At 42.7% G+C, this 144,179-nt stretch overlaps 1 protein-coding gene across 14 annotated transcripts; it reads left to right on the top strand.

The window, feature by feature from the left end:
* The first annotated feature begins 74,824 nt into the window (after positions 1-74,824).
* LOC147438039 (uncharacterized) lies at positions 74,825-139,547 on the top strand. Of its 14 annotated transcripts, XM_086487401.1 has the most exons (24): positions 74,825-75,120; positions 75,289-75,875; positions 75,963-76,362; positions 102,611-102,734; positions 103,569-103,762; positions 126,287-126,387; positions 126,493-126,726; positions 126,825-126,988; positions 127,077-127,268; positions 128,168-128,227; positions 128,309-128,445; positions 128,578-128,660; positions 128,822-129,078; positions 129,168-129,298; positions 129,457-129,586; positions 129,668-129,832; positions 129,917-130,324; positions 137,446-137,498; positions 137,580-137,712; positions 137,800-137,814; positions 138,421-138,517; positions 138,676-138,773; positions 138,858-138,956; positions 139,060-139,547. In XM_086487401.1, the coding sequence occupies exons 2-24, from the start codon at positions 75,341-75,343 to the stop codon at positions 139,153-139,155; spliced, it is 3,906 nt and encodes a 1,301-aa protein (XP_086343527.1). In that variant the 5' UTR covers positions 74,825-75,120; positions 75,289-75,340; the 3' UTR covers positions 139,156-139,547. The 14 variants fall into 14 exon arrangements, with proteins under 14 accessions (XP_086343527.1, XP_086343528.1, XP_086343525.1 ...); XM_086487402.1 differs by lacking the exon at positions 137,800-137,814 and having other exon boundaries at positions 137,580-137,625; XM_086487399.1 differs by having other exon boundaries at positions 137,580-137,814.
* The last annotated feature ends 4,632 nt before the right edge of the window (positions 139,548-144,179 follow it).

Here is a 144,179-nt window from a genome sequence, read left to right as displayed (position 1 = left end):
GCCGTGGCAGCACATCAGGAGGAGTCGCAATTGAAACACGCCCGGTTTGAAAGAGAAAAGCACTCTTATGAACACAACCGCCAAGCACAAGGCAAGGACCCGGAAAATTGGGTACCCATTGATTTGAAAGGACCAAGAACAAAGCACCATGCTAGGAAACATGCAGAAGATCCCACTGAGTTACTGGAAAAAATGTATCAGGAAGTAGAAGCTTTGAAGCTGAAAGAAGCCCAAGAAGCGGAATGGAAAGCTAAAGAGGTGGCGGAGCAGAAAAAGCAAGCAGAGGAAGCAATTGCACAAGGAGAAGCACAACATGATGAAGGTGATATACCTCCCCGACCTTCTTCACCTGCTTCAGAATAGCACGATCACCCCATGCCAAGCCCACCACCATCACCGACAGATAAAGCCACAGAAACTAAACCTACAAAAGAGATGGAGCATGAACAAAGAGAAGCAGCTGAATCCGCACAACAATCAGCTACTACACAAGAGAAACATAAAAGGGCAAGAACCAGAGCCTCTGCACGTATGTCTCACGTGTCAATGCAAGGAACTTGCCGATACACCGTGTGCGAGTCACAAATGGCTCCAAGCACACAACAAGCATAAACTAGTAAGCTCAAAGATGACGATGGTGTGTCACTCACCGCTCTACTCTTGCTTCGTGGAGGATTCCTCACCGCGAAGAAGAGGGAGACGGCGCTACGCCGTGCTCAACCGCCTCACCGCCGTCGTGCCGCCGCAATGCTCGATCGCTCTCTCTCTCTCTCTCTCTCTCTCTCTCTCTCTCTCTCTCACGCATACTCACACACACAAGGAGATGAAGAAGAAGAAGATGGAGATGGAGCAAGAGCACTCTTCAATTGCACAAATGAGAGAATGAATGAATTTTAGGTTTAGTTGACTTTTATATGAGCTCACCCCATTCACACTTGGGCGCCTATGCTTAGCCAACTAATCCCTTGAATGTTCCAGTTAGAGTGCGCCTCTCATCGGCGATCACTCTTACCATTTTCCTATTGGACCAACAAGCCCGGTACCTGACTCTACCAAGTAAATAATACAACATCTATCGTAGGTGATAGGGTGTCCGTGAGCCGTGAGGGTTAACATGCCCCCCTTCCTGATGTAGATTCCGTCCTCGAAAGCTATTGAGTTGAAGCTCGTTAGTCGAGGTGGAAGATCATTTGAGATGAATGTCCTTAGCCTTCTTCAGTCATTGCAAAATCAAACAACATTGGCACAGTAATTGCATTCTCATAAACAATTAAAAAGCATATGCAATTTTAGGCAAACAAATTGATTGGTAGCATAATTCTAAACCATTTGTCAGCAATAAACATTAAATTGCAATATATCAAACGCATAAACAGTTAAAAGGTAAAAATTAAACAAGTTTGGGGTCGCTAATTTAACGGTCGAAAGGCACTAGAGATCGACTATTAATACGATGGGTAAGCTTCTTAATTTTCTCTGGTCAATTAAGTTGTTTAATCGCGAGAGCCAAGTATTTCATGTTCGAGGGCTGACTAGAGGCTATACCTAGAAGACCTTGTAGTTAAGCTACAGTAAAAGGAATTTCTCATGAAATCATCGCCTAACTGATTACCTTTTCTTTGACCCCCCAAAAGTCTTTTCTCATTGATTTACTTTTGATGTGTGTGCTTATTTTGTATGCCTTGAGTTTTTTGCTTTTCAAGGAAAAGCGCCCACACTGGGAACCTCTAGGGCTCTAGTACCATAGGCGATACATGTGAGTGAAGTACCAAATCAAGCTGAGATTTCTCTTCCAGCTTAAGATTTTACATTGTGGCACTTTGATTTGTTTTTGTTTGTTCGTTTTCAGCATTTTAATTTTGTAACTTTTGGGGGGTCATATAACACTGTTACACCTCCGGAGGCTCATCACACTAGTAAACTCCCTTTATGATACTTAAGCTAAAGGTCAATAGGGACTAAGCCCACTAGAAAGCCCTAGTACATTTCACATAATGCTGCCTAAATCGGATTAAGAACCTAAGTAACCATTGATAATTAAGAAGGCATTCCCCATGGTATTAAGAGAAGATCTCTAACACCTAGCTTGGTCAAACTAGCTTAGTCAGATTGCTTGGTTTTTAAACCTAGACAAGTGATTATGAAAAAAATTACATTGAATTTAATGTTTGGTACTAAACAAAGGCACTAAATATTATGCTACCAATCACAATCAAAGCAGACAAACATAGATGCAAAAAAGATAAGGGGCAATGCTAATGGACAAGAAGCACCTGTTTGTGTTGATGGTCGCGCTTGATTTGAAGAGTGGGTCGAGATAAAGATTCCATGAAGGTCCAAATCCTAACAACAGCAATACGCTCCTGTATACACTAGGAAACACAAAGAATACCTGAATGGGAAAAGGTACCAACACTTATTGAACACAAAAAAAAACATAAGGAACCCTAACCTAATTATTTGCACTCCCCCTAGAGAGTCAAGGAAATAGGATATTGTAGAGATTGGGGGGAAACCTTAAGGCTAAACCCCTATCCTTGTCGTCGAAATAAACAAAGTCAGCATCCATGAGACCATATGTGCCATCTGTGTAGTCATGTAAATCTTCTTCTTCATCATAGGTACCTATGTTTACTAAGAAGGTCACTAGACGCCTATAGTCATCTTGGTCAAAAGGGTAGGCTTGTGCAATGGGAGAAACGCTCTCTGCTAAGTATGGATCAGTCGTGGTCAAGAGACGTATCAGCCACTCTAACTCCTCAAAATTCCTCTCACATGCTAGTGTACCTACCAAATCCAATTCACAGGCAAGCACCGGAAAGACCATGTGAAACTTTGTGAAAAGTAACGAGGGTACCTCTCACCCAAGGCTGGAGTGGATGACTCTAGCGTACTAGCCATATCTGTACACGCAAATGGATGATGGTTATAGTGCAAATATTACAAGGGTCGTGTTCTTGTGCATAATGTGTTTTTATGATTTTAAGGTATGTGTCTTGCTCTTTTACTTTTTTATCTTGTTTTTGTGAGTGTAAGGATTTATATATACATTCTTTAAGATTGGAGATTAAGAATTTAGGGAGAAAGGTTGAGAGGGGAGTGAGTGAATGATGACTGTCAGCAAACACTCCCCCCTTCCTTGGGTAGATCATACCGTTTGAAATGATGTCTTCACCCTTTGAAACCAGTTGTTCCAAGTTGTTATAGGTGAAGGCTTTAACCAATAGTTTTTGACCGTCCTATGCGTTTCATCTAGTTGCAAGGCTGGTAAGGTACTCTCCCATGATTTTATTTGCAACATTGTTGTAGGTGGTGAACTTACAACGGGAGGTGCAAACTCTTTCTTGCTTGTATGGATATGTACAACGGTAGGTGGAGGTTGTGTTGAAGCTTCTATTTCTGTATAGGAACTACACAAAGAGCTAGAAGCTTCATTTGATTTTGATGTCCCTGAGCTAGGTAGAACAAATCGTTCTTTCTTTGGTACCCAATTGACCAATAGTTTGAGCAAATGTTGCCAAGTCACCTAAGTGACCAAGCACCGTGGGTGAAGGTGCTCCAAAGACTACATGTGGAGTAGGTATTGGCATCGGGTTGGCGCATAGGAAGCCCTTGGGTACAATGTTGTGCCATGTGGTGGTCCAAAGTTCATATGTGTGGCCCTAAGCATAGCAGACGTCGGATGTGACATGCTAATGCTAGTCGGTATAGTCCCATGGAAATAAGAACTTTGGTGTTGTGGTTGTGGAGCATAGGTAGTTGAAACAATGGGAGGAGTAGGGACTACATGAGTGTGATGACCCATAGGTGCATACGATTGGTACACACTTGTAGGTATTGTTGCAGGCATTGAGCTACCATGTAGTGGTGCTTTACTAACAAATGAGGACCATGGCATGTTTCTTGGCATGCCCATCATTGGGGTAGGCATGGTAGCCGTGGTGTCATCAAGGGAAAGATGAGCTAGACTTGGAAAGGTAAAGTTATCACTTGTGGGCTCAGATTGCACCGAGACCCCTGGCAAAACAACATATGGGGGATCCATCGGACTTACCGAGGGAGTCTCCATTTGCGATAAGGTCGGTTGTTTAGCCTTTCGTGTATCTAAGAATCTCATGAGACCCATTGAAGGCATGTTGATCCCCTTGTTTTGTCTCTCTAACTCAATGACCCTATGGATTACCTCACAAACTCTTTGTTGTTGATCCTCTACACTAGTAGCTCCCATTGTGGATTGTAGGACATCTAACCAACCCACGTGATAGGTGTGACCTGTGTATAGGTCGGTCAGAGTTTCCGTTTGTAGTTCGTACTCCTAGTTCTCATTTAAGAACGCTCCATCTAGGATTGAGGTGCTAGGGGTGCCCTTTGAGCTAGATGCAATGTTTCTTTCTAGGAGTTGGCCCTTAACAGTTGCTAAGTCAGGAGCACTCGATTGCTCTCTTAGCAAGGATATTGACATAGGGGCTTTCGCTTTTAACTCTCTTCATTGCTCCGCCTTACGTAAGCTCTTGACTTCCTTTTCCCTCGCTGCAAGGATATATCGCTCAGCCTCTTGCACTTCGGCAAGGCTTCTACCATCGAGTAATATGACCTCGGAGGGAACTAACTCTGAAGAGTCAGGAGGTGCAGTGAATGAAGTATTCACGTGCACATTCTCTAACGGTATAGGGTCTACGTTGGTCACGAATTTTGACAATTTACTTCCCCACCCCCCTCATTTACATCATTAGCTCCATGTTCGGAGCGAGTGGCTCTACTAAAGGTTTCCTTCAGGCGGCTAAGCACGCTCGGCCCGGACCGCGGACCCATGGCATGCATGTCTTGGCTTGAGCTATCGGAATTAGGCATTGGGAAACCCTCCATGACGTCGTAGTCAGAGGAAGAGTCACTAGCCACTATGTTCGGGTCTTGGTTTGTACTACCTTGGGTCCTCGCCGAGGGCCCGAAACCTAAAGTAGGTGGATATTGAGAACTCGTGTAAGTCGAAATTCTCTCTAGTTGCTCCGTCTCTAGCACACGACCAGAGCGCAGATACATGTGCCTTTGGCACCCTACAAGCATCGGCGAATAACCTCGAAGGTTAATCGCTTACCTTTTTTAAGCGTTCGTTTTCTCTCGTGTTTTTTACGTTTTTAAAATTTTTTTAAATGTTTTCTTATGTTTGATTTTCTTGATTAAAGTGTGTGATAACTCGAAACAATCGTATCATAGAGGGTCGTTGTGTGCTTTACAACACAATTTTCGGGCATCTGAAATTCTGTTGGTCCTCAAAAAATCGATTTTTAGCTACGTGTGAAGCTAAAATTCGTAATTTTAAAACGCGACTGAGGCCTATGCCTGAGCATGAGCTTGCGCTTGGGTTTGGGCTTGGGTCTGGGAGATATTCCCGATCCCGATCCTACCTTTAAATTTTTTTTATTTTTTATTTTTAATTTTTAATTTTTTTTAAAAGGATAAGGTCGCCGTGGCCTGCGCGAGAGCACACACACACACTCTATCTACCTACTTCTAACTAATACACCTACTGTTACACACTAAAACACTCTATTAGCTCTCACAGATCTACTTCCTACTTACTGTACACAGAAAACTAACAACCTTAATACACACAGAATAAACACAGTACCTTTGGTAACTCCATTAACAAAAAAAATACGCAGTATAACACAAAATCCTTCTTCTCAACACACACACCCTCCTTCACGGCTCCAAAAATGTGCGCATATGTTGCACGTGTCAATGCAAGGAACTTGCCGATACACCATGTGCGAGCCACAAATGGCTCCAAGCACACAACAAGCCTAAACTAGTAAGCTCAAAGATGACAATGGTGTGTCACTCACCGCTCTACGCTTGCTTCGTGGAGGATTCCTCGCCGCGAAAAACAGGGAGACGCTACTACGCCGCGCTCAACCGCCTCGCCGCCGTTGTGCCGCCGCCTCGATCGCACTCTCTCTCTCCCTCTCTCTCTCTCTCACGCACGCACACACACACACACACACACACAAGGAGATGAAGAAGAAGAAGATGGAGATGGAGCAAGAGCACTCTTCAATTGCACAAATGAGAGAATGACTGAATTTTAGGTTTAGTTGACTTTTATATGAGCTCACCCCATTCACACCTCTTGTAGCCTCTATGTACTAGTCGAGTCAGCTTCGTCCCATGGATTGACAATTTAAGCGTGGTTCTCGCTAAATCTGCAATAAGATAGGAGTGAGGTTATACACCCGTCCCACACCTTTGAATCCACAACTGCATTTGTGTGAGGTCCCCACCCCGCCGTCTCAAACGACGGATCTGATGGTAAACCTGGTGGCCACTAGATCTATAGCGAAAGCAAACAAAGTGGTTCAGGGTTCATCTAGCGGACGATCTCTCATCACAAAGTGAGTCGAGTTTGAGCCTACTAGTAACGAGATCTAGCTCCACCTCGCAGGGGAAGCATGATTAACTTGTCTAGCGATCCTAAGACTCACCTTCCAAGAGGAGAGAGGTCCCGAGTGCCTTTTTTCCCATGTTTCAGAGGCACGTACACTTGAGGCTTCGCCGCTCTTGGGGCAATGAGTATTACTAGTGTCGATTTATAACACTATGGGGACAAAGAGTTCCCGACCAATCGGGACCACCCTTCTCATAGACATTGGCAACCTGAGTCAAGCCCCCACTTTCCACCCCCACACTCACACTTCTTTGTGTGTCCTAATTACTACCACGATGGTTGTTCAACATATAAATGCCTTGATTAGGTTTTGATTCACAAGGTTCATTAAGATAGCCCTTCAACCAGTATTACAAAGCTGCACCAAGACAATAATTCTAGTAAAAATTCTACTCAAACTTATTCATTTAAAATTCCAATGTTCTGGAGGTACAACATCCCCCCTCCAGCGAGAGTTTACTCCTCCCGTTGTCGCCTAGCTTCTCATACAACTAGGTATGTCCACCGCATAGAACGCACGACATGGACATTCCCACCGCATAGAACGCAAGACGTGGGTATCCACCGCAAAGAACGCAAGTCGTGGATAGAGGCCCTAAGCTAGTAACTCTAGCTACTACGCAATCATCGCGAGCTGCCCCCTGTGATCAGTAGGGGGATCATGACTAGTTCAACATTGGAAATAGAAATGAACATGTCGAGCTAAATTTTCCCTAGCATACATTTTTTCCTATTTCAAACAGTATATCCATCAACCATTCTTTCCTACTTAGAATTTAATATACAATTCAATTCAAATGCCGATGTTTTCGTTGGATTTCTCCAACATGTTTAGGGATATGTTCTTTCCTAACTTATCGTATGCAATGTTAAATTAAACAAACTTGAATAAAAATGTGACTTACCCCATCCATTTCCTCGTCATTGACCCGTGAGATGGCCGGTACTTGGTCGTCCATGGGAGCTTTCCCTTTCCCATTCATGTTGCTTGTTCCCGCCTCGCGGTCGTGGGCACCAACGAAGCGAGTTCTCTTTACCGGGGCCATTTTATACTCACTACTTAATTGACAAACTTGGAGAAAAAAAAACTAATATCCGAGAGTACCATAACAACCAAGATGATCAATTAGAATCACTGAATAATTCCTTTTGTACGACAGGGTTAGATTTCCTTCAAGACATAGTATTTTATGGATAGTATTGGTTCTAAAGTTAAGTACTTGGCTTAGGTAATTAAGAATTTCATATTTTTACTAATTAAATTACTAGAGAGGTAAATTAGACATGCTCAATCACCTTCCTAATGTAAGTAGAGAGATGCAGAATTACCATATGCATAGGTGAGAGGATTTTTCCCTTCCTAGTGGATTAATGACAGATTAATTTCCCTTAATTACATCCTAATCTTTGAACAGATTGAATCTAACTTAGTTACTTCAACATTGTGTGGTAATAAGGTGAAATTGATCAATTCTACATCATTGTCGGCTTAACATTTATTTACTATGATGACTAGCGGGAGATTTCTTCTTACTAATCATGCATTAATCTATCATTAGGAGACGTTAATGGCTTGCATAATTAACTATTAGATTAAGAATTATGTAGTAGACTAATGATATGGAGAATTAGACACCATCTATTGAGTAATTTAGTTATGTTAATCATAATAGTTGCGAGATGAAGAGAATGATAGGGAGATTTGCAGCAAAGCATAAAATAAATTTGATTTTACCGTGTTTAGGGACTGAAATCTACTTGAAATTCTGATCCAATGGAGTTCTCAAGATGAGAATCAGGCAGCACTTCCCTCCTTTGCTTCTTCTCCAAAAACTATGTGTGCCGGCAGCACCTCCCCAAGGTGTGTATGTGTGTAAGTGTGTGTATGTGGTACTGAGTGGGTGTGTGAGCATATATGTGTGTGTGTGAGAACACTCTTATATAGGCTCTCCCATGCTGAAAATAGACCCAAGCTGCTATAAGCATCTGAAGAGCACTCACTTCATGCATGGTAAGTCCAATTACATGCCTACCAAGTGTCCAGTTAGCTAGTCTAACTGATTTTCACACTCTCTCTCAAGCATGGCAACTCTCCCACACCTCCCTAGAGATGAGAGGGAGCCCCCTAGCTGCTAAAGCAAGCTCTGAGTGGCCTAGGACCTGTTCCCACACAGCCCCCGAGCCCCGGTGCTCCCTGCACAGTCTTAGGAAATTTTGACTTTAGGCTAAAACGGACGATACGAGTCGGAATTTAATGCCGTAAATTGCTATACTAAGCTCTAACCAAGGTGTATCTGTCCGAGTATCTGCCATATTTAGCAGCCCCCAAGGTCCGAAAATGCATTTTTTTCAAATTCAGGGTACGGGTGCAGTTTTTCGAGATGGTCAAAACTAGACGGGTTGGGTGACCAAAAACTTACTCTTTTTGGATTTTTTTCACGAAATTTATTTTAATTCACTTTTGGAAGCTTTATAACATTCTAAACATCATGGCACTTACAGAATTTGGAAAACTACTAAAAATAGTAACTTTTTCCATTATGTTTATTCCATGGTACATGGTGCTCTTTTTGGGTTCAGAGACCTTACAACCTCCCCAACGTGAAGAAATTGAGATGTCCTCATCTCAATAATGTGTTTGGGTAATATTTTATGAGCGTTGTTTTGTCCTCCCAAGTTGCATCTTCTTCAGGGTAATCTTTCCACTTTACTAGATGCTCCGTGATAGTCCTCTTGCGTAACTTCCTTTCCCTTGTTTCAGCTACATAGTCAGGTTGGAGCTCGAGAACTCCTTATGCTGGCATGAATATCTGATCTGAGTCAAGAGTTGATCAATATTAGGGATATAGGGTTTGAGTAAGCTAACGTGGAATACATCATGAACCTTTAAGTTTGTAGGTAACTTTAGCTTGTAAGCCTAGTCACTCACAACTTTAACACTAGAATGGTAACCTAACAGGACATGAAAGTGTCCTTTCAGGGTTTTGGGAAAAAATTACAAAACCATAGTAGATCCACTCATTTTGAAAAATCCTTTCATGAGCTTATAGTTCAATAACTACTATATATGGAAAAAATGAGAAACTTGTAATTTTTCTCATCCCTTGGTCACTACAAGCCTCCAAAGTTGATGGACCAATGCATTTTGCCCAAAACAACAATTTCTTACGGTTGATTGCATATAAATAAGAGTGGAGATTTTTGTAGGACATGAGATAAAATGCCCCGTTAACTTCAATGGGTTGGTGACCAAAACATATGGTTGCTTTTACCTCACTAATTTTTTTTTGGGGAAAAAAAATAGGTACAAAAAAGTTGCATTTTTGCCATTCTGCGGACCTATCATCAAAGTTTCTATAGTCACGCTCAATACAGATACTATATACATGTTTTATTAGTTCCCTTTGGGCCTCTGGATTCAAAAGGAGCCATGGAGCATGTCAAAAGGATAATGGATCTCTTACAATTGGAACCTTGGGGGCAATGATAAAGTGCTAAATACAACAAACATGAAAAAACTGGGTTTAGCATTATGACCTCTAGAAACCCATAGAAACTACTCAATATCTAGCCAAGTTTGTAGTCTATGATTAGATATGGTCACTACCTACAAAATACACACAATTGGCCTAAGAAACTAGCAATATTGAGAAAGTTATACTTGCTACTCTAAAATGTATCGTATTCTTCAGCAATCAAAAAACTCAACCATCATCATATACTATGCTATATAGAATATTAGGTCACCCAAAACTAAGGGAAGATTAGCTTTATGTTATACATTACACTTACACAATCAAAATTGAATTTGGATATCAAGAAAGCCACCAAAAAAAATCATAAATGTGCTAATTTTGGCCAAAAAACAGGATTATGCAATTCTTGTAAATTAGTCATAAATTTCAATTTTAACACTTAGCTCTCCCTACAAGCATCAAAACATGTTGAGAACTATGAAGGCCTAACCTCTAGCCATCTAAACCTCACAAACATGAAGTTTAGAGTGGTATAGTTGCCAAAAATTGAAAAAACGCCAAAAACAGGACCCGTTTTTTCACACAGTTTAGGTTCAAAAATGTTGTGCAAGAGTAAGGTTAATGGTGAGATCGATACTAAAAAAAAAATGCTAAGTTTTTTTCAGCTCATAGGGAAAATTTGTGGATATATAGCACGTAGAAATTCATTTTCATACTCTTCAAATAATTCAAGAAAAATGGTCACTTAACAGGACACAAAAGTGTCCAAGGACATAAAAGTGTCATGTTACCATTCTAGTGTTAATGATCTCGAATGGTCCACAATACCTTGGGCTTAGCTTCTTGTATCTGCCTAGTGATAAGTTGCTTTTCTTCGGTCGGACTCGCAAAAAACCTTATCTCCTTCTTTGAAAGTTCTTTCCGAACGGTTCTTATCTGCATAGTGCTTCTGTCTATCCTGAGTGGCCTGAATAGCTCTAGTCTGAGCTTCCATATCTTCTAACATCTTCCTAGAGGCTTCTACCCTGATGGTTGGATCCGAGAAGTTCAGTGGTGCTAAACAGACCTATCCATAAAGAGCTTTAAAGGGTGACATTCCAATGCTTTTGTGTTCGGAAGAATTATAAGCATATTCTACCAAAGGAAGATATTGTAACCACTTCTTTGGCTCTTGCAAACAATAGGCCCTGAGATAGTCCTCAATGACTTGATTTACTCTTTCAGCCTGCCCATTTGTCTGCGGATGATACGTTGTACTGAAAGCTAATTGTGACCCAATAGATTGGAAAAGAGAAGTCCAAAACTTTGATGTAAACTTGGCATCTCTATCACTGACGATACGCTTGGGTAAACCATGTAACCTAAAAATTTCCTTGATGAATAATTGGGTAATATCCGAAGCATTAAAGGTTGTCTTTACGGGTATTAGATGAGCCACTTTTGTGAGAATATCAACAACCACGAAAACAAAGTCGTAACCTCTTATAGAAGGTAATCATGTAACAAAGTCCATATTGATGCATTCCCATTTCATCAGGGGTATGTCAAGAGGTTGAAGTTGCCCTGGTAACTTGATTCTTTCAGCTTTTATCCGCTGACAAGAAAGACATTGCTTCACATAGCGAAGTATGTCTCCTTTCATTCCGGACCAAAAATAACTCCTCCTGACAGCATAAAGAGTCTTCGCATAACCTGGATGTCCAGATGTAGGGCTATCGTGTGCTTCATACAGAATAGCCTTCTTTAAAGCTGGGTCTCTGGGTACACAGAGCCTATGTTTGTAGTAAAGACATCCTCCCATAAGAGAGTAATCTTTAGCTTCAGGCATCTTATTCTGCTGGACTAATGATACTATACGTTGGTATTCTGGATCTACCAAAGATGTTTCTTTAATTCTATCCCAGATAGGGTTATTTGAAATAGAGATAGCTCTAAGAAAAGATTTTTGGCTAAGTCCATCTGCAACGGCATTTTCCTTCCCTGGTCTATACTTTATGTCAAAGTCATATTCTTGTAAGAGTTCTATCCATCGCCATTGTCTATAACTAGCTGCAACTTGCGTCCGAGAAGATAATGTTTCCATAACTTCAACGCATGTATAACTGCTAAAAGTTCCAAATCATGAGTAGGATAATTCTTCTCATGATCCCTCAGCTTTCGTGAAGAATATGCCACCGGTCTTCCTTCTTGAGTAAGAACTCCACCTAAAGCAAATTTGCTAGCATCGGTCGCTACTTCAAATTCCTTACTGAAATCTAGAAGCTTTAAGATAGGAGCTGAAACCAAGAATTCTTTTAGCTTAGCAAAACTAGACTCGTGCTCGGTCTTCCATTCGATCCTCATTTCTTTTTCCAGGAGTTCCGTCAAAGGTGCAGCAATACGTGCATAGTCCTTGACTGTGAGGTCCCCACCCCGTCGTATCAAACAATGGATCTGATGGTAAACCTGGTGGCCACTAGATCTATAGCGGAAGCAAACAAAATGGTTCAGGGTTCAACTAGCGGACGATATCTCATCACAAAGTGAGTCGAGTTCGAGCCTACTAGCAACGAGATCTAGCTCCACCTCGCAGGGGAAGCGTAATTAACTATCTAGCGATCCTAAGACCCACCTTCCAAGAGGAGAGAAACCCCGAGTGCCTTTTTTCCCATGTTTCAGAGGCACGTACTCTCGAGGATTCGCCTCTCTAGGGGCAATGAGTAATACCAATATCGAGTAAGCACTATGGGGACAGAGAGTTCCCAACCAATCGGGACCACCCATCTCGTAGGCTTTGGCAACTCGAGCCAAGCCCCCACTTTCCACCCCCACACTCACACTTCATCGTGTGACCTAATTACTACCACAAAGGTTGTTCAACATAAATATTCCTTGTTTAATTCCGAATCACATGGTTCGTTAAAACAGCCCTTCAACCAGTATTGCAAACAACACCAAGACAGAATTCTAGTAAAAATTCTACTCAAACTTATTCATAAAAATTCCAATGTCCTGGAGGTACAACATCCCCCCTCCAGCGAGAGTTCACTCCTCCCGTTGTCGCCTAGCTGCCCATACAACTAGGTATGTCCACCGCATAGAAAGCACGTCATGGACACTCCCACCGCATAGAAAGCAAGACGTGGGTTCCCACCGCATAGAAAGCAAGTCGTGGGTATCCACCGCATAGAAAGCATGTCGTGGATTCAAGAGCCCTTAACGAGGAACTCTACCCCCTGTGATCAGTAGGGGGGTCAGGACTGATTCAACATTGGAAATAAAATGAACATGCCGAGCTAAATTTTTCCTAGCAGACATTCTTTCCTCTTGCAAACAGCATACCCATCAAACATTACCTTCCTACTTTAGAACTTAATGTATAATGATTTCAATGCCGAGGTTTCCATCGGATTTCTCCATGATGTTTGGGGATATGAGCATTCCTAACTAGCGTATGCAATGTTAATTTAAACAACTTGAATAAAAATATGATCTACCTCTTCCACTTCTTCATCGATGGCCCGTGAGATGGCCGGTATTTGTTCCTCCATGGGAGCCTTCCCCTTCCCGTTGACATTGCTCGTTCCTGCTTCGCGATCATGGGCACCACCGAAACGCGTCCTCTTAACCGGGGCCATTTCTCACTACTTTAAATGATTAGCTTGGAGAAAGACCTAAGGTTCACAAGCATCATAACAGTCCAATGGGTAGATTAGTGACATCAATTAATCCCTCCTATATGAGAGTCTAGATTTCTTTCATATAGCAATCATTAAGGATGGCACATAATCCTATGGGAACCGGCTCTAAGATAATTATTCGGCTTACATGATCAAGAATAATTTGGGTTTCACTATTGGAATTACCAAAGAATTGGATTAAGTATGATTAAACTATTTCTTAGCAATTAGATGATGCAGATTTACCCTATGCATATGTGTGAGGAAAAACCAATTCTTAGAGACTTAATGACGGATTAATTTCTCCTTAATTATGTCTTAATGCATAAGAGAAATGAATTCAATTAAGCTAAAATGTTAATGAGTGATTACAATAATGATTCTCTTCAATCTGCACAATTACTAGCTTGCCGATTAATTACTATGCTATCTAGAGAGAGAAGATTCTGGTAATTATGCTCTAATCATTAATCGAGAGTGAAGAATGGATGATAATTCAGCTATGGAATGATGATTACATAATAGAGTACGAATAAGGAGAATTTAGAGGGTAGTCATAGAAATTTTCGGCTAGGAATAGGCATAATGTACGAGAAATTTGATAGTAGAGAAAGGGATTTTCAAATGGCATTAATTAAACTGTCATTACCGTGATTAAGAGCTGGTAATCTTCTCAATTTTCTGATCTAATCGAGCTTCTTGGGATGAAAATTCGGCAGCACCTCCCTCCTAGCTTCTTCTTCAATAGGTGTGTGATTCGGCAGCACCTCCCCAATGTATGTGGGTGTGTGTGTATGCACTGTGTGTGTGTGTGTGTGTGTGTGTGTGTGTGTGTGTGTGTGTGTGTGTGTGTGATCATAAGTGTGTGTGTGTGTGTGTGTGTGTGTGTGTGTGTGTGTGTGTGTATGCAGGTCTTTAAATAGGCTCCTACAGCCTGAAAATCAATCTGGGGTGCTAAATGCATCTGGGAGCTTCTCCAGTTAAGCATGGCAAGTCCAGTTCTCTGCCCACCAAGTGTCAGGTTGGCTTGGTTAACTGGTTCTGAGACTGAGTTGCAGGCTTGGCAGCTTTCCCAAGACTCCCACAAAGCAAGAGGGCGCCCCCTAGCTGCTAAAGATGATCTGGAGTGGCCTGGGACCTGTTCCCACACAGTTCCGGGCCCCCGGTACCTCCCCGGACAATTTTTAGGAAATTTGGTTCTAAGCTAAAACGGGTCATACGAATCGGATTTTGATGCCGTAAATTGCCATACGAAGCTCTAACTAGGGCGTACTGGGCCGAGTACCTGCCGTATTTAGCAGTCCCCAGGGTCCGAAAATGCATTTTTTTCAAATATGGGATACGGGTGCAGTTTTTCGAGACGATCAAAACTGGACGGGTCGGATGACCAAAAACTTACTATTTTTGGAAATTTTTCACAAAAATTATTTTAATTCACATTTTGAAGCTTTATAACCTTCTAAACATCATGGCACTGACAGAATCTGGAAAACTGCTAAAAATAGTAACTTATTCCATTATGATTATTTCATGGTACAAGGGTGCTCTTGTGATCGGGTCAGAGACCGGGTCAGAGACCTTACAACCTCCCCAACGTGAAAAATTTGAGATGTCCTCATCTCAAGAATGTGTCTGGGTAATCTTTTATGAGCGTTGGTTCATCCTCCCAAGTTGCATCTTCTTCAGGGTAATCCTTCCACTTTACCAGATGCTCCGTGATAGTTCTATTGCGTAATTTCCTTTCTCTTGTTTCAAGTACATAGTCAGGTTGGAGTTCGAGAACTCCTTGTGCTGGCATGACTATCTGATCTGAGTCCAAAAATTGATCAGGGTTAGGAACATAGAGTTTGAGTAAGTTGACGTGGAACACATCATGAACCTTCAAGTTTGCAAGTAACTTTAGCTTGTAGGCTTGGTCACTCACAACCTTAATGACCTCGAATGGTCCACAGTACCTTGGGCTAAGCTTCTTATATCTGCCTAGTGATAAGTTGCTTTTCTTTGGTCGGACTCGCAGAAAAACTTTATCCCCTTCTTTGAAAGTCCTTTCCGAACGATTCTTATCTGCATAGTGCTTCTGTCTATCCTGAGCTGCCTGAATGTCCTGGCGAATAGCTCTAGTCTGTGCTTCCATATCTTCTAACATCTTTCTAGAGGCTTCTACTCTGATGGTTGGATCTGAAAAGTTCAGTGGTGCTAAACAGTCCTGTCCATAAAGAACTTTGAAAGGTGACATTCCAATGCTTTTGTGTTCGGAAGAGTTATAAGCATATTCTACCAAAGGTAGATATTGTAACCACTTCTTTGGCTCTTGTGAACAATAGGCTCTGAGAATGTCCTCGATGACTTGATTAACTCTTTCGGTTTGCCCGTCAGTCTGCGGATGATATGCAGTGTTGAAGGCTAATTGTGACCCAATAGATTGGAAAAGAGAGGTCCAAAATTTTGATGTAAACTTGGCATCTCTATCGCTGACGATACGCTTGGGTAGACCATGTAACCTAAAAATCTCCTTGATGAATACCCGACTAACATCTGAAGCAGTAAAGGTCGTCTTTACGGGTATTAGATGAGCCACATTTGTGAGCATATCAACAACCACGAAAACAGAATCATAACCTCCTGTGGAAGGTAATCCTGTAACAAAATCCATACTGATGCATTTCCACTTCATCTGGGGTATGTCAAGAGGTTGAAGTTGCCCTTGGCATCGCCAGTCAAGCGGAACATCGCAAGCATGGTCTGATTTACGGGTTGGGTCCCTGCAGCTTCAAAGTAATCGTCCATGGTTTCCATCCATACTTCCGCATCTCTCTCCACATTTTCCCCCTCGCCCTTAAAGATCGGAGGTTGGGCTTGCTTAAGGAGGAGCTTCTTCTCTTGCGCTGCCGAGTACAGAGCAACAGGCGGTACCTACATGGGTTATACGAAAGTCTTGATACCATTACTTGGATTTTAAAATAGACACGAGACTTTAAATAAAATTCAAGATTCTACTTTATTAGGAGACAAAGATTTAGAGACAAAAAGCACTTTATTGATGGAAATTTATTACAATAGAAACTCCTCAAGGTTTAGAATGACTGATGACCTCTTATTACATGGCTTTATGGATTTGCGTATAACATACGCCTAGGAAATGGTATTGACATGATGCACTACTTCATTCGTGTAATAGTTCTTATACACATTCTTGAGGGGATAATAAACTAAGATATCGGGCCGGAGTTCCGCTTTCAGTAATCCAAAGGTTTTGACTCGGTTTGCTGGAATCACATTGGTGACCTTCTCCAAGAGCCAGTCATTGATGGTTTGGTTGGAGTTGCCCGAAACAGTCTGGTCCAATCGTGTGGGCACCAAGTAGAATATCTCTATCACTCTCAACTCTTCTCCCCAACGTATCTTCTTCAAGTCGGTAGCCAGGCATCCTAGCTTCCGAGCGTTGATGTAGTAAACCCCTCCTGGAAATGTCCAATCAAGTTCCCATCCTTTATCAATGCGAGTGGAGTGTGGCGTATAAGCCTTCAACAGAATCTCCACGACATCTCTCCTGAACTGGCAAACTGGGGATCTTCGATCTTGCTCATAAATAAACTCAAACACTTGGAATATCCGATATTCGAGCACGGGGTCTTCCTTCAACACCAATGCAAGAAATTCGGATCAGCTACCTATATACTTTTCGTTCTTTTTAAATGTTCAAACAATACGAATTTATTTCCCCGTCTAACCTAGGCTCTGATACCAGGTGTGAGGTCCCCACCCCGTCGTATCAAACAACGAATCTGATGGTAAACCTGGTGGCCACTAGATCTATAGCGGAAGCAAACAAAATGGTTCAGGGTTCAACTAGCGGACGATCTCTCATCACAAAGTGAGTCGAGTTCGAGCCTACTAGCAACGAGATCTAGCTCCACCTCGCAGGGGAAGCGTACTTAACTATCTAACGATCCTAAGACCCACCTTCCAAGAGGAGAGAAACCCCGAGTGCCTTTTTCCCCATGTTTCAGAGGCACGTACTCTCGAGGATTCGCCGCTCTAGGGGCAATGAGTAATACCAATATCGAGTAAGCACTATGGGGACAGAGAGTTCCCGACCAATCGGGACCACCCATCTCGTAGGCTTTGGCAACCCGAGCCAAGCCCCCACTTTCCACCCCCACACTCACACTTCATCGTGTGACCTAATTACTACCACAAAGGTTGTTCAACATAAATATTCCTTGTTTAATTCCGAATCACATGGTTCGTTAAAACAGCCCTTCAACCAGTATTGCAAACAACACCAAGACAGAATTCTAGTAAAAATTCTACTCAAACTTATTCATAAAAATTCCAATGTCCTGGAGGTACAACATCCCCCCTCCAGCGAGAGTTCACTACTCCCGTTGTCGCCTAGCTGTCCATACAACTAGGTATGTCCACCGCATAGAAAGCACGTCATGGACACTCCCACCGCATAGAAAGCAAGACGTGGGTTCCCACCGCATAGAAAGCAAGTCGTGGGTATCCACCGCATAGAAAGCATGTCGTGGATTCAAGAGCCCTTAACGAGGAACTCTACCCCCTGTGATCAGTAGGGGGGTCAGGATTGATTCAACATTGGAAATAAAATGAACATGCCGAGCTAAATTTTTCCTAGCAGACATTCTTTCCTCTTGCAAACAGCATACCCATCAAACATTACCTTCCTACTTTAGAACTTAATGTATAATGATTTCAATGCCGAGGTTTCCGTCGGATTTCTCCATGATGTTTGGGGATATGAGCATTCCTAACTAGCGTATGCAATGTTAATTTAAACAACTTGAATAAAAATATGATCTACCTCTTCCACTTCTTCATCGATGGCCCGTGAGATGGCCGGTATTTGTTCCTCCATGGGAGCCTTCCCCTTCCCGTTGACATTGCTCGTTCCTGCTTCGCGATCATGGGCACCACCGAAACGCGTCCTCTTAACCGGGGCCATTTCTCACTACTTTAAATGATTAGCTTGGAGAAAGACCTAAGGTTCACAAGCATCATAACAGTCCAATGGGTAGATTAGTGACATCAATTAATCCCTCCTATATGAGAGTCTAGATTTCTTTCATATAGCAATCATTAAGGATGGCACATAATCCTAGGGGAACCGGCTCTAAGATAATTATGCGGCTTACATGATCAAGAATAATTTGGGTTTCACTATTGGAATTACCAGAGAATTGGATTAAGTATGATTAAACTATTTCCTAGCAATTAGATGATGCAGATTTACCCTATGCATATGTGTGAGGAAAAACCAATTCTTAGAGACTTAATGATGGATTAATTTCTCCTTGATTACGTCTTAATGCATAAGAGAAATGAATTCAATTAATCTACAATGTTATTGAGTGATTACAATAGTGATTCTCTTCAATCTGCACAATTACTAGCTTGCCGATTAATTACTATGCTATCTAGAGAGAGAAGATTCTGGTAATTATGCTCTAATCATTAATCGAGAGTGAAGAATGGATGATAATTCAGCTATGGAATGATGATTACATAATAGAGTACGAATAAGGAGAATTTAGAGGGTAGTCATAGAAATTTTCGGCTAGGAATAGGCATAATGTACGAGAAATTTGATAGTAGAGAAAGGGATTTTCAAATGGCATTAATTAAACTGTCATTACCGTGATTAAGAGCTGGTAATATTCTCAATTTTCTGATCTAATCGAGCTTCTTGGGATGAAAATTCGGCAGCACCTCCCTCCTAGCTTCTTCTTCAATAGGTGTGTGATTCGGCAGCACCTCCCCAATGTATGTGGGTGTGTGTGTATGCACTATGTGTATGTGTGTGTGATCATAAGTGTGTGTGTGTGTGTGTGTGTATGCAGGTCTTTAAATAGGCTCCTACAGGCTAAAAATCGATCTGGGGTGCTAAATGCATCTGGGAGCTTCTCCAGTTAAGCATGGCAAGTCCAGTTCTCTGTCCACCAAGTGTCAGGTTGGCTTGGTTAACTGGTTCTGAGACTGAGTTGCAGGCTTGGCAGCTTTCCCAAGACTCCCACAAAGCAAGAGGGCGCCCCCTAGCTGCTAAAGATGATCTGGAGTGGCCTGGGACCTGTTCCCACACAGTTCCGGGCCCCCGGTACCTCCCCGGACAGTTTTTAGGAAATTTGGTTCTAAGCTAAAACGGGTCATACGAATCGGATTTTGATGCCGTAAATTGCCATACGAAGCTCTAACTAGGGCGTACTGGCCCGAGTACCTGCCATATTTAGCAGCCCCCAGGGTCCGAAAATGCATTTTTTTCAAATATGGGATACGGGTGCAGTTTTTCGAGACGATCAAAACTGGACGGGTCGGATGACCAAAAACTTACTATTTTTGGAAAATTTTCACAAAAATTATTTTAATTCACATTTTGAAGCTTTATAACCTTCTAAACATCATGGCACTGACAGAATGTGGAAAACTGCTAAAAATAGTAACTTATTCCATTATGATTATTTCATGGTACAAGGGTGCTCTTGTGATCGGGTCAGAGACGTTACATTGACAAAAATCTGTACCATCCCGTTATCCCAAGAAATCCTCTTACTTCGCTGACGGTGGATGGTTGGGGTCAATCATCGATATCCTTGAATTTATCTGGGTCCACTGAAATCCCTTCGACCAATATGACAATTCCAAGATAATTGACCTTTGGTGAGCAGAAGGTACATTTGCTCACTTTAGCGTAAAGTTGGTGTTCTCGAAGAAGATCAAGTACTTTGCAAACTGTTTTTCATTATCTGTCTCGTTCTTAGAATATATCAGAATGTCATCAAAGAAAACCAAGACAAAATCATCTAGATAAGGTCTGAAATTATCCTGCATAAGTTGATTGAAGCTTGCAGGAGCATTTGTTAGACCAAAATACATTACTGTGAATTCGTAGTGTCCATACCTAGTGTTGAAAGCTGTCTTTGGAATGTCTGATTCCTTGATCCTAATTTGGTAATATCCTGACCTTAGATCGATCTTTGTAAACATTTTGGTGCCATGGAGCCTGTCCAAGAGTTTGTCAATCCTTGGAATTGGATACTTGTTGACAGCTATCTGGTTCAGTCCACGGTAATCTATGCATAGCCTTAAGGTCCCATCCTTCTTCTTCTGAAAAAGAACTTGTGCACCCCAAGGAGAAGTATTAGGCCGAATGAATCCTTGTTCAATGAGTTGCCTAAGTTTTTCCTTGAGTTCGATGGCCTCTAGAAGTGACATTTTATAAGGTTGCTTTGAGAGAGGTTCACATCCAAGGATAGTCTGAATCTCATGATCTACCTCTCTATGTGGTGGAAGATTCGTAAGGTCTTCAGGGAATACATCATCATACTCCCTCAACCAGTTTGGTCGAAGTGTGGTATCTGATTGGTCCACCTTGTTGAGCTTTATCGCATAAATTTGCTGCCCCTTTCTTAGTCCCTTCAAAAGTCTGTTGGCCTTAACTAGAGTAGCCCTAGGTCTCCCATTTTCCCCTTTGATTAAGACTTCATTACCCAAGTTATCTATAAAAGTAAAGTTCCCTTGTGCACAATGGATGTGGGCTTGATTTTGCTTTAGCCAGTCCATCCCTAGTATCCCATCAAAGAATCCAAAGGGTAGGGTTCGAAATTGGGCAGAAGTTGGGTGTCCCCCTAGATCAAAGTCGATTTTTCTAGCAGAGTGTTGAGATACTACTTCCTTTCCACTTGCTAACTCTACAACTAGTTTACTTGTTGGATACTTATCTAGCTTTAGCTTCCTCATGCATCTGGGTGAAAGAAATGAAAGAGTGCTGCCACAATCTATAAGGAAGTTAACTTGTTCACCTCTGAGAGGTCCTGGCGTATGAATGACTACGTATTTCTCACAACCATTGGGGTTGTCAGTTGCAGCATGCAAGGTTTCTCTCTCCACTGCTTCATCTCCTACAGTTGGTTGTATCACCGCGGCATTCACTCTGGCGGTAGCTCCATGCCCTCGCCCTCTGTTCATCCTTCCACGTCCTCCTCTTCCATTAGGTTGGCCACGCCCATGGACATTCAAGGGTATGGCATTGGCGCTGGTTGCCTGAGTCTTCTTGGGGCACTTGGATCTGTAATGCCCAAACTCGCCGCATTCGTAGCATCGAACATTTGGGAACTCCATAGTTGTGGTGGTAGCCACAATAGGGCGCTGGTCATATGCTTGGTTGGCTGGTCTGTTATTCCAAACATTTGTCCTTGCCCTATTTGCCAAATGATTCCTCCTATTCTTATTAACTTTTTCTACTTCAAGAGCTAAAGGTTTGGCCCTCAACAAGGCATCCTGCAGTGTTGTCGGCTTGAGAGCTTCCAACCGAGTATTCAAAGGGTCGATTAGCCCTTGGCAGAACCTTGCTACCTGTTGTTCCAACGTCATCTTAGGAGCATATCTCCGAAGAGTGAAGAACTTTGAATAATATTCTTCGACAGATGAGGTCAGCTCTGTCGAAGTGAAAAGAACTTGTTCATTTTCAAGGTTTTATAGGCGGGTGGTAAGTAATGCCCCATCACTGCCGCCTTGATGTCTTCCCAGGATTGGGAAGATCCCTTAATATCCAAATCCCTGCAATGTTGCTTCCACCATATCTTGGCAGCCAGATAAGCGAAACATCGCAAGCATGGTTTGATTCACGGGTTGGGTTCCCGCAGCTTCGAAGTAGTCGTCCATAGCCTCCATCCATACTTCCGCATCTCTCTCCACATTTGCCCCCTCGCCTTTAAAGAGTGGAGGTTGGGCTTGTTTGAGGAGGAGCTTCTTTTCTTGCGCCGCCGAGTAGAGAGCAGCAAGCGGTGCCTACATGGGTTACACGAGATCCTTGATACCATTACTTGGATTTCAAGTAGACACGAGACTTCAAGATCCCACTTATCAAGAGACGGAGACTCAGAGACAAAAAAAAACACTTTATTGATGAAGATTTATTACAATCAAAACCCCTCAAGGTTTAGGATAACTCATGATCAATTTATTACATGGCTTTAGGAATGCTTATAAGATACGCCTCGCAGGGTGTGTTCACATGATACTTTACTTTATTCGTGAAGTAGTTCCTATACTCATCCTTGAGTGGATAGTAAACTATGGTGTCGAGCTGGGAGCCACTCGTTGAGGGTATGATCGGTGCCGTCAGAGACAGTCAGGTCCATATATGTAGGCAGCAAGTAGAATATTTGCACCACCCTCAATTTTTCTCCCCAACGTATCTTCTTCAAATCGGTAGCCAGGCATCCTAGCTTCTGAGCGTTGATGTAGTAAACCCCTCATGCAAGTGTCCATTCGAGTCCCCATCCTCTATCGATGCGAGTGGAGTGCGGTGTATGAGCCTTCAGCAGCATCTCCATGACATCTCGCCTGAATTGGTAAATTGGGGATCGTCGAGCTTGTTCGTAAATAAGCTCAAACACTTGGAACTTCCGATATTCTAGCATGGGGTCTTCCTGCAACACCAATGCAAGAAATTCGGATTAGCTACCTATATACCCATAGTTCCTTTAAAATATTCAAACAATATGACTTTATTTCTCAGTCTAACCTAACCTTAGCTCTGATACCAGGCATGAGGTCCCCACCCTGCCATCTCAAACGGCGGATCTGATGGTAAACCTGGTGGCCACTAGATCTATAGCAGAAGCAAACAAAGTGGTTCAGGGTTCATCTAGCGGACGATCTCTCATCACAAAGTGAGTCGAGTTCGAGCCTACTAGCAACGAGATCTAGCTCCACCTCGAAGGGCAAGCGTGATTAACTTGTCTAGCGATCCTAAGACTCACCTTCCAAGAGGAGAGAGGTCCCGAGTGCCCTTTTTCCCATGTTTCAGAGGCACGTACACTTGAGGCTTCGCCGCTCTTGGGACAATGAGTATTACTAGTGCCGATTTATAACACTATGGGGACAAAGAGTTCCCGACCCTTCTCATAGACATTGGCAACCTGAGTCAAGCCCCCACTTTCCACCCCCACACTCACACTTCTTTGTGTGTCCTAGTTACTACCACGATGGTTGTTCAACATATAAATTCCTTGATTAGGTTCCGATTCACAACGTTCATTAAGACAGCCCTTCAACCAACATTGCAAAGCGGCACCAAGACAGTAATTCTAGTAAAAATATATACTCAAACTTATTCATTTAAAATTCCAATGTTCTGGAGGTACAACATCCCCCCTCCAGCGCGAGTTTACTCCTCCCGTTGTCACCTAGCTGCCCATACAACTAGGTATGTCCACCGCATAGAACGCACGACATGGACATTCCCACCGCATAGAGCGCAAGACGTGGGTATCCACCGCAAAGAACGCAAGTTGTGGATAGAGGCCCTAAGCTAGTAACTCTAGCTATTGTGAAACCATCGTGAGCCGCCCCCTGTGATCACTAGAGGGATCAGAACTAGTTCAACATTGGAAATAGAAATGAACATGCCGAGATAAATTTTCCCTAGCAGACATTCCTTTCTATTTCAAACAGTATATCCATCAACCATTCTTTCCTACTTAGAATTTAATATACAATTCAATTCAAATGCCGAGGTTTCCGTCGGATTTCTCCAACATGTTTAGGGATATGTTCTTTCCTAACTTATCGTGTGCAATGTCAAATTAAACAAACTTGAATAAAAATGTGATCTACCTCATCCATTTTCTCGTCATTGACCCATGAGATGGCCGGTAATTGGTCGTCCATGGGAGCTTTCCCTTTCCCATTCACGTTGCTTGTTCCCGCCTCACGGTCGTGGGCACCACCGAAGCGAGTTCTCTTTACCGGGGCCATTTTATACTCACTACTTAATTGACAAACTTGGAGAAAAAAAAACTAATATCGGAGAGTACCATAACAACCAAGATGATCAATTAGAATCACTGAACAATTCCTTTTATACGAGAGGGTTAGATTTCCTTCAAGACATAGTATTTTATGGATAGTACCTTACTTGTTCCTGCGGGAATTGGTTCTAAAGTTAAGTACTTGGCCTAGGTAATTAGGAATTTCAGAATTTTACTAATTAAATTACTAGAGAGGTGAATTAGACATGCTCAATCACCCTCCTAATGTAAGTAGAGAGATGCAGAATTACCATATGCATAGGTGAGAGGATTTTTCCCTTCCTAGTGGATTAATGACGGATTAATTTCCCTTAATTACATCCTAATCTTTGAACGGATTGAATCTAACTTAGTTACTTCAACATTGTGTGGTAATAAGGTAAAATTGATCAATTCCACATCATTGTCGGCTTAACATTTATTTACCATGATGACTAGCGGGAGATTTCTTCTTACTAATCATGCATTAATCTATCATTAGGAGACGTTAATGGCTTGCATAATTAACTATTAGATTAAGAATTATGTAGTAGACTAATGATATGGAGAATTAGACACCATCTATTGAGTAATTTAGTTATGATTAATCATAATAGTTGCGAGATTAAGAGAATGATGGGGAGATTTGCAGCAAAGCATAAAATAAATTTGATTTTACCGTGATCAGGGACTGAAATCTACTCGAAATTCTGATCCAATGGAGTTCTCAAGATGAGAATCAGGCAGCACTTCCCTCCTTTGCTTCTTCTCCAAAAACTATGTGTGCCGGCAGCACCTCCCCAAGGTGTGTGTCTGTGTAAGTGTGTGTGTGGTACTGAGTGGGTGTGTGAGCATATATGTGTGTGTGAGCATATATGTGTGTGTGTGTGTGTGTGTGTGTGAGCACACTCTTATATAGGCTCTCCCATGCTGAAAATCGACCCAAGCTGCTATAAGCATCTGAAGAGCACTCACTTCATGCATAGTAAGTCCACTTACATGCCTACCAAGTGTCCAGTTAGCTAGTATAACTGACTCTCACTCTCTCTCAAGCATGGCAACTCTCCCACACCTCCCTATAGATAAGAGGGCGCCCCCTAGCTGCTAAAGCAAGCTCTGAGTGGCCTGGGACCTTTTCCCACACAGCCCCCGAGCCCCGGTGCTCCCCGCACAGCCTTAGGAAATTTTGACTTTAGGCTAAAACAGGCGATACGAGTCGGAATTTAATGCCGTAAATTGCTATACTAAGCTCTAACCAAGGTGTATCTGTCCAAGTACCTACCATATTTAGCAGTCCCCGGGATCCGAAAATGCATTTTTTTCAAATTCGGGATACGGGTGCAGTTTTTCGAGATGGTCAAACTAGACGGGTCGGGTGACCAAAAACTTGCTATTTTTGGAATTTTTTCATGAAAATTATTTTAATTCACTTTTGGAAGTTTTATAACATTCTAAACATCATGGCACTGACAGAATTTGGAAAACTGCTAAAAATAGTAAGCTTTTCCATTATGTTTATTCCATGGTGCAATGGTGCTCTTTTTGGGTCAGAGACCTTACAATTTGCAAAATTTTGCCCACACTTGTCATACAAAGTGAGCTTATACAGTCATGACACAAAATGCTAGATGCAACAATTTCATCACCAAAACTAAGATCATGAACTGTACATCTGTCATCCACAAATCTCACAAAAAGACAAAGTCTAGCGAGTGCAGATACAGACAAAAGATTTTTTTAATCCCAGGTACGTAAAGTACATCAATAAATATGAAGAATTTCCATTCGCAGTAGTCAGCACAGTCTTTCCAACTCCCTTGATCAGATAAGAGGCATTCTTGGCATAAGTGACCGTATACCCATGAGGGATAGACTCGAGAGAGGTAAACAAGTCACGATGTGAAGTAATGTGCTTTGTAGCACCACTCTGAAAGTAGCACACATGTAAATCTGCAGCAACCGACATGCATGTATCATGGACAGAAGGATCATAAGTGCATTTTGTGCACTAAATGACCACTCCGCATCTACATTAGCATCACAATCTTCTTTTGCAAAAGATTTTACAATAGCTACACTTGTAGTGGAACTAGACTCTTTCTTCTTGGCCTCTTTTGCCTTCAATTTAAGATACTCCTTAATCAAGTGATCATTAACCTTGCAATAATGGAACTAAACTCTTTCTCCTTGGCCTCTTTCGCCTTCAATTTAAGATACTGCTTAATCAAGTGATCATTAACCTTGCAATAATGGAAACGCATCTCCTTCTTGCATTTTTTATTGGAATTCCCATATGAGGTGTTGCCAACAGAAGCATTACGAATAGGTGAATTTCCACTTGCTAAAGAACCATGAGAAGTGGCTACATTGCTGTTTTACCACCTTTTCTTTGAGCAGTAAGAAAGGCATGTTCAAGTGCACACTGTTTAGCCATGTTCTTTCTTGAAAGTGACTCTTGCAATAGCAACGTGCATAATGCATCAAACTTGACAAAATCAGGATTTCCTTAGGTCATAAGTGTCAGACCCCCAATTTTTGGGTCTCTTTTAAAAGTAAGAAAAATAACTTCCAATATCTATTTCATCGAATTTTGATTGATAGTATTGGAAAGTCATAATTATGTCGGGATGTTACGGTGTGGCGTCGTCTAGCTACGGTTTCCATTAGTTGGTTAGATACTGCTTAGATGGTCAAATTTAATGTAAAAATTGAATGGTAAGTGGAAGAGTTGACCACCAAAAAGCAAAAGCTTGTTTTTAAAAAAGAAAGAGTCTTTTTAGAAAAGAGAGGAGGAGCTTAGTTTAGAACTCTTTTATTGGAGTCCAAACTTCTCCTTGGAGTCTCTAAATCACGCATCGAAATCCGTGTCCTCAAAAAAAAATAAAAAAATTTGAAAAGCCGCGAAACGTGCACGAACCTGTCCCTCCTTGCTCACTCTATTCTTAGCTAGTGCTTTTGGCCTTGAGAGCCTTTATAAAGACCTCTCTTCTTTCACTTTGGGGAGACAGATACACTCTCAGATGCAAAAGCTCTCTTGCCTTGACATCAGAATTAATTATCTATTATACGGAGTGGTGCAAGCTCTTCATCACCATCTCCATAAGCTCTTCTCTCTCGTGAAGAAGAAGAATAAGGATACTCTCTCTCTATTTGCTTATTATCTTCTCTCTCGTTTCATGGTGTACGGGCTCTCCGAAAATTTTCATGGCAGATATCTCTACATAGCTCTCATCACCGCTGGAAAAGCAAGAAGCATTTCGACAACCTCTAATCGATTCTAAAGCACGGTGAGAAACCATAAACTCCATAGTCATCATCTCTCTCTCTATATATCGTTTTTCTGCGTAGTCACTCTCAATGATTTTTATTTTTTTTGCATACGAGTGCATGTATGGATTAACCAAGTACATACGAGGTTGCCTCATGATTGTTTCATCATGTTTTACATGTTGATTTATGCACATGATGCGTTATGGTCACGCACGTGTATTAAAAAAAAGCTTTTTATTTCACGTCATAGAAGCGGTAGGAACACTGTTTTGGTCATCGATAGGAACACTGTTTTGGTCATAAATCGCAAACCATTATAAATCAGCCCAAACCCTTCATACCATAGATAAAACACATCATTCAGAAAATTTTCTCTCTTTTGTGTCATGTGAAAAACACGCACGAGCTAAGAGATATGGTCAAAAAACAGATTGTTGCCCACTAAACCAAAATTTTTGACTCCATGCTCCTTGGAGAACTACTATATAGATTCACTGGATGGGCAAACCCACTTAACCAATTGAAAATCTTGATGATAAATGAATTTAGGTCTCTGTTATCACTTCGGGAATGCGAGTTATTAATCACTCTATTATCAGTTTTACCTACACACATAAGAGTGCTATCAAAGGGGGATACCATATGACGTCGTGAGTTAATCGAGCCGTTTTGATATGTTTTATGGTTTGTTTTGGTGTGTTGATTTCAATTATTAGATGGCCCTAAACTTACATGGGAGTAAATGGTTAAACATTCCGAATTGCATAGGCAAATATAAATAAAGTGACTTTCTTTTGGGGTTATTGTTTGTTGTGTGAGTACCATATGGTCAAAGTGACGTGATAAAGTGATAGTCTATATTAGATATCTGAACTTGATGCATTGTTTTGAGGTTAAACACTTTCATTTGCATGTTTTGCATGCTCCCGAAAATGTCAGAAAGTTGTTTTTGCACATGTGTGAAGTTATGGTTTATGGTTCACTTAAAGGTCGGAGTTGTTTTGCATCATGTTTATGGTGTTGGAATTTTATCATATGATGTATGGAAACTCATGGATTGATCTGGATGCCTCATATGCATGGTTATGATTGCTTTCCACGTTTCTAGATCAAAACTAGCTCTATGTGCTAGAGTGGTGAAGTGCAAATGTGATGCATCAACTTTGCATGGTTGGATGTTGTCAAAATTGGATTTTTTAATCATGATTAGTTGCTGGTAGGACTCTTTTTATGCATGAAAGAATCACATCTTAAGGGTCACATGTGTGTAGACTCTGATTGATTGTAGGAGATATGTCAAACTCCAAGTGTGGGAGTTGATTTAGTGTGATTATGATTTATGGCTAAGGGATGACATTTCCTCATGGATTATGGTTGATATTTTATGGTGGAATCCGGTGTGGCTTATGGTTTTTTTTGGGGGGTTAGGTTATGCTGCCAAAATTTTTGCAGCCATGTTATGTTCTAAAGTGGTTATGTAGGAATGGTCGTGCCTCACCCAAGTAGGGTGGAGAGCTCACCCGTGTGATGTGATTGGATTATGATTTATGGCTTTGGATTGGATCATGAAGTGATCAAGATGGTTATGATAGACATGTAAGGGTAGAGACCCTGTACAGTCTAACTGTTTGGAAAAGGATTTTTTGTGCATCTGGGAAGTGCTATTGTGATTGGACTCATGTGTTATGTTTCTCATGGCAGCGTGCTACAAGACTAGGATCACCTGCATCGCTTAGCCTAAACTAAAGGATCGTTGACCTAGGGCTTTGCTGGATCGGGGGTGTTGCCTAGGTCTTCTTCTTTTTGTTAAGCTCATCAACACGATTAGTGTGTCGGGGGTTGAATGACCTACCCAGCTAACGTGTCGGAGATATTGCCTTGGCTTTGCCTAAACACCCGGTGTTGGGAATCGAAGAGGCGGGGCGCCTAAACTGGTATGGTTGGTGTTGATACCCTACCACCTGCTGGTATTTGGAATCCTTTCAAAGCTCAAGTTCATGGAGGGAGGCAAAGCGGCCTCACCTATGTCTGGCTCAGGTAGGTTGGAGGTGTTCTGGCTCACTCTTGGTGAAGTGAAATAATCTCTATCCGTAGTAGAGCGGAAGTGGATGGGTGGACCGATCGATCCCTACACAGGGTCCGGTGCTCTGCTAGTTGTTTTGTCATAAACTATTTGATGTTATGGTATACCCAAATTTTGTCATTGCATTAATACATGGTTGCCTGTTCCATATAGATGGGCATTTAAAGATTCTCTGTTGTCAATTTCTCATGTCTCTGTGCACTCTATTTCACCCTCCACTATATTCTCTCTCTCTCTCTCTCTCTCTCTCTCTCTCTCTCTCTCTCTCTCTCTCTCTCTCTCTCTCTCTCTCTCTCTCTCTCTCTCTCTTCCCGCAACGCAGTGTACACATTCACCCTCCACAATGTTATATTTATTTTTAGTACGCTTTCATTCATAACACCCATACAGGGGTAGCACTAGTGGCTAGGTACCTCTGGATGCAGTCCGGCTCATGGCCTAAACTCCATGCTTGGTTGGGCACTGAGAACTCCTTCCCTATGCAAATGCTTTCGCAACTCTGAAGTATATTGAAAATTGTATAAAAGTGTAAAATTGTATATTTTGTGCATAGACCCCTGGGGAGGGGTATCTCTCAATAAGTCTTCAAGTGCTAGAAAAAGTTTGGTAAGAATTTGACAATGCATGAAGAAGAGTCTGCACAAGTGAATTATCATAACGGACTTCGCTTGCAGAAATGAGTTTCTCATTGATATCCTTGATACCAGCAAGAACAGTGTCCATGTCATCTTCCTCATGCATAATCTTTAATTCCAGCTCTTCACATCAATGCAATTTTAGTCTCATTGTGACTTGCATAAAGACCAGCCAGAATATTCCAAGTCTATTTTGTTGATTTAGCTGAGCAAATGTGAGGAGTAAAAGTGCACTTCACAGATAATACAATCAATGCATGATCCTACGCGTCACTAACATCCCAACGAGACTGCTCAATTGTAGGTTTAAACAACTCTAGCAAGAATAGTCCTACCACCACAAACCTGCAGCATCCTCAACAGAGCATGTATCCATAAAAGGTGGACGTACATCAATGCCCTACACAATGTTCCAAACTCCCTTTGACACAAGAACATGTTGCATCATGTAAGCCCACATTGGGTAATTATCCCCATCCAGTTTATCAGTAATGAACATCTTGAAAACATCTATGTTGTTGTCAGCCATGGCGAGTAACTGCACCTAATGTGAGAATTTCTTATAAAGAGGAAAAACAAAGTAGGACAACAAGTGCTACATAGCACAACCACAAGAGCATTGTAAAGGACTTGTTCTACAACAAATTGCACTGACAAAAATTCTGTACAAAAGGACAAAATTGCCTACACAGTACTGCCTGTAATGGAAATGGAGGCCGAAATGAACCTGAATGAAAATTGAGAGTAGGCAAGCACTATGAGCTTACCCAAAGTATTTATTGACTTGCTGACGCTCACCAAAGCTCACCCAAATTGGAAAGAATTAGCATGCGTGTGTTGGGGATGCTGACGACTATGCCCCCGAGGATGTAACCTACTCTGGTACCAATTGTTGGAAAAGGGATTGCAGAGAAAGACACACAGCTTGGAGAAGATGAAGAAGCTCAAGGCACACAACATAGAGTATATTGCTTAGTGCACAATGGAAAGATAAGTTAGCTCTAGAATTATGGGCGTATATACTATGCACGAGGGAAAAAACTTCCTAGTGAGGGAAAAATGCCCTGACGGTCCTAAGTGTGTTCACACATATCACTACCTAATATATGGTAACAGATAGTTGCAATTTTTGATGTTCAATGCAATGACTTTTGTTCTCTATTATGGCTTACATCGACTCGAGTCTTGATGTGTACCATCTAGAGGGGTACCTACAGAGAGAAAGTGAAAGGCTCTCCATTGGCATTTGCTGAAAACATGTCATCAACCAATGAGGCTTGGAGGATATTGATCAACCACAAAACTTGATACAAAGAACCGTGTGTGTGTGTGTGTGTGTGTGTGTGTGTGTGTGTGTGTGTGTGTGTGTGTGTGTGTGTGTGTGAGAGAGAGAGAGAGAGAGAGAGGCTTGCATTAAAAAAAATATTAGTGTTGCCATGTCCCAGCTCGTCCCTCTTCACGCTATTGTGTGGTAGGCATTGCCATGGATATGTGCCATCGTCTCTTATGCATGGCCTGCAAACCAATCTACCACCCTCGATACATGTCGCCCTTGAAACTTGTCTGCCATCGTCGCCCAACCTGTCACCCTGAATATCTATCCCCTTGGTCGCACACCACGTGCACCCAAAATCCTGCCTATCCCTTCGCTGGCTCCACATGCCCCCTCCTTTCCTTTTCCCTTCTCACTCAACACAAAGCAGCTTTAAAGGTTCTCCTTAAAGGAATGCATTCCAAAATTGTAGCGAGTAGTATGCATACTTGATACATACGTAGTATGCATATTTGATATATATTGGATCTATTAAAATAAAACGCAATTGTAAAGATGTCATGAGAAGGTTCCCCTGCCATCACAGTCGGGGTTTGGGGGTAGGGAATCTCAACCACCCATTTACTATCTCTTCTTTGCCAGACTTTCATGCAGCAACAACTCACCGATGATCCGCTCGCCAAGAGACCAAATGTCAAGGCTCACTATACAATTTGTAAGCGAATCAAGTGTAGACAGATCAACAAACAAAATCCTTGGTTCACATTGCATGTGACACCTCAGCACACAAAAAATAATGTCGCATGTCCTTGTATTAAGAATATTGACATTTCGAGGATGGTATGGCTCCCCGACTTTGACGGTGAGATTAATCATGTAGATTTTTTCTACAAAACATTGTTTGGTCCTTCAAACTTTAGTGAAAAAAACTAGGGCAATCAACCTCCTTTTAAAATCCGGAAAAGGACCTCAAAAGAATTAAATTGGATGTTTTTGAGTATCAACAGTATCTATTTAAGACACTCAAATCCACAGAGAACTATAGAAGGAAAAATGATAAAAAAACATTACATGTTTGCACTCCTTAGAGAAACTACAATTTTAAGATAAATTTTTTGCAAGTTGAGGTTGGTGGAAATATGTACCTTGATAAAAAATGTAACTTGGATAAAATACACACATTTTTGAGAGAGCACCAACTTGATGAGAAACGAGTTTTCTTGTAATTCAAAAGAGCCCTCCATATTTAGTCATGTTGCTTTGGTAGAGGATCCCTTTTTACCCATCCACATTCTTCCACAATGGTGAGACTAATTCCACTTGGTGCTTGGAAGGCTTAGTTGTCACAAGCATGTCTTTACTTTATCATGATCATCATTCATAGTAGATTGGCAAAGGTCTACTAGATGATTGAGAGACAAACCTGCTGCAAGCTTGATTTATGGTATGCATACACTTAAAACTTATGAACATTCAAAAGAAATCTTAAAGTCAAGATAAGACAAATTATTTATAGAATATACTTTTTTCATACCATATTCTTACCTTTGACAATAGTCATTATAAGTATTTACAAGGTTTACATTATCCTTTAGCTAGATGTCTTGCATCCACCTTGCATCTTCAAAAGGATAACTTTTAAATTTGACAAGATACAATTGGATAGTCTTACCACTTCCTAAAACCTTGCCTTCATGTTGTAAGATGCATTCTTGCCACAAAATCTCTTCTCGATCCTCAAACTTAGGTGGTTCTCAAATCATTGGTTCTTTGGGTGGCTCACCCTTATAAGGTTTCAAGAGGCTCACATGCAAGACATTATGAATGAGTCAGGTACTTAGTAACCTTAACTTGTAAGCTGTTTCATTGATAGGCTTGAGAATTTAAAATGGACCATAATATCTTTTTGCTACTTTAGCATAATATGTGTTCCCTTGCTTGTAGTGTAACTTAGGCATGCATTTGGAAACTTGAGCAATACCGAATCATTTTCTTTGAAGGTCAAATCTTGTCTATGCTTATCAGGCATAGTCTTTTGCTTCTATTGTGTGCTGGATATAGCCTTTTTAATCTTTCAAAAAGATTCTTTAAGATCTTTACTATACTCATTAGTAGTAAATATATTCCCAAGCGTCTTGACTATCAATGGGAGCTTGGATCTTCCTTCAATTACCTCGAAGGGTGCCTTTCCTATAGAAGTATAGACAGTGTTATTGTACGCATACTCTACTAAGGGTAAATAATTCTTCCATTGATCTCTTTGATCTACTTTTGTCACATGGGCTTTAAGTAGATCAATGATAATTGAATTTTCTATCTCACTTTGGTCATCCGTTTGTGGGTGATAGACCGAGGAGAAATTCAACTTAGTATCCAAATTCTCAAAGAGACACTTCCAAAAATTATGTGTCATTCTTGGATCTCTGTACTATAGATGTTGGTAAGACATGGTACTTAAAGACTTGTGGGATAAAGAGGGTTGCCATCATATGGCTCGGAGTGGTCACTTAATAATTATGTGACACGTGAGTGCAAAAAAAGTGGTTATTAAATTTAATTTTTTCTCACATTTTCACATACAGAAGGGTACTATAAAATGGGCTTAAGAAAAAAATTTACAGATTGAATAGGAAAAGGGTGTATTTTATTTGTCAAAAATTCATAGATAAGGAGTTTTTGAAATAGTTCTTGAACGCACCTGATATACAAACTTATACATAGTGACCCCCCTGATCCATATGGTGTGCTTTAATAGTCTTTTTGACCGGTATAAAATGTGCTTGCTTGCTTAAACGGTCTACTATTGTCCAGATTCCTATATTCCCATGTATGGACTTGGGTAATACAAAGATGAAATCCATATATATACTTTTCCATGGAGAATCAGATATAGGCAATGGCTGAAGCAAGCCAAACTGCTTTCCTCTATCATACTTGTCTTTTGACATACAATGCATTTGGCAACATAGTCTAGTATGTCTACCTTAATTTTTGGGCAATAAAAGTACATCTCTACTCCCTTGAGAGTAGCTTGAATCCCTCTATGTCCCACATAAGGTGGAACATGAGATTCGTGCATAACCTTTTTACGTAGATTATGTGTAACGCATAGCCTATTGCCATAGAGAAGATAACCATATTGCACATTGTATGGTTCCTCTTTCTTATCTAGTGCAATGGCTCACATTACATCTTTGAACTGTGGATCTGTAGCCTACTCATGTATCATAGAGGATAGATCATTGTGAGTAGCTATTGATACAACATTCACCCTTGGCCTTTGTGAAAGTGCACCGGCCACTTAGTTGTGCTTACCAGCTATGTGAACAATATGAAAATTAAACTATGAGAGAATATTTTCCCACCTCATTTTCTTATCACACTCAATTTAGTCTGCGTCAAAGATTATTTAATACTTTGATGGTGTGTGTGCAAAACAAATAGAGTGCCTAGATGCCTAGATTATTTTCTTGGACATCCAATCTCCTAGTTTTTTATGTTATGGTATGCCCTTCTTGAAGCAAAACAACTCCAAGGCATTGTCCACAAGCATCACACTAGACCTCAAAAGGCTTTGAAAGATTTTAGGACGGATTGAGAAGCCATTAACTTTTCAAAAGCTTAATGTTATGGTATGCCCTTCTTGAAGCAAAACAAATCCAAGGCATTGTCCACAAGCATCACACTAGACCTTAAAAGGCTTTGAAAGATTTTAGGACGGATTGAGAGAGAAGCTTTGCCATTAATTTTTTAAAATCTTAATTCTCTTTGGCAAACCATACAAATTTAACATTCTTCTTAGTTAAATCATACGATGGGCCTGCTATGGCAGTGAGAATTTTTTCATAAAGCATCTGTAGTATGCACACATTCCTATTGAGCTTCTTAATTTGTGTAAATTCGTTGGTATAGGCCATTCTTTTATTATCTCCAACTTTGAAGGGTCCATTTGGATCCCTGCTTGAGAGATAATATGACCTAAATATTGAATCTCTTTTTTTAAAACAATTTTTTTTAAATTAATGTAAAGCTTATTGTCTCTCAAAACTTGAAATATTACCTAATTTAGATGTCGTTGATGTTCCTCAAAATCTTTGAGTAGATGATAATGTCGTCAAAAAACTCTCCCATGAAGCTTTGATGAGGTCTAAAGAGCCTTTCCATCATGCAATTGAAAGTAGTCGTTGAATTGGTAAGTGATGATTTCGTTGAAGAACACTACCATGAAGCTTTGATGAGGTCTAAAGAGCCTTTCCATCATGCAATTGAAAGTAGCCGGTGCATTGGTAAGTCCAAAAGGGAGTACCAAGAATTCATATAGGCCAAAACTTGTCCAAAACTTCATCTTATGAATGTCTTTATGCATTATTCTTATATGGTGATAACCACTTTTGAGATCTATTCTACTAAAGTAGGTATACCCTTGTAGCTTATTGAATAGATCTTCTATCCTGGGAGCATGAAATCTATTCTTTATGGTTATTTGATTAAGCCCCCAATAGTCCACACACATTATATAAGTACCATCTTTCTTTTGTACTAGTGGAATAGGTGAATAAAATGGTGATGAACTGGGTCTGACCATCATTATGCACAAGGTGGTGAGGCTCAATAAGGAGGCTTGTTAGGAGATGAGCTACCAAGTAGAAGTCCCCTTTTGGGAGGTAGCTCCTTGGGAATTTCATCCGTAAACACATCTTGAAACTCATTTAGGAAACTATAAAGTTCTAGTTCTTCTTTAGTTTCATTTTTAACTTCATTAGGAACACATGAATCTTTATTAGACTCCTTGACAAAAACCATGTAACAAGAAAGAGAGATTTTCATTACTTTGTCTATATTTTTTGCCTATACAAGAGGTATAGTGTTGCCTGCACTATAAACATCAAGTGCAACATCCTTGCTTAGATAGGAAAAGAGGACTTTTCTCTTTGGAAACTTCATTGGTGACAGTCATGCAATCAAACTACTTCATGCTTGAGTGGAAAGATGAAGAAAGATTCATTGTCAACATAGCTTTGCAGATGGAGCCTTATCTTTCCAATCAACGGACTGATTGAGACCTCTTGCCCTTTGAAAGCTCCATCTTTCTAGTCTGGTAGCTAGCTCAACAGAAATGAATTTGTGGGTAGAGCCAGGGTCAAACAATATGAAAGTATCATGCTCACTTTACTCCAAGCATAAGAGAGTGGTGCTCCTTTGCAATGGCCTTTCTCCTTTAGAGATTCCACCACGCTAGCTCTAGGAGGGTCATTCATTACATTCCTTTCTCGTAGGACATACCCAAGAAACATGACCTTGATCTCCACATTTGAAACACTTGTTACCTCTATGATAACGTTCAAAGTTTATTTCTTCCCCTTTGGCTCAATTGATTCCATTGTCTTTGAGCCCTTCTTGGTCCCTGGTTGGAAATGAATCCTCAAAGCAACCATAATATGATGCATGACCCTCCGTAATAGTTCTAGGTCTTTGTGAGTTGACATAATCATTCATCTCCTCAGATAGGCCAACACAAAAATTTTGCTTTTGTTTTGCAAAGTCTGTATTTTTGTAGACAATAGTTTTTAGCTATAACTCCCAAAACTTATCCACATACTTTTGGACAGACTCATATGGGGCCATCTTCAAGCTTTGCCATTCCGTGAGGACGTTGTCTTTGGCATCACACTTGGAAGGAATTGCTATGTAATAGCAATCCTCAAAGCTTTTCAAGTCTTTGGAGCTTCACCTTGACTACATAGGCTAGTCTTTTTAGCTATAACTCCCAAAACTTATCCACATACTTTTGGACAGACTCATATGGGGCCATCTTTAAGCTTTGCCATTCCGTGAGGACGTTGTCTTTGGCATCACACTTGGAAGGAATTGCTATGTAATAGCAATCCTCAAAGCTTTTCAAGTCTTTGGAGCTTCACCTTGACTACACAGGCTTGCCCACCATGACAGGTTGACTTTTGGAAATGCAAAGAAACTTATTGGAGATTGAAGATTCCAAGAAATTTTCATATCCAAAAGCCGCGTCAAATTGTTGGATAAAGACTGGTACTTTGTTGGTTTCTCTGAAGGTTCCATCATAGGTAAGGACTCCCTCTTTGAATTTCTTCAACTTTTGTGACCTCTTACATGCCGCATAGCTCCTCTATTCACCCCTTCTCCTCTCTCTCTTGGGTGGAAAACCGATTCCTCCATGTTAGAAGATGGTGATGATGATGAGAAGGAAGAGGAGGAAGAAGGCAAAGATAGTGACCACTTCCTCTTGCTTGAATTTATTTCTCCCTTCTTTGAATTAGTAGGGGAGAGAGTGCTTGATGACTCCCTCTTTTTTTTCGGAGGAGTAGGTGACCGACATGCTTGTTGTCTTCTTGAATTCTCTCTTCTTGGGCATTGGGGGAACTTGATCTTGAAGGATTGAATTTGGTTCCGCTTGCAAAATAGGGTTTCCCATTGCTTCTTGTAGCTTGTCAGACAACTCTGCAACCATCATCAAATGTTATACCACGGGCCAAATTTAAGTAGCTTGTCAGACAACTCTGCAACCATCATCAAATGTAGCTTGTCAGACAACTCTGCAACCATCATCAAATGTTATACCACGGGCCAAATTTAAGTTGTCAATATTAATTACATTCTCTTGATTATGTTGGACCATGATTAAATTTTCTTTTATGTGTATGCTAACTCTTGCCTTGGTACTTCCAAAACTTTGGCTACCACTCCTCTTATCCCTTGAAAATTAGCACTCGAGTAACTACACCCATGGTTTAAAACATTGTTAATTGCCAAGAGTATTGTGACAGTGCGAGGTTGCTAATATCTGAATAATGGTTAAGCCATAGGCATGTCCCGAAAGAATCCATTATTAAGACCATAGTTTCCGATGGTGTCCCTTGTACCCTGTAAAGAGGCATACCAACCTAATTAATAAATCCCAGTTCCACTTACCCTATTGCAATGAACAACTCCAACCTTTCATAGATTAATCAAGGACCTCTCTTCTTAGGCAAGAAAAGAGAAACCTCAGCTCCTTCTCCAAAGGGAGAAATTTCAGTTGCAGAGTTAGATTTTTGATTTGCAGAGAATATCAAATAGGTCAGAGGAGGATGTAAAATTGATCAAAGAGCAAGAGGAGTGCATTGAAGATTTAAAGTCAAAATTGAAGAAAGCAAAGGAGAATGCCATATTTTACAAATTTCACTAGGAGAAGACAAAATATTGCATAAGACCTTAAAGGATGGAAGGAAGAGTGGGATGTCGGTATGACTGAACCAATGGAGTTGTTGCAGTATGATTACTCTAAGATTCAATCAGAAAATAGTATTCTACTGAGCAGAATTCAAGCATGCAAAGAATTAGAGAGAAAACTGAGAGATAGGACAGATGATGATCTTGACTTGGATGGTTAGCAAGTATTCTTCATCACCAAAATGCTGAGTATGTGCTGTTGCAAAGGAAATTTGAAGAGCTGAAGAAAGAGATGGCTGAGTTGAAGCAGAGAGTGGCTGCAAAAAAAGTTCAGGTGCAAATTCGTAGGTCCAAGTCAAAAGTTTTTTGCTGGAAAAGACTTTCCACCATTGGGTTGTGCCAGGTGTTAAAGCCATACTTAGTATCTTTCTTATTTTTAGGTCAAGTGTTTGTGGGTTCAGGCATTCTTTAGTAGTTTTGTAATGTAAAAGGGTGGAACCTCTTCAAATAAGAATCGGGAGTTATATAGAGAAGTTGTAATGTTTTGAAGTGTGTTGAATGAGGGAGAAGGAAGAGGTTGAAACACTGTTGTTGTGACATGGCATATACATAGTGTGAAATAAAAACATTCACCTCACTTTTGACACTTCTCAATGCATGGAAAGAAAAGCAATAATGTACGCTAAAGGGCTATTGCAATCGCTATCATCATGTACATACCTATCCCACGAATTGTGGGCCTGGATGTGGTGCCTTTGCGTGATTTTCCACTTGATAAGATTCTTAATTTGGTTTTACAATGTACATAGTCCAAGTGTTTCATGGTGACACACTCATTCGCCTATAAAGACTTATGCAGGCAAAAACTGTCGAAAATAACAGCTAACAAGTGACGTTGCAAAATTGCATGGAAAGTGACCTAAAATGATATATTGATGAAAAATGATGCATATCTATGTTTTTTATGCTTATGTAAGTGATGCAACAAATTTAGGGATTTTTTTTACTCTGTTTGGGATTTTTCGTATCAAAAATGGCATTTCTTGGGTCAAAAATGAGTTGAAAATGACATAGTTTTGGTCCAAAGTGGCAAAATGGCCCAAAAGTTGACACATCATATCATATTTCCGTGGGAAAGAGAGAGAGGGATTCTTTTTAGTGGAAAAAACTGCAATTTTTCTCTACTATGAAATTGCTTTCATGGTTGCTCAATCTACGTATAGTGCAGTCCCACCTCTTCGAAATCTTGTATCTGAGCCTATGAGGGACTGAATTAGGGTTTCCCCTTATCAAAATGGTGTAAGGGCTTCAATGTAGAAGCTCTTAAATCTTTACAAAATAAAAAAATGGTCATCATGAAGGTGGAAGCTCGTGTATTCCTTTCAACTGTTTGAAGTTACATGGTTTTATGAAAGAGGTTTGGGTTTTGATTGAAAGTTGTGCTTCCATGATAGTTGAAGTTTCATGGCTGAAAGTTTAGTGTTCTTAATTGATCTTTTTAAGAAAATTTGGATGTGAATTGGTGAACCTTTCATTGCGAACTCGCCTATGAAAACAAGCAAATCCCAAGCATAATAAGGGAGAGGGTTTGTGACTCTTTTGTCACTGACGCTCTTAGTTTTTGTGTCATCTTTAGAAATAGGGTTGGTGATTCTCCATAAATGCTTTTTCACAAAGTGTTTGTGACTCTCATCAAACTCTCACATCCAGAGGTTTTGCACCTTCCTAGCTAGACCGCACACATTTCGACATTTTTGTGAACCCGGCGTGAAACAGCTGGGGTGGGGATTCAAAAACTTGTTTTGAAAGGTTTAAATACAAATAATTAAATCTATGGATCAACAACAACAACAAGGCATGCGTTTTGATCAAGGCACAATGCAAATGTTTCTAGCATTCACCATGATTATGCAACAACAACAGGCTGCAGAAAGAAGGCAGGTGTCAGTAACCAAAGCCCTTCAAGCTATTGTGAACAAAATGAACCAATTTGAAAAGAAAGATGTCACAAATTTTCTTCGTGGTTATGTAAAGGAGATGGAGCTACAACGGGTTCTAGAGGTGGACATGAGTTTTGAGCTTGTTGTGGTCCCCGAGATTAAAGACCATGTAAGGGGAATCGGGGAGGAGCATGGAGAAGGTTGGGAGCGATTCAAATTATCCCTAAAGGAGGAATAATTCATGGAGGACTCTGAAAGTGTTACAAAAGGGACCTTCTTGGAATGGGTTGCAAAGCCAAAAGAAGGACTTTCCATCACCAAATTGTTGAGAGAGTTTGAGCGGCGTTATGCTCAGCTAGTGTCAGGAACAGAGTGATTCGCTTCAGATAATGAAAAGACTGAATTGTTCCTTCAATCTGCAGGTTTGGAGCTCCAAGAAAAGTTAGAGCTACTCCTTGAAGACAAGAATACATTTCAGGGTCTAAAGGCTGAGTGGAAAAATGTTGAGGACGCGGTCTCATTGCTTTCTAAGAGGCAACGCCGTAGAGATAAGATGGTGGTGAATGGTGCTACTTCTACCTCCAACATGTCTGAGATTCCTACAAAGCCTATTAGTGTGAGTCCAAAAAGGTGATAACTATATGCTTGATGAGCTTGTTAAGGGCATGCAAGAAATGAAGTTAAAGCTGACAAGGCTTGAAGAGAAAGGACAACCTGTAGGACAAAAATCCCAAAGCAAAGAAGGATTTGTGCACAGATACATATGGTGTGATAGCACAGACCATGGCACAGACCATGGCAGAAGGGATTGTGATAGCTTCAATGGTGCCTTTAAAAGGGATCTTGTGTTTTAAAAGGATAGCAAGATCCATCTGTGGGAGACAATTATGCCATTAGGAACTAACTTTGGAAAAGGGGGTATCAAAAATTAGTGGAGGATATGGCGACCAGTCATGCTATTTCTGCAATAGAGACTGCTACCTGTGGGGCAAAGATAGAGCTAATTCCAAAGAAAAAATTAAAGTGTACTCAAGGTTCTTTTGAGGAGGGCGATAGCTTGTGGCCATATGCAGTAGCCTCAGCCGAAAAAGGGAAGGTAACTAAACAGGTATTACATGAAGCTGGTGATTGCATACGCCATACAACAAGTTGGGATGACCCTGTGGATTCTTTATCATTGCATGCCTATCTTGCAAAATGTTATAACAATGAAGCAAATGTGAAAGAGAAGCGTAGACGTGAGAATGGAGATGCATGTCCTTCTGCTCCAAAGAGGGTTACAAGAGCCGGAGGAAGAAAGGAACCAGGACCTTCTTATGAGGATCCACCATAGGTGCCTCCTCCTCCGAAGATTCATATGGAGGAAGCATCTACAAGGAAGATGAAAGAGCAAGGAAAAGCCAAAGCAAAAGGCCTTGCATACAAACTACAATCTGACATTGAAGCTACCACAAACTTAAAACAAGTATTGGAGGAAAGGATTTTGAACAGTAAAGTTGAGTTCACCTTGGGTGAAGTTCTTGGCATAGCTAAACACAAGTTTCATGAAGAAATTATAGATATCATAAAAAGAAAGAGGCAAACTCTCATCGATTCTATTCCTCCACAGCCTGAGGGTGAAGGGGAGTCACTTAAGGCACATGGGATACATGTTCAAGAGAGTGATTGCGATGACTGTGTGGTACGATGCTACCAATCTTCTCAAAGAGATGCATGTGCTAGATTTTTGGATGATGATGAAGAAAATGAAGCCTCCCATAAAAGCCACTACTCCAAAAGTCATTGGGCAAGAGCTACAACCAAAACTTTAGTCAAGGTGGGTGATCTTGAGGAGCCATATGTTGCATTGATAGATCATGGCTCTGAAATCAATCTTATGTCCAAAAGTCTTTACATGAAGGGAAAGTGGCTGATAGATACAAACCATGGGTGGATGATTAGAGCTGAAAATAACTCATCAGGAGATTTGTATGGGGCTTGTTTAAATGTGAAGGTGACAATTGGTAATGTAAAAGATGAGCAAAACTTCTTCGTCCAGGAGATATCTACCTATCCTCTTATCCTTGGGCACCCATACATCACAGCCGTTCGCATGGAAACAAAGGTCTTGGATGATGGTTATGCTTATGCCAAGGTAAAGAGCAAAGATGGGAAGTGAGCTGTGCAATTTTTGACTATGTGTGTGAATCACGAGAGGAACAGCGATAGTCTTTGTGAGTATCCTCTACCAAAAGCAAACAAAGAGTTCAAAGAGTACAAGGAGACAAGGGGTTTTGGCCATGTACCATTGTAAAGTGGGATTACAATGGTACAAGAAGAAAAAGATTCTCTCCTAACCCAAAGCAAGAAGAAGATTTTTATACAGGTTTCTAGGGATTAACAGAGATGGGTCATTATGTTTTATGAAGCTTGAGGATATGAAAAGAAGTGCACAACAATATGTATATAATGTACATAAATACATGAAGGAAAATGGTTTCATAGAGGATAGTGAATGTATCGGTGGCAAAGAAAGTGAGACCAGTGGCTTTACCTTTACCATCAGATTGTATGAAAAAGCTAGAGTAAGCTTCTTTGCAGCCATCAGGGATCCAAAATGAACTGGACACAAGTTCACAATGGAATCCCTACAAGAGATAAAAGTTGGATGTGAGGAGTTCTTAACAGAAGAATAGAAGAAGAGTTTTAAAGAAATGCTTTCAAGACATGGTAAGGCTTTTGCTTTCCAGTCACATGAGATAGTGTGTGTTGATCCTGTTGTTGTTGCACGTATGGTGATCTTCACTATTCCTCATGTACCTTGGAATCTATGTCCAATCTTGGTTCCAAAAGCACATTTACCAAAGCTATTAGAGCTGCTCATCAAAAAATATAGCATGGATATTTTTGGAGCCTTCTTGTGCGCCATATTCGAACAGGTGGTTCATTGTGCCTAAGAAGAAGGGAGCTTTGCGGTTCATACAAGATATGCAACTTGTAAACCCTTAAGGTTACCATCAAGAATGTGGGTACAGGACCAATAGTGGATGGATTTATAGAGGAGTTTGCAAGAAGGTCAATTTACTCAATGGGGGATCTCTATTCAGGGTACGATCAATTTCAGTTAGATGTTGAGAGTAGAGATCTGACAACTATGAAAACACCTTTAGGCATGGTAAGGATGTGTACCTTACTTCAAGGAGCAACGAATTCAGTTGCACATATGATGAATGGGATGAACAAGGTTCTACGTGACTTCACACCTCAAATCACAATGCCATTTCTTGATGATGTGCCTATCAAAGGATGTGAAGACAAAGACAAAGATGAAGCTATGAATTTAAGGGGGTGCCGTAAGTTTGTTGTTGCAAACCATATTGAAGATTGTGAGAAGATTTTGTCAAGGTTGGAAGAATTTAATCTTACCCTGTCATGACAAAAATCTGTGTTTGGATTTAATGAAGTGTTGATTGTGGGGCATATGTGTGGTCCTTATGGTAGAAGGCCTGGTCCAAAAAAGATGGATGCGATCAAAAACATGAAGGAAACATGCATAAATGTCACTCAAGTTCAAAGATTTCTTGGTGGTTGTGTCTTCTATCTTATTTGGATACCACATTATGCACATGTAGTAAATCCTCTTTATATGTTGTTAAGAAAGAATCAAAATTTTCAATGGGAATAAGAGTATACAAAAGCCATAAGAAAGATAAAGAAGCTACTTCTTTCATCGCCAACCTTGAGAAAGGTAGACTATGCATGTGAGAAACATGTCATTGTGACAGTGGACACGAGTCCTACATGGATAGGATGGGCCGCAGAGCAAGATGATGACCAAGGAAAAAGGTATGTGGTGAGGTTTGGGGCCAAAGTTATGAGTTCTCACCAACAAGATTATGCACAAATAAAAAGGGAACTACAGGGGGTATTTACAACATTGCGGTGTGACAAGAAGTACTTGATAGGGGCATCAGTGGTTGTGGAAACTGATTGTTTGCCTCTTCTAGGAATGATTACAAATTCTTCAATCCCTGACATTGCTATGCTGCGATGGATAGCCTACATAAATTCCTTGAATCCTGAGTTCAAGCATATTGCAGGGAAGGAAAATCCAATGGCAGACATGCTATCTAGGGCAAGGTATGAAGATGAAGAGGACATGATTGCTGAGGGAGATGATGCAGGCACAAAGTTTTACACTATTGCTCATGCAAAGAATAATCATGCATGTTTTGTGTCTTCACTTGAGTCCTTTCCAGAGAATATTTATGAGGGTGATTGGCTCTTGATAGGTCACTACTTAAGTACTTTGTAGAGGCAGGATGATTGGACTGAGGAGGAATTTTTAAGAGGATAAGAAGAAAAACATATGGATACTTCTTGAGGGATGGCTACTTATGGAAGCATCCTAAAAGAAGAGTTGGAACATCATTTGCGTGTGGTATGAAACAAGGTTACTCAACAACAAATCATCAAGGAGTTCCATGAAAGTTTATGGGCAGGACATTGAGGTGTATGGCCAACATTTGCCAAGGTAAAAAAAAGGTATTGGTGGAAAGGGATGTATAAGGATGTGGTTGAATTCGTGGAGTCTTGTGTGACGTATCAAATGTATTCAAATGTACAAAATTGTGATGAGCTACATCCTACTTATCCATTGGCCATGCGTTACAAATGGGCTATGGAATTGGTCACAATGCCTTTGGGACTTTGGCAAATGAGGTATTTAGTGCTTGCAAGAGAAGATTTGTCCAATCAAGTTGAAGGGCGTACATTGAGGACAAAGAGTACACAGGCTATATGTTAATTCCTTCTTGAAGATGTGATCTATCTCTATGGATGTGTGGGAAAGATAATTGTAGATAGAGGAGAATTGGATGTTGATGAAGCAAGGGAGTTCCTCTCTAGGATGGGCATCAAACTAGCTTTAACTTGTGCTTATAACCCAGAGAGAAATGGAAAAAGTGAAAGAGGGCATCCTCCAATAATCAAAGCTTTAGCTAAGCCTTGTGAAAGTAATCTTGGAGAGTGGCCAAGTTATGGGCTGACCATACAACACATAGTTCAATCATTGGCTATATGCCTATAGAATTGATGTATGGTCAAAAACCTGTGATGCCAACTAAAGATGTAGTTCTTACATGGAATGTATTGCCATGGGAAGATGGAATGAGTAGAGAATACCTTCTTGCATTGCGCATACAGCAATTGGAAAGAAGGCATGAAGACATTGAGCTTGCAAAGGCTCGATTAAAGGATGCAATGCTGAAAAACAAAGACAGATTTGACAAGAGGCATACGCTCAGACCAAAAGCCATTGAAGAAGGTGATTGGGTGTTGGTGTATGATAGTAGCCTTGAAAACCAGTACTCTACAATAAGGAAGCTTTCAAAGAGATGGTTTGGTCCTTATGTTGTCAAACATGTGCACGGAAATGCAGCTTACACCTTGCGTGAATTGGATGGGACAGAAATGAAAATTCCCATTGCACGAAAAAGAATTAAATTATTTAAAAGAAGAGGGGATGTTGATCCATTTGATGCACTACCAAGTGAGCAGGATGATGGATCCAACTATATATGCAAAGTAAGGATGAAAGTGAAGATATGGAGTTTCACCATGAGTTTGGATGCTTAACAAATGTTGTTGTGGCACATATCGGAGGATGTGTAGGTTCATAGGGGGTGGATGTCATGTTGTGGCACGTACATAGTGTGAAATAGAAACATTCACCTCACTTTTGACACTTCTCAATGCATGGAAAGAAAAGCAATAATGTATATATTGTGATTTATGTTGAAGCAGCTACTGCGATCGCTATCATCATGTACATACCTAACCGGGAAATAGTGGACCTGGATTGCTACAAACGGATGTGTGGCTGCCCAGCAAAATACCCGAAACAACATACTACTGAGCATAAATGAACGAATTTTCATAGTTGATGCCTCGCATAGCACATAATCAACGATGTACTCGAATAGAGAGAGACAAAGAGAGAGAGAGAGAGAGAGAGAGAGAGAGAGAGAGAGAGGAAGAGACTATGTGCCGGTGCACCTCCTAGAGCGGAGTGCTAAACCGGCACGACGAGCGAGAAGAGAAGAGAGGAGAGAAGAGTACACAAACATTGGGTGCAATCTCCACCCGTGCAAAAGGGAGCATGTTCCTCTTGCACATATTTTATTTATAGAAAAATTCATGCTCATAAATTGAGTTACGTCAGTTCACACTTGGGCATAAGATAATCATGGCTCATAAAAAGCTCAATATAATTGCATCTCAACTTATAAGTAAACCATAAAATACTAAGGTTTGCCACGAAATTCAATGGTGGCAGTTTATTCCGAATAACTACTATCGCCTTATTGTCCAGCATGTGCCAGTCACTGCTTACATAGACAAGTGATCATATTCCACAGTTCAAATCAACATTGCAATGCTTCATCAAAATATCATATATTTCACAAATAAATCATCAAAATATCAATATTATTACATACCCCGGGGTTGAAAGACAATTGTCCTCAATTGTTACCAAAACCAAACTAGTGACATTGGTGGCCAGCCGGTGGAGTGGTCTAGTAAGTGGTGTTGCCTAAACTGGCGGATCTACACTAGTGGGCGTGTTGCCTAAATCGGCAGATCTGCACTAATGCTGCCTAAATTGGAAAAATTGCATTTTGAATTTGTGTTGCCTAAATCGGCGAATCTACACTAGTGCTACCTAAATCGACGGATTTGCACTTTTAAAAGTCGTGTTGCCTAAATCGAGGAATCTACACGAGAAGAGAGGCACTGCCTAAATCAGGGAATTAATGACATAGGTCTTTGTTTCAGTGTACTGGATGTGAATGTGTAGGTCTGTGTCAATGTTTTGACTTTTTTTGTGCATACTTGTTTGCTAATTGCTCTTGCTCTTTATTATTTTTGTTTTTTGTGAGTATAAGGCTATAGATATACATTCCTTAAGATTGTGAGATTGAGAGGTTAGGGAGGAAGGTTGGGAGGGGAGTAAGTGAATGATGGATGTCAGCAAACACTCCCCCCTTCCTTGGGTAGATCATACCATTTGAAATGTGCTTGTCACGCTTTGAAACCAATTGTTCTAGTTGGTAATAGGTGATGATTTTTGCCATTAGTTTTCTATTACCTTAGGTCCCTCATTGAGTTGCAAGGGTGCTAAGGTACTCTCCCAGGATCGAACTTGAAGTGGTTCATCAGGTGATTCTTGAATACTGAGAGGTGTGGATTCCTTTGTAGCTTCATGGAGGTCCACTATTGTAGCTGGGGAGTGTGGAGAAGCTTTTATCTCTATGGATGCATTACATGAGGAGCTAGAAGCTTCATGGGACTCCCCCCCCTCCTGAGCTAGGTGGAACAAATTGTTTTTTCTTCGGTACCCAAACTAGTTTTGGAGCGGGTGTGTAGCATTCTCTGATTTTTTTCTTTCCACGATCGTCAATTCCTTTTGGAGCTACAGGATTGGGCGCACATGGGTCCGATGACAAGTAAGAGCACAATTTACATTTTGACACCCAGATTTGATCATTCCCTTGATAGTAGCCTTGGGCTTCCAGTAGTAGTTTAGGAATCCACTGCCACATTTCCTTACCTTTTTTAGAGCGAGTGGTACGTTTCTTACAAGGCTTCTGTTTTTTAGCATCAGCCATGGTCGCTAAAGAAGACTTAGGGACCCACTTGTATGTTTTCTTTGTTATATTAGGATGAGTCTTGTCAGAAGCTATATGCATTGTTTCTAGCATATTTAAGGGTACGGGCATTTCATCCCCCTCGGGTGTTACCCAGGTTGTCCCCCTGTTTTCCCAAGTGTCTATGGTTGATGCTAGGTGGACCCAATCCACATTGTCCGACTCAGTCATTCTAGGTAGTACGTCCATATAAGGAGAATCTTCCCCAACATCAGTGTCCGCTTTACACGTGTAACAATACTGCAATGGGGCCGAGTGAACTGTGTTGTCAGAGCTATGATCAATTATAAACCTGTTTCCTAGAGGATGTGCTTGACCAGTCACAAGATCCACTCGAATGACAGAATCTTGGAACTGCAAGTAGACATGGTTTTTAGACCAATCATGCACCATTTTTGCTTCCCTCGTGAAAGGACTTCCTAAGATCATCTCCTATGCCATAGTGTGTTTGGAGAAATCCATAACAATGAAGGTAACTCTTATTTTATGTCCAAAGACCTTGATCTTGAGATCTTCTAGCATCCCAATAGGTTTAACAATAGACACATTAGCCATCTTCACTACTATGGTTGTGGTCGCAAGGTGAGGTCTTCCCATAGTTTCCCATCAATTTTTAGTCACAATGCTAGCCCGAGCGCCACCATCAAGGATTCCCTTCACAGTTAATCCCTTAGTAGTGATTGGTATGGTCGCATTGGATTCATCACCCTCAAAGTATTGTCCCAACTTGTTAACAGGTATTTCTATAACAAGGTTCTCATCTAGGTTGGGTTGTGGATCTAAGTGTTCCTCCTCTATTGGCATCTCCCCTGTTCCATCCATCTCTGCAAATTGTGGTAACCCAAACTTTAGTTCTCCATTGAGGACGGCTCGAAGAGCTGAGACTAGCTCAGGGTCTTTATATAGTTTGGACATGATGGTGGTTCCGACTTCCAAAGACATGAAATCCATCAATGTGGCAATGTTTAACGGCACCTTTTGGGCTTCAGTCCCTTGATGTGGGGAAGATGGGATCTCCATTTCTTTGATAGGATCAAGTAGTCCCTCTGTAAACATTCTTTCCATCAAGAAGTGAGTCCGCCCACTTTCCCATGACTTTAAGTCACTTTCTTCTTGGATGACACTAAGTATGGCTAAGGGTCTATGGACTTGGTGAGGTTGTTGTTGCATAGGGAACACGGTGTCTGTAATCTGGATCTGCCTAGGTGCTGGTTCTAGATCCCTTTGGGTATCTTCTACCAAACTCCTTAATTGCTTGACTCGGTCAATCTCCTCTGTAGGGTTTGGATAAGTTCCTATCTTCTTCTTGGATCCTGGCCATTGTGGCTCATGAAGATCTTCCTTGTTGGTTTCTATCTTAGTGGTCGTTTTGGTCTCCATGGTTTCACCTGAATCAGAATCCTCTTCAGAGTCGTTCATATATACAGGGTCGTCACCAGTCCCAATGTTGGTCTTTAAACTGGGGTCTGGCTTCGCTGCTTTTTGCAATCTCTTCCTTCGTGTTTTCTTCTTTTTCTGAGATTGGGCAATTGATGCCGTGGCTCTTTCCTCAAGAATATAATTTTGTTTTTGGAGTATTGATCGTGTGAGTACGTTTACTGGTACCACAGGTGTACTTTGTGATGGCTCCTCGGTAACCTCAATCAAGTTTAATGGCGTGATCTTCGGTGCATTTGGATTATTTGGACATTGGGCAATCAAATGATATATACCACATCGATTACACATGAGTATCGGCATTGGAGACGTGCTCGCTTGACTGGTTTGCATTAGTGTGGCGTTCTTTTGTAGCCTAATAGGACACTCGGCTACACGATGTGGACCTCCACACTCATAGCATTGAAGAGGTGGTCTCTTAGCAGTGTAATTGATATTTTGGGCTCTTGCCGCTAGAGCAGCTACTTGATATACAGGTTTGATTTGTCCCCAATAGTCCTCCATGTAGTATTGTGGACTTTCTTCAAGCACATCCGTCCCATAGGCAATATTAGGATCTATATCTTCCTCATAGCCTTCCAAACAAGCAATAGATGACTCACAACCTACTTGATTCACAGAAGTGATTCTCGGATGTAGTGGTTGTGGTCCTAGCACTGGAGGTGGTAAGGGTGTTGTTTGAACAACATTTTGGGCCCTAGGGACCATGTGTTGTGACGTTTGTTCAAGAGGTGGGCCCGGCATCAATGCAGGCACTTGAGGTGTGTCTGTCCATGCTAAGGTTGGTCTATCGCCATCGCGCACTTAAATACTATGCAATCCTTAGCTTGATGACCATACCTTCCACAGGCATTGCAGTTCCCATTGAATTTTACTCTAAAAGTAGGGCATTCACTGGTACTATGCGGTCCATAGCATACTGAGCACCATTGTTTCTCCTTTCTTGGATACATATGATTGTTTTGCGGAGCACGATTGTCTCTAAGACTCTCTTGAATAGCCTTGGTGAGATCTGCTAAAGTCATCTCAGATATCTTTGGCTCTTTAGCAATAGGCTTTAGGGTCATTGGCTGATGGCCCAATGCTTGTGAGCTAATAGATTTAGACTCAACAGACACTCTTTCTCCTTGAATCATTAAATTATCCTTCAATTGGATCGCATTGGTGGTGACTGCTTCCCAAGTGGTGATACCTCTAATGACTAGGCCATTGTAGATATCCTCATGTTGTAACCCCCTAATGAATCTACCCAGCAATTGGTTATTGTTGAAGAGCTCATTTGGATTACAACGAGAATTCAAATGCTTCAAGCGACTAATAAAGTCTCTCACCGACTCTCCTTCCTCTCGTTGGGCTTTCTCGAGCTGAGAGGCTACACCCCAAAGTACTCCCTCTCGTATGTATTCCTTCAAGAACAGTCTCCTAAGAGTAGGGTAAATCGTTTTTTCTTCCACCCTTAGGGTTCTATACCAATCCCATGCCTTCCCACTTACGGTTAGGCTTAAAGCATTACTCTTATGCAGGTCATTGTGTTCTCCTAGAGAATCGTATATTTGTTCAAACACTTTGATATGATTTCTCACATCCCCATCTCCACTAAATTTTTGTGTGAGCTTGGCTATTTGTACTGCCTTACTTCTAGGTTCTCTATCAGGCATGTTACGCATATTCTCAGCAATAGATTGACCAATAGCTTGAGCAAACGTTGCCAAGTCACCTAAATGAGCAGGCACCGTGGGTGAAGGTGCTCCAGAGACTACATGTGGAGTAGGTATTGGCATTGGGCTTGGCGCATAGGAAGCCCTTGGGTTCCACGTTTGGTATGATGTTGTGCCATGTGGTGGCCCAAAGTTCATATGTGTGGCCCTAGGCATAGCAGACAACGGATGTGACATGCTAATTCTAGTCGGTATGGTCCCATGGAAATAAGAGCTTGGGTGTTGTGGTTGTGGAGCATAGGTTGTTGAAACAATGGGAGGAGTAGAGACTACATGAGTGCGATGACCCATAGGTGCATACGATTGGTACACACTTGTAGGTACTGTTGCAGGCATTGAGCTACCATGTAGCGGTGCTTTACTAACAAATGAGGTCCATGGCGTGTTTCTTGGCATGCCCATCATTGGAGTAGGCATGGTAGCCGTGGTGTCATCAAGGGAAAGATGAGCTAGACTTGGAAAGCTGAAGCTATCACTTGTGGGCTCAGATTGCACTGAGACCCTTGGAGAAACAACATATGGGGGATCCATCGGACTTACCGAGGGAGTCTCCATTTGCGATAAGGTCGGTTGTTTAGCCTTTCCTGTATCCAAGAATCTCATGAGACCCGTTGAAGGCATGTTGATCCCCTTGTTTTGTCTCTCTAACTCAATGACCCTATGGACGACCTCACAAACTCTTTGCTGTTGATCCTCCACACTAGTAGCACCCATTGTGGACTGTAGGACATCTAACCAACCCATGTGATAGGTGTGACTTGTGTATAGGTCGGTCAGAGTTTCCGTTTGTAGTTCGTACTCCCAGTTCTCATTTAAGAACGCTCCATCTAGGATTGAGGTGCTAGGGGTGTCCTTTGAGCTAGATGCAATGTTGCTTTCCAGGGGTTGGCCCTTAGCGGTTGCTAAGTCAGGAGCACTCGATTGCTCTCTTAGCAAGGATATTGACATAGGGGCTTTCGCTTTTAACTCTCTTTGTTGCTCCGCCTTGCGTAAGCTCTCGATTTCCTTTTCCCTCGCTGCAAGGATATACCGCTCAAGCGGCTAAGCACGCTCGGCCCGGACAGTGGGCCCATGGCATGCATGTCTTGGCTTGAGCTATCGATATTATGCATTGGAAAACCCTCCATGATGTCGTAGTCAGAGGAAGAGTCACTAGCCGCTATGTTCGGGTCTTGGTTTGTACTACCTTGGGTCCCCACCGAGGGCCCGAAACCTAAGGTAGGTAGATATTGAGAACTCGCGTAAGTTGAAATTTTCTCTAGTTGCTCCGTCTCTAGCACATGACCAGAGCGCAGATGCATGTGCCTTTGGCACCCTACAAGCGTCGATGAATAACCTCGAAGGTTAACCACTTACTTCTTTAGGCGTCTGTTTTCACTCGTTTTTTTATGTTTTTTTAATATTTTTGAATGATCGGTTTTTTTAATTAAAGTGTGTGATAGCTCAAAACGAGCGTATCACTCAGAGGGTCAGGGTCTGCAATACAGCACAAAGTTCGGACACCTGAAGCTCCGTTGGTCTTCAAAAAAGCCGATTTTTACTTACGTGTGAAGCTAAAATACGTGATTTTAAAGGGGACTGAGGCGTGAGCTTGGGCTTGGGTCTGGCTTGGGTCTGGGAGATATTCCCGATCTCGGTCCTCCCTTTAAATTTTTTCTTATATTATATATATATATATATTATTTTTTTTTATTTTTTTTTTGAGATAAGGTCGCCGCGGCCTGCGCGCGAGCACACGCACACTCTACCTACCTACTTTCAACTAATACACCTACTGTTACACACTAACACACTCTATTAGCTCTCAAAGATCTACTTCCTACTTACTGTACTTTATATTACACAGAACTAACAACCTTAATACTAACACCTTACACAGAGAAAAAACACAGTACCTTTGAAAACTCCATTAACAAAAAAATACACAGTAGCAACGCAAAATCCTTCTTCTCAACACACACACCCTCCTTCCTTACCTTTCCTACAATTGAAATTGCACCACAAAAGAAGCACAAAGTGCCATTCAAGCTTAGTGTATGGCATTCCCTGGCAATGGTGAAGGAGTACGAGCGGAAGTGCGACGCGAGAGAGAGTGCGAGAAGAAGAGCACGGCGATGTGGTGAACTCACTCTACTGTAATGTGTAGAGCATAGTGAGTTCTTATTAGGTTTTTACAAAAGAATATGTGTACATACCTAGCGGCCCACCCACTTACCTGGGCGACCACATTTGGCTTTATACCCCAACAACCTCCCACTTAAAGTCCAATGTGGTACTTTAAGTGAGAGAGAAGCTACTATACAAGCTAATATACAAGAGATGTATAGAAGTGATGTACTACCCTACACCTAACTGCTTGCGAAAATGCGCAAAGCTCTCTGAGGGAAGTCCTTTTGTAAGTAGATCAGCAGAATTTTTTGTGGTGTGAACTTTGACAAGCTGAAGTTGCTTATCCTCGAGCATTTCCCTGATGAAATGATACTTCACATCCACATGCTTTGTCTTTGAGTGATAAACTGGATTGAGAGCCAATTGTATAGCACTTTGACTATCACAATATAACACAGGCATCTCTTCTTTGATTCCCAAATCTGTTACTAGTCGATTAAGCCAAATTGATTCTTTGCATGCCTCTAATGCTGCAACATATTCAGCCTCTATAGTAGACTAAGTAACACAATCTTGTAATCTAGAACGCCATGATACTGCTCCACCAGCCAATGTAAAGACATACCCTGACGTAGACCTTCGGTTGTCTAAGTCACCTGCATAATCTGAGTCTATAAAACCGTTTACACTTAGCTCCTGACTCCCATAGCATATACGCATACTCTTTGTAGCTTTCAGGTATCTCAATATTCCTTTCACTGCCTCCCAATGTTTCTTTCCTGGGTTTGACATGTATCGACTTACTACTCCCACTGCAAATGCAGTGTCTGGGCGAGTAGCAATCATTGCATACATCAAACTACCCACTGCAGACGCATATGGATCTTATCCATTTCAGCCTGTTCTTCCTCAGACACAGGACAATCTTGTTTGCTAAGTTTCACATATGGTGGCAATGGAACACTCAATGCCTTTCCCTTCTCCATATTGAAACGTTGCAAAACCTTGTCAATATACTCTGTTTGAGATAACCAAATCAACTTCTTTGATCTGTCTCTCTCAATGCGCATACTAAGTATATGACTTTCATGTCAAACGATTTTGCCATCTTTGACTTCAAAGCTGAAATTTCTTCCAAGTGCTTGCCAGCAATCAACATGTCATCTACATACAAAATAAGGATCAGCCAACTGCCATCCTTAGCCTTCTTTGTATATAGACAGTGATCGAACTCACTACGTTTGTAGCCTTGAGAAAGCAAAAACTTGTGGAACTTATGGTACCATGCCCTCGGTGATTGTTTTAAGCCATAAAGACTCTTTAACAAATGGCATACCAAATCTTCCTTGCCTTTCTCAACAAACCCTTCTGGTTGCTGCATGTAAATTTCCACATCTAAATCACCATGCAAGAACATTGTCTTGACATCCATTTGGTGCAACACCAAATCTAATATGGCAACCAATGCAAGAAAGCATCTCAATGTAGTCATCTTGACCACCGGAGAGAAGACTATATCAAAGTCAATGCCTTGTTCTTGCTTAAAGCCCTTAGCAACAAGCCTTGCTTTGTACTTTGGCTGACTATCATGAGCGGTGATCTTATACTTGTAAACCCATTTACAAGGTAGAGCCTTTTTGCCCTGTGGTAATTTAACTAGCTTCCATGTCTGGTTTTTATGAAGAGGTGTCATCTTTGACTGCATGGCCAATTGCCAATTCCCAATTCCCGAAGTCCTTCATTTGCACTGCTTCCTTGTAACATGAAGGCTCATTACAATCAGTCAACATGACATAGTTCATAGATGGAACAAACCGATCAGGAGGTCGTGAGATCCATCCTGATTTGTGCAAAATAGGTGGCTGAGGCTCAGCCACAACCTGTGGTTCCACTCTATCCTGTCCTTGCCCCTCTTGAGCCCTGACATTTTGTCTTACACGTGCAGGTCCATCTTCTTGGAAGACAACTCTTCTAATCTCCTCAACCCTCTCTGGTTTAGAATGATATTTGGCTTCATTAAAGTGAACATCATTGCTGCGGATAATCTTTCTGGATTCGGGATCCCAAAGTCTGTACCCCATCTCACCAGAATTACCATAGCCTAGAAAGATGCACTTTCTACTCTTTGGCTCAAGTTTGTTCCTAAATTCCTTTGGAACATGAGTATATGCCTCACAGCCAAAGACTCTGAGATGCTTGTATGAGGGCATTTTGCCTGACCATACCATCTCTGCCACTGAATCCTTCTGCAAAACCTTGCTAGGAGATCTATTTATAAGATGAACAACTGTTGATACAGCTTCAGCCCAAAACCCATTTGGCAGTTGTGCATTAGACAACATACTTCTAACCTTCTCTTGTATGGTCCTATTCATCCTCTCAGCAACACCATTTTGAGGAGGATTGTAAGGAGCAGTAAGTTCACGTTTTATACCTTTTGACTCACAAAAGTCCTGAAAGGCCTTTGAAACATACTCTCCACCATTGTCAGTGCGTAAACATTTAAGCTTCTTGCCACTCTGATTCTCCACAAGTGTCACAAACGTTTTGAAAACACTAAACGCTTCATCCTTGTTACTTTCTCAAGTAATCATCTATAAATGTCATAAAGTAAGAAGCTCCCCCTAGAGATAGGTTAGGCATAGGTCCACACAAATCGCTATGAACAAGTGCCAACTGTGTATCTCTTCTACTGCTTCTATGCTTATGTGGCTGTTGTGTTTGCTTACCATACAGACAATGTTCACAGAATTCAAAATCATTAAATGACAAGCCAGGAAAATAACCAGAACGAGACAAGATTTCCATTCCCTTCTTGGACATATGTCCTAACTGGCTATGCCACAAAGAAACGTTCGGATGCTCGGTTACATTGATTACATTTTTAGAGACATTTGATACATAAATCATGTAAAGTCCTCCAGACTTTACTCCATGTGCTACTATCATAGAACCCTTGGATATCTTCCACATGTTCTGTCTAAAAGTGGTGACGTAGCCAGCATCATCAAGTAAACCTGTGTTGATCAAGATCTTTGTAATTGCGGGAACATGTCTCACATTTTTCAGCGTGAAAGAAGAGCCATTCTGAAACTTCAATTGAACATCTCCAACACCTAAGATCTCACATGTCTGCCCATTGCCTAGCCGAACATGATCTTTAGTGGGCACATAAGAGGTAAACCACTCCTTGTTTGGAGACACATGAAGTGATGCCCCTAAGTCTATAATCCAGTCACTCAGTGCATTTCCATCAGATGCTGTAAGAAGAACTGAGTCCATTGTATTCTTCAAGAAGTAGATGTCTCCTGACACTAGACTGTCATCCTCTGCAACAGTGTTTGTCACGTTTATTTCTTGAATCTTCACTGAGGACTTGTTCTTCTCGCCATGGTCTTTAGCTTTCTCTTTGCCTTTTTCTGCTTTCCATTCTCTGCAGTCTCTTTTCATGTGACCCTTCTTGCCACAATGGTAGCATTCTATGTCACTCTTGCCTTTAGCACTGCGGGACTTGCTACGAGACTGATTCCTCTTTCCACCTTTGTACTTTTCTTTGGTCCTTCCCTTGACAACTAAGGCTGTTCCTTTGCCTTTGTCCATTGTCTTGTTTTTGGTTTCTTCAATAAGCAGGCTGCCTTCTACACCTGCTATAGTCAAACCATCTGGAGGTGAAGAATTACTCAAAGCTGTGCGAAAAGTGTCCCAAATTTCTGGCAATGTGATCAACAGGAACATAGCTCTGACAGGTTCATCAAACTTGACACCTTGAGCTGACAACTGACTGTAGATGGTGTTGAATTCATTCAGATGATTGGACATAGGTGTCCCTTCTTTCATCTTCAAGTCAACAAGCTTCTTAAGCCAGTATACCTGTGAAGCTGCACTCTGCTTCTCATAAAGATCACTCAGCTTTGTCCATGCTTCATTAGCCGACATCTCGTCTGCTACATTGAAGTAAACGCTTTCTACCAAAGTCAGCATAATGGTAGAAAGTGCCAATTCATCCATTTTGCTCCATTCATCTTCGTCCATATCTTCTGGTTTTATCCCCTTGAGCTTTATAGGTTTGATCTGCTTCTTTTGTACCAACGCGTGCCAAATCTGCTTCTTCCACGATGGGAAATTGGTTCCATCCAGCTTCTTGATATTGTAAAGAGCAATGTCTTGTGATCCAACCATAGCTACGCTTCACAGAAGTTTACTTTCCCGGGAAAAATTCGGCAGAGTTTCCCCTGTAAACTGACCTCTGAACCACTTCGGTCTCTCCCACATTTGCTGCTACCCTTGAAGGGAAGGCCATGACGTGGTTTATGCAGTATGGAATCAATGCATTTGCGGATTATGCAACTCTGCAGAACAGGTTCTTAACACGATTCAGAACCGAGAAGACACCTGAAGATGTCCTGATTAAGATCAGAAAGATGAAGCGGAAAAAATTATTAGTGGAAGACTATGCTCAGAAATTCAGAAATTTAAACAATCGACTTCTTCCTGCTCAGAGACCATCTTGGGAGCAGATGGGTGATTATTTCTGTCGTGGACTGAATTCTGAACTAAGGAGTTCGGTGGCAGGACGAGGAGTAATTGCAGCAGCAACTGACTTTAATGAGTTGGTAGAAGCGGCTACTCGAGCAGAGCGGAGATACGGAAGTCTAGATAAGAAAAAGAAGACATCCAAGAAGGATGATTCAGATTCAAACAGTGATCAGGAAGAGGATGAGACTGATGACTCCTCTGATGATGATGAGTCAGAATCAGAACAGGATTTGGCGCCAAATTCGGACACAGACATTCGGCACCAAATTCTTTATGAATGTCATGATAGTCCAAGTGCAGGGTACCCGGGGATTAGAAAAACTTATTCTCTTGTACGACGATAGTTTTACTGGCCAGGTCTACATGGCTTTGTTCAAACTTATGTCTTGCATTGCCAAAAATGTCAAGTTAACAAAGCAGAGCGCCTGAAAGCAGGAGGACTCTTACATCCCTTGGAAATTCCCAATGGAAAATGGGAATCTCCATGGATTTCATAGTAGGTTTACCAACCACTATACGAGGTCATGACTAAGTATGGGTGGTCGTAGACAAGTTGACTAAACTATGTAAGTTTATTCCAACCAAATCAACGGTTAAGACACCAGAACTAGCAAAATTAATTGTGGACAATCTATACAAATTGTACGGGTTGCCAAGTAATATTGTTAGTGACCGTAACCCAAAGTTTAACAGTCAAATCTAGAGAGCTGTATTTAAACGCTTGGGTACACAACTCAACCTCAGTACAACTGACCATCCAGAAATAGATGGTCAAACGGAACGGGTTAACCAGGTTCTAGAGGATATGCTAAGAGCATACGTCAACAAAAAACAGACAGACTGGGAAGAATACTTACCTATTCTCAAGTTTGCCTACAACAGTTCTAAGCATGTCACAACAGGCTTCAGTCCTTTCATGCTCATGTACGGGTTTCAACCTAGGTCACCAGTTACGGTGGGGTTGGCAACCGAAAAACTCCTACAGGTTAAGTATTTCCTCCAAGACCACATGGATATGCTGAAACTTGCTCATCAGAATGTCCGACAAGCACAGGATCGGTATAAGAAATACGCTGATGAGAAACATCGGCAAGTTACCTTCGAAGAAGAGGAGGAAGTATTTTTACGTGTGCCAGAACATTCAGAAAGTCTGAAAACTGGACCAACACCTAAATTATCTCCCCGATATTGTGGGCCTTTCAAAATAATCAAGCGATTTAGTGATCGTGCCTACAAACTACTACTACCATCACACTCTCACATTCATCCGGTGTTTCATGTAAGCCGTTTACGCAAGCGATTACATGGGGATGACAACGTCGTCGATCAACAGATTTTGGTCAACTACATTGAACCTCCTACGTTACCGCATGAACCTGAACGTGTTGTGGATTATCATGAGTTGCGTACACGCCATCATGTACGACAACAAGCCTTAATCAAGTGGAAAGACCGACCTGAAGAAGGTGCCACTTGGGAAAACATTAGTGTTCTTAAGAAGAAGTTTCCCACTTTTGTTTTCAAGGACGAAAACTCTTCTTTAAGGGGGGAGTAATGTCAGGACACGGATCCTGTACCCTAAGAACTAGGCTAGGCAAGGACTACGGCCAAGGGTCGGGCTAGGCAGTGTGGACAGGGGATCCGTTGAGGGCAAGGGGCTAAGAGCCTGCCTATAAAGGGAGGTTGGGAGGAGGATCCAAGAGAGCCTAGTTGCCTAGTTTCTTACAGTGCGAGCCACAAATGGCTCCAAGCACACAACAAGCCTAAACTAGTAAGCTCAAAGATGGCATTGGTGTGTCACTCACCGCTCTACGCTTGCTGTCGTGGAGGATTCCTCGCCGCGAAGAAGAGGGAGACACCGCTATGCCGCGCTCAACCGCCTCACCGCCGTTGTGCCACCGCAATGCTCTCTCTCTCTCTCTCTCTCTCTCTCTCTCTCTCTCTCTCTCTCTCTCTCTCTCTCTCTCTCTCTCTCTCTCTCTCTCTCTCTCGCACACACACACACACACACTCACCGCTCTACGCTTGCTATCGTGGAGGATTCCTCGCCGCGAAGAAGAGGGAGACGCCGCTATGCCGCGCTCAACCGCCTCGCCGCCGTTGTGCCGCCGCAATGCTCTCTCTCTCTCTCTCTCTCTCTCTCTCTCTCTCTCACACACACACACACACACACACACACACACACACACACGCATACACACACACAAGGAGATGAAGAATAAGAAGATGGAGATGGAGCAAGAGCACTCTTGAATTGCACAAATGAGAGAATGAGTGAATTTTAGGTTTAGTTGACTTTTATATGAGCTCGCCCCATTCACACTTGGGCGCCCATGCTTAGCCAACTAATCCCTTGAATGTTCCAGTTAGAGTGCGCCTCTCATGGGCGATCACTCTTACCCTTTTCCTATTGGACCAACAAGCCCGGTACCTGACTCTACCAAGTAAATAATACAACGTCCGTCGTAGGTGATAGGGTGTCCGTGAGCCGTGAGGGTTAACAAGTCCATATCATATCATTGTGTGAGGATGTGGTAGGGAGTCTCGTGATAAAATCCATGGAGATTTGTTCCCAAGAGCCAGCAGGGATAGGGAGAGGCATTAAAAGACCATAAGTCTTACCATGATGACGTTTAACTCTTTGACAGATCAAACATTCTAGAACAAATTTTGTGATATCGTGCTTCATTCTAGGCCAAAAAAATTGATCTTGACTTGCAGTGAGTGTGGATTGAACTCCTCGGTGACCCATATATGGTGGTGCATGCATTTCAGACATTGCCAGTTCCTTAAAGTGTGTTGTGATGACAATTGATAAAGGCCAGTTCCTTAAAGGAAAATAAAGATGACGATTTGCCAAGGTGTAGTGTTCATAAAGAAGACCATTATTGTGAGCTATTTCAAACCAAGCACGTGAGAAATGTGGATCTTGAGCATATGTGTTAGGCATAGAATGAAATGATTGCACATCACTCATAGAAATGTGATTCAAATAAACATGCTTGATTTTATCGAGGACATATGAACGAGTAACAGAAAGAACAGTCACTTCAGGTTTTCTACTTAATGCGTATGCTACTACATTCGCTTTACCTAGTTGGTATTGTATCATGGGATGGAAATTTTGAATGAAACCGGCCCATTTGATATGACGGTAAAAAATGGTGTATTGAGTCAGAAGATGTTTAATGGCCTGTTGGTCAGTCTTGATTAGAACTTCAGAGCCCATAAGATAGTGTTTCTAAATGTCTAGAGCATGGACTACGGCTAGCAATTCTTTATCGTATGTGCTATATTTGGTTTCAGATGGTTTGAGTTTTTGACTTTCGAAGGCAAGTGGGTGATCATTTTGCATTAAGACTGCACCTATGCCTGAGCCACTCGCGTCTGTAACAACTACAAAGAAGGGTTGTGTGAAGTTGGGCACCCAATTGTAGGACGGGGGCATGTGTGAGGAGATATTTGAGAGCGTCAAATGATTTTTGTTGTGTGGGACCCCAATTGAATGGTGCTTTTTTTGACGAATTAAAGTGGTCATTGATGATGCAATGTGTGAGAAGTTTTTGACAAATTTACGACTAGAAAGGATTTGATGTCATGCACGGATTTGGGGGTAGGCCATGTTTTAATAGTGTCAATCTTTTGAGGGTCAACAAATATGTCTGTTTCTGAGACTATGTGGCCTAAATAATCAATCATGTGTTTGAATTTTGAGGTGCAGTGTGTGTGGTTGGAATGGGTGGGTTGTGTGGTGGGTGATGATTATTTTGGTGACGAGGAAAAGGGGGTGGACGGTTTTGTGTGTAATTATTTGTGTGAGCGTTTGAAGTATACCTGTTGAAATTATTACCATTGCGATTTCGGTTACGGTTGTTGTTACCCCACTGATTGCGAGTGGAAAATTGAGACGGTTGGGGTTGTGCGTGTTGCGACTTCATGGACAATAGAGCTTATTTCTTTCTTTGCATCGTAAGCCAAGGATATGGCTTCATACATAGACATCGGCTTGAGAGTTTTGATTGTATACCATTGGGAAGGCCATCTTCATATTTGCGCTGGAGAGAGTCTGTAGGCACTTCTTCTACCATATGGAGGAGTAGAAGACGTTCCCAAAAGCGGTCGGTGTAACGAGAGATAGTGTCTTCTTGCATCCAGGAGAATTTGGCCCAAGCATGACGAGCGTCAAGGCCAAACTAAGGGGGTAGGAAGGAATCTTTGACCCGCTGTTTAAAGCTGGATGGTCGTTCTGACATTTTGCATAGCACGCTCCACCAGAGTGAAGCTTGACCAGAAAGGTGATTAGTAGCACATTTAATTTTATCTTTTTCAGTGAAAGATTCAACAGCCAAAATACTCGTCGAATTGAGTTAACAAGATAGAACTGTTTTACCAATTTTGTGACCATCGAACTTGAAAAACGTGAAAGATTTTTGACTTATCTTTGCCTCCTTGCTGGAATGTTGAGCTTCGAACGTGGTCTTCAAAATTTTGATCATTCATTTATCTTCGTTGTCGTCGTCACGTGCTCGTTTCTTATCATTTGCTACAAGGCGTTGATTCACAACATCTAATTTGTGTGGCAACAAGAAGACTTGTTGCTCCAAGGTCGGTGCCAGGAGAGGTGAATTAGTGGTCCAATCAGAGGGGTTGTTGGCGCTGTTCGTCTCCATGACGAGTGGGAAAATTAACAATCACGTTGGTTTGTTGTAAATTGCGATTCGAAGTTGAAAATTTGCATCGAATAAATTTGACGATGCGGATGCCGCGTTGTTTGATGGAATAAAAAAGCTCGTAAGCCCAATGCCAAGTGCCGCGAAGTTCCCTGTATTGAATTGTAGTCATGATGTTATTGATGTAAAATCGTTGTAGTTGCACGGGACGTTGTTGGTGCAGAGGTTGAAATTCAATGATTGGTTGCCTAGGAACGCGACACATTGGGGCGCTCATATATAGGCAATAAACATGATGAAGACATAGCTATGTCTGATGGCGATCGGAATAAAATGGAGTCTTTGAAACTTGTCAGCTGATGTTTTTTTTTGCTAGCATTTCGAAGTGGTGTGTGTGTGTGTGTGTGTGTGTGTGTGTGTGTGTGAGAGAGAGAGAGAGAGAGAGAGAGAGAGAGCTAGACTCTGTCTGGCGGCTAAGAAGCGCGACAGAATGAGAGAGAGAAGGTAAATGGTTCGCAATGAGAAGCGTGCATGTGGGTGGCGGTGGGAGTGGGTGTGTACACACTTGTATTGCAGCAGCAGCGAGGGGTAGAGAGAGAGAAAGAGAGTCAGTTCATGTGGTGGATGTGCACTACAGTCTACAGGATCGAGTTGTGTGTGTGTGTGTGTGTGTGTATGCCGGCACGCGTAGTATTCGATTGGTGGTTGTGGGCGCCATGCAGACGAGGGAGAGTGCTACAATTTACATCGATTGAACTGAGCATAGCCGTCCCTTTTTTTGTGTGTGGCGTGTATGGCCCATGATAGGCAGCTGGTAAGGAGTGAGCACAAAGAGAAAACTGCTTGTCCACAATTTTCTAGCGGTTGCATGGGAGATAGAGAGAGAAGGTACGTCACAGCGACTACAGATGTTGAGAGGGAGAAAGAAAGAGTGTGGTTGGTGGTTAAGGGGGGGGGGGGGGGGGGCTTGCCAATAGCCGCATGGGGAGGTGGTCGCGAGGGAGAGAGAGAAAGAGAGGTTGCCCTCCAAAAAACCTGAGGTAAGGATAATACCAATACCAGGAAAGTCCTCTTCCAAGGACTTCTACATATGCTTGAACTCGGCTCCTCTCCAACCATAGATTGTCTACAAAAGCAAAGAAAGGAACATCCTATCATTTGTGGACTCCTATCAATGTTTAAATTTCAGATGGCTCTTCTCTGCCATGGACAGGAGCACCAGCTCATATTTGGAGTAGAGGAAAGGAAATTGCATCGACCAGTTTCAAATGCTAAGCACGTCTAGGTAATTAGTTGCACTCTTTGCAAACGTTACAGAATGATAATGTGCACATCCAAGTCCTAGCCCAAGCTCGTTTCTGCACCAGTTCATATATGAGGCAGAGGAATGAGTAGGGACTGGAAAGCAGAGCTCGGGAAACCAAAGCCTGCTCAAATTTCCACCAAGGAGGAGGTTCGAGGAATTTTTTTTCTCACATTTTACCTACATGTACCCATAGCTTTTCTAATGCTTCTACGACTTGCCTTACATTGATAAATGAGAATTTTCCTATTCCTTCTTCTCTATTTCTTGCTTCTTACTCCATCTGCTAAATCATACTCTTAAATTGTTATTAGCTACTAATTATGGTACATATATAAAGACCTCAATTAATCAAATTTGTGTTTGTTTCTCTTGAAACAAATGCTTCCTATACTCAACTTTTGGACTTAAGGACCTTCTTGAAAACAATCATGCAGACATAGTAGATTCAATTAATAAAAGCAGCAAAAATGAAATAAAATAAAATACTTAGCTAATCTCCATAGCTACATCCAAACTGCATCACAAGGAGCATAATTGATTTTAATGCCTTGACTTTTATTCGGGCTGTCGATTTCCTAAGCCTCTCGGCATGATCGTTCTATGCCCAAGAGCATAACCACAGCTCTGATACCACTGCTACAGTCGGTTGTGTGGCTGCCGTGCAAAATACCTGAAACAACATACTGCTAAGCATAAATGAACGAATTTGCATACCTGACGCCTCACATAGCACATAATCAATGATGTACGCGAACAGAGAGAGATAGAGAGAGAGAGAGAGAGAGAGAGAGAGAGAGGGAGAGAGAGAATATGTGGCGACGCACCTCCTAGAGCGAAGTGCTACACCGTCATGACGAGAGAGAGAAGAGAAAAGAGGAGAGAAGAGTACACAGACACTGGGTGCAATCTCCCCCCGTGCAAGAGTGCGTATGTCCCTCTTGCATGTATTTTATTTATAGAAAAGTTCATGCTAAAAATTTGAGTTACATCAGTTCACACTTGGGCATAAGATAATCATGGCTCATAAAAAGCTCAATATAACAATTCATTGTTGTCTGCATTCCAACTTATAACTAAACCATAAAATACTAAGGTTTGCCACGAAATCCAATGGTGGCAGTTTTATTTCGAATAACTGCTATCGCCTTGTTGTCCAGCACGTGCCAGTCACACTGATCTGCTCACACAACACCCAACAAGTGATCATATTCCACAGTTCAAATCAACATTGCAATGCTCCATCAAAATATCATATATTTCACAAATAAATTATCAAAATATCAATTCCATTACATGAATGTGACGCCTTTGCGTGCTTTTCCACTTTGATAAGATGCTTAATTTGGTTTGACAATGTACATATTCCAAGTGTTTCATGGTGACACACTCATCTCACCTATAAAGACGAATGCAGGTAAAAACTATCGAAAATAGCAACTAACAGGCGCCGTTGCAAAATTGCGTGGAAAGTGACCCAAAATTATATATTGATAAAAAATGATGCATATCTATGCTTTTTATGCTTATGCGAGTGATCCCACAAATTTAGGGATTTTTTTAACTCTGTTTGGGATTTTTCGCCTTGAAAATGGGGTAAAAAATGAGCTGAAAATGACATAATTTTGGCCAAAAATTGACACACTAGATCATATAGCCGTGGGGAAGAGAGAGAGGGCTTCTTTTTAGTGGAAAAACCTGCAATTTTTCTATACTGTGCAATTGCTTCCATGGTTGCTCAATCTATGTGTAGTGCAGTCCCGCCTCTTCTCAATCTTGTATGTGAGCATGTGAGGGAGTGAATTAGGGTTTCCCCTTATCAAAATGGTGTGTGTGCTTCAATGTAGAAGCTCTTAAATCTCTGCAAAATCAAAAAATGATCGTCATGAAGGTGGAAGCTCGTGCATTCCTCTCAATTGTTTGAAGCTCTTAAATCTCTGCAAAATCAGAAAATGGTCGTCATGAAGGTGGAAGCTCGTGTATTCCTTTCAACTGTTTGAAGTTATGACTATGTAATTGGGAGCGAGGCTACATGTTTCCATGAAAGAGGTTTGGGTTTTGATTGAAAGCTGTGCTTCCATGAGAGTTGAAGTTTCATGGTTGAAAGTTTAGTGTTCTTAATTTCTCTTTTTAAGTAAAATTGGATATGAATTGGTGAACCTTTCATTACGAACTCGCCTACGAAAACAAGCAAATCCCAAGCATAATAGGGGAGAGGGTTTGTGACTGTCCTGTCACGAACGCTCTTAGTTTCTGTGTCATCTTTAGAAAGAGGGTTGGTCATTCTCCATAAACGTTTTTTCACAAAGTGTTTATGACTCTCATCACGAACTCTCACAGCCAGAGGTTTTGCACCTTCCCAGCTAGACCGCACACATTCCGACACCGCGCACTGTGTATTCATGGTCTTTTCATGCAATCTACTGTCAGTCGCGGTACAATAACATGATTGTTTCCTGATTATCTTTTGGTTCCTGAATAACATGTATTTGTAAGTTCTATGGATGCTATACTTAAAGTAGAAGCATATGCATGTGTTGATATCCTTCCAAAGCCCCAATAACAAGCCTTGGCGGTGATACTAGGGTGGAGCTTGTAGCCAAAAATCAGCATATCAAAATGTTGCAAAAAACTTTTCTACTCTGCATAGCACATTTTGAAACGCTATCTGGAAATCCCAAGCAATAGATCTTGTGCCCTGGCAATGGCGGGAAGTACCTCAGCAAGCGAGTGTCTCAAAATGCTTGTAAATGGTACAGGAGAGCAATATAGATGGCAAGCCTCTCAAGACGCTGTCAACAACAGCCCCTTCTAAAACGTTGCATTTGACGAGAGTAGAATTTCTTAATCATAGGCATCTCAAAATGCCGTCCTTGATAGCGGATCCTCCATAGGAGCATATAAAAGCAGTGGCTATATAGAGTTGATGTCAGTTTTGGCAGCATCTGAAATAGCTGCATGGTGGTGGTTTTGGCGGCTTTGCAAGCCTTATTCGGAGTTTTTCAAAACATCCCATCTATGGAGGGTAGTGCCTTTGGAAAGCCTTGGTGGACTTGTCGACGACAAGGCAATAAATAAAGGTATTCAAGATTACAGCTCGCGGTTGCAATAGAGTCAATCCATAGAAGTGTTCAAAAGGCCAAGAAAGGATTACGACATGCTCAAACACGACATCAAAACTATTTTTACGTGTTCCATGTTACAGATTTATTATGGTTATGTTTGTTATCAACACCATCATCTACGGTTTGTCAAAGCTTTGTTTTAGCTTATTGTCAGTTGTTGCTTATTGTCCAAAGACAATTGTACGAGTTATAGACATTGCCACAATATAAAAGTGGTAAGACCTCCCAAGTTATCAATTTTCGGTCGAGTTCTTGTTGTTTCCATTCTGATGGTTGTCTTGAGAGAATTACACACACAGACACACACACACACACACACACCCGTGTTAAAGGGGGGGTTTCCAGTCAATGTTTCAGGTGGTTGAACTCTTCCATGTTTTGTTCTTAGCCCATTGTCAGTAAACCACTTCTCATGAGGTTATTGGGTAAACCTAAACCCCAAAGTTTGGGAGTAAACAAAAAAACTCCATATGTTGGTAGCTACTTTGACCTACACCCTATGTGTTTGATGTTGGGGTGGTAAAGCCCAATGTGCCGCGCCTAAGTGTTGGGGGCGGTTGGAGACTACCGGGAACTAACACTGACCATTCATTCTACATGAAAGAATAATGACTCATAACCCTAACACTATTGTGTTTGGAGTCCACCCAAACCTGTGTCTCCTCTCTTCTCCATTGCTGCACACACACACACACACACGCTCTCACACGTGCTCTTCACCTGGTATCAGAGCGCAGGGATTGGGAGCACCATTGGAGCTCAGTGGGGAGGCAAGCGGAGAAGCAGCAAAACTGCAGCATGTTTTTGCAAATCCGTTTTGGCCTACCAAAACGTCTTCATTCAAGCCGATTCTCTGGAACTTTGATCGGTTTTTTGTCCTCTTTAACTTTGCAGAAGAAAGTTTTCTCAAAATCTTCACCCATTTTGATATACGTCAGTCAGATTGCCAGTAGGTCGTGAAGTAGAAGCTGCAGATTTTTGTTTTGATCTGTAAAAAAAACTTATTTCAAGTCCATTACCGCTATCCCCAACCGTTTTTGCGTTATCTACAACTTTGTAGAAGGAAGTTTCTGCAAATTTTGCACAATTTGAGAGATATTCAGTTTAGACAGCAGGGTGGTCTACCCTCGCCGGTTCTTCTACGTATAGGTTTTTGTTGCAGACTCTTTCTGCAATGTCTGTCACATGCATATTTGATGTAAGGTCTTGAGGGTCCGTTATATCATACAAACCGCCGCAACGATTACAAAAAAAGGTTTCTATGGTTGATGTAAGATCTTATGCGGTTTATGTATTGTGATGGAAATATGCAAAGCCTATTGTTGAGGGTCGTGGTAAGGTTTTATTGAGCTGGGGGATTCTCAAATGTGGAGATCCTTTCGGTGATACAGGTTTTGGAGCGAGCCCCCGACATCCCCATAGTTTCGGCATCGACATAAGATGTATGTTTATGCGGTTAGTGCAATATTGGTGTGCATCTGCTGACCCGCCATTGTTGGCATTGTTGTCATCTTCATTTGTATGCCTTTGACACTGTTCAGTTGGTCAGAGACACTCTTCTAGAGTTGGAGACATTGTCAGTGACAATTCTTTGAGATTTTATCTTGCCGATTTAGCCACTTTGATTAGCATTTCAGTCATTGTACACATTTGTTTTGGGTTCAGAAGTCAGTTTTGCAGAGGAGACTTTGTCGAAATTTTCCAGGTTTTCTATCATCTTCTTTAGTGGAGCGGATCTATCACTTTTGTTCCTTGTCAAGTGATGGCTTCATCATCGGAGAACTCTTTGTTCAACATTGAGAAGTTAGATGGCACTAACTTCCCATTTTGGAAGGAACAAATTTACAATGTCTTAGTATAGAAGAAGCAAATCTGGCCGATAAAGATGAAAGGGATAAAGCCTGAAGATATGGATGAGTATGATTGGCAGGAGTTGGATGAGCTTGCCAGGTCCACCATCATGCTGACTTTATCAAAGAATGTGCACTTCAATGTGAACATGGAAAAGACTAGTTATGAGCTGTGGAAGAAGTTATGTGACCTGTATGAGAAGCAAAGTGTAGCATCACAGGTTTATTGGCTGAAAAAGTTAGTTGATTTGAAGATGGATGAGGGCACACCCATGTGCAACCATCTCAATGAGTTCAACACAATTTTCAATCAGCTTTCTGCGCAGGGAGTCAATTTTGACAATTCGGTCAAAGCAATGTTCTTGCTAGTTACGCTGCCAGAAAGTTGGGATACTTTTCGCACAGCCATAAGTAACTCAGCACCTCTTGATGGTTTAACATGTGCTGATGTTGAGGGCAGTTTTCTCACTGAAGAGGTTAGGAGGAAGAATCTTGATACTTCTCGTGGTATTGGCAATGCTCTCGTTGTTCGTGGTCGATCACAAGAAAAGGGCAAGCAGAATCAGAGAGGAAAATCTCGTAGCAAATCACGTGGCTGAAAAGACATTGAGTGCTATCATTGTCACAAAAAGGGTCATATGAAGAAAGACTGTCGAAAGTGGAAACAAGAGAAAGGTAAAGACAAGAAGTCGGAAGAAGGCAAGACTAAGGAAAGCAGTATAAAGATTGAAGAGATCAGCAATGTTCTTGTTGAAGATTCTGATGGAGATATTTATCTCACATCTGCCATAGATTCAACATTTTTGGTTGCCACTGATGACTATGCTTTACAGGATTGGGTTATTGACTCAGGTGCATCGTTTCATGTGACTCCTCACTGAGAGTGGTTCATAACATATGATGCAGCCCGTAAAGGTCATGTTCGTCTTGGCAATGATTTTGCTTGCGACATAGTTGGTGTCGGCGATATGCAGCTGAAATTTTAGAATGGTTCTTCATTCATGCTCAAGAATGTGAGACATGTGCCGAAGCTTACCAAAAGCTTGATTAGTATAGGACAATTGGATGACGCAGGATATTACTGCACATTTGGTGATAGATCGTGGAAGATCACCAAAGGTTCTTTAGTGGTAGCACATGGTTCAAAGTCTAGGACTTTGTACATGCTACATGTATCCAATGTTAAAAACCATGTAATTTGTGTAATCGAGCAGCCAAGTGTTTCTTTGTGGCATCGCCGGTTAGGACATATGTCTCAAAAGGGAATAAAAATCTTATCTCGTTTTGGTTATGTGCCTGGCTTTAATTTCTCAGACTTTTCAGTTTGTGAGCATTGTCTTTATGGTAAACAAACACAATCACCACACAAAAGGGGGAAGCACTCGAAAAAGTGAGTCATTAGAGTTAGTGCATAGTGATGTCTGTGGACCTATGCCTAACGTATCCATGGGAGGTTCATTGTACTTTGTTACATTCATTGATGACTTATCAAGGAAAGTGTGGGTATATCCTCTCAAGAAGAAGGATGAAGTTCTTTCAAAATTTCAGAATTTTGTGGCATTAGTGGAGAATCAGTCTGGCAAGAAAGTAAAGTGCTTGAGGTCAAACAATGGTGGTGAGTATGTCACTAAAGCCTTTCAGAATTTTTGTGATTCCAAAGGCATCAAAGGAGAGTTGGCTGCTCCATATAACCCTCCACAAAATGGTGTTGTTGAGAGGATGAACCGTACCATACAAGAGAAGTTACGTAGCATGTTGTCTAATGCAAAGTTGCCTAATGGATTTTGGGCGGAAGCGTTAGCAATTGCTGTCCATCTTATTAATAGATCTCCTAACAAGGCTTTAGATGAGAAGGTACCTGAAGAGCTTTGGTCTGGGAAGCCACCTTCTTACAAGCATCTTAGAGTCTTTGGCTGTGAAGTGTATTGCCATGTTCCAAAGGAGTTTCAAAGCAAGTTGGCTCCTAAGTCAAAGAAATGCGTATTTCTTGGCTATGGCAATCCTGATGAGATGGGATTTCGGTTATGGGATCCTAAAGCTAAAAAGATAGTTCGTAGTAATGACGTATACTTCAATGAAGAAAAGATGCATAAGAAGCCTGTGCATACAATGGAGGTCAGGAGAGTTATCTTCCGAGAAGATGGAATTGTCCACAATAGGGCTGAAGTGCCTAATGTCAGACAACAAGTACAGAATCCTTCTGCAGTACAAGATGTTACTGAGGGACAACCAGCTCAAGCAGTTATTAGAAGGTCTACAAGAGTTTCAAGGCCTCCTGATAGATTTACTCCCTCATTGGACTACAATATGTTGACAGATTGTGGAGAGCCTTTCTGCTATAAGGAAGCCATGTCCATGGATGACAAAGCAAAGTGGGAGAAAGCTATGCAATCAGAAATGGACTCGTTGCATAAGAATCAAACTTGGAAGTTGGTTCAGTTGCCTAATGGTAAAAAGGCATTACCATGCAAATGGGTGTACAAGCAAAAAATTACACCTCATGATATAAACCCAAGTACAAGGCACGACTTGTTGCTAAAGGATTTAAGCAGCAGCAGGGTATTGACTTTGATGAGATCTTTTCTCCGGTTGTCAAGATAACTACTCTGCGGTGTGTACTTGTGTTGGTTGCTAAAGACGACATGGAACTTGATCAGATGGATGTCAAGACGGCGTTCTTGCATGGTGATCTTCAAGAAGAAGTTTATATGCAGCAGCTATAAGGTTTTGTTGAGAAGGGAAATGAAGACTTGGTGTGTCAGTTAGAAAAGACTCTTTATGCTCTAAAACAGTCATCAAGGGAGTAGTATCGTAAATTCTACTCGTTCATGCTCTCTCAAGGCTACAAACGTAGCAATATGGACCATTGCCTCTACACTAAGCGGGCTAACGATGGTAGTTTGCTGATTTTGGTCCTTTACGTGGATGATATGTTAATTGCCGGGAAATGCAGGGATGAGATTTTAGCCTTGAAGTCAGAGTTACATGCAAACTTGGAAATGGCATGCACATTAAGCGAAACAGATGCAAGAAATTGGTCTATTTGTCCCAATCTAAGTACATTGCTAAAGTGCTCAAGCGTTTCAATATGGAGAAGGGGAAGGCATTCTCCATTGCCTCCATATGTGAAACTTTCTAAAAATGATTGCCCTAAGTCTGAAGAGGAAAAGGCTGAAATGGCACAAGTGCCTTATTCATTTGCACTTGGGAGTTTGATGTATGCTATGATTGCTACACGTCCTGATATTTCTTTTGCAGTGGGAGTTGTTAGCAGATATTGGGAGGCAGTGAAAGGGGTTATGCGATATTTGAATGGTACAAAAGACATGTGCATTTGCTTTGGAAGAAAGGAAGCATGTGTAATTGGTTACACGGATACAGATTATGCAAGAGACTTGGACAAGAGAAGGTCCACTTCAGGCTATGTTTTTGAATGCACTGGAGGTGCAGTTTCATGGCGATCTCGTTTGCAAGCTTGTGTTACCTTGTCTACTACAGAGGCTGAATATGTTGCAGCTTCAGAAGCTTGCAAGGAAGCTATATGGCTTGGTCGGCTGGTGGGAGACTTGGGAATCAATGTTGAGATGCCTATGCTACATTGTGATAGCCAAAGTGCTATACAATTGGCAAAGAATTTAGTGTTTCATGCAAAGACAAAGCATGTGGATATGAAGTATCACCTCATTCGTGAGGTGCTTGAGGACAAGCGATTGCAGCTTGCCAAGATTCACACCACTGAAAACCCTGCTGATCTTCTAACAAAGGGCTTACCTTCAGAGCGGTTTGCACATTGTCGGGCACTCATGTGCATTGGGTAGATGATCATGGTCATTGTCTACCTGTTTTGTTATATATATATATATATATATATATATATATACATTGTCACCCCAGCTTAAAGGCACATTGTCCTTTAAGTGGGAGGTTGTTGGGGTGGTAAAGCCCAATGTGCCGCGCCTAAGTGTTGGGCGGTCGGAAACTACCGGGAACTAACGCTGACCATTTATTCTACATAAAAGAATAACGACTCATAACCCTAACACTATTGTGTTTGGAGTCCACCCAAACATGTGTCTCCTCTCTTCTCCATTGATGCATACACACACACGCTCTCGCACGCGCTCTTCATTTGAGGGGGGGTTCATTGTGGTAGCACCAAGTTATGGGTATGCCAAAACCCTTGGTTGTGAGAAAACCTACGACTCACAGTTGACGAGTACACCAAAAACTCCAAGTGTCAGTCTAGTTTGGGCTTGAGGGAGGGATCGTTGGGTTTAAATCCCATTACCAATGGGAACATGCTTTATGGCATGCACATACACTCAGTTGCAAGCCACTCCTTATGTGGAGATTGCACAGGAAAGGGTGGCTACAGTCAGTTAAGTAGTCCTATATATGTAAAGGCTTTACATCAATTAAAAGCGTGGTTATTTTTCCTATGTGTTATTATTCTCATTCCCTCTCTTTTTTGCTACCCCATCTCACCATCCACCATAGCTTACTTTCCTTACACTCCACGAGCTCCTAGACCATGTTGCACACCTTGTGACTAACAACACGTGCCAAACAGAATCCTACCATGCAGGCTTATAACTGTTTCCATATGGAGTGAACCCTTGATTTTATCAGAATGAACAATTAAGAGAGAAAATGATAGGTAGTAGAAATGGTACTTCGTACACTACTTTCCCAAAATCCTTTGCTCATACATGTCCTTTAATTTGTGAAGAGTTAAGTGTGATGAAAGCATTGCATCATATGCATCTACTTGTAGAGCTCAACCAAAATAGATTAAGAAATAAGACTAAAGCAAATCATATGCTTCCTATGAGATGGAGAATATTACTTACCCGGAGGTCAAGGGGCAATTTTCAAACCTCAAAGATACATTACCAAAATTCCTTTGACATGTTAAACAATAAAAGTAGAAATTAGTGAAGACAAATATATATTTAAGTAATAACCTTGGGTGTTGCCTTGGCAATCCGAACCCTTTGGTTAGATTCTATAAAGAAACTATTTAAACTATCAGTTACTATTGTGACCAACATAGTCTATTGTGTTACTAATAGTGATTGTAAGCAACTGGATAAGGTGAAATTATCCACTACCCCTTGGCAGATCGAGGACTTCTTTCCTTAAAAGTACAACTATGAAGAGGCTAATTAGTGACCCTCAACACCACTCTTCCTCTCCCCCAAGACCGTGAGGCTTTGATACCAATGTAAGACTCGGGGACATACACATGCCTTTCTCCACCCAACCGTGCCATGTATAAAGCCTTGGCCGTACTATATAAATGCGGCTGTACCGCATGTGCGTTCTGACCCTTGGCTTGACATCGAGCACATCAACTGGTGCAGCCAACTAGCTGACAAGGAGGAAAGAGAAAGTATTATGTTGCTATCAACAACGACCTGAACACAAAATAAAAAAAGAAAATTAGGATGGATTTTGTATACTTGGACAGGAGGACACATGTCGAAGTTTACTTATCAAGGACGAAGTCGTGGGGACGTCTTGGGTTCAAACCCGCGGGGCTCAAAGTAGGCGCCCCATTTTTTTTTTCAGAGTGTCCATGCGCATTGAGATATCCCGCGGAGGATCAACCGTTGATCCCACCGCTTTGCCCGCAGGCCTGCACAACGCCCCCGTATTGTGTGGCTGGCCGGCTGTTTGGCCTCTACGTGTTCGAGCCCGTCATTCGGCTTCGGGGATGCCTTGGAAGACTGTGTCATGCCGGCTTTCGATGATGACGACGAGGACGAGCATAAGTGCGTTACAATCAGAGAAGTGAAAGAGAGGAAGCGAGAGAGGGAGAGAACCTCCACTGAATGCGTTCGACATCTCTCTCTCTCTCTCTCTCTCTCTCTCTCTCTGTGCGTCCATCGATTTTCGAACAGCGTACGTGCATCTGTTCTGCTCTTTAGAATAAGCTGAGGGGAAGCTTTGTTGGGCTGTTGCTACCTCTCGCGCGCGCGCACACACACACACACACACACACACACACACACACACACACTTTTTCACACACGTTTAGTTCTGTAACTGACAAAAAACAGACACACCCAGATTGGCAACCGCACCATTCTTACATCAAGGCATTTGAGACTAGCAGAGTGAGATGGCGCCACACCTCAACCGGCTTACCACTGTCAGCCAACAGCCATCCTTGCGAGACTACAAACCTCATCGGCATACATTTTCTTTGAGCTCCATCCTCGACTCACACACATGGAAGGAGTCCATTTCTATACCGCAAACGCCCTCCAGCCAAGCTGGGAACGATGACCTTGAAGGGAGTTTCAGAATTTTGTTTTATGACACTCTATCACATAAAGTCAAGGAGCTTGTCTTCTCTGCTGAAGAGGATTTTGACTCTAACATACTAGACATTCTCCAACCTCAAAGCATTTCAGGTCAGGCGTCGTGTCTTTCTTCACAGAATTCTACGGATTCAGAGGCAAATACAAGTGATTTGGACTCCCATCTTTGTGAGGCGGCTTTGCGATCTGTGTATGCTCAAGGTAACCTAGAACTCAGCATAAAGGATAGGCAAGAGCTTGCTGACAACGTGAAAAGGGCATTCTTACTACCCGAAGCTACTTTTCGGGAATCTAGAAGTAGGGCTGTTAAGGCAGTAAGGCATAGGCGAGCTGGTAAGGCTGTATTCTTTGAGCTTTCAGGAAGCAGGCTATTTGTAGGAACCAGCATCTGAAGTATTAATTATAATATATATTTTGCAGAAGTTCAAGCCCACCTTACTGACTTGCAGCAGGACAAAGGATGGTCACTGAATCCTGAGCATTTTGAGAGCGTTTCCTTCTATGAAGAATGCAAGTCAAGGGAATTATTTGAACTTTCCAGCTTCCATGAAGAATTGCAATCATTGCCATCATTTTCTGCTCAGGTTCAAGTATCTGTTATGTCAGCCGAAGATTTAAGCAGCAACAATCAGTGCTTAAAGAAAAGAATGTGCTATGGTGCGTCAGAAGGATCTCAAGTCTATTGTACAGTGAGGGTCGTTCCGGCTGGTCAGGGCTTGAATGATGTAGAGAGCTCAACCCCAAATTTCATAACTGAATTATCAGTATTCTCAAAATTTGCGGAATGGCATGACAAGTCCCCATGGATCTCTTTATGCAGGTAGTACTTTGGTAGAATGTTAGTTGTTCCTTGATGTAACCACTAGATGATCTTATTATTCATCTAGGTGTGTTGAAGAAAAAAGGAAGTCCTGAAATTGTCTTCAGTAATCACTGGTCCTATGTATACCTTTGTGATTGTTGCATCATTTTTTATTTGTGTCATCTATCCCTCTCTTACTAATTATATACACATTTACTATGGCCCGTGGCATGGAAAGAACAAGCTTGAGAGTGATCTTGGCTTGCGTGGCCTCAGCCTTTCCTTTCATGAAGGTATTGGGGCATTGGGGCCTTGTGCTCTTATGTTTGTGTGTGCTTTTGGAGGGTTAAATTAGGGCCTATATAAAGATGCTTGGGGTAATTTAGGATAGCTCATTGATTGAAGAGTTTGTATAGTTTTGGTCCCCCGGGGGGGGAGGTTTCAAGTGGCAAATCTTTACGTGGATGAAGGATGTGCTCCCAATACTAGAGAAACACTTCGTTGTTCAAGGCCATTGGTTCTTTCTGTGGGAGGGCTCGAGCGATGTGTGTGAGATTCTCTTTTTTAACCTCTTTGTCATTCAAGTTGTAACGGCTCGATGTCATTTCCTTCCTTATCATATTTCAATTTGTAGCTGTTTTCCAAGTTGTTTGAGGTCATTCATAGTGGATGGTTGTCACAACCTCCTTGTGTATAGGAGCTTGTAACATTGATGCCACACCTCAACTTTTCTTCCTTTTCCAAGTAATAGCATTGTCCTACACATGTACCCCGCCTCTTTAATGTTCAAACAACTAACAAACGTGAATTATGGTAAGGAAGGAGACGATATCATACCATTTACAAGCAAACTTGTTACTACTTAGTGGAGAATACATCTCTTGGAATTTGGTATGGGGTGTGTGTACATAAACTCATGTGGGGTGGCCTGCCAACTGGTTGGTATTCTCCCTTATTCAAAATCAAGAGAAGGATGATACTTTTGAATCTGGTGGAGATTCTAAGAAGGAAGTGATTTTGTCATAGGTGTGGTGGGTTAAGGCATCCAAAGGAATGATCCGAAGAAATTTGAGTCGGCAAGTCTGCATCGGGTTTAAATTTCGGTGAGGCAGTTAATGTCACTCTATGCTGCGGCTTTCACACACTTCTTTTATCGACTTGTATCATCATAGAGTGTCACAGTGCTGACGTGGCAACCTTGTTGAAGGGGACTTGTAGAAGCGTTCGAAGTGATTGGATAAGTGAAAGACCCTAAAAACGAGTTGACGTGACAACACTACGGACACCCAGATTTCATGCCGCAAATCATGGGGTTGTATAGACAGGCAATTCACAGAATAGCCTCATGGATGCCAATTTTTGTCTCTAGAAGCTTATGAGGGCCTAGCTATTCATATTAGGTGCTTTTCGAGGCTAGGGGTCTTTAAATAGGAACCGTGGGGGTTCCCTCTGGCGTCTTGAGTGTGCGGAAGCAGGGATAGAGCTTTCCCACGGTTGTAGCATTTTGTGAAGCTACATTCGAAAGGGGCGCCAGGGTATCGGAAGGAGGTTATTAGGGCCAATGATCTAGGAGTGGAACTCTTGCCACTCCATGCCTATTGTGTGGATCTTCTGTGTGGATCAATATAAAAAGTAGTACCGGAAAGGGCACCAGGGTTATTAGGGCCAGTGATCTAGGAGTGGAACTCTGTCACTCCGTGTCTACTGTGTGGATTTTCTGTCAGAAGTTGGTTACGTGGCATGCCCATTGGAAGGACTAGCCGAGAGGACAAGGGGTTGAGAGTTAAAAACTCTAACCAAGAAGATCAGAAGATCTGGCCTAGAGGGCCTAGGGGGTTAAGGTTTCAAAACCAACTTGAAGAGCACCCGTCAAGGGGCCTAAACCCTAAAATGGAAAATGTCAAGTCAATTGCAAATTTTCGTAAATTATGCTACCATGCTGAGGTGGCAAGTTGTATGGAATTCTACGAATTGTGCTGGCAGATTTTGGGAAGTTTTGCGTGAAGATTTTGGGAGAAGATGCTTTTGGTGCCAAGTTCTTTGACCATAGCTTTTGGGGCTTTGCTCTTGGGCATCCCGTGTACTGTTTATAAGTGCCTAGAGGGCAAGTCTTCTCATAGCATTTGGACATAGAATCGCGAAGAGAACTTGACCCGTTGTACTTTGTGAAGCAATAACAAAGAAATACCGAAAGGGGTGTCAGTCTCTGGGGCTAGCGCATCTGCAAATGGAACTACGCAGTTGTGTGTCGACTCTCCTCTTTTCTCCCCCTTTCTTTATTCAAGCTCAGTTTCGTTATTTGCAGATTTTTTTTAATGTTGCTATTGATTTCTCGCCTTGGAGTGTCCATTGTTGTCCAAGCTTGTACTCATAGTTGGCCAAAATACTCCAAGTTTTCAGATCCTTTGCATAGTCTGGTCTTTCGCAAAGTGAAGTCCTACTATGGTAATATGTGCTTGACTTAGGTATTGGTTTTTCTCTTCAGGATTAATGCATTAGAGCAAGATTCCATCTCAGTTTCTTTTGTATAGCCTACCAGCTAGTAATTGATACACAATCAATTTCTCAATTAATTCGATTGTAATAGAAAGTGGTATTTGCGAATCCACTTGAGCTATGGTCATCAATGATACCATATTTTCCGACCATCGAGGTATCATTTCCACGGAGAACAGATATGCATCTGGTAGATCATCATCTACTCCTTTAGGAGGTTCTCTTGAAACAATCCTAGACAAATGATCCGCTCGTTGATGAGTAGTGCCTTTTTTTACAACTACCGTGAAATCAAATTCCAGAAGAATGATGAACCATCTTACTATTCTTCCTGTGCTGCATGGCTTGTTGACCAAGTACAATAAGGCTTGGTGGTGCACAAAGAACACAAATTTGTTTGCTAATAGGTAATGTCTATACTTTTTTACGGCATAGATCATTCCTAATCCTTCCCTTTCACTGGTGGTATAATTATTTTCTGCCATGTTCAACTGTCGGCTAGCATAAGAAATGTAAGGTGCAGCGGAATGAATGTTGTATTTTCTCAAGATTAGTGATCTTTATTGCTCAAGGTTCCTTTTAGTTCTTAGGGAAAGAGAGAGCTTTCCATCTTATGGAGAATGCTATGATCACGAACAAAGTGAGTGGATATTGCGCGTGCAAGTGAATGAGACTGAGAGAAGGAGAGAGAAGAGATACGACACCCGAGAGTTTGTAAAACCCTCCTCCGAAGGCCCCACTCTCGTCGGCGAGAGTGGTCTATTCTTTGATTGCACAGAGGTGTACAATGCGTATGCAATGGACTATGCAACTTGGTTTATGCCGACGACGACGACGACGACGATGGCTGAAATCTGAGATCTTCTAATCGCTGAATTTCGGGACTGTTTCGGTGGCTGAAATCGACTGTTTTGGCTGCGTTTTTATGGCTGAAAATGGGGGAAATCTGCTAATGTTCTGCTGCTGAAAACCTGCGTTTTCCAATGGCTGAAAACTGCAGATCTGCTGGCGTTTTTGATGGGCTGAAAAAAAGCTGAAGTTTGCTGTAAAAACGTTGAGGCTGCAGATGTTCTCCTTGCCAAAAAAACGCTACAAACTGCTGAATTCCTGCTTGCTTCCCTAGCGTTAGTGTTTGATGAAAAACACTGAGAGTTGCTGATGTCTTGCTGATGCTTAACGATCCCAAAACGCTGAGGTTGAGGGTGGTTGTCGCGGGAACATGCCAGGCCAATGGACTTGATGGCGCTGATGTTGCTATGGGAGAAAAACGCCAAGGGAGGTATGGCGATGGGTCATAAGGGGGGGTACTGCTGAGAAGTTGCCTGTTGGGCGGGAAGCTCCTGCTGCCTCTTCTGCCAGAAAGTGTGAACTTTGGTTCGCTTATATAGAAACTTAGCAAAATTGCCCTACCTATTGTGCCAGAAAGTGTGAACTTTGGTGCGCTTATATAGAAACTTAGCAAAATTGCCCTACCTACTTTTGTTGGAAAGTCACTTAAAAATAATAAGTGAAAATCCCAATAAATAGGAAAATAGGCTAAATGTACTGAAAAATTCCCCTAACTGATGCTAATGGATTCTGATGGGAATTTCGATGATCATGCTGTGTGTAACCGGAGGATATGCATCTATGCTAAGTGACTGGGCATGCACGGTCTACGAATAGACTCACAAAAGTGCCAGATCACTGCTAATCTAACTGACTTGGCTGATGGGAACCCTGCTATGGTGTAGCTTGTCCACGGACACATAGGGTTGGGATGTGTCACGTGACAAGAAATAGGAAAATCAATTTTCCCGTCTCCTAGTTGAGCTAGTATACACCCGATGACAAAATTTGAAGCATCTATATGTATGTGGAATATCTTATTCCAATCTGGTGCTTTCAAAATTGGAGCTGAGGTGAGAGCTTGCTTAAGCTTCATGAAGGATTCTTCACACTCATCAGTCCATTCAAAGTGTGTAATCAAGCTATACATGGGTTTTCCAATTATAGCGTACATGTAAATGAACCGTCTGTAATATCCACAATGTCCCATGAAGGCTTGAATCCCCTTGACTGTTGTTGGTCTAAGCAATTCAACAATAACATGAATTATATTTATATGAGTAGCGATGCCATTTTTAGACACTATATGTCCAAGAATTTTTCCTTGTCTACCTATGAATGTACACTTTTCAGAATTTAAGCAAATCCTATAGAGTCTACATTTTTCGAATACCTTTTTGAGATGTTCAAAATAATCAGCTCGGATTGATGAATGTACGTATAGATCATCCATATATACTTCCAAGAATTTCCTTTAACCCAAAGGGCATAACCCGATAGGCAAAAATATCCCATTCCGTTGCAAAAGCAGTTTTATGGTGATCTTTTAGGTCAAGCAAAAGTTGATTGTATCCCGAAAAGCCATCTAAGAAGCTGTAAGCTTCTTTTTTTGCAACTCGTTCGAACACAGGCTCAGTGAGTGGAAGAGGAAAGTTGTCTCTAATGGTAGTTGCATTCACTTTCTTGAGGTTTACACACGTGTAATTTTCTTCTTCTTGGGTACGGCTATAATTGGAGACACCAAATCTGTGTGTTCAATTTCATAAATGAATTAAGCTTCCTTTAGTTTCTCAATCTCTTCTTTGATCTTTCTGGCAAATGTTTCATTGTATGTGTATGGTCTTTGTCTACTTGGTTTCGCATCATCTCTCATGGGTATGGTATGTTGACAGATTTCTGAATCAACACCCTTGAGATCTTCGTAAGACCAAGCGAAGATATCTCGGTATTCCCTTAGTAAGCTTAGTAAAATCTCTTCCTTCTTCTTCTCTTAGGTCATTTGCAATGTAGGCAGGCTTAGGTTCTTCTCTTGGTTCAGCCAAGTCTATCTTTTTCGCGTTTTCAGGCTTTTCGTAGGACTCGCCCTGTTTTCGTAGTTCTCTAACAAGTTGTTCTACTATAATTTTTCGGTTTTGGAGAGTATATTTTTTGTAATGGGACGGAACACTCATTACATCTTTACCATCCTTTTCTATGGTTTCCATTTCGGTTGTATATATCTCCTTTAGAGCTTTTTTCAACTCTTGATACTTCTTTTTTCGCTCAACTCGTGTCATGGTTGGCTCCTTGTCCTGTTGGTTTGGCTTTGCTTGAGTATCCTTTCTTGTTTTTCTCAATGTTTTCGAATTCCTGGATTTTTATTTCAAGGATATCTGCCATTGATTTTTTCCTTGACACAATTATGTGCATCTATCTGCATTAGGAACTGTGTTCTACTGGAGACTGATGGCATAGGTCTTGTTTTCACGTTTTCGGTGTCTCTTTTTCGTTTATACCATTTTTGTCTTCTCGATTTCTGGTTAGGAAAGTCAAAAAACTTTTCCTCCTCTCCTTTCAAGAGTAGCTTAGCTTTCACATGTTCTTTTTCTGATCCCGAATCTTATGAGGTAGCTGAGTGTTCTTCTAACTCATCTGTTGCATCGTAGTAGAGGTCTGAAAAGACTTGTTGAGCTTTCATCAAGTCCTTGGGTTTCTCAATTTCATCTTCAATGTGGAGGGTTGAAATCATTTGGATGGGAACTATGTCGTAGCCATCCTCATTGCAAAATTGAGTAGACATAAACGTATTCACACATACATCCATTGTCGCTAAAATTTGAGTCCACTCAAATGGTTCGAACAAAAATGTTCTAGAAAGGGTTCAAGTACATAGGCTTTGTCTGTGCAATCCCTTTCTAAGGTACATTCAAGCTTCCATTCCTTGAAGCTCTGCACATCCAAATAGGAGTGTCTTTGTTCAACCAAGAAGAAAGCTTAGTTTCAGCCGAAGAGGCTGAATCGAACTCTTGTATGGGCATTTTCATGGCATCTCTATAAGTGTGATCTTTTAAATTAACCCTTGTTATAGATCCCACTTGCTTCAAGTACAGATAGTTGTTTCCCCAATCTTGGATAAGCTGTACCTGTCGCATGAAAGGTCTTTCCAATATGGTTTCGTAATTGAGTTTCTTCCCAAAGTCTACTATGGCAAAGGTGTGTTGATATTCAATCTCACAGGAATTAACTATCACTTTTTCTAGCAATCCTTAGGGTCTTTCAATATGTCCATCAGCCAATTGCAACTTCATTCGAGTTTGTCTAATGGCTGGTTGTTCCTAGGATTCCCATATTACTTTTGTGGCTATGGCTATGCCTGCCCCGCTATCCAGTATTGCCATGGTTTCAATGTCATTATATTTCATTGGAAGGGTGGTGTTTCCTTCTTCCCCTTCGTTATGTTCTCCAACTTTGTTCGCCGGAACAGATCGAATCTCTTTGTTATCCATTTCGTGTTGCAATCTTTTCAAATTTTTCACGATGAGCCCCGTTATCCCTACCTTCTCTAGGGTTGTCTGTAGATCATTCCATAAATATGGTCTAATTTTTAACAGTTCTTCCAAAGTAAGAGTGCATTGATGGGTGTAGACATGATTGAATGAATATTGTCTACTTCCAGGGTCCGTTCCGCTCTTTTTACTTGAGTGGTCTTATACACTATGGATTCATCTTCGTTATCTCCCAAGTAAGACAGAGATGATACCCATTGACTGTAAGTTTGTAGGGAGATTAAGAAAAGCTAAACCTGAAAGGGGAACAAAGGAAACCAATGGAGATTTTAGCAAATTTGCCTAGTCGTCGGGAGATTTTGGCAAATTTTTGACAGTGAATCAAGCACAAACGTCAATTGCAGGTTGACATGTGCATGAAAAGATTGATCAAGTACTCCAAGGATCCGAAATATTTGAATCACCTGAAGAATTACCTGCTTGACGAGGTTCACACTAGATGGCGCGAGGCCATCCATTCTCCTCTCAAGTTGGTACTGAAGCAGAAAGCAAAGTCGAGTGTAGAATATCAGAAATTGTAATCGTCGAGAGAGTTTGACAAAGCTCTTGAGAGGAAGACAAACCATTTGATAAAAAGCCTAAAGCACTCTCGGAAGAAAAGGAAATCAACAGATTTCTGTGGTTATTTGGGTTGAAAATCGGGGCTTAAACCTCGAAAAGTGAAAAAGCTAAGTCAACTACATATTTCTGTAAATTGCGTTGACATGCTGACGTGCCAGGCAATACGGATGTCCATGAATCACGTTGGCAGTTTTTGGGCAGTTTCGCGTGAAGATTTGAGAGTAGATGCTTTTGGTGCCAAGTGCTTTTGGACCAAAGCTTTTGGGGCTCTGTTGTCAGGTGCAACGGAATTGAACATGGTGAAGATCAAGGTTTTACACTTCCACAAATCTTTTACTTCTTTTCCTTGCGTTAGTAATTGCCTTTAGCTTAAATGATGGTTCTGTCACGTGACACATCCAACCCTATGTGCCCGTGGACTGATTGGATGGGATGATGAGGCTAGGGTGATGAGGCCAGAATCAAGCCCATCCTAGCCTCATCATCCCATTGCATCAGCAACTTTCCTTGCCAGAATCAAGCCCATCCCATTGCATCATCATCCCTCGCCGGAAGAAGCAGACAAGCTAGCGTTTTTGAAAACCAGCATCCTAGCGTTTTTGGTTTTCCCCAGCAGTTGCAGATTCCAGCCTTTACAGCCCTTCAGCCCGGCGATTTTCAGCATTAGAAGACCATCAAGATCAGCCCAAAGAATTAGCAGATTCAGCCCGTATAGACTATCAGTTTTCAGCCTTAAGCAACCTTTGTTTTCAGCCCTAAACCTGCAGATTTTCAGCGACAAAGACCCACAGAAACAGCCCCCCAAATCAGCGTTTTTGGATTGTAGCAGATTTCAGCCCATAGCGTTTTTGGACAGCTGATAAAAGATTGCAGATTTCAGCCCTTAGGTCGGTCTCGTCGTCCCCGTCGTCATCGCCGACATAGCCTAGACTTGCATCAGTCACATGCATTCCCATTGTACCAGTTTGTGCAATCATAAGTAGACTACTCTCGCCGACGAGAGTGGGGCCTTCGGAGGAGGGTTTTACAACGTCTCTGGTGTCGTATCTCTCTTCTCTCTCTATCTCTCAGTCTCATACACTTGCACGCACAATGTCCATTCACTTTGTTTGTGATCATAGCATTCTCTCACTAAGAACGGAAGGCTCTACCTTCCATAAGAACAAAAGGAACCATGAGCACAGTTCGGAGCACTCATCTTGAGCAAAGCGCAAACATTCATTCCGCTGCACCTAACAAGTTCCTTTTACCTTTCCTTGAAGAGAGAGAGAGAGAGAGAGAGAGAGAGAGAGAGAGAGAGAGAGAGAGAGAGAGAGAGAGAGAGAGAGAGAGAGATGAAATGAAATGATATATTAACGTCTTCAAAAGGCCAAAGTGACCTATGAGACAAAAGTGTTTACAAATGATGAAACTGATACAATGTGTGTGTGAAAGATTGAAAATTAAAAACTGGAAAACTGAAGCTGAACTGAGCTAAAGTGAAATTGAACGAAATGAAATGGGATGAAATGAAAGGCTGAGATGCTGGAATCAAGATCCTATCCTATGATATCCAACATCGATCTTTGGCGGAGCTCATTAATATCCTCCTTAGTGAGTACTCTAACTGGGCGTCTCCCATGTCGTGCCAGAATAGTCCCGACCCTCTGGTGCAGCTTCCATCGATGTCTCGATGAACCTCGCAATCGTGGGCGTTTGGATTTTTCCAGCTCAGTGGCCCTGTCAGTCAGTGTACCTCTGGTACAGGTGGACTCTGAAGTTTGCTGTGATGCTTGCTCGTCTGAACGTCACGCATGTAGTGTCACAAGAGGGGCACCACGTGCCAACGGAAAAGAACAGACTGAATAGACTTTTAGCACTTCAATAACAACTGAAATGGAAAGAGAGAGACGACACGCGACACGGAGTGGCGGAATTCCATCTTAGAGAGTATTGGCCCCAAACCTTGGTGCTCTTTTCGGTATTTCTTTATATTGCATCAACACAGTACAAGCCGATACTCCACGCTCTGCACCTTCTCCAGGAAGCATGCCAGAGAATGAGCCCATGGCCTCATATTTGAAGACCCTAGGCCCAAAAGCAGTTTACATGAAAAGCCTTCAAACTCAAAAGCATCTTGTCCAAAAGCAATGCCCAAAAGCTGCCAGCGTGATTTACGAAAATCCGTACAATTGCCACATCAGCAGTGCAAATCGCGGAAATCCGTACAGGTTGCCACGTTAGCATATCAGCGCAATTTTCGAGCTGTTCGTACAGGTGCCACATCATCAGCTTCTACGTTGTCTTTTGTGTGTGAGGGTCCAGCTTCATTTTAATTCCTCTATGTCACTTGGGCCCCATCGTACGGGGTCCCATAAGTTGGTAGGACTTCTTCTTTTGCTATTGCTTCTTCTTCTTAGGGTTTAGACCCCTCGGTCGTGATCTGAAGGTTGGCTCTGCTCTTCAGTGACTTGACACGTCAGTAGTTTGTGACATGTAGTTTGAAAAAATCAGTGATCTCCCTCTGTGAGTGTCTCCTACTGTTTGGTCTCCTCAAGAGGCTCTCCCTATGTCTGCGTAGCTCCAATAAAAATAGCCCAAGGCATCTCTGATCTTGATATCTCATAACTTTGGCCAGTGGTCCAAAACCTCTCTGAATAGGCAGTGGAAATGGCCTCGTATCTCATAGTAGACTAGGCAGGACAAATGTGACGTAACTTTGTCTCTGGCTCTATATGGCATAGTTGACAAATCTTGGCGTCTACTGGTACTCCTCTAAATCTACCAGTCTCAATCTCTAGCTGATGTGACGATGTGCGCATCCGTCCAATAGCACATTGTAATCCATGGGATAGATGAGTGTCCATGTAGGCGGGTCTGATGATTGATCACAAAACCATCCTGTGTAAGCTCAAGGAGATGTTCTCTGTAGAAAGCCATCTTCGTGCCTAGCACATGCATTAGGCTGTATCCATGCCCTCCTAGTGTCTAACTGAATCAAGTGTTGTTTGATGAGCTGAGTGATCTTGGTTCGTGTGAGAGACAAGGAGGGTGCGTCCAACGAATACTGGAAAGGGGGTAGTCTATCCATGTCAAAACCATGCAGCGTGAACCAAGCTGTCATCTGTGCATACCAACAAGAGGTGTCTCCTTGTGAGGCAAGTTGTCGAGAAGACTTTAAAGCTAGATGGGCATATCTGTCTCTGGGGAGATCTCAAATACTGTGCATGAAAGAAACGGATCTGGTGAGTGCCTCAATGATGAGTGGTGGAGTAGCGAGCTCTGTATGGATAATCTCATGTGGTACAGTGGGCTTGGCCTTAATCATCCGAGAAATCATAGATACCAGAGGCCTCTCCATGCACTTCCATCCATCAGTACTACAAGCCCGGCTATGGCGATCCACTGATGGCCCCCAAATCTGCACCCCATAAAGCATAGCTGATTTGACCAAAGTATCAAAAAGCCTTAGTTTCGTTCGAGGTTCCTAAAATTGAACCTGCAAACACATCCTCTCCATCTTTCCTAAAGCCGCATACGCTCTCGTTAGCCTAGTCTCTGCTGCTCTCGTCGAAGAAAACACTGGGCCACTAAAGACCACACCAAGGTAAGTGTATGCATCTGTATACTCCACTGTCTCCTGACCATATGCAAAGGTAGGTGCAGATCGCCTGACCCATTGTGGTGTGGTGTTGAACACCATAACCTTGGTCTTGCCAAGGTTCACCGATAAGCCGTTATCACTAGCAAATGTGTGCAATGTATCCAAATGTCGCTGCATTCCCTCTGGTAAATCTGAGATCAACACAATATCATCTGCATATAATAGCAATGAGATCCAGGTCCCTGCTAACGGTGCTCCTTTATCGCCTCTCCTCTCAATGTATTCTGAAACCTCATCCACATAAATACCGAATAAAGTAGGGGAGAGTAGACAACCCTGTTTCACCCCAATAGTGGAGTGAAAAAGTTCAGACACCCCCTCGAGAGTGCAGACCTGAGCCACAACTGTCCTGCACAGGGCCATGATCCCCCAAATCAGCTCTGTGGGTACATCCATCTCCTGTAACCTGCACGTCAGTCGAGCTCTAGGGACTGTGTCAAATGCTTTGCGTAAGTCCACAAAAGTGCAGTAAATCCTCCTACCATGTGATCTGCCCTCCTCAATTATAGCTTTGAGTGTCAATATGTGATCAAGAGTGGAAAAACCTCTCCTGAAACCTGCCTGTCCTGATGCTCGCATGCCTGCTCTCTCTGCCCATCTACTCAATTGCTGTCACAAGACGGGCACCACGTGCCAATAGTAAAGAACAGACTTTTAGCACTTCAATAACAACTGAATTGAAAGAGAGAAAAGCAATTTACATGAAAAGCCTTAAACTCAAAAGCATCTTGTCCAAAAGCTGCAAGCACAAATTACGGAAATCCGTATAGTGTCACGTCAACACGTGTCAGCGCAAATCACGGAATTCCGTACAGTCTGTCACGTCAGCAGTGAGCGTGAAACGTGGAATTCCGGACAGTCTGCCACGTCAACAGTCAGCGGAAAATCCGGAATTCGGTACAGTTGCCACATCATCAGTCCATGCATGCGTATGTGGGTCCTGCTTTTTTTTTAATGCCTTTGTCACTTGGGTCCCATCGAGCGGGGTCCCATAAGTTGGTAGGAACTTCTTCTTCTTTGTCTGCTTAATCTTAGGTTCAACCTGGGGTTTTTATTATAGGCATGCCATGTAATTTGAAAAACTGTGAAACAAACAATTTGGCCAAGTGATTGGCTTTAACTGTCTTCTTTATTGGTATGAAGTGAGCCTACTTGTACTGTTTTGAAGTGTTTATTTGTGTTGTCGTAGTAGATTCTCGACCCTTGAGTGTCCAAGTCTGTTAGAGTGGTATCAGAGCACGACCGATTTCTCTTCTATGGGAAATGCGATCCCAAATTTTTTTCCGTGGCACCTATGGCTTCACGCAAGGATCAGTCGACTCCCTTTGCATTCGGAGATGCGGGCAGGGATCACGACGAAGATTCCGATCGAGAGTATGGCCCGCCTTGGCCTACTCAGGCGGAGCAACGAGAGATGACCCGTCGTCAATTGATCGGCAATGCAACAAAGATGATGCTCAATTTTGCGAAGGACCCGAAATTGGCAAAATACGTGAGCGAGGCTTCTTTTTAGGAAGTGCACAAGCAGTGGCAGAAAACCACAACACCACCCCCGAAACCCGCTCTCAAGAAACCTTAAGCTCACTTAAATATTCAGAAAAGGAATTAGAAGAGGTGGTTGATGCACGGATTGCTCAGCTTTTTGACGCGCAAAGCAAGCTAAAAAGCACGGCAAAAAGCAGAAGAAAGACACTGACTTCGCGGGTTATTTGGGTCGTCAGTCGACATTTGACAAAGCAAAGAAACAGAAGAAGCGTGTTCGATTTAAAGGAGTACCCAATTCTTCTTCTTCTTCTTCTTCTTCTGACAGTTCTTCTAGCTCTTCATATTCGAGCGAAGAAGACAGGAAAGGCAAAAAGCGAAGCAAGAAACAACGCTTCGGAAAGGGCAAGAAAAAGGCAAAAAAGTCTAAATCTTGCCCAGTGAGTGACAGTTCTACAGAGGACTCGTCTACAGATAGTTCAGACTCTGATGACGACAACTTTTATGCGAACAAGAAGAATTTTTATAAAGCCAACCAGTATGACTTTCTGGAAAATAAAAGCAAGAAAGTCCGAGAGTTTAAGGAAGGTGGACAGTCGATCAAATCTGACACTTTTTCAGGATACAAAGATGCTTCGAAGGCTTTGTCTTTTATTTAGCAATTTGACATCGCTTTCGCGGGAGGACGCTACTCAGAGCACTCCAAGGTTTGGAGAGCTGCCTCTTATTTTAAGGGGAATGCTCGAACTTGGTGGTCAACGCTTCTTTTAAACAAGACTGCGCCAGTTAAATGGTTGAAATTTAAGAAGCTCCAGAATCTTTCGCAATAAGCATCTACTGTATCTCTCTTAGTCATCCGAAGATGGTTCCAAGCAGCTCGTATATCGCGTTCATACTCTTTCGTATTTCCTCCTTGCTGACGCAAGAGTATGAACGCGATACATGAGCTGCTTGGAACCATCTTCGGATGACTAAGAGAGATACAGTGGATGCTTATTGCGAAAGATTCTGGACCTCTTTTCTACCTGCCTCTTCATTTAAGAAGATCTCGTTCAGAGAACAGATCGAGCGGTTCACCTTGGGTCTACCTACAGAGATCCGAGTTCACTGCTTGGAATAGAAGTCAGCTTCTATTGATGAGTCATGCGAAGCGGGGTTTTGCCATTCACTCTGACCTACCCCACAGATGAGATCATGACACAAAAGAGCCGAACAGACTTCAACAAATGAAAGTTGAAAAAGGAAGAGCAACCCAGATTAGAAAGATGCACGACCCAAGCTTACTCCTCAGGAGAGAGTTCGCTTTATCAGGAGCAGCTGAGGAATGTGGAAGAAAAGGCAAGATGAAAACAGGACTGGTTCCAGATTGTGTGGGTACCGATCCCAACACCATGGACGAGAGTACAGAACTTTGCCGAGCTTGGGGCAAAGTGAAAGACCAAGAGGCCCTGATCTTCTTTGATGGAGGAGCCAAGGCCAACTTCATTTCACCGTAAATGGCGGCGCGGCTCGAGATCACTCCTGATCGGATGAGACCACTTGTAGAGGCAATTCTAGCGGCACTCGGCAGGGACGTAGCCATTACACCTGTCATTGGCAAACTTCGGTTGCATTGTTAGGGGTATTTGGGGCATGAGGACTTTTTCATAATGCCTTTGGAAGGTTGTGATGTTCTCTTAGGGATTCCCTGGTACCACAAGAACAACGCCGTGGTCGATTATCGGGCGAGGAAAGCGACATTGACTACAGAGAAGGGCAGAACCATTGTACTTGATATTAAACTGAAGGGCGAGTTTGTCCATATTGTATCGGCTTTGGCCATTTCTAAATTAATGAAATCCAGCCTGTTTGTTTACTCGGTCTTTATGAAAGAATTGAGCGATAAGGATAGGACAAATATATCTAAACTTGATAAAGAACGCCAAGATTTTCTCCACTCTCACGTCGATTGCTTCTCAGAGGGCCTACTAGGCGAGTTACCGCCTGCTCGTCTTGAAGATCATACCATTGATCTGATACTTGGAAGCACACCACCGAACCGGCCACCTTATCATGAGCCGAGCACAGAATGAAGAGATTATGAACCAAGTGAAAGACCTCTTGGAAAAGGGTCTTGTCCAGCCTAGTACTTCACCGTATTGCTCTCGAGTGTTGGTTTTGAAGAAAGACGAATCTTGGAGAATGTGCATCGATTATAGAGCTCTCAACAAAATCACCATCAAGAACAGATTTCCGATTCCTAGGATCGATGATATACTCGACAGATTATAGGGATCCTCGTGCTTTAGCAGGATTGATTTGAAGAGTGGATATCATCAGATCAGAATCGCATCTGGAGACATCCACAAGACAGCTTTTTGGACGACTTTTGGGTTATTTGAGTTTTTGGTGATGCCTTTTGGCTTAACCAATGCTCCTGCGACATTTAACCGGATGATGGACAGGATTTTTCGAGAGTACAGGCTATTTGTTAGCACTTTCTTTGACGATATCATTGTTTTCTCCAAGAATGAGGCAAAACACAGAGATCATCTGCTTCAGGTCTTTCAGGCATTACGAGATCACAAGTTAGTGATTAATGCAAAGAAAAGTGAATTTTTCCTTTGGGACACATTGTCTCAGCAGCAGCAGGAGTGCAAATGGATCCGGCCAAGATAGAGACTATCCGTGTTTGGCCCGATTTGAAGAATGTCCATGAAATTAGAAGCTTCTTGGGACTGTGTTCGTACTATAGGCGGTTCATTCAAAAGTTTGCAGAGGTTGCTTCCCCTCTGCATATCTTTACACATAAAGGACTCCCTTTCTCGTGGGAACCCACAGAGGTGACTGCCTTTCAGACATTGAAAGAGAAATTGACTACGGGACCAGTTTTGACTTTGCCGGACTTGCAGAAGTCATTTGAAGTATGTTGTGATGCTTGTGGTCGTAGTCTGGGTGCGGTCTTAATGCAAGAAGGCCATGTCATTGCTTACGAGAGTCGATTGTTCTCAAGGCCGGAAATGACAGCACAGATTTATGAGAAAGAGCTTTTGGCGGTTATCCATGCTCTTACTCAGTGGCGGCATTACCTACTCGGAGCGGATTTTATTGTCTTTACAGACCATCAGAGTTTGCGCTACTTCTTGTCACAGAAGCAGCTTTCGGAAAAGCAGATGCGGTGGGCGAACATCTTGTCACAGTTTCACTTCCAGATTGTCCATGTGTAGGGACTGAAGAATGTGGTGGCAGATACTTTGTCTCGGAAGCCGTTGGTTGTGGCTATTTCCGCGAAAGATCATAGGAGCTTTGAGGATATGGTCGACCAGTATGCCACAAATACAGATTTTGCAGAGGTTTTCACACGGATACGGGATGGGGAGACCTACTTGATGAGAAAAACCATGTTGTGCGTTACACAGCCGTTGAGGGAAAAGGTTATGATTGAATGCCACTGTCCACCTTTTACGGGTCACCGCGGCATTGCTACCACCATGAAAGGGGTAGAGAGATACTTCTTTTGGCCGAGACTCAAAAAGGATGTGGAAGAGTTTGTGCGGAGTTGCTTAGTATGCCAAAAGGTCAAGTTTGACAGGCATAAAGCACAGGGATTGTTATAGCCTTTACCCATACCCACCCGCCCCTGGGAAAGTATTGCAATGGATATCATTTTTGATCTCCCGAGAACACAGAGTGGTCACGATGGCATTGCTACCACCATGAAAGGGGTAGAGAGATACTTCTTTTGGCCGAGACTCAAAAAGGATGTGGAAGAGTTTGTGCGGAGTTGCTTAGTATGCCAAAAGGTCAAGTTTGACAGGCATAAAGCACAGGGATTGTTACAGCCTTTACCCATACCCACCCGCCCCTGGGAAAGTATTGCAATGGATATCATTTTTGATCTCCCGAGAACACAGAGTGGTCACGATGGTATCTGGATTGTTATTGACAGATTTAGCAAGCAGGCTCATTTCATTCCAGTGAAGAAAACAGTCAAGCCGGATCATTTAGCGAGACTGTTTGTGGCCCAGATCTTCAGATTACATGGCATGCCTGAGATGATTGTCTCCGACAGGGACCCCAGATTTACGAGTTTGTTTTGGAAGGCAATTTGGGAGAACATTGGCACGCGGTTGCAGTTCTCGTCATCTTTCCACCCGCAGACTGACGGGTGATGTGTCCGAAGATGGGGAGCCTGATGAGCAACCCGAAGTGGAGGAAAACGAGGAGATCCTTGTTTCTGAACAGATTTTGGCAAATAAGGACAGAAAGAATAAGGGTAAAGTAAGAAGGCGGTTCTTGGTTAAATTCAAGAACTATCCTGCATTGGATGCGAAGTGGATGGAGGAGGAAAACCCAACAGATATTCCTCAGATTGTGAAACTTTACCTTGAAGCTTTTGGTTTAGCATAGTCTACTCCAAATGGAACCCGAATTCAGCTTGGCCGGAGATATGGTGCAGTGGGTTGCACAAGAGATGAGTTACTCCGCTCCTTTGTCAACAGATGTCTTGATTTTTGAATACTAGAGTCACTGATGTCTGTTTGAGCTTTAGGGATACTGAGAGTTGATAGTATTCTTTTGTATGACTTTATGAAATGGAATTCTTGAATATGAAACTGATTTGTTCTTGACTTGTTTTTAAGTGCAGGAACTGATAGACGAAATGATTGCAGCATTTTGGTCTGTCTGATCTCGAATAGACATGGTTGCAATAGGGGTTAGTCAATCGTGCATCTATGAGGCCGTGAGTGGATCTAGATGCGATTGCTAATTGAATCGGGGATAAATCATGGTCTAGATCCGAAAGAATGTTGAATGTGATTGTCATGTGATGTCCTGTGATGTGACTGTCGATTGGTACATGTGTTAGATGTGTGTTCCTAGTGCGTAGGTACTAACAGTCAGTGTCTGCTAAGGCAGTTTATGGCGTCTGTCTGTTTTGCAGGCGTAATCGAGGGCGATTACAATGCTTTCAAGAGGGGGTTATGTCACAACCCAGTGACGTGGCATGGACACAGTACACACACACACATACACACTACCCCTACGTTGAAAACAGTCCTGCGGAATTAATTTCGTGCAGAGAAAATGCTGACGTGGCAGTCTTCGCATTTGTGGCACAATTCACAGACAAATGATGATGTGGCAGCAGATTTGCGGCAGCTGTGCTTTTAGGCATGCCTTTTGGCTACGCAATTGTAGAGAGGAAGAGAGCCTTTTTGCTTTATTTTCCTACGCAAGGAGTTAGAGAGAGAGAGAAAGCTTTTATTTAAAAAGCTTTTGCTTTATTGCCAAGAATGGCTTGAGAGATCAAAAGAGAGAACCTGTTTTATTTTTAATGCTTTTGATTTTCAGCTTTTGGGCTCTTCTTTTAGCATCCCTTGTAACCTTTAAATACGCGGGCTGGCCTCTCACAACTCAGAGCATCTGTACGCAGAGTCTGAGTGTGAGCGCATGTCCGCACTCTTGTACTTTGAACACAGATTAATACAAAAAGAAATACCGAAAGGGGCGCCAGTCTTTGGAGCCAATATCTCTAGGCATGAAACTCCGCCGGGCCAGTGTCGAATCAATTGGAACTGTGAACTGTTTTGAAGTGTTTATTTGTGTTGTCGCGGTAGATTCTCGACTTGGAGTGTCCAAGTCTGTTACAAGTTGAATAAAGCTGATTGGACAACAATACTGATTTTTCGTAAATTACGTTGACAGGTTGATTGGACTGTCGTGCGGATTTCCGTAAAAAGCGTTGACAATGTTGACGTGGTAGGCTGTACTGATTTTTGAAAATTACGCTGGTTCCTATGTGAGTCCCAACACTAGTTTTTGGACCAATTGCTTTTGGGATTGATTGCTTTTGAACTAAGTGCTTTTGGGGCTCTGCTTTTGGGGCATCCCTTGTAAGAATAAATAAAACCCTTGGGGCCTCACTATGCAGAGCTCTGGACACAGAGTCTCTGAGAGCAGAGGTCTCGCGAGAGTTGTAGCATTAATTAATATAAACATAAATACCGAAAGGGGCGCTAGACTTTGGGGCCAATACCTCAAGGCACGTAACTACGTCGGGCCGTGTCGACTCTATTTCAAAGTGTGATAAAGTTGTGAAGTATTTGAAGTGATTCTCTTGTCTGTCATGCCAGATTTCTTAACAGTGGTCTCTTCTTGAGCTGATAACCTTGGAGGTCCAGTATATTGGTATATTTTAGGGTTGCCATCATCGCCACATGAACACTGTTTGTTGAGGCTTGTTTCGACTATTCAAGCACTTATGGACCATGCTGTAGTGGGCTACGAGTCTACGACCTTATGAAAGAAATCTAATCCTAATCTTGGTGCAGGTTTCATGATGGAAAGCCAATCGTCTTTTCAAGCTCAACTGATGTCGAGATTGCTTTATAAGGTTGAGTTCTGTTTGAGAACTTGTTTGGTGATCTTGTTTGGAATTTGTTTGAAATGAATGGTATCTGTTTTAAACGTCTTTTGGTGCCAATTTGAACTATTAGACTCTGGTTTTAATACTGGTTTCAATGATGTGATTTTACCCCTGGGTGGATTATTTAGAAATACTGTTTTGGTATCTCGGAACGACGCAGACAGGATGTCTGGAGAGCTTTTGGTTGTATGCTTGAAAACCTCGGAATGACGCAGACGGGATGTCTGGGGAGCGTTTCGTTGTATGCTGGAAAACCTTTGTACGACGTAGACGGGATGTTCGGGGAGCGTTTGGTTGTATGCTTGAACCTCCAAGTGACGCAGGATGCGGTTTGGGGAGCGTTTGGTTGTACCAATCCTCTGAACTCATGGCCTGAACCTTTTTAGGTTATTTGCGGGGGGAGTGACAAGGTAGTCGTTGAGTAGCTTCATATCGCAGACCGTCTGTCTCGGGGGAGTGCTCAACGGCGTTGTTCGTTGTGTCTTGTAACATGCATATGTGAGCATTTGTGTTAGATTGTGATGTTTGAATACTCCTTATTGGATGAGATTCTTCTGGAAGCCAACAACCCAAGAAATCAAGAGCTCCAATCTGGAATGAGACTCCTTATTGGATGAGATTCTTTTGGGAAGCCAACGATTGAGGAAATCAAGAGTTCCGATTTGGAATGAGAAAACTAATTGTCCCTCGGAATGACCCTTCGAAATTTTTGAGCTTACTTGAGTTGTTTTGCAGATATGTTGTAATTGCAGAAAATTACTTTCTTTCAAGAAGGGGGGATGTCACAAACTGTTGACGTGTCAAGCCATTGAAGAATGGAACCAATCTGCAGATCCGGGCCGAGGAGCCTAAACCCTAAGAAGAAGCAGTAGAAGAAGTTTTACCAACTTGCAAAGTCTTGCCGAGTGGCCTATTTTTAAAGAAGAGTTCCCACCAACTTATGGGACCTCATTTGATGGGGCCCAAGTGACTAAAGGCATTAAAATAAAGCATCGAGAAGACTTGCGAATTCAACTGATGACGTGGCAACAACTGTATGGACGCTCCGTAAAACGCGCTGATAGGCTGTATGGAATTCTGCAATTCGTGCTGATATGTTGACGTGGCAGACTGTACGAAACTCTGCATTTTACGTTGTAGGTGCTGATGTGGCAGTTGTATGGATTTTCGTAATTTGCGGGCTAGCAGCTTTTGGGCGCTAGTGCTTTTGGGACTAGGTGCTTTTGAGTTTGAAGCTTTTCACGTAACTGCTTTTCATTGGCCAAGGGCCTTCAAACATGTGTAGAGGGCTCAGTCTCTGGCACTCTTCTGGGTGAAGGTGCAAAGCGTGAGTACTGGCATTGTACCAAGTTCAAGTAATATAAAGAAATACCAAAAGGGGCGCCAAGGTTTGGGGCCAATGCTCTCCCGGGGTGGAACACCGCCACTCCCCGTCTCGTTTCGTGCATCTCTTTTAGTTCAGTTGTTATTTGAAGTGCTTAAAGTTGTTCAATCTGTACTTTTCTGTTGGCACGTGGTGCCCGCCTCCGTTACATTAATCTATTGTAAGGGAAGCACTAGGGCTGATCTGCTGTCGACAAGCAAAAACGTTGGGGTTGCCAGCTAGCTGCAAAAACGCCAATGCTGCTCTGAGCAAAAACGCTGGGCTGAGTTGCTCCTTTTGCTAGCACTTCTCATCTTATGCTAAAACGCTAGCTCCTTGGCCTCCTTTATAGCGGATGGCCACCAAGGGGTATATCTAGGGCTGAATTGCGCTCCCGATGTGAGAGGAATGAAGGGTTGAAAGCTGGCTGCAAAACGCAGATCTGGCACGTAAAACACAGCAGATCTATCACGCAAAGCAGGACTGAAAATGCAGATCTCGATGATGCCGATGATGGACAGCAACGAGAGCACTCGCTGTCGGCGAGGGAATGGCTGAGGAGAGGCTTGATGGGCTATCCAAGTACTGGACTGCAACGGAGGGGCTAGTGAAAGCATATCCGAGCAAATTCCGGCGAGGGAAAGTGCTGAAATCTGAAAACGCTGAGGCTGATTTGCTGTAAGGGAAGCCCTAGGGCTGCCAGCTAGTTGTAAAAATGCGAAGGCTGATCTGAGCAAAAATGCTGGGCTGATTTTCTCCTTTTGCTAGCGCTTCTCATTTGATGGTAAAATGCTAGCTCCTAGGCCTCCTTTACGGGACCAAACCGCAGGTTATAAACTCGTTAAGGTGTAGGTAGGGCAACACCTATGTCAAATAAAATCATTAAAATCGTTTATTGATAAGTTTGATGAGAGCTGTCACGGGGACCGGCACCACGTGCCAACGGATAAAGAATAGGGTAGGCCAGTCCAACAGACCGTGGATCTTTTCGAGATTCAGTCACAAGTGCCTCTCACAATAGATGCTGTCCAAGGGGAGCAGGGGGGTGAGTCCTCGCAGTTTGTTGAGGATTTTAACTATTCAGCAGGCTTTGCATCTCCAGCAGATGTCTCAGTTTCTGAGATCTTGCCTGCTCAGATCTTTGCAGTTGGTCCATGGGGATCTCTAGACGTTTCCTTGGGGAGTGGGCCACTATGTGTTGACATTTTTTTCTTGCGGTTGTTAGATTCTCCTTGCGAGAGAGAGCTACTACAAGAGGTTTCTACAAAGGATGCTTTATATCAATCAGATACCCAACACTGGTCTTTCTAGTTTTTGCTAGAGGTGGACAGAGCTTTAGGCAGATTTGTGTAGACTCGATCCACTACCTAGATAGCTATACATCACCACTTGATTAAAGTATCTTTATCTCTAGACAGATCCTGTGGTTTGTTATGGGATTTCTCCCCATGACTTCAATGTTCATCTTGCAAGGGTTTTTCCCATATTTCTTGTATATGGACCTATGGACGATTTTATGTACTACAGACCTCGGCCTAGAGAAAGCCCCCATGATTAGATTTAGAGAATAGGCTTTATACGAGGACTCCTTCTAGACAAGAGAGGTTGTCTATTATATCATTTAGGAACAGACAATGGTCGAGGCCAATTACTTAATGGATATCAGGCAGTTTGCATGTCTGTTTGAGAGCCAGTTCAGAGAGGCCTTATGGAAGTTGGTTTGGTTAGAGAGATGTACATCTTGGTACCTTCCCTTGACTTTTGAGGTGGACAGCGAGTGGGTCCTCCCTGCCTCCCTTACAGTTTGGTTGTGCTGTAGATGCGCATCCTTTTTTGGAGTTCATCATCAAGAAATGTTAGAATGGATGCGAATTGTTCCCCGGGGCACGGCCTAGGGGTTTTATAGTCCCTTGGCTTTTCCGAGCTCCTACAGGAGGTTCTTACAGTGGATGTTTTATATCAATCAGATAATCAGCACTGGACTTTGTGGTTTTCGCTACATTGCCCGAGGTGGATAGAGATTTTGGCTGATTTGTGTCGGCTTGATCACTATCCAGATAGCTACTCTTTACCACGTGGTTAAAGTATCTTTATCCTTGGATGTTTCGTGTAGTTCATTATGGAATTTTTTTCCACGATCTCATTGTACATCCATCAAGGTTTTTCCCATATTTCTTGTACATGGACCATTGGTCCATTTTTATGTAATGCAAACGGTCAAGCCCCTTAGAGAGAGAGAGAGAGAGAGAGAGAGAGAGAGAGAGAGAGAGAGAGAGAGAGAGAGAGAGAGAGAGAGAGAACGCATGTAGCAAAGAGGCATACTGCCAATGGTAACCAAAAAAGGTGCCACTGGCACGATAGATACAACAGTACATTGTATCATATTGAGTCATTGTGGAAGGTACATCCTTGTGAGAGTGTGCGTGTGCGAGAGAGAGAGAGAGAGAGAGAGAGAGAGAGAGAGAGAGAGAGAGAGAGAGAGAGAGAGAGAGAGAGAGAGAGAGAGAGAGAGAGAGAACACAAACACAAACACTAGATGTGGAAGAGGGGGGAGATCAGCACCCCATGACTATTAGAGCAAGAGACCCAATACACAATAACCAGATAGTGTGGAAGTGGGTACCTCCCTGGCCCCATAAATGGGTGCCCAATGGGAGTTAGGGCAATGCCTAGAAAAATCCCCCACGACCCAATAAGAAAATGATATATGGAAATATATGAGGGCGTCCGAACAAAGGTGGGCGACCGGCCCCAAACTCGGGCGGCCGGACCAGGAGCAACCTAGAGTATGGGTGGCCAGCCAGGAGACATACTAGCCGTACATGTATGCCCTAGACTTGTGAAGTAGTATAGTGGTGTAAATCTAACACCCCCTCTCAACACCTGATGCTGAACAAATTGCATGAAGCCGAAGATGTGAGGCCAATGATGAAGATGTCTGTTGCAATGTTCACTGAAGGACAATGCTCCATGAGTGTAGCAGTAGTCTGGGGTGTTCTGACCGCCAAGAAATCTTCATGGTGTGATGCCGTCACAAGTAGTGTAGCAAACTGCTGTACTTCGTTGATACAGGGTGAAGATGCTGCGTGAAGGTCCAGACCTGAGTGTGAAAACAACTCCTTGTCGTGAAAGGAGTGCCATTAGACCTGCAAGTGTCTTGCCCAATAGGATCTATGGTGTTTGTAGTCAAAACATCTGGAGAAAATGGGGAAGCCCTGGAACCGTCATGAGAATGACCGGAAGCTTGTCAATGCATGAATCTGCAACCCAATGTGGCCAGGTGGCTAAGTTGTGTAAAACTCCGGGCAGGCCAGATGTAGCAATTTGCGCCGTAAACATCCTCTGAATGAAGGAAAGCTAGACTAAACAGTTTGCACTGTAGAAGCTACTGTTAGCTGTAGTAGTCACCGATAGACTGCACGGACTACCACCGGATGGTGTCCTGTCCAGCAGGTAGAGTAATCCAAGACGAGGGGAAAGCCAGACTCAACAGTTTGCGCTGTGAAGGGCCTCTGAGAAGAGGTGTGGTCAGACCAAGTTGTCTTCACCGTAATCATCCTGTATGAAGAAGGGAAGCCAGACTGAGCAGTCTGCGCTATGGAGATCCTTTGAGAAGAGGAAAGGCCAGACAAATCTGGGTGGGCCGTCTTGCTTGTATCTCTTGCCTCCAATCCTTTGGTGTCAACCAAAACAGAATCCGGCATCTCGGTGTGGCTCTCAATGTGAATGAGCTGGGAGTGGTCAGCTGCCCATGTCGGGGGATAAGTTTGCTGTAAGATTATCGAGGGTGGAATGTAAGCAACTTTGAAGGTAGCAATCGAGATGATCAGGAGTGTAGAAGAGCAACTGCACTAACATCTAGGCCAAGCTCTGGGTGAGTCCGGTTGTAGTCGCATAATGATGCCTGATCTCCTGCATCTTGCAGGTAAACTCTCCAAGAGAGTCCAAAGCACTGAAGTCCCACTCCAGTCTGTTGATCCAAGCAATGAACCTATTCAAGAAGAGATCCAAGATCCCCTCCCTAAGTCCATGTAGATGCTCCTGTGTAAGCAAGTGACCTGACGTGTCGAGGTCAAGTGATAAGTGTCTGTCCACCCAAGATGGTGGTGTCCTCTCTAGGAATGTCGGAATCCCATATGCCATGAGCATGGCCATATCTCGTGTGAACTCCTCTGATAAGTGCATAGGTGTGTCCATAGCAAACCACGTCACCACCCCCTCTGGAGTGTGCAACCACCGAATGATGGCCGGAATGAATGGATCTCCCAAGGATCGTACGCCCGTAGATGATCAAGCTGATGTCGAAGATATCGTGTATTGCAGGAGTCACTGAGAGACCGCATGGACCACCATTGGATGGTGTCCTGGAAGGAGGTAACTTCATCCTTTGTGAAAAACTCAAGCCATGTGGCTGCTGTCCACCCAAAAACGCAACTACGAGGTGATGAAAACGCTGCTGTCCAGCGATTTTCAAAAGGGTCCGGAGCGGCGCAGAGGAGTATGGGAAGGGTGGTGAATCACTGTCACTCCCCAAGATGGGATGAAAACAGAGAAAACAGCAAGGGGTAATGGCTGAAATCTGATGAAGACGGAGAGGATACGGGACCGGCAAGGTACCGGATGCCAAGCCGGTGTGGAAGGCAAGATCTTGATGCCAACGCTCAGCGTTTTGCTGCAAACGCAGCAGCAAGGCAAAAACGCAAGGCTTCCAGAAAAACACAGATCTGGCCTTGAAAAATGCAAGGCTGATTTGATGCTGGTTGGTGCGTTTTTCTGCAGGGAGGGGCTGCCAAGAGACGTTGCAGCAGATCGCAGCAAGCAGGGCCAAAAAACACAGCCTGAACCAAAAACGCTGATGGTGCTGAAAAACGCTAGGCAACTCTGCACTTTTCCCGCGACGAAAACTTGCAAAAAGCTAGCGCTTGGCCTTACAGAAGGAGAGCGCTGGCTGATCTTCTGGTTCTTGCAAAAAACGCTGGTAGATCTGATCCTTTTGGAGAGGAACCTGATGCGGGTGATGCGCCTTGGAACACGGTAGAGCCTGAAGCTTTTGATACCATGTGATGCCTGAGCTCTGATACCATGTGAAATTGCACTCGTGTGGAAGCGTGAGAGAGGAGAGAGAGAGATAGAGAACTCAAACGCTAGATGTGGAAGAGGGGGCGATCAACCCCCCATGACTACCAGAGCAAGAGACCCAATACACAAGAACCAGATAGTGTGGAAGTGGGTACCTCCTTGGCCCCATAAATAGGTGCCCAATGAGGTAGGGCAATGCGTGGAAAAATCCCCCACGACTCAACAAGAAAATGATATATGCAAATATATGAGGGCACCCGCCGGACAAAGGTGGGTGGCCCGCCAGGAGCAACCTAGACTATGGGTGGCCAGCCTGGAGACATACTAGCTGTACATGTATGCCCTAGACCTGTGAAGCAGCATAGTGGTGTAAATCGAACAATCCTTGCATGAGCATTTGGTACTATCTTTGGCATGATCTTATTTATGCAACGTAAACTAAATACCAACCTTGAACTGAATGGAGGGCCCTGGAGCGAGTTGGTTGGGACCCCATCTTGATATTGTTTCTCTTTACTTCCCTCTTATCTCTTGTTAGTAAAAACTTCACCCCTCATTTCTATCTACACTATAAGGTGAAGGAGCATTCGATATGTAGAAGGAAAAAGTAAAAGGGCCGGTGGTTTGTGTGATAATTGATCACGTTTTATGTGCATGACAGGTAGTTATGAAGGGATGCTATACCATCAATAATAAGTCCGAGCGTAGGTCCAGCTAACATAAAAACAGCTCCTCTCATTGTTACAGTCCAATGTTTTCTTGCTTGGTGGTTAGTTGAAGGCTACCATGTTGTGTTTACCTTTTGTATGCCACTAAATCATCAAAATGTCTCTATTCTGAATTCAAGCATGGTTTTACAGTGCGGATGATTGCTTATGTATAACATTGTGGAAAAAGAAGGCGCCAACCACCTCAATTTCAAGAGCTTCAAAAGAGCTAGAATTGGGGCCGCTCTTGAGGACCATAAGCCAGCGGACAAAAAAGGTAGTCGGTGATGAAATTTATGAGACCAAATGCTGCCATGAAAAGTGAGCTGGTTGCTTATTTATGATTATCCAAGGCATGAGGATTAAATGCCCTTTTGTTGTGTTTTTGTTTGCAACTGTTTTAATAGTTCTCTTTTTCCATATGGTGACTAAGAGTTCAGGTTTATGTCTTTTATGTCAAACATGTTGAGTAAGAAAAGTTCTGAGAGTATGGTATTGAGGCTTGTTGTGACTGCTTCCTGATTTCAAGTTCAAGTTTAATAGTGCAAACTTGGGATGCATGACTGCTGGATGGGTGTGCGAGGACGTGCATTGAATTGGCTTCACTAGTGGATGCATTTGATAGCTTGAGGGGATGGCTTTGGCAGATTTCTGCATGTGTAGAGTCATGTTGATAAACTGAATGTTGAACTTCCTTTTGGGCTTAAAAAGTAAGACCGGCAAGTTTCTTGCTTTCAGAGGTTCTAGTTGAGTGGCTGGAACACAGTACACACTAACTGCCATGCTGTTATTTGAAGAGGCACTAAGGAAATTTTATTTTTGCATGTTCATTTCACTGCAATGCTCCCAATTTACAGCATATGCATATCTCTATTCTTGCTTTCTCAGCTTACAAGAAGTTTTAATGGGAAAAACAGATAACATGGCATGGGGACACATTTTTGGGCTGTGTGTTTCCAGTACACACTAACTGCCATGCTGTTATTTGAAGAGGCACTAAGGAAATTTTATTTTTGCATGTTCATTGCACTGCAATGCTCCCAATTTACAGCATATGCATATCTCTATTCTTGCTTTCTCAGCTTACAAGAAGTTTTAATGGGAAAAACAGATAACATGGCATGGGGACACATTTTTGGGCTGTGTGTTTCTTCCAGTCAGCAAGATTGAGTCTCAATCTCTCTCCTCAGCTAGTCTTCGTGGAAGTCTTTCACCAAATCTTTATAATTTGAACAATGCTGAAGGAGAAAAACTTATGGTCACACTCAAAATGCAGATACACTTCTATTGTGAGCTACTTCTGAAGTACGTATTGATTTTTTGTTTCATTGTTACCTTCAGTCCAATTGCTAAAAGTTACGTGCTTCTTGAAACAGTTGATTTTCTAGCAGGATTAAGTTTTCATTCATCCGTGCTTCTAGTTAAGTGTAGTTAGGCAAGGCAACAAGCTATTGCTGTTGAAAGCTACCATTAGAATTCCTCCTGCCACAACAAGATGTGTCTTTCTGTAGATAAATGATGTTTAAGGAGCTAGATGCGATTTGTTTTTCCTGTTTTTGTTACTGAACATCAGGGCATTGTCTCGCTCTCAAGATAGACGGAGTTTAAAGTCTCATTAGTTTCAGTGGCTCGATGACCACTTTCTTATAGAGGTCCTATTGGGTTCCCAATCAAAAGAAAACGTCCTAAAAGTTGGTTGTTTTACTGATTTAGGGTTTACAAGTGCTGGTTTTTAGGTGCTGTAACAGGGTTAGCAGGTGCTCAATTAGACTTCGCAGACATTGATTTAGGGTTTGCATTTGTTGATTGTGGCTTTTGTGTGTGTGTGAGAGAGAGAGAGAGAGAGAGAGAGAGAGAGAGAGAGAGCTGAGGTCCGCAGTTGGTGCAATGAGACACCATATTTTAGAGAGGGCTTGCGGGTTACTTTCCTCCCGCCTGAAGCTCACCCCTTGGATGGCCCAGCTGCCTCCAAGAAGATGCGCAGTTAGACAGATGCTTTACCAATTCTTTCATGCAGACTATGGATTTACATGTAGTTTCTTGGAATGCCAATGGTTTACAGACTTCTCGGGTAAGAGGTTCACGTAAGCTTTTACTTCGTAGAGATTTACACGCTCATGTAGTAGTACAGGAGCATACGATTGCCACTCCCTTTGGTAATCTCATGCCCTCAGGAGCTCGCACTTTTTGGGAGCCTCCTCTGGGCATTCATGGACAGAGTTGCGGTGTATGCATATCAGTGGGGCCACGTTACTCGGCATCAGTTCAGCAACGTGGCACCCTTGTCGCTTGCAGAGCAGTCTATGTTTCTATCCGGATTCAGGACTCTATCATTGGTTTTATGTCAGTCTATGCACCCACTACTCCTCGGGAGAGAGCTTCTTTTTGGTCCTCCTTGGTTGCTGCTCTACCTGCTGTAGACTCTTGGGTTGTTGGAGGCGACTTCAACAACGTCGAGAGCGATTCTGACTGGCGATCGATCACTCCTCCAGTTCTATCCTCCATTTCTCCCGATGAGCAGCCAGCTTGGGATCGATTTCTTCTAGCTATTCAAGGTGTAGACGCATGGCACATACCCTCTTTTGGTCACCACCCTGCTACACTTCATTACTCGTGGGGGTTTCAGAGGCAGCAGGGAAGATTATTAGAGCGACTTGATCGTTTTTACATTGGCCCTTGGGCAGTAAGTCTGGGTGGATTTACCACTATTTGGCGAGGGACCAGCCTCTCAGATCATTTACCCATCTCATTGTTTATCTCTTTCACTAGATCCTCTGCACAGAGACGCGGCTGCCGCATCCCTGACAGTGTTCTCACCACTGAAGTTTTGCAGCAGCAGATTCGTGACTTGTGGTCTACGGGTGCTTCTTATTGTGGTCCCCCTGGAGAGTTCCTTGCCCATTGCATTACTCAGTCTAGTATTTACTGCCGTGATCAAACTTCTACTATTCATCGTCAGTTGAGAGTACGCGAGTCTGACCTCCACATTCCTCTTGGTTCCACACAGCGCTTGCTTGAAGAATGGCCTCAAGATGCTTATCTCGCTACTAGACATACAGAGCTCACAGAGGAAATTCGTCGCGTACAGGAGGCTAGGTCTGAGTTCACTCATCATGCTTCAGTATCTCACTGGATAGCTAAAGCAGATCGAATGAATAAGGACTTCTTCGCTGCGCATAAAGAGCGCCCTCCTGGCACCACCCTTCGGACTTTGTGCGATGCTCAGGGAACACTTCATATGCATCCTGATGTTATTCTTGATATGTATGGAGATTATTTTGAGGCATTGTTCACTGTTGATGTATGCACTACTGAGGTTTCACATGCTCGTGAGCAGATATGGCATCACACCCGACGTCGTTGTACAGACACTATGGCAGAGATCTTGTTGGCTCCATTCACACTTGCAGAGCTTTATGTTGCTATCGAGAGTCTAGACCCCTCTTCCTGTCCAGGCAAGGATGGCCTCACTCGAGCTTTCTTTTTGACCTATTGGGATGTATTGCAAATACCACTGCTTCGTGGTTGTTAGGATATCTTTGCATCAGGATATATGCATCCGGATCTTTGTTCAGGTCTCATATCTCTTATTCCGAAAGGGGGTGACACCACACAGCTCCGTCAGTGGAGACCTATTACCCTACTCCCTTCGGTCTATAAGATATTAGCGTTACTGATCAGCCATCGCCTGCGACCGTTCTTATCAGATATTATTCATACTTCTCAGACAGGCTTTGTCATGGATCGATGCATACTGGATAATATCTTCACTTTTTATGAGGCAGTAGAGTGGGCCAGATCATCTTCTGAACCTCTCGCTTTTTTCATCCTTGACTTCGAGAAAGCATACGATCGTGTTGAGTGGGAGTTTCTTGAAGGATCATTAGCCAGGATGGGTTTCCCTTCGTCATGGATCTCAGGCATTTCTGCTCTCTTCAGGACTGCCAGCAGTGCTATTACTATTGGTGGTTGTGTCAGTCGCAGTTTCGAGCTCTCTCGATCTGTCCGTCAGGGATGTCCTTTAGCAGCATATCTGTATCTGTTTTTAGGAGAGACTATGTCCGACTTTCTTCGAGCGCAGAGTCTTGCATTTCGTGGCTTGACTATGCCAGTATCTTCAGCTCCGGACCTTATCGATCAGGAGTTTGCTGATGACACTATGCTGATGTTGCGCTATTTGCTAGCAGTTCTTGATGCCATGCGGGAGGCCCTGGAGGTTTTTTGCATGGCTAGTGGTGCACGCATTAACTGGCATAAGTCCTATGGGTTACTGGTTGGCAGTGATAACATACCTACTTGGGGGGTGACTGATGGTTTCACATGGCTGCAGCCGGGTCAGACATGCAGATATCTTGGCTTTCAGGTTGGATTAGACGTTTCCTCGCAGCAGCAGTTTGCACCCGTACTACAGTCTATTCGCAGGAAGCTATGTCATTGGTCTTCACGTGATCTGTCGTTGGCTGCCCGTGCATTGGTCGCCAACCAGGTCATTCTGGCTACAGTATGGTATACTGCCTCCTGTTGGATTCTACATTCTGGTGTGATAGCTCAGCTATGCAGACTCGTGCGGAACTTTTTATGGAGTGGCACAGATAGGACTACAGATACTCGTGCTCGAGTTCGCTGGTCCACGATTATTCGTCCTAGGTCAGCAGGCGGCCTTGGCATTATTGATCCAGAATTACAGAGCCGTGCCCTTCTTACCAAGCTTATTGTTCGGGGTCTCTTTCCCGGCCAAGAACCTTGGAAGATGCTTCTTCAGGCCGCTCTTTCCACAGCGACTCCACGTCTCGGCACTAGAGATGGCCATACTTGGCAAACAGGGTATCGTTTTCTCTTTACGGATGCCCCCTTGTGCATCAGCACTCTCTCACCCTTCATCCGCTCACTCCTTCAGATTTGGGTATCCATGCGGCGAGCTATCATACTCTCACCTCCCTCATGTCGTGAAGAGATTGAACGCCAACCTCTCATTTGGAATGATGCAGTTCTTGATTCTTCAGTTAATCCACCCCGTCAGCTTGGAGAGAGGACTCACATTGATTGGGCTGCTTGGGACACTGGCCCTGCTGCCTCTATGCGGTTGTTTCATGAGACACGTATGCTGGATGCAGATTTTGTGGCAGAACATTATGACATTGGTCGCGGGGTAACAGACAGACTGCTTGAGATTGACTCCGCCATTCCTTCACACTGGGACGTAGTCATGCGAGGCACGGTTCAGATGTCTCCACATTGTGGCTGGGAAGGCCTCTTTGCTCAGAGCACTCTCTTATTAGTTCGCTTTGACACCATGCTGTTCACAGTTGAGACTGACTACTCTCCGGGGATGCATGCTAGATTGACATATGCTACCACCTCTCCGCACCTTCTCTACAGCGGCGCTCGATGGGAGGCCATACGAGTAGTTGGCTCTCGCGGGAAGCGTCGTTGTGTTGACCCCCGTTTCACTTCCGCTGATGCTACCCTTTGGAGGCTTTGGGTTTGGGAGGGTCGTGCCCTATCTCAGCTTTATTGGGACCCAGGAGAGTGGCATTGGCCTCACCCTAACCCCATCGATGCACATGTATCATTCTTTGAGTACACTCTCAGAATTGGAAGATTCGCATTGATGAGACAGCACACAGAGCAGCCCACTCGTATGCGTTTCTGGTTACATTCAGGTCTCTCCCATGCCTATCTACAGCAGTTTTGGTCAGCCATCTGGGATTTACATGTGGCTCGTCGTATTTCTTTTTTCATGTGGATGATTGCACATGCAGGACTTCCAGTTGGGACTTGGCTAGCTTCTATGGGTCATGATCCGTTATGTACTCGCTGTCCTTTGCGACTCCCTGAGTCACATGCACACTGTCTTTGGTCCTGCTCGTCTTCTCATGTAGTGTGGCTAGCAGTTTGCTCTTTACTTAGCAGAGCTGGTGTACAGCATGGATTTCTCACTTGGGGATCTGTCTCCTGGTTGATGCCGATGCCCGGACCGCATCTTTTCTACGAGGGATCAGACACAGATCCAGCTCTTATGCTTACCTTGACTGGTTATCGACGAGGGACTTTGGCTATGTTACCACAGATTGCTTGGCAGGGGGATCCTTAGACGCGTGATGAAATCTTCTCAGTTATCACTAGCATTGCACTATGGAATGTTTGGAGAGCTCGTTGTCTTCACATTCTCAGTGCGGCTCCACAGCTCCTTCCGGATACCCTCATTGCCATTTGGCTGGACATCATTCACACCCTCCTTTGGCAGTGGGATTCTTCCTCAGGTACATCTAGAGCAGCCGAGGCTCGTCGATTTGACTTCCTTCAGCGTTGGGCTCGAACTCCACTCTTCTTCACACTTACAGGTGGACAGATTACATGGCATCATGCACCTCCTTAGTGGTTTCTCCTCCACTCATCATATAGACCACCATGAGCTTGTACTAGTAGAGTTGTCACTATAGTGGCTATCACCCTTACATTCAGCTTGTACACCCCACATGATAGGCTTTTTTGGCATCCGCTGGGGATTATATTGTACTCAGTAATATACAGCCCTGATTTTTCCAAAAAGAGAGAGAGAGAGAGAGAGAGAGAGAGAGAGAGAGAGAGAGAGAGAGAGAGAGAGGAAATGAAATGAAATGTTATATTAATGTCTTCAAAAGGCCAAAATGACCTATGAGACTAGAGCGTTACAATGTGGTGAATCTGATACAAAGTCAGAGTAACAAAATGAAATGACAAAATGATAAATTAAAAGCACTATGGGATCCTAAACTGGTAGGTGTGAACTAAGCAACTAGCTGGGATAGCTAAATCACAAGTCACAAGAGATCCATCATCGGTCGTTGGCGGATCTCATCAATTCCTCCATGGTCAGCAGTTTGACCGGGCGTCGTGCATGTCGGGCCAAAGTGATCCGAATCCTATGATGTAGCCTTCGTTGATGTTGTGTAGTCCTCCGCAGTCGTGGGCGTCTGGATCTCCCAAGCTCAGTCGCTCGATCGATCAGTGTGCTCTTGTGTGAGGCGACAAGATCTGCTGTGGTAGTAGCTCCTCCGGGTGTCCAGTGTCTGCTCTAACGAAGTCTGTGATGTGTCTCTGAGATTGGCTGGCCTCTCCTCTCATCAACTCTCTCTGTGTCTGCGCAGCTCGAGCAGAAACAAACCCAGGCATCTCTGATCCTTGTACCTCATGACTTTGGAGAGTGGTCCAAAGCCCTCTGAACAAGCACTGGAAGCGGCCTTGTATCTCGTAGTAGACGGGGCAGTGGCATGTGTAGTGTAACTCTGTCTCAGGCTCCATGTCACACAGGGAGCATGTCTTGGCCTCTGGTGGTACTCCGCTGTATCTCCCAGTCTCGATCCGCAGCTGGTGTGAAGATGTGCGTATCTGGCCAATAGCACACCGTATCCCATGAGACGAGTGGGTGTCCATGTATCTGGGCCTCATCACAAAACCGTTCACGGTAAGCTGGAGAAGATGCTCTCGATAGAAAGCCATCTTTGTGCCAGCTCCTGTGCTGGCTGTATCCATGTCCTCTTGGTGTCTAGTTGAGTCAGGTCCTGGCGGATGAGCCTGGTGGTCTCGGACTGTGTAAGAGTCAGAGAGGTTACATCCAGTGAGTATTGGAAGGGGGGCAATCTGTCTGTACTGAACCCATGCACCTAGAACCATGATGTCATCTCCCAATACCAACATGCTATATCTCCCTGCATGGCTAACTGTCGAGAGGACTCAAGTGCAAGGTGGGCGTATGTGTCTTTGGGAAGTTCCCACATGCGGTGTACGAAGGAAACAGATCTGATGAGCGCCTCAACTATTTGTGGGGCAGCTAGCTCTACTCGGATAATGGCACTACTGAAGCCTTGGCTTTAATGAGCCGCGAGATCATAGAGACCAAAGGCTTCTCCATGTCCCCCCATCCATCAATGCAACCTGTCCTCCCGTGATGATCCAATGAAGGCCCCCATATCTCAGCTCCATAGAGCAATGCAGAAGCCACCAAAGTGTCAAAGAGCCAGAGCGTTGTCCGAGGCTCCTGAAACTGAACCTGTGAACACATCCTCTCCAATCTCCCCAATGCCGAATGGGCTCTGGTCGATCTAGTCTCTGCTGCTCTCCTTAAAGAAAATGCTGCTCCACTGAAAACCACTCCAAGGTAAGTGTAAGCATCTGTATATTCCACTGTCTCCTGGCCATATGTGAATGCGGGCGCTGACATCCCGATCCACTGTGGGGTGGTATTAAATACCATGACCTTGGTTTTACCAAGGTTGATAGACAAGCCACTTTCATGCTTGATTTGAAGATGGGTACAATCGTATATAGGCTCCAAGTATCAGGTAAGCCCTCACACATGGCACGGTTAAACATAACTGCTAGAAGCTCTGCTAGTAGATCTCTGGCATGCATGAAATGCTCAGCCACTAAGCCATCATGATCATATGCTCTCCCAGTCCTCATCCTGTCAATGGCTTCTTCACCATCTCAGCGGTGAAAAAAGCACATGTGTGGGCATGGATCGGGGGGGGGGGGTCGTGAAGGGGCTGCTGTCCAGAAACTGTGTACAAAGATGATGCGTACTGACTCCAAGTCTCTGTAGAGGTATTGGCAGGAGGGGGGGATAGCTCATGAAAGAGCCACCATGCCTCATGCGAGTCCTGACTTGAGAATAGCTGGTATAGATCCTGCTCTAGTCAAGCCAAAAATGCCCTCTTCTTCCGCCACACTAGGAGTTGGAAGTTAATCTGTGAGTGTCTTTGAGTGATATCCCCCAAAAGCACTTCCCTCTGAAGTCTAGCTCTAGTCTGACGGCATTCCTCATCATATCAACTGTTCTGAGGCATGCTCCCAGAAGGGCGTCTCTCCTCAGGTTGGGTGTGTGGGTATGCCTCTGCTGCTGCATCATGTAATGTCTGTGTCAGTATAGTAGTAAGCTCCTCCAGAGGTCGCCCTAGCTCCTCAGTGGATAGGCGTCTGTAGATCCCGTCTATGTATATAGAATCCATCTCCCGCGTGAAGGTGTAGCGAGTAGGGGCTGCTACCTGTGGACTGTGTGCAACACTGAACTGGAAAGAGATGGTCAGCGACACAATAGCATGATCCACTACCACCCCAACAGGTCTGGCCCAACTATGAGATCCTGGATACTAGAGATGAGGCTCGGCTGGGTCATGACATAATCCATTGTGCTGGCTCCATGTCTGTGTGGAAAGCATGTGAAGCCTCCCGCAGCGAGAAATCTTTGTGGGCCATTCAAGATGGCCGATCCATGTGCAGTCCCCATGTCTATAAAGTGCCGTCCATACTCAGTATATTCCCCATCCTGTGATAGTCTGGATAGGCCCGTCTTTGCAACATCCTACACATGCCGTCTCTTTCTTCGGTCCATCTTTGAAGAATAGTGCTCCTCTCCTTCCTCCACTCTTCCACTTCGTTTCTCCATTCTCTCATTTCCTTCTCTATTGCCGACATCCTCTTCCCTGTCCGCATGAAAGAGGCTTTGTGGGTGGCCAGCTAGGGCTCCGTCTTCTTACACGTGGGGGAAGCTGTTGGCACTTCTCCGATGCTTCCCATGAGAGAGAGAGAGAGAGAGAGAGAGAGAGAGAGAGAGAGAGAGAGAGAGAGAGAGAGAGAGAGAGAGAGAGAGAGAGAGATGATGAAATGAAATGATATGTTATATTAACGTCTTCAAAAGGCCAAAAAGACCTATGAGACCAAAAAGTTACAATTGGTGAATCTGATACCATGTATGAGTACGGAAATTACAAAATTACAAAGAACTTACACTACAACACTAAGGGGAAAGGAAATTTGGGGGGGGGGGGGGGGGGGGGGGGGGGGTGTTTTGTGGGTTCAGATGAAATCTCTCATCGGTCGCTGTCGGATCTCATCGACTTCCTCCATGGTCAGAACTTTGGTTGGGCGTCTTGCATGTCGAGCTAGAGTGATCTGTATCTTCTCTTGCAGCCTTCGTCGGTAGTGGGAGACCCCCCGAGGTCGTGGACGTCTGGATCTGCCAAGCTCAGTCGCTCGGTCAAGCAGTGTACCTCTAGTATGAGTAGGTTGTGAGATCTGCTGTAATGACTGCTTCGTTGGCTCTCCTCTGGCTAGTGTAAAGAAATCTGTGATTCCTCTCTGAGGCTGTCTTTCCCTGATTCCCTCAGCAAGCTCTCCCTAAGTCTACTTAGCTCTAGCAGGAACATTCTGAGACACCTCTGATCCTTGTATCTCATGACTCTAGAAAAAGGTCCGAACCCTTCTCTGAACAGGCAGTGGAAGCGGCCGCATATCTCATAGTATGCCGGGCAGTGACATGTGTAGTGCAGCTCTGTCTCTGGCTCTAAGTTACATAGGTGACATATCTTGGCTCCTGCCGACACCCCTTGAAATCGGCCAATCTCGATCTGGAGCTGATGTGAGGATGTGCGTATCTGTCCAATAGCGCATCTTATCCCATGAGATAAGTGTGTATCCATGTATGCAGGCCTAGTAACAAAGCCGTCCTCCGTGAGTTGGAGAAGATGCTCTTTGTAGAAGGCCATCTTCGTGCCCAACCCTTGCGTCGGTTGTATCCATGTGCTCCTCGTATTTAGTTGAATTAGATCTTGACTTATGAGTCTGGTGATCTTTGTCCGTGTGAGAGACAGGGTGGGTGCATCCAGGGAGTATTGAAGCGGAGGTAATCTATCCATGTTGAGACCATGCGACTGAAACCATGCTGTCATCTGTCCATACCAACATGCTGTATTGCCTTGTAGAGCTAGTTGTCGAGATGACTCCAGGGCAAGCCCAACGTATCTGTCCCTTGGGAAATCCCATAGACCGTGTACAAAGGATAGTGATCTCGTCAATGCCTCCACCACGAGAGGGGGGGGGGGGGGGGGCTAGCTCGGGTCGGATAATCTCATGTGGTACTGAGGCCTTAGCTCGAATCATCCGAGCGATCATAGAGACCAGAGGCCTCTCCATACATCTCCCTCCATCTGTGTTGCTAGATCTCCCATGGTGATCTACTGAGGGTCCCCATACCTGAACTCCATAGAGCATAGCTGGAGTCACTAGAGTGTCAAAAAGCCAAAGCTTTGTTTGCGGTTCCTGAAACTGAACCTGCAAACACATCCTCTCCAATCCACCGCCCAAAGCTGCATATGCTCTTGTCAGTCTAGTCTTTGATGCTCTCTTTAGTGAAAACACCGGTCCACCGAAGACTACCCCAAGATAAGTATATGCATCTATGTACTCCACACTCTCCTGGCCATACATAAATGTGGGTGCCGACCTCTTGACCCGCTGTGGTGTGGTGTTGAACACCATAACCTTGGTTTTCCCCAGATTGACCGAGCAAATGTATGCAGAGCATCCAAATGACGCTGCATCCCCTCTGGAGAGTTAGAAATCAACACAATATCATCAACGTATAGTAACAACGGAATCCATGTCCTTGCTATGTAAGGATTCTAGGTGTTAATCCTTAATTAAGTACTTAAACTCATGATTAAGACTTAAGAAACTTGAACTGTACTCGAGACAAGACTTAGAAGACTCTGTGTTTTATTGATTGAATGTGTGATACAAGGGCTCCTTATATAGGAGACGAAGAGACATAAATGAAAAGACACGTCTCTTGGTGAAGAGACACGACTTTAGACGTAAAGACACATCCTTTCGGCGAAGACCTGCAACCATTGGGCGAAGAGTCGCACCCGTAGAGCGAAGGGGTGTGACCAGTCGTCGAAGGAGTGTGGCTTTTGGCGAAGAGACACGTCCTTTGGGTGAAGGGGTGTGACCATCCAAGCGCAGGGGTCCTCCTTGGCATGGCACTTCGCATATCTACAACTAGGAGTAGATGTATTGCTGTTAACATAGTCACAATCGTGACATTTCCTCCCATTTAAAATGAGAGCCCGTGTCAAAGAAATGACTTCTGATGTTGAAGAACTCTGGAAAAGCATTGAATCTTCGAAAATCTTCAATCTTTGAGTTATCGGAAACCTTTGTCTTGAACCTTTGCTTCGTGCGAAACCTTTTTGCTTTGACTGCTAAGTCCCACATCAATGCATTGTTCAAAGACTTTTTAGAGGAATTTGGCTTAATTAGGTTGACTGCAACAAAAGGTTGATCTTCAAAATCCATCGTGTGATGTAAGCCTTCTGGTTCAAAATCTTCCAATAACTGTGAAATATTTGGGGAAGAGGAAATCTTCTCAAGGTACTCTTCAGATGGGGTAACTTCAACTTTATGAATCATTGGAGAGGATTTTGGCTTGAGACTGTAATCATCTTCCAATAATGAATCCCAAAGTTCTTCAGAATCATCTTCTGGAACTGTAACTTCATGACTTGTAATTGACATATCATCATCCAGTAAAGAATCAAAGAAAGCATAGTCGTCTTCAGACTCGGAATCTGCAACTATATCTTTATCTTTGTCTTCATCAATTGATTTAGGAGAAGTTAATGAATTAAAAAATTCATCAATAATAATATTTGCATCTGCATCGAGGATCATATTCGTTTCATAATCCACTGTATCATGCTGTTTGACTTGTACACGTGAGGCTTGAATCACTCTTTCCGCATGAGAAAGCCTGTGTAAAGTTAATTCACGTCCATCTTTGAACAAATTGATAGTATGTCCTCGAAAGCTAATTGCTGGATCATATTGGAATAACCAATGCTGACCAAGAATCATGTCGTAATAAGATAAAGGCATGAATTCAAAATCCAATTGATCTACATAAGTTTGAATCTCGAACTGCAATTGTTGAACTGTCTGATCACAAGTCAAAATTGATCCATCTGCTAATTCCACATCATATAAGTGAGATGTTTTTTGAGTTGGTAAGCCAAGCTGTTGAACTATCTGAGTGCTGACGAAATTATTCGAGCATCCGTTGTCCACCAAAATATTGATGGAGCGACCATTGAGTGTTCCAAAAAGGCTCAAGACTTGCTTTGAGAGAGGCTCCAAAACTGAAGAATTGCACTGAGCATGCTTTAAGTCGTATCCTCTGAGACACGAATAGTATTGACCACAGATTTTCCTTTATCCTTAGCAGAATCTGGTTGTTCAAAATTCGATGATGTTTCCGCGTTGGAATTTCTTTTCGAATTAGACGGATTTGGTCTCTTTGGACATTGATACCATCTATGGTCACCACTGCAAATTGTACATAATCCTTCCTTCTTTGAAGTTGAAAATCCATTTACGAAGAGCCTTGCTGAGAAAAATCACGTTCTTTACCACGATCAAGTAGAGGAACATGTGAAGAAGATCTGCTTTCAGATTGTCGATCTTGAGAATAGAACCTTGAAGTTGAATAAGGTTGCATTGCTTGCTGTCTGAACTGAGACTGATGTTGCTGATTTTGGCTATAGCTGTCTCTGCGATCGCGTTGTGAAAAGCGAGCGCTACTTGAAGGCCTATTACAGGGAGAAAATTCCATGTAGGGCGCTGATTATCGCCAAGACGCTCCACATAGGCAATTGCAGAATCCAAGGTGGTAGGGTTGTATTTGTGCACATCATCCTTCAGGTTGGGTTCGAGTCCAGGGTTCGAGTCCATCGATAAAGCTGTGAAGTTTATCAGAGGGACTAAGGGTCTCTATCTCCAGAGTTAGCCTTTGGAACTCTCTGATGTACGCGGCCAAGGAACCTGTCTGGCTCATGCGGCGAAGAGAGGACCAGGCATGAAAATCCGCATTGGCAGGTTCGAACGCCTTGCAAATAGCATCCCAAGAAGGTGTGTGTTTACCATCAGCAACCCGTCGTTGCTACCAAAGAAATGCTGTGTCTTTGAGCAAAGAACTAGCAAGTGCAACTTTTTTACTCTCGATCAAATCTGTGTTTGTTAAGTAAACCTCCATTTTGAACAGCCATTGGTCCAGCACGCGCTTGTCGCGGCGACCAGTGTATGGTTCCGGCAATTTAACAGCAAGCTTCTTCTTCTGTGCAGCATTAAAATTTTTGTAAAGTAATTGAAGTTCGCGATTGTCTACCTCTTTAGTTGGGTCTGGTTCGTTTGGTTTGTCCACTGAAGCTTCGGAAGAAGGTGTCGAATCAGCATGTGTAGTCAGAGAAGTAGGAGGACGAGTTCGTATATTATTTTGCGTGTGCATCTAATCCAAGCGAGTGTGAAGTGATGCAAGGCTTATGGAAAGTGTGGCCATTTGCTCCTTAATAAGAGTAAGGGCATCGTTAGATTGACTACCTCCGTCCTGAGAATTCGGCATGGTTACGCCTCAAAGGGAATAATGAATAGGTGCAGGAGCAGGTTCTGTGAACAGGTTCTAGGGCGGGAGCACTTGCGGAAGCTCCGTTATAGGGGGAGGATTCGCCGGTACGGCTTCTTCGGGAACTTCGTCTATATATGAAAGATAAGGGTGGGGTACATGGAATTCCTCGTCAGCCATGGGTGCAGTTCTGACTGCATGCAACAGAGAAGCAAAGAGCCAATGCTGGAGGGGCGGAGAGGTGGGGCATCGTGAGACTTTGACATCGCTGGGTTTGTTTTTTTTTTTAATAAAAAAAATTCTTGTACGCTGCTGTTATTAACCCATAAGGTGCACAAGTGATTATTTTATGTGATTTTGGGGCAGGCCGGTCAAGTTTGGCTGGCCACTTAAAACATTAAGAGTGGAGTTTTTATATATAAGTTAATTGACTTGCGTTGCTGGCTCTTTGACGTAAAAACACTCCAGCGTTTCAGCCCAGCGATTGACTCAGCCAGCGCTTCAGTGTTTGGGGAATTTCAGCGCGAAGCAGCCAGCGCAAGCAAATTTCAGGGCCAGCGTAGAGAATTGCAGCGCAGGGGTGTGTGGAAAGGGTGCGGGGAAGGGGTACACCCTATGTGCAACCCTTAGTGAAGCGGTGCCTTCTATGATAACCTTTCGCGAAGAGGTGACCCTTTTGATGTGTAGTAGCCAGCAAAGAGAATTCAGCCCCTTGCTGAGTGAATGGGCACACAGGCGAAGCGACATACCCGTATGCGAAAGGGTGCGAGCAAGGTGAAGAGGTACCGTCCTTTCACAGGAAGAGGTGCGTGCACAATCCCGAAGGGACACCACCCGATGAGGAGGCCAGGTACGTAGCACTCCCGCACACCCACATTTGCATCCCTGTCCTTCGTTCTATATGTATGTAATTGGAACATAATAAATTTAAGTTACCTCATGCTTGTATGCACATACGTACCATCTTTCTTCTGCTTCCATGCAACTCCGGGAAGGGTGGGAGAGGGTAGCGGCGAGGGTGAGAGGCTCACAACCTTCGGGTCCCGGGAATTTTCTTTGCTTTGATACCACTGTAAGGATTCTAGGTGCTAATCCTTAATTAAGTACTTAAACTCATGATTAAGACTTAAGAAACTTGAACTGTACTCGAGACAAGACTTAGAAGACTCTGTGTTTTATTGATTGAATGCGTGATACAAGGGCTCCTTATATAGGAGACGAAGAGACATAAATGAAAAGACACGTCTCTTGGTGAAGAGACACGACTTTAGACATAAAGACACATCCTTTCGGCGAAGAGCTGCAACCATTGGGCGAAGAGTCGCACCCGTAGAGCGAAGGGGTGTGACCAGTCGTCGAAGGAGTGTGGCTTTTGGCGGAGAGACACGTCCTTTGGGTGAAGGGGTTGTGACCATCCAAGCGCAGGGATCCTCCTTGGCATGGCACTTCGCGTATCTGCAACTAGGAGTAGATGTATTGTTGTTAACATAGTCACAATCGTGACGTGCTAGCTGAGCCCCCGTGTCCCCCGGACGCTCTACATAGTCCGAAAACTCATCCACATACATCCCAAAAAGAGTCGGGGATAGGGGGTATCCTTGCTTTACTCCAATAGTGGAGTGGAGCATGTCAGACATTCGCTCAGTGGTGCGTACCCGCGCCATCATTGTCCTGTATTGTCCTGTATAGAGCTAGAATACCCCATATCAGCTCTGTAAGCACACCCATGTCCTGTAGTGTGCGTATAATTTTGGCTCTTGGCCCTGTGTCAATAGCTCTGCGGAAATCCACAAAGCTACAATAGATACTCTTGCCATGGTGTCTACCCTCGTCAATAATAGTTCTTAGTGTTAGAATCTGGTCAAGAGTGGAGAAACCTCTCTTGAAACCTGCTTGCCCTGGTGCTCTTATGTCCTCTCGCTCTGCCCATCTACTTAGCTCCTGCTCAAGAACGGATGCATACAATCTAGCTAAAGTGTGACCAACCATGATGGTGCGATAATTCGCGGGAATCATGGGATCTCTTGGCTTGAAAATAGGCACAATCGTAGACAAACTCCAAGTCTCCGGGAAGCCTTCATACATGGCTCGATTAAACATCATAGCCAGGAGATCTGCAAGCATATCTCTGGCATGGATGAAGTGCTTTGCTACCAGACAATCATGATCATGTGCTCTCGTTGTCTTCATCCTGTCAATGGCTTTCCTTACCCTCTCGGCAGTAAAGAAAGAACATGTCTCCGGGCATGTCTCTAGTGGGTCAACAGAGGTGGTTGCCCTGATGCTGTGTAGAGAGATGTGGCATATTCCCCACATGTCTCAGTGGAGGTGACCGCTGGTGGTGGTGAATGCTTGTGGAATAGCCTCCACGCTTCGCCCGAGTCCTTACTTATAAATAGCTGATATAGATCCCACTCTAGCTGAGATAGATGGGCCCTTTTCTTTCATTGCACTAGGCGGCGAAAGATAATCTGTGACTGTCTATGTGTGGTAATACCCATTAACACTTCCCTTTGTAATTTGATCCTCGTCACTCTGCACTCCTCATCATACCAACTGTTCTGGGGCATGCTCCCAGATTGTCTCCGTGTGGGCTGGCTGTGGGGGTATGCCTCTGATGCTGCATCATGGAGCGTCTCTGTCAGTATCTGAGTGAGTTCATTTAGTGGCCGTCCCGGCTCCTGGGTGCATAGCTGCCTGTATATCTCATCCATATACACAGAATCCGTCTCCCTCATGAAGGTATACCGAGGGTGTGTGGGGACCTCTCCTAATGGAGCTGTGCTGAACTGAAAGGTCAGGGTGAAGGACACGGTAGCATGATCAACTGCTACTCCAACTGGCCTAGTGCCCACCATGAAATCGTGAAAGAATGGAATGAGACCTGGCTGGGCCATAACATAATCCACTATGCTGGCACCATGTCGGTGTGGAAAGCAAGTAAAGGCTCCGGCTGTCGAAAATCTTTATAGGCCATTCACAATGGCCAATCTGTGTGCGGTTCCCATATCTATTAAGTATCTGCCATATTCAGTGTATTCTTCATCTTGTGATAGTCTGGATAGACCCATCTCTGTGAGACTCTAAAGTAGCAAAAAAATACAAGAAACCCTAAAAAACAGCAAAACACAGATTTGAAACCCTTAAAAAACAGCAAAAAACAGTGGCAAAAACCCTAAAAAACAGCAAGAAACGGTGACGAAACCCTAAAAAACAGCAAAGAAACAGTTTCGAAACTCCAAAAACAGCAAAACAACAGTGACGAAACCCTAAAAACAGTGAGATCCATATGTGTGTGTGTGTGTGTGTGTGTGTGTGTGTGTGAGAGAGAGAGAGAGAGAGAGAGAGAGAGAGAGAGAGAGAGAGAGAGAGAGAGAAAGAGAGAGAGATGGATGAAAATGAAATGCTAAATTAACGTCTTCAAGAGGCCAAAATGACCTATGAGACCAAAAAGTTACAATTGGTGAATCTGATACCATGTCTGAGAACGGAAATTACAAAGTTACAAAGAACTAACACTAAGACACTAAAACCCTTTTTGGGGGGGGGGGGGGGGGGGTTGTTGTGGGTTCATATGAAATTCCTCATCGGTCGTTGTCGGATCTCATCGACCTCCTCCATGGTCAGTACTCTGGTTGGGCGTCTTGCATGTCGAGCTAGAGTGATCTGTATCTTTTGTTGCAGCCTTCGTTGGTAGTGGGAGACCCCTCGAGGTCGTGGACGTCTAGATCTGCCAAGCTCAATGGCTTGGTCAAGCAGTGTACTTCTAGTATGATTAGGCTCTGAGATCTGTTGTAATGACTGCTCCGTTGGCTCTCCTCTGGCTAGTGTAAAGAAATCTGTGATTCATCTCTGAGGCCGTCTTTCTCCTGATGTCCTCAGCAAGCTCTCCCTAATTCTACGCAACTCTAGCAGGAACAATCCGAGACACCTCTGATCCTTGTATCTCATGACTCTAGAAAAAGGTCCGAACCCTCTCTGAACAGGCAGTGGAGGCGGCCGCGTATCTCATAGTATGTCGGACATTGACACGTGTAGTGCAGCTTTGTCTCTGGCTCTAAGTTACATAGGTGACATATCTTGGCTCCTGCTGGCTCCCCTCGAAATCGGCCAGTCTCGATCTGGAGCTGATGTGAGGATGTGCGTATCTGTCCAATAGCGCATCTTATCCCATGAGATAAGTGTGTATCCATGTATGCATGCCTAGTAACAAAGCCGTCCTCCGTGAGTTGGAGAAGATGCTCTCTGTAGAAGGCCATCTTCGTGCCCAACCCCTGTGTCGGCTGTATCCATGTGCTCCTGGTATTTAGCTAAATCAGATTTTGACTTATGAGTTTGGTGATCTCTGTCCGTGTGAGAGACAGGGAGGGTGCATTCAGGAAGTATTGAAGCGGAGGTAATCTATCCATGTTGAGACCATGCGACTGAAACCATGCTGTCATATGTCAATACCAACATGCTGTATCGCCTTGTAGAGCTAGTTGTCGAGATGACTCCAGGGCAAGCCGAGCGTATCTCTCCCTGGGGAGATCACATAGACCGTGCATAAAGGATAAATAAATAAATAAATAAATAAATAAATAAATAAATAAATAAATAAATAAATAAATAAATAAATAAATAAATAAATAAATAAATAAATAAATAAAATATATATATATATATATATATAGAGAGAGAGAGAGAGAGAGAGAGAGAGAGAGAGAGAGATATGATGAAATGAAATGTTATATTAAACGTCTTCAAACGGCCAAAATGATCTATGAGACCAAACTAATACAATCTTGTGGATCTAATTCAATGTACGGGTACAAAAATAAAAATGAAGTGAAGTAAAGTGAAAGATTAAAATCATCATCATCATCAGTGCCTGAGGATGCCCGACATTGGGCGTTGTCTGAGAAAGTACTGCATCGGTCGTTGAAGAGCTTCGTCAATGTCCACCTCTGTAAATAGTCGTTCTAGGCGTCTCCCATGTCGTGCTAGAAAAGTCTTGATCCTCTAATGGAACCTTCGTCGATGTCGTGGTCGCCCTCGTAGATGTGGGCGTCTAGCTCTGCCAAGCTCAATGGCTTTGTCAACTAATATACCATTGGTTTAAGTGGGCTTTGAAGTCTGCTGCGAAGCATGCTCATCTGGCAGGAGTCAGTAATCTCCCTCTGTGATTGTCTCCCATTGCCTGGTCTCCTCATGAGACTCTCCCTGTGTCTGCACAGCTGTAGCAAAAACAACCCGAGCCATCTCCGATCTTGATATATAATGACTCTAGCCAATGGTCCAAAGCCCTCTCTAAAAAGACAGTGAAAGCGGCCTCGTATCGCATAGTATACCGGACAATGACAAATGTGATGTAACTCTGTCTCTGGCTCGATATGACACAATTGGCATATCCTAGCCTCTGTTGGTATTCTCCTAAAGCTGCCAGTCTCAATCTCTAGCTGATGCGGTGATGTGCGCATCTGACCAATAGCACATCGTATCCCATAGGATAAACGAGTGTCCATATAGGCCGGTCTGTCTTCTGTTAGTTGGAGAAGATGCTCTCTCTAGAAGGCCATCTTCGTGCCCAACTCTTGTGTCGGCTGTATCCATGTGATCCTGGTATCTAGCTGAATCAAATCTAGACATATGAGTCTAGTGGTCTCTGTGTGTGTTAGAGATAGGGAGTGTGCATCCAAGGAGTACTGGAACAGAGGGAGTCTATCCATGCTGAAGCCATGTGATTGAAACCATAATGTCATCTGCCCATACCAGCATGCTGTGTCCCCCTGTAGTGCTAGCTGTCGAGATGACTCAAGGGCTAGCTGAGCATATTTGTCTTTGGGGAGGTCCCATAGATTATGCATGAAGGATACTGATCTAGTAAGGGCCTCGACCACGAGAGGGGGGGGCAGCTAGCTCGGCTCGAATAATTTCATGTGGCACTAAGGCCTTAGCCCGAATCATCCGAGAGATCATAGAGACTTAGGCCTCTCCATACATCTCCAACCATCAGTGCTACCAGAGATCATCCCCAAATCTGAACCCCATAAAGCATAGCTGAAACCACTAGTGTCAAAAAGCGACAACTTTGCTCGAGGTTCGTGAAACTGAACCTGCGAACATATCTTCTCGAGTCCTCCCAGGGCTGCATAACCTCATGTCAATCTAGTATCTGCTGCTCTCCTCAATGAAAACACCGGTCCACTGAAGACTACCCCAAGATAGGTATATGCATCTGTATACTCCACGTCTCCTTGCCATATGTAAAAGTGGGTGCTGACCTCCTGACCCGCTGTGGTGTGGTGTTAAACACCATAACCTTGGTTTTCCCCAAGTTAACAGACAATCCACTATTGTGGGCAAATGTGTACAAAGCACCTAAATGGTGCTGCATCCCCTCCGGGGAGTCAGAAATTAACACACTATCCTCAGCATATAACAATACTGGGATCTATGTCCTTGCCAACTGTGCTCCTCTATCACCATCCCTCTCAATGTAGCTCGCAATCTCATCCACATACATGACAAATAGTGTAGGAGGTAGTGGGCAGCCCTGTTTCACCCCAATAGTGGAGTGAACCAAATCAGAAATCCCCTCTGGAGTATTACATGCCCCACTACTGACTTGTATAGAGCCATGATCCCCCAAATCAACTCTTTGGGTACCTCATCTCCTATAGTCTGCGCATCAATCTAGCTCTGGGCACTGTATTGAAGTGTAACAAGCTTGGACACTCCAAGCGTGGAATCAATGGAAACACATGAACAAAAACTTTAAAATCACCGAACTTAGAGAGAGAGAGAGAGAGAGAGAGAGAGAGAGAGAGAGAGAGAGAGAGAGAGAGATGAAATTTTATATTAACGTCTTCAAAAGGCCAAAATGACTTATGAGACCAAACTGTTACAAAATTGTGAATCTGATACAATGTCTGGGTACAAAAAGACTAGAACAAAAATACTAGAATCCATCCTCATCTGCACTCTGGATAGAGAGAGAGAGTCGACATGGCCCGGCGGAGTTCCGTGCCCTGAGGTATTGGCCCCAAAGTCTGGTGCCCCTTTCGGTATTTCTTTATCATTAATCATTGCAAAGTACAACTCCCAAGGGACCTCTGCTCTCAGACTCTGCGTCCAGATGCTCTGCAGCGTGAGGTCCCATGGGTCTATTTATTCTTACAAGGGATGCCCCAAAAGCAGTAAACTCAAAAGCAGTCAAATCCCAAAAGCACTGGTCCAAAAACTGCCAAAAGAATCCTAACCCATTATGTCTTTTAGGCCTCTTGGCAGGTTTCAATAAGTTGGTAAGGTCTTCTGTTGCTTCTTCTTTTGCTAGGGTTTAGGCCCCTCGGCCGTCTTCAATAAGTCGGCCACATCTCTAGGGAGTGCCACGTCAGCAGTTTGTGACACCCATGGCTGCTGCAACTTCTCCCCTCGAGATTATGCATCACCTTGAGTTGATTGAAAATGCTAGAGTCGACCTCAAAGGAGTTGTTTTGGAGTATGCTAATTTCTTGCTGCTTACTAAGCTAAAAGCCATTGTTTGGAAATTAAACAGTGTGAAGAAGATGATGTTGTACACACTTCAATCGATGCAGCTCAATAATCTCCTTCACAAAGATCTGGTGGAAGAAATTTTTGATGGCCCAGGGAGATTAATGAAGTGCTTTTCCGAACGCCTCCTTCTAGAGTTTGCTAAATCCTTGTTGCTCTTCCATGCTAGAGCCATGCTTTGGGAATTGAACAGTGTGAAGAAGAAGATGTTCTACACACGTCAATTGATACAACTCAATATTCTCCTTAACGAAGATCTTGTGGATATTTGATGGCCTAGGGCGTTTAATGAAGTTCTTTTTTGAACTGTCCAAGATCGCGACATTGTGCTGTGACGCATGCCCATTTTCTATGAGGGGCAAGTGGTGCATACGGTTGCATAGGACTGCCCCATATGGGTAGAAGGGCAGAATTGCCTTGCTACGTATTGGCAGCTATTGTATTCCGCCATGTAGCATTTTGGTAATTTGTTTGTGCCACCTTGCATACGAGCATCAAATAGGAGTAGTTTATGCATGCTTTGGGACACTTCCATTCTACACATGCCAATTTGCCCAATATTCCGCTACATGGAGTCGATTAGAGGATGTATGTTATGCATGACAATGGTTTCTTACTTGAGGTTTGACTATGATTGGAAGGCTCCTCTGAAAGTTCAATAGCTCCTTTTTAAAGCAATCCGTGGTCAAAGGTTATATGTCTCAGCTCATTGCCAACTTTATTGCCATCTTATGCTTGGAATATTTTTTGGTGGCAATGTGCAAAGGTGGCACGTTAATATGTTGTTCATAATGAATGTGCACGCCGTCACTAACTGATGCTATTGGAGGCCTTGCTAGATCTAGTTGTGTCAAGCTTGTTGTAGACTCCAATAATGGAACTTTGCTTTCGGTCACAAAGTGCATAGGCGAACACATTGTTGATTTGTGTATGATTGGTTTTCAAAAAGCTAGAGTAGAAGCTATTATGGAGTCATTATTGGATAATAATCATAGTGACATGAGACGAGCGGGATGGACCTTTAGAACGCAGGACAAGCGATCTGGGGATGGTTGTCCAACCGAGACATCATGAGCTCTAGTGTCTATGGCCTCAAGGCTTGAAAGCCTCAATGAGCCTCAAGGCTTATTGAATGATCATCACACACATGCCCGTGCATACACACAAGCCTCAACGCCTTATTTGCAGATGCTAGGCTCCATATAAGTGAGCTTCCCCATGCTCAAACCTCAAGCCTCCAAGCTCTAGCCTTATCCTTCCCCCCCAGCTCCCATCCCACTTGAGCCAAAGCCTTTTGAGGACTTCACTGAGGAGGTCACGAGTTAGCAACACCCTTTGGACCCTCTTGCCTAGTCTCTTGACTCTTGACTCTTGCCTAACTATCTTGCTTCTTGTACCTTGGCAAATTGCCATTATGTTTTGGGTCTACATTCCCCTTCCATTTTTCCATTTTGTTTAGATTTAACCCTCCGGTTTGTTTATCATGTCATCAACGCCCCATCGTAGTCTTTTGCTAATATATTATATGACTCTGTATTTTTCCTCTTTCTGGGGCAACTTTGTGCCCAATGCGTTTGCCTCTAAATGTTAGTCAAGTGTAAGAATCACATTCAAATGATTGAATTCACCTTAGCGAGTCTTTCATTGCGAGATCTATGCATGCTATGGGTTTTGGCTGCCCTATGTCCCCACACGATCAGTGCATGTTACATTTCTCATGTCATGATGAATGGTGGTGTCATTGACCCCACCATAGCACTGACTTGGAGGATGGGTAGTCCTCTTAGCCCTTTACTTTTTGCTATTGCTATGCAATTTATACACGCTTCTTCTTATTTGGCAATGCATAATGAGATTGTGGGACTTTCTTTACCTTTGGGACAACTTCTAGGCAAAGCATTCACTGATGATTCTTTTAGTTCTTCAAGGGATTGCAATTGCTAGTGTCCTTTAAGTTTACACTTATTGGTTGATAATTCTATAAATAGTGCAGTAGCACCAAATTGCGTAACACATGTGTCTATTAGAACCACTTCTATTCCATGGTTTTCTGTTTGGTCATAGTTTTGCTTGTGTTGCAGTGACTCTGTGCATGATAAGATGCTCCTGTACCCTCCAATACCTGATGTGGTGGATGGTTATCACGCACTGGTGCTGTTGGCTTTCTCAATGCATTTGGAAGGTAATTTATAGGAATTGTTTTAATATGTGTTTGTCTGTGTTGTTCTGAGCTAGTCGCTGATTGTAATGACCAATTTGGTGCGTGTTGCTGGCTACACATCAACAGGGGAGCTAGAACTGGAAGACACTTGGCAGAAGATTCTTGCTTGCTACGAATCTTATTACAGATTGAGAAGGGAAACATGCTCTTTGGCAGTTTTAAAACACCTAGCTACGTTATTTCAGCCTGAGCTTGAGTATTTGGAAATTATAACAAGGGAATTGAAACCTATCTGCAAAAATGCAAAACAAGGCAAACTCAACAAATTGGAGTACTCCCTACTCGCAGAGGTCACTGCATGTAAGCTTTGCATATCTGCAAGTGTGCTGAAAGTCAACGAAACCTAGCATGTGCATCTTGGTGAATATATTGAAGGGTTGCAAAACTGTGGTTTACAGTGATAATTAAGCCATCGATAACTGTGATGGAAGACTTTCAGTCTGTCTTCTTGTTGGATCAACCTCAAAGAGCCATTTCCAAATTAATAGAGCTTCTCTCACTTCTACTATGCTGGGATCCAAATCCTCTGGAGCTTAAGGCTTGCTTTAATAGATGGATTAAGGTGCAACCATTTATTTTGTGGTTTTAAGTTGTATATGGATCATTTTTTTAACTATCTTACACATACCCAAATCTATTGTTTGAGACAGATTTCATGTGCACAAAGATTCAACAAATATCTAGAAGACAATAGCTGCCAAGGGGAAATAAACACAAGAACCTTCAGTACAGCCTTCTCTCTCTTGCAGAAGGATTTGAGGACTTTGCGTGCATGTTTGCAGACAGAATATTCAAACAAACTGGGATTTTTTGAGACATGTGCTTTGGAGTACTATAGGCTGGTACGTTATCATGTCTCTAGTCCTAGCAGCAGAGTATTGTGCAAACTTAGACTTTTCCAAAGCAAAGGCTTAGATGCGGCAGAAGTAAGGATGAACCTACCTTAATCTGGTGTAGAGATGAGGGCAATGAACGTCAATCGATGTTTTAATAATACATCAGAAGGTGCCAAACGCATTCATATAATCTAATCTGCAATGTGATTTAGAAGCTCTAGAGGTGATTAGGTGTAAAGCTGTGTCACCTCAAGGATCTTTGCTGCGGTTGCTTACTTGGGCAAGGTTGCTGTCCCATTCCTTTAGCCCCATTGCTCATCCTTTTGTTTTCTTGCTGTGGCTGCATTTGCATCTTGTCTTTGGGCCTTTCTGCCCTACAATCCTTTTCCTTTTATCTTTTCCAATGTCTGTCCAGTTCAGACTTATCCTTCTTTTCAATTTCTTTTCTGTAACTGAGCTCAAACAAGGTTTCATGGAGACACAAAGTCCCTGTCAAGGCAAGAAGCGATTTTGAATACATAAACGTGGAGATGCTGGCAAAACAGCACGGTTTTGCTTTTTATTCCTGCAGACTCTTTTGTCTTTTTCGCTATGTGTAGTAAACAGCCGCATTTAATGTGAATGTCATATGTTTACAAAATTACCAGTCTACAAGGCTGAGAAAGCCTGGTTTCATGAAGAGAAAATTTAAAGATCACCAATTGTATGTACTTTGTATTATTGTAAGTAGGTGCATTATCATGTAGTCAGTAGTTCAAGTTTTGTTTTCTCTGTGTACTGTACTCTGGAAAGACAGTATAGGCAAACAATCCTGCCAGCAGTAGTACTGAACCGGAGTGTATTTTTTGTGTCGTGCCAAAATCCGGCAGGTGATTTTTTCAATACCTTTCCTTAAATGTTGGCAGGTCTCGCAATATATTACTGGGATCGTTGGAAGCATAAGGATCTCACCTGCGGATTTTGAAGTATGTTCAAATGGATTTAGTTCTGTAGTGAAGTAAAATTATTATTTATCTTTCAACCTCATTGATCCAATCATGTTGCAGGACTTGACCCGAGAACTTTCGTTACTTCACCAGGAGCTTGAGAGGAGCGATGTAAAGATTGATTTTCTGGACCTGCATGGTCTTTTACATGACCATATACTTGAAATGATAGCTGCTGTGAAGCCCCGCATGATTGAGTACGAGGATTTTTGACCGCTTTGTAGGCGTTGGGCTAAGTTTCTGAAGAAGCTTTGAAACAAAGATGATGCATTCTTAATCTTCTGCATTACTTCGCCTTTGATGGAACCAAATTGGATTTTTTAATGCAGCTGGATCATTTCCAACCTTGGCGAGGAGAAATGGGAACCAATTTCTCATGAAACAGATGCTCTTTTCTCATATTCTGTGGTAGGTGAGCATCCATGATGCTTACACTCCAATTATTAAATTGGTTTGCTTTAATCTGCTTTAAAGATGGTTCAATGGAAGATTAAAGATTATTAGCTGCGGGGCCATTCTATTTACGTATGCACTCTGTATACTCTTCTTTGATATTCAACATGCACATTACAGATCTCTACTTTATGATCAATGGGGTGATTGAGAATTTGACGGCACGCCTTTCCTATTTTCCTTTTGGAAAAGTATATTATGCCAACCTTGAGGAATCTTTGTGCTCGGCAGTAGAGACCTACATCCAAATAACTGAGAGAATGTGCTTACAAGAGCTTCCAGAAAAAAATGTTGAAGAACATCATCACTTCTTAGATCACTTCAAATCATTAAACAGCTCCAAGTTTATGAACATTTCGAAGACTTTGTGTGTGAAGGCAAGTCACTGACAAGGAGTTTTTTCAACTCTTTCCTTTTATGCTGTTTGGTTTTGAATTTTATAAGGCATTTTCTTTCTGGCTTGCAGCTGAACAATCTATATTCAGTGCTACAACAGCAGATGAGCCTAGAGGAAAACCTTGCAATAAAATGGGGAGTACCTTTGCAGCCATCTTCAACTGATTTGAAAATGCAAGAGGTTTTCAAGCTTGAAGACAGGTAGATTGGATGCTCAATAATACCTTAAATATATTCTGAGATTTAGTGCTTGTGGAGAATTGTTATTTTCTACAACATGGCTCAAGTTTTATGTAGTTGATTGTTGGGTTGACCCGTAATTTATTCAATGCTCTTTTACCACATTCAACCATATATAGGGAGGCTACGAAACTTGACAATCAAGATTTGGTTGAGGATAAGAGAGTTGGGCGTCACTTCAAGCATTTACATGATTTGGTTAAACGCTCAATTAGTGATATAACCGGATCAATTACTGAACACATGCAGGTAATTGAGAAGTCACAAGAGAAACTCCAGTATCTTTTTGAGAAATTGCTCTTATAATCTTTCCCTCTGTAATTACTCCAGCATGAGCTCTCAGGAAGGCTGCAAAAGCTTATGACTGCATTCTCTATCACTGGGAAGAAACAACTTGCTATAGAGGACCTCGAATTGCTGACTACTTACTTTGATACTCATCTCAAGGCTTTGAACGAGTGGCTAGAACCAGAAGTCTTCAGACGTTTACTTTTGGTACAATTTGAGTCCGTGATGAATATGTAGAGTACGGTAATCTTTTAATGGCTGCAGAACAAATATTTCAAATTTTTTTCACAGGAAATTGCAGGAGCATTGATTTTTTGCATGGAGGAGTTTGCTTTGAATAGAGATGAGGACCCCAATCCCATGACGATGGAGCAGAGGGATTACATGGAACAGATATTGAATCTTTTTTATGGTTATTTTTATGGAGATGGAGTTGGTGTCTCAAAGGAAGACATGGATGGTATCAGCAGACGGCTACGTAAAATACTAGAGTGCTCAGATCTCAACACTCACAAGCTTTGTGCTCTTTACTGGAAGGCTTGGGACAGGTTTGAGAAGGAGGAGCCCTCCCCTAGAGAAGAACAAGAATTCCATCTCCATGTTCTGGATTTTCTTCTTCTGCTGCAGCAAAGACAAGATGATGAGGCACAAATTATTGTCAGCAACCAGAAACTTCTTGCAAAAAATAAGACGATGCAGGTTTGATACCATCAAAACTTTCACAAACTCCACTTCTTCCTAATATTTCTTTCCACCTTTGCATGCATTTCAGTAGCCTTAATCTGTAGCAAACACATGTTTTCAGACCCCCTTTTGGAAAGAGAGAGAGTCGCTACCAAAGCTTCATTACGAGATTCCTAGGGAAATGGTCCGTGGGCTTGCACATCATTTGAGAGCATTGCAGATGCCATTTCCCCCCCTGAATGCGTAAGATTTTGAAGTTTTGACTTCCTTTCTCAGATTATCTTTCCTTTAACCTGATTTACACAACATAAATTGTGAACTGTCATACCACTATCGGCATTAAAATGTCCAGTGCATTGTTGGCATTTTCTTGTGCCACTTGTTCAAACCTTTTGAAACTCAAGTTTAGCATGATAGAGTCAGGCTTCATTATTACACGTTAGGTATGTTTAGTGTCAAGAAATTGATTACTAGGTTGGCATTCATGCACAATTATGTACAAAATTTTTCTTGCTCGTGTTGCTTCTGACTGAACTGCCTAATCGACAAGAGGTGTGAGCATTATATCCTCCATTTTCAAACCTCATTACCTTTCTTTTCTTTCATGTGGTACTTCAAAGTCAAGAGAAGCCTACTCTATTTGTACTTCTCGTCGTAAATGAGAGCCGTACCTTTTCATTCTGAAAGAGAAGTTCTGTCCCAAGTGTTTATGGGAGTGTCACCTTCTCTATACATACTTTTCACACACTAAATGAAAAGCCGTTTGCATTCTACTGTCTCTTTTGGGGGAAAACAAGGGGTTTACCAAGTCTTTGTGCAAATGTGATATTATGTACCAAACATTTTCAATCAGATTCCTAGGCAAGGGTTAGCTAGACGTTCACAACTTGTGTATCAAATCTTGGTATGTAGCTGGCAAGGCTTCTTGAACATATGAGCTAGCGGCACGTGAGCAATAATCAGCAACTGATCCTACATGGTCTGAAACCGGCCCGTGGGGCGGTAGGCGTTGGCTTTCACCCGAAATTCTTTACTATAGACACACACAGAGAGAGAACGTGCAAAGGGAACGTGCGACGGGAATTAACACTTGAATACACACACGGCTCGGAAGCTAGAATGCCCCGAGTAGACGCCGACAAACTGTAGGCCCCAAAATTGGCGCCCCTTTCAGTATTTCTTTATACTTTGAGAGGGTAAATTTACAAAGTAGAGTCCTGGGAATCCTTTGTCTATATCCAACTAGATACCACTTGATTTGGCCAAATTTCGGCAGCATAACAGCCCCAAAACTTGCGTGAAACCAATTCCCCTGCTGGAACTCACTTCCACTGGCATAAACCCTCTGTTTCTTGCCCAAAAACAGTAAATTCAGCATGCTGTATTTACTGGTTTTTGCCCTGTTTTCAGCCCCAAACAGTCCCCTAACTGTCCTCTGCCAGTGGGACACTATTCCCAATGGTGCTGGCGTCCATATGGCTGAAAAACAGTCAATTTACAGCACATACACATCACTGAAAACGCACGTGTACTGTGAGGTTATGACCCTCACCGGTGCCTTCTTTGGAGTAGCAACTAGCTACCCCTGTTCCTGCTCAAGGAGGCTCTTGCCTCAGCAGAAAAGCATGAAACCACACAGTTGTACATCAGTCAAATGAAGAGCCCTCTTGTGGGGCATCACATAACTGCACGTAGGGGGGAGAGAGGGCAGCGTGTAGCGTGCAGGGCATCACTCCTAGCACCACACTGTACATGGGAGGAAAAGAAAGCACTCCATAGCTCTTAACCTGTGACAGGTTCTCAATGAAGCATCCCCCAGCATAAATCGAGCGTCCCCTCTTCTGCCCTTAACTTGTAATGCATCTGTGAACAAATAGATGCAAAAAGGGGAAGATTTCCATGGCTGCCCAAACCTGCGTATCGCTGAAAACGCAGCAAAACAGCCCTGTAAACACCCATCTGATGCCTTCCAATGCTGAAAATGAGCTCCTTGGTCCTAGGCAAAGTCATGGGAAGCTCAAAAATGGAGAGAAATGGCTGAAAATCATAGTTATCGGCCTCCAAAACTGCTCCAAAAAGTCAGTTACGAGTTTTTGTTCTCCCAAACTTGGTAAGTTTGACCAAAAAGTGCCACTTTGCACTCATACATCCAATTTCCTCGCAATGGGCTTTCTGCTTAAAAATCTCTCAACTGGTGCATCAATTGACTTTGCAGTAGAGTAATAAAATGTTCCCCTAGTCATACCAGAGGTAATGACGCGAACACATTTCGTGGCCCAAAATAGCAGTTCCCTAAATTTTAGGAGATGATTCCGTTGGGCTCCCACTGGTCATCTGACCATCTATCCTCATTGGGACCGCATCCAAAAGTGCAATGTGGCCAACTGTCAGATACTTTCTGTTGGTGACCCCATCTTGACATTGTACCTTTATTGAGTTGACTTCCTAGTATCCACCAACTTGCTAAGTGCGACGGGGGTAACTACATGATCTTGAACTGAGCCTAGATATCCTTTTACTTTACGAGTTCTAGTGCCGACCAACTTTCCGTTTGCGGGTGAAACTGCCGTTCACATTGGCCATACAATGTCCGACCATTTGCAACTTCAAAAAGAGGGTCTCAAAAATTAATCAAAAATCATTATAAAAAAACCAACAACTAAGGTTAGCAATTGCCACAGCCTGGTGACATACCCCCCTCTTGAAATCGCAAACGTCCTCGATTGCATACCATAAATACATGCCATAGATGATCTTGTGTGGTAAGCACCCTTTTATCATCGCATGTATCCGCAAGAAAGACTATCAAAACATATGTACAAATGACATTTAATGTGCTAGCTCTATCATTATCCCTCCTATGCACACATTGGGTTGGGGCATACGTAGGCTATAACCCAAAGGCCTCAAAGGTAAAGGTGCAATACATTTGATGACTCTTACAGTTCATGCTCTTCCATCCACTTTCCATCCATAGGTGGATAGTTCTTGAACTTCACCACATAGCATCTTGCAACCTGTCCCTTAACTTTTTACTTGTGCAAGAGGCTCTTGCCTCTGCAAACAAGCATAATTCCACAACCTGTGATGTACCACCCACGACCAAGTAAGCTCAAATTTCAAGATGATTTGCCGATGCGTCAAAGAATCCAAGCAATCGCCTCAGAGAATCGGCAAGCAGCGTGTCACCTGACAGACCCACATCACTTCCTCAAGAGATCTAGTGGCCCCTATCTCATCTTGGTTCATACTTGCAAACCCTAAAAACGCAGCAGAAAATCAGCCCTATTTTGACCACTTTTTAGCAGGGCGTACATGCAGAATTTCCTGTTTGTCCTGTGAAGAGGAACCCTCTTCCATAATGCCCTTCTCTTTGTCGGCCATAGTGTAATCCCGCGTTCCTGCACTCTGTGTCTTTAACCAAAACAACCGAGGCTCACTCTTTGAGGAAAAAGTGATTGATATCCCGGCAATGGAACCTTGAAACCGGCCCGTGGGGCGGTAGGCGTTGGCTTTCACCCGAAATTCTTTACTATAGACACACACAGAGAGAGAACATGCAAAGGGAACATGCGACGGGAATTAACACTTGAATACACACATGGCTCGGAAGCTAGAATGCCCTGAGCAGACGCCGACAACCTGTAGGCCCCAAAATTGGCGCCCCTTTCGGTATTTCTTTATACTTTGAGAGGGTAAATTTACAAAGTAGAGTCCTGGGAATCCTTTGTCTATATCCAACTAGATACCACTTGATTTGGCCAAATTTCGGCAGCATAACAGCCCCAAAACTTGCGCGAAACCAATTCCCCTGCTGGAACTCACTTCCACTGGCTTATACCCTCTGTTTCTTGCCCAAAAACAGTAAATTTAGCATGCTGTATTTACTGGTTTTTGCCCTGTTTTCAGCCCCAAGCAGTCCCCTAACCTTCCTCTGCCAGTGGGACACTATTCCCAATGGTGCTGGCGTCCGTATGGCTGAAAAACAGTCAATTTACAGCACATACACAGCGCTGAAAATGCACCTGTACGGTGAGGTTATAACCCTCACGGGTGCCTTCTTTGGAGTAGCAACTAGCTACCCCTGTTCCTGCTCAAGGAGGCTCTTGCCTTAGCAGAAAAGCGTGAAACCACACAGTTGTACATCAGTCAAATGAAGAGCCCTCTTGTGGGGCATCACATAACTGCACGTAGGGGGGAGAGAGGGCAGCGTGTAGCGTGCAGGGCATCACTCCTAGCACCACACTGTACATGGGAGGAAAAGAAAGCACTCCATAGCTCTTTACCTGTGACAGGTTCTCAATGAAGCATCCCCCAGCATAAATCGAGCGTCCCCTCTTCTGCCCTTAACCTGTAATGCATCTGTGAACAAATAGATGCAAAAAGGGGAAGATTTCCATGGCTGCCCAAACCTGCGTATCGCTGAAAACGCAGCAAAACAGCCCTGTAAACACCCATCTGATGCCTTCCAATGCTGATAATGAGCTCCTTGGACCTAGGCAAAGTCATGGGAAGCTCAAAAATGGAGAGAAATGGCTTAAAATCATAGTTATTGGCCTCCAAAACTGCTCCAAAAAGTCAGTTACGAGTTTTTGTTCTCCTAAACTTGGTAAGTTGACCAAAAAGTGCCACTTGGCACTCATACATCCAATTTCCTCGCAATGGGCTTTCTGCTTAAAAATCTCTCAACTGGTGCATCAATTGACTTTGTAGCAGAGTAATAAAATGTTCCCCTAGTCATACCGGAGGTAATGACACGAACACATTTCGTGGCCCAAAATAGCAGTTCCCTAAATTTTAGGAGATGATTCCGTTGGGCTCCCACTGGTCATCTGACCATCTATCCTCATTGGGACCGCATCCAAAAGTGCAATGTGGCCCAACTGTTGGTGACCCCATCTTGACATTGTACCTTTATTGAGTTGACTTCCTAGTATCCACCAACTTGCTAAGTGCGACGGGGGGAACTACACGATCTTGAACTGAGCCTAGACATCCTTTTACTTTACGAGTTCCAGTGCCGACCAACTTTCCGTCTGCGGGTGAAACTGCCGTTCACATTGGCCATACAATGTCCGACCATTTGCAACTTCAAAAAGAGGGTCTCAAAAATTAATCAAAAATCATTATAAAGAAACCAACAACTAAGGTTAGCAGTTGCCATAGCCTCATGACATGGTCCCGAACTTTGCCATCTCCTGCTTGAAGATGGCTAATTGTGGGGTCCCAGTAAAGAAAGAGGGAAAGTGAATAGGTGACGTGTTTCTGTTTGGGATACACGAAGCAGTGTATGTGTTCAAGCAAGGGGTGTGATTGAGCGTGACAATAGATGTTTACAAGCACAAAGGTCCATGAATGTAATTGGCTCTCAATCAGTGTCCTTAATGCTGATTGAAGGATGTGCTGGCCGTTGCATTTAATTTAATCTTTTCAAAGCTGATCCCCCTTCTGTTTTGGCTCTGTGGTGGGCTAAATTTTAGTGCAGCCTTGCGATACTAGTCGATCTTTTAAAACTAGGCCTGATTCTTTTTGGGGTATGTTTCCGTGATTCTACAGATGAGGGGAGCCCAGTTTGTGCATAGACCTTCATAAAAGGTATCCTTTTGGGGTGCTTACATCATGAGTTGAGAGGAACAACGTCATTTATTTCCTAGCTGTCAATCTCTCCTTGCTGGTTTTGGTTAAGTGTTAGAAGCCCCGAAACCCTGAATTCGAATACCGCTTTCTGTTTTCTTCGGAAGCTGGTCACACAACCTCACCATCAGTTTCTGCATTGTATCTGACTTTCTCGTTTCTTTGGAAGCTGGTTCTTCAACTGTACTACCAGTTTTTCGAACGAAGCTTCATCTGTCTCTGGTAAGAAAGGCTGTCCGCATAGGGCAGACCTGAATTTGCTATCTCGAATTCAGGGATCCTCACTGTTGATGATGAGTGCAAGCTTCAAAGATTTGTGCTCACTGATCTCTTAGTAAGAGTTTGGCTCAACTTAAAACGGATCCTTTGTGCATTAAACTTTTGCGTTCCTTCTACTAAAAGGACACAATATTTTAGTAAATCATGCACAAGACTCAGATTCTTTGTTGCAAGTTTCTTGCTGGTAAATCAGGTTCAATTTGTGGTCTTAGAGGAGGTGGAAGTGTCTTCTGCAGTAATACACGTCAACCGAGCCTATCATTTGTAACCATCATACAAAAAACTTTAACCTTGAACAGAAACTGTGTTCGTTTTCATCTACTTTTGTTTAGTAACAATAAAGCGATTTCGTTTGTTCTTTTCTGTTTTCTTTTGTCCCTTGCTTTTGTATTTTTCTGAGTGTTTTATGATTCGTAAGTTCTGACTATTCTGATCTTAGGAGGCATATTTGAACAACTGTATATGCATCATAAACAGTTGAGTTGGAAAAGGGCTTCAATCTGCTACTGAACTTCCTGTGGATTCCTAACGAGAGATTGTATCAAAAAATAAGACCACTGGCTCTTCTGAAGAGAAAGCATTGCTTTTGCAAACATCATGCAAAAAACTTCAATTTTGAACAGCTCCATATGCATTGTAAGCGAATGAGCTGGTTAATCTGCTAGTGAGCATCCTTGGTGACCCGTAACAAGGAGATTGCACTGAACTTATAAACCACTACCACCGTCTTAGTTCTGTTTTTTTTTTTTGAAATTTGAAAGATGCCACTGGGAATCGAACCTGGGTTTTTGCGCATACACATCCGCCTCAATCACTAGGTTACGATCCTGTTGGTACCATAGTCTGATTATTGGCTCCTCTTGGGAGCAAGAAAACCCTCACAGACGTAACCATGGCATGGACTCAAGCTGTCAGGCCCATTGCTCGGTAGAACCTAGATTAGCTCAAACTCTAATGAAGCCTCAACACCAGTGTTTTCATTCGATTTTTCAAAAACATTTAATAGAAAATAAAGATGCCCTACCAGCCAATGCATACATTTAATAGAAAATAAGGCTGCCCTACTAGACAATGCATATTTTACACCCTGGTGATCTTCTTCGCATCCTGACTTTTGATTCATAGAAAGCTGAGAAAACATTTATGATGAAAGAATTGAATTTTATATGAACTATTCTTTGTATGGAGTGCGGGAGCCGAAGACGGTTGTTTATGTGTTTCAGATCATATTTGACCTTCCAAAAGATGAAGAGATGGTAGCATCATTTACATGCAGGTATATCATGCTTTTACTTGTCTTTTAGTAGATTGCGTGGAGCCTAAGTAAATTTAAATATAATCCTGTAATGGAGTGCAGAAAATCAAAAGGACGTCTCGGCATTTTGTTTATCACAGCAAAGCATGTGAGTTTTGCTGATGCCAGCATCCCCGGGTCTGATAATAAAAGCCTGTTCATTCTTTCTCTTGATCGCCTACAACAAGTGAATCTAGTAGGTCATGATTCATTATCTTTCATGAGCTTTACCAATAATGTGGAAAAGTTTAGCAGATTTTTAGACCGGAGAGCAGTTTTGCAGGTGATTTACAATCAGGTAGGGGGAGTGCTTGGCATCTATTACTCACTGTTGCAAATGTGTTTTTTTTCTGGGTAAAGTACCAAAATGCCCCTGAAATCTGTGGAAATTCCCAAAATACCCCTCATATTTGGCATATTTTGCTAGACTTTTCCGAAATGCTCTAATATTTGATCAAAATTCCCAAAATACTTGTGGCGAATCTCTCAAACATCTCTCAAGACATTATGCTTTGCAACTCCTTATAGAAAGATCTGTTCTCCTTTCATTAGAAGATGATAAAACTAGGATTTTTGATGGTATTTTAATTTTTGGGCTCTCAGGATAATGTAGCGCACTAGGGGTGACACGTCCGAGCGTCCGATGCTAGGACACTATTTCTGAGCTTACTGGCGAAAATTTATCTTGACACTTGGTTCCTGCTATGAGGATAAATTGAATTAAGATTGGATCAATCTATCCAAAATTGATACAAGGGTATTATGGGAATTGTTAAAAGTTCAGGTGCATTTTGGGAATATCCACAGAATACAGGGGGATTTTCGTCAAATTTTCCCTTTTCTTTTCCCCTTTAAACAAGCACGAGCGCATAATAAATGCATTTGTGGTGGAAATCAATGCAAGGTGAAGAGTACAGGATCTTTTCTGGAGATGTACTTGGCTCGGGTCTGGGGCCAGTTAGTTGGAGAAAGCGTCGAAGCTGACACAACAGCGTTAAAGCGTCAGTGTCTCGAGTACCTATACCCATTGGAATATACATGTGATTTTGTAGCACACACATTGTTTTCGTTGATTGATAACTTGGAACATTCCGATGCACTTGTCATAAGCTGCTGTATTAGATCCTTTTACTCAATTAAAAGCAGGTGGGAATGCCAGGATTTAAATGCTCCCGGCAGGGGCTCATCTCCAAGCACCGTGGGTTACTGACTGTTTATACATCGTACCTCATTTTTGAGCAGGAACGAAAAGTAAAGGTTTGTGTCCGTGAATTTGAACACCGGCCATCTTACCGAGTTTTGTTTAGCAGATAACATTGCCTGGACTCAATATTTTGGCAGAAATTATTTCTGGAATTTGGAGCTATTTCCAAGGTTTTTGCTGAGATGAGAGGGTTGAGAGCAAATGGGATTGTGATGGAGTTGAAGTCTAGAAGCTCAGTATGTGTGCTTTTTTCTCTTTCACAAGCTTGAAAGGAAATCCAAGAGTGAGAGTAAGGAGCACAAGCGACATGATCTCTCATAAATGGTAGTTGTTTCGCAGATTGAATTTGTTGATTTTGAGGTTGCTTTGAACCCAAGAGACATAGCTGTGGAAATAGCAAAACTAGTGACAGGAGGTGCACGTGAGAAAAATTAGGTCAAGCTGATAATAGTTGCTTCCATTCTCTTTTATCCAGTAGAGGAGATGGAATTGAGAGAAACTATTGAAGCTGATCATGCTTATCCGATCCTCTTTATCCCTCGAAGTGAGTGGAACGGAGAAAAAATACATCATTCTTGTCCCCTTCATATATCCTTCAATGAAAGTTTCTAAAGAAAAAGCTTCTCCTGCGACCCGGAATCCTTTTCACTGTTTGTACTGGTAAAAAAATATGGAGTGTTGATTCTGGGCGGTTCTCTCTTTTGCCAAACAATGGTCTACACTAACTTTCATAGAAACTAACAAAACTTTAATAGAAAAGCCTAGTATTTTGTTGGCTTGATTAAAATTTTGAACACTCTCTCTCAATTTACTCTCCCTTCTTGTGCTGAAGTTAGCCTGATGATTTTTATTTGTCTTTGGTGTCAATGTTATTTTAATTTTCGTAAAACAATCGAGCCAAATTATTGATCGAAAACTTTAGGATCCTCCATAGACTCCAATCCTATAATCAAGTAAAAATGACACATGCACGGGTGCTTACATATTCAAATAATCCATTTTTGCTGCAAAAAAGTGCGATAACAGAATTCACAAGAGCAGCACGTCGAATGAGTTGCTAAGTACTGTCGGAATTTGAATGCTTCAAGTTCTTTCAGCTTGATTTTAGGGAGTATCATCGTTCTACCTCTTTCAAATAGCCACAAGAGAAGCGTTGAAGTCTAGTACATGGGACTGTTTCCAAGTGAAATCAAGGACTTTAGGTTTCTCAACATGGAGTATGAGCTTCGATTGTTCACAGTTTCTCAAAGGACTTCCTGAAGCTCCCATATATGATAGTGCCTCTACGTTTTGCGGTGAAACACATCTTTAACATGCCTCAATGCATTGTCCAAAAGAGTAGGTGCTTTTGATCTTTTGTCATTCCATGTTGGTGATCAAGTAGGAACAATAGAGCCCTTGACTATCAAATGGGGACAAGACTAGAATGAATGCCTACTTTTAACGCGTAAACATTGAAATGAAATACCTTTGTCATAATGGAACTCAAGCTTTTAATTAGCATGTTGACGACCTTCAACAAAGCATGCACAAATTTGGTCTTGCAATTTCAATTGATGTAAAGCAATCACCTTAGCCCGATAACAAATTGTGTTCATCGAGTGACTAGTGCCATTGTTTGCAACATGGGGGAGAATCCGATAAGGTTATGTCAAGATTACCCAGCATGGGCTAATCTAATGGCTAAGCTTAGTAAGGTCGTGCTCTAGACTTGCATCTAGGTCTCCCATTGGTGTGCTTGCATTGCTACCAGGACGACTATGATTTGTAGTCCTTTTTAGAGAAGATGAATTTGTTGAAATGCCTCCTTTGCTCACCTATGTAGCAAATATGGTGTTGATGAGGATTGCTAAACATGTCTTGATCAAGAGTATGTGACGCTTACCATACCTTTATGTATTGTTTGAGTTTGGAAGGAAAAACTCTCTCAATTCATTGAACAATGGGCTCGACTCAATATATAAAAAAATGTACCTCAAAACTTCATTAATCATATGGCAAACCAAAGGGACCTTTGTTGAGCAAACCAAAGGGACCTATATTGATGGGGGATTAGCCACATATTGTTAGTGTAGTTCAGGTCCAGTGTGTTGACCTCAAGGGACACAAATATAGCATCATTTCACTTGATTAAGATCATGTTTTCCTTGGAGGGAGCTTTTGATTTTTGGATGCGAGACCCAAAGTAAGAAATTTGATTTGTGGTTCTTGATTTAAATGAGTTATAAACAAGCCTTGTTTATGGGAAGTTTTCTTTTGGGTTCTTTTTGGAAATTTACATCACCATGAACTTGGGCACCAAGAACTCTAAAATATAATTTTGACATGAAGATTTTATGGATGATTGTTGAATTGTAATAGATTTTGTTCATCACCTAATTCCATTGAAAACTTCCGTTGTCTTTTGATCACTAATTTGTAGCCAATTTTGTGAAAGAACTGATGGATTTTCCTAGTTTCGATGAATCTACACATTGTAGGCCATGTAGAATCACAAAGGAACCATTATTGTTAGAAAATAAAGTTCACAAGGTTGGGGAAAAAAGTTCAAATGGAATGTCTATGAGGAAGGTGTTAGAATGCATTCTGTTGCAATCAACAAGGAAGACAAACATGTGAACCTAATTCTTTACTCTCTTTTGAATGAAGTAAATTTCTCAAGGCTGCAAAAAGGCATTTGATTCTTGACAAGTTATTGGTGCCTCATGCATAAAATATAGAGCATGCAAGAAAGTGAAGCATGTATAGGCTTAAAATATATAATTTAAATTGGTATTGATCTCACTATAGAGAAATGCATTTTCTAAAGGCACAGAATATGTAATAAAACACAAGATAGCTTAGTAAATTTTATAGACATCTGAATCTGCACAAACACATAGAAATTGTAATGATCGTAGAGAATATCTAGCATCAGAAGATAACTAATTTTTTGCTTGGGCTTTGAACACGTGTAGGCTATAAGTCATTTAACACTATTAAATGCCATGGCAAGAATATAAAGACATTGGAGCTTAACTTGTTAAGAGCCTATAACATAATTGAAGCTCTATCTCGCCTTAAGATATTCACATATTGTGAGAAAAATATAAACATTGCACCACATTGTGGAAGGAATAGTCAGCCCATTGTCAATTGGTATTTCACCCAAATTTTGCAACATTGGCATGTCACAATACATCATGCTTATATGAACTTGTGACTTATTCTCCCAATATGAAAATCTTGAGTGGCTGCATACACTAACTACAACCAACCTTTTGTATCTTGAATTTGCACACAACCACATATAACTTACCCTAGCACCAAGCTACCATAGGCTTGATAGCAAGAACCAACGATAGTCGATTGAAAAAATGACCATATTTTGTATAGAACTCAAAACTTGCAATATAATCAGCTACTATTTATGGTCAAAAGGAAGAGATAAAATCTAGAATATAAGACATTGGGAAAAATGTTAACACAACCATATTAGAATATGAAATGGAGATATTAACATGGTCATCCTGAAATGGGGAGTTGTTACATTTGAGAGAAGTTTCGGTCACACCATTTTTGAGTTTCTCAGCGTTCATGATGTAACTTGATCTCACAATAACCCTTCATAGGATTGAATGTTGAGAGAATGACATTCTTCATTCACCATTTTGGTAGGGTTGTTGAATTGAGGTCCATCTTACTAGTGATTGAGTGCCTTTTCATTTGTAGAAAAGTAACACTATTCTGACTTTGCACATATTAATTAGTTATATTTATTTATAGCTAATTATTTTTTGCAAAACTAAAAAAAGTATAACTAAGATACAAATGGGGGTTAAGATCGGTCCTATATTAATGTTCAAGTAATCATAATCAATTCATAGGTCATACCATTGAACAATTTCCTTGGCAATAGTATGTGGTGGGCAAAGATAGGTCCTACACTAATGTTCAAGTAATCATAATCAATTCATAGGTCATGCCATTGAACATTTACCTTGGCAATAGAGGAATGCATTATGCTGGTGGCAAAGAGAGATCAAGATATTGCACACATGTGCATACACGTGTGCTCAAACATATGCACGCTCGTGTACACACACACACACACACACACACACACACACACACACACACACACACACACACACACACACACACACTCTTATGGATAGTTCTGGCATGTTGAATCTTCCTTGGTATATTTTGCCGGGATGGTTGGCCGGGGGTGCCCTTGGTGGTATAACGGTCTTGGATTGACTAGGATTAAAAGAAAAAAAATAAGTGGTACCTAATGGTATCTAAACCTTGGTGTTAATTGGGGTGGACGTTTTGCCTTGCTAGATTCTTCGTTTGATTGGCTAAGTTTTGAACCTTGGGATGATGGCTTGAATTTACTAGAGGGTGCTACCTTAATGGTACCTTACCCTTGTAGTTAATAGGGGTTATGAGCTTGTGGTAGGTTTCATGGCTCTGCATACCCTGTCACGTTCCTCTTACACTCGTGGTGGCTCCCTCCTGGTGGGTCGGCGTTACTGTTTGTTAACCCTCGTGGCTCACGGACACCCTATCGCCTACGACGGACACTGTAACCGTATTATTTATTTAAGTAGAGTCAGGCACCGGGCTTGTTGGTCCAATAGGGAAAGGTAGAGTGATCGCCGATGAGAGGCGCACTCTAACACGAACATGCTAGGGTTAATTGGCTAAGCATGGGCGCCCAAGTGTGAATGGGGTGAGCTCACATAAAAGCCAATTAAACCTAAAATTGAGTCATTCTCTCATTGTGCAATAGAAGCTGCTCTTGCTCCACCTCCACCTTCTCCTTCACCATCTCCTTGTGTGTGTGTGTGCGTGTGTGTGTGTGTGTGTGTGTGTGTGTGTGTGTGTGTGTGTGTGTGTGTGTGTGTGTGTGAGAGAGAGAGAGAGAGAGAGAGAGCGTTGCGGCGGCACGACGACGGCGAGGCGGTTGAGCGCGGCGTAGCGGCGTCTCCCTCTTCTTCGCGGCGAGGAATCCTCTACGGCAGGAGCATAAGGCGGTGAGTGACACACCATTGCCCTCTTTGAGCTTACTAGTTAAACTAGTTGTGTGCTTGGAGCCGTCTGCGGCTCGTACACGGTGTATCGGAAAGTCCCTTGCTTCGACAGTGCGGCAAGGAGCGCACATTTTTGGCGCCGCTGCCGGGGAATAGCCCTGCACTAAGCCCAAGAGGCACTTTGTGCTTCTTGTATGAGTGGTTTGCAGTAGGAAAGAAGAGGGAGAGGAAGGCGTATTTTTTCTACAAGTTGTTAATTCTGTTTTTTTGTTGCGCACAGTTTGCATTTTTTGTTTTTCTGCTGCGTACATTTAGTATTAGTTAGACAGTTAGCAAAATTCTGTTTTTCTGTTTTTCTGCTGCGTACATTTAGAATTAGTCACACAGTTAGCATTTCTTGCGTTTTTTTTGCATTTTCTTTGTTTTCACTGCACAGTTCTG

Source organism: Adiantum capillus-veneris, chromosome 17, assembly GCF_014529385.1.
Source record: "Adiantum capillus-veneris isolate H3 chromosome 17, ASM1452938v2, whole genome shotgun sequence".
Taxonomy (NCBI): domain Eukaryota; kingdom Viridiplantae; phylum Streptophyta; class Polypodiopsida; order Polypodiales; family Pteridaceae; genus Adiantum; species Adiantum capillus-veneris.
Note: the sequence above shows the minus strand (reverse complement) of the source record. Positions and strands in the feature narration are given on the sequence as shown.

What these genes read in the sequence shown, in the direction of transcription:
- LOC147438039 (XM_086487399.1), top strand. Translation starts at nt 75,341, where the DNA reads ATGGCGCCACACCTCAACCGGCTTACCACTGTCAGCCAACAGCCATCC. An exon ending in GCTTTAATAGATGGATTAAG is followed by an intron (nt 126,989 to 127,076) that starts GTGCAACCATTT and finishes TGTTTGAGACAG; the next exon opens with ATTTCATGTGCACAAAGATT. An exon ending in TCTTCAGACGTTTACTTTTG is followed by an intron (nt 129,833 to 129,916) that starts GTACAATTTGAG and finishes TTTTTTTCACAG; the next exon opens with GAAATTGCAGGAGCATTGAT.